Source organism: Hermetia illucens, chromosome 4, assembly GCF_905115235.1.
Source record: "Hermetia illucens chromosome 4, iHerIll2.2.curated.20191125, whole genome shotgun sequence".
Classification (NCBI taxonomy): domain Eukaryota; kingdom Metazoa; phylum Arthropoda; class Insecta; order Diptera; family Stratiomyidae; genus Hermetia; species Hermetia illucens.
This window is the reverse complement of record NC_051852.1, coordinates 57,588,115-57,709,676: the sequence shown is the minus strand read 5'-3', so window position 1 is coordinate 57,709,676 and position 121,562 is coordinate 57,588,115. Positions and strand designations below refer to the sequence as shown.

Genomic DNA, 121,562 nt, shown 5'->3' with positions numbered 1-121,562 from the left:
AAATAGATTCAATTCATCTCCATACTCGATAGACTATTCCGCAACCCATCCTCAGCATTTGCAATGTTATTTTCCTCACGCCAGTCAAGCAGCTTCGCATTTACAACAAAGCTTCAGCTTTTTACGTGATCGTCAATACATTGCAGAACCTCTTGTGAAATCCGAGCATCATTTTGACAATGTTAATCAAGTCCTACCTTACCAGCGGCATTCTTCAACACAGTCACCACCTCCCCGAACTGCAAGCAGAACCTCAGACTTCGATGAAAAATACCAAGGAAAGTTGACCTCTGATGAAACTAGGATTACCCCTTTACCCCCTTTGATTTATCCAAAACTTGCAAATCGCGAAGGAAAAGTTTCCAGACCATTCAAGGCCTATCCACGCGATCCCCTGGCAATGGCTGCCACATTCACTGCAACCGATGCACTGTTGGATGTCCAGAAAGCTGAGAAATACAGTGCATTTCGAAAAAGGATGCTGGAGCAAATCCATGCCTCGAACGGTGGACGCCCAACTGTAACGAATCCGAAAATGCGACGAAATGGATCTTCAACTTGTAATGCTCAGGACGAACAAGTAAATGATAGTAGCAGCGGCAATGAAGATCATAGCACAAGTGGTACGGAATCATGTAACCTCGCTGATAGTAAAGACAAATCATGCGGGAACAACAACAATTCAAATGCAGTTAACCAAAATGGCACTGTCAAGGATGCAGCCTACTATGAAAGGCGAAAAAAGAATAATGCTGCAGCGAAAAAATCAAGAGACCGCCGAAGAATCAAAGAGGACGAAATCGCTGTACGGGCTGCGTTCCTTGAACACGAAAATATAGAGTTGAGGATAGAGTTGGCTGCATTAAAAAACCAACTGGCTATGGTTGCCGCAAACTCTAATAGATAACATACTGTAGTATTCATTTGTATTTTCCTGTTGAATTGTGCTTGTCCTTTTAGTGGAAGTTATTCTTATTTCTTAATTTATTATTGACCCTTTGTTAATGTGATAATGCCTGAATGTTCGTACAAATACATGTAAATTAACGAAAAACAATGATTCTCATATTTTTAAGACTCCAGAATGTACATATGTATAAAACGACAAATAAAACACAAAGTAACAAATATTGTGATTTTATCTTTTGACTTTAATGTTTCAGGTAAATTTCCCAGCGTCCATATGCCTATCCTGCCCCATTTCATTAAATGAAACTCAGGTCCAGGTGAAAACCTCATCTTTTTAGGGAGAGTTTCAATATTTTTGATAAGTTTTTTTCAGGAATTATTTATTTTATTGTATCTTTCTGAAGTCGAAGCTAACAATAAGTTTTCAAATCTTACAGCTAAATTTAAGATGTATTTTTCGCCAATGCTATGGAGTACATTGTTTACAAAGTAAGTTATGGTGTGTCAACGTAACATTTTATTTCAGTCCGTCAGTCGATGAAGCAGCCTCCTAAGTAAGCGTTTGGTGTGGTGAGCTAATTTTCCTTTATACTTGGTCACCGGGAATGGGATCTTCTCTAATTGTCGCAATTTCGATGTTTACACTTTTTGCATACCAAGATGTATCGTTCATCATTCGTAGTATCCTAGGCTGGGCTGGACCCTCTGTAGTAATTTCATATTGGATGTGCACGCTGAACACCAGAGCAGAATTCCGTAAGTTCATAATGGCATTATAACCACTTCGTAGAGTAGGCGCTTGTACTCGGGTGTCAGCTTGTATAGTATATGCTTTTTGTTTTGCAGCTTCGTTAGCGATGCTACTCAGAAAACCACCTCACCGAGCCCGCGAACCCAAAAATCTATGGCATTTACCCTTACCAGTGCATTCCAGTCAGTAAGCCAAGGGGGTGGGACTACAATCTTCGTTATAGAAGAACAGGAAATCAAAGACTATAAAATGCAGCTTGTAACTATTGGTATACAACTATTTAACAAATTTGTAGAGATCTTCCGCGCCGAACCGGTGTTAAAAAAGAAGATTTCACTCGAGTCTTCCAGTTCATCGAAACCTCCTTTATTTTAGGAGGTGACTTTAACACAAAAAAATGGATACTGGGGATCTAGGCTAGCAACATCAAGAGACATTTGAAGCAGAATGAACATAGAAGGGCAATTCCCACTCCAGCGGTAAATCTACTGGCCGACTGGCGTAACATCCGATGTCATTGATTTCTTCATAATTAAAGGAACCTCAGAGGAATTCATCCATGTTGTCAATAATCAAAACATAATATCCGATCACTCACCTGTGATGATGCTGGCCAGCTCGAAAAAGTGAGAAGAAAAGACTATCCTCCCAGGTTGACTATTACACAAAAAAGTGGGCAGTATTCAAAAAGCACATTCAAGAAAACGTTTACATAAATGACCAAATCAATACTGCTTATCAACTCGAGGAGGAGATGGATCTGCTATAAATGAAAATACAACAAGAGGCTTGGAAAAACATTTCTGCTCATCATTGACTGAAGAAAAAATATACTGACTATCCTGCAGAGGATAGCGACCTAATTGCAGAGAAACATAGAGCTCGCAAACTATGGCAAAGAAACCACACAACGGGAAGGAAAAAATACCCTAAACCATCTAATGAATATGCTAAAGGCCTTAAATAACAAAATATAGAAACGAGTCCTTCAGCAGATATATATCAAATCTTACAACGCAAAAAGACACAGGCTACTCTCTGTGTAAGGCCGCGAAAGATCTAAAACAATCCAGACAAGAAATTACAGCTATTAAACAGGAAACGGGCAATGGGTTCGTGCTGCACAGGATAAGGCAGACCTGTTCGCGAAGCACATACAAAGTAACTTCCAGCTTCTAGCACACAAGCGCCTACATGCTTAACCCCAGTCAGAAAAGTGGACCATTACCCAATACGCATGTAAATAAGAAATGATTAATGCAACTAAAAATACATTCCTCGACAATGGAAAATGGCCAAAGTTGCAATGATTCCTAAACCAGGGAAGCAGCCAAGTAGAGTCGAATCTTATCGACCAATATCACTACCACCTACTACAGCCAAGCTATTTGAAAGACTGAAATAAACCATTGTGGATCGAAACTTAATGCCACGCCGCCAATTCGGTTCCAGTAAAAATCATTCCAGAATGCAACAGGTGCACAAGATCACGAAACCGATAGAAAGTGCAATGGAAAAAGCAAATATACTCAACCATTTTGCTCGATGCCGCCCAGGTACCAGAAGAATTTTTCGAGGTCCTAAAATCATATGTATCAGAAAGCCTATTCAAAGTAAAATCAGAAGGAAGGTACTCTGAACTGAAAAATGTATCTTAGGGCAGTATTTTGGGCCCAACACTATTTCTTTTGTATATCAATGATATACCCTGCTGTGAAGAAGCCAAAATAGTGACATTTCCAGATGACACTGCTTTCCCTACCACGGGTAAAACTACGGAGAAAGCAAAAGAAAGTTACAACCAACTACTGACAACATTGTAGAATGGACGAAAAAATGGAAAAGAAAGTTAAACGGAAGCAAATCGACGTAGATTAACTTCACAAACAAAAAAGATAATCCAGCTAAAGTCAGCATAAATGGCCAAAACATGGCATAGGCGAATGAGATTAAATATCTAGGTATAACACTCGATGCTATGCTCAGCTGGAAAAGGCACATTTTAAGAAAGAAGAACTAAATGCAAAATACAGACTGTCGACAACAAGCTGCTAATTTACAAGCAGATCCTAAGACCCATATCGACCTATGGCATCCAGCTCTGAGGCTGTGCCAATGAATCAAACCTGAAGGTCATACAAACCTTCCAAAGTAAAGTCCTTAGAAGCATAGTAGACCCTTCGTGGTTCATTCGTAATGAAGATTTGCATAGGGGCCTGAACATGCAATTCGTAAGTGAAGGATTCAAAGAGCAAGCGGTTAAGCATGGCAACCGACAACGCTCACATGAAAATAACGAAGCCTGAAAAATATTGACTTGCTAACACAGCGAAGCCAACCAAACTACTGGTGTTGACCACAGGGTCTGGGGTAGGTAGGTATCAGTGGCCACTCCGAGGAGCCCAATTAGCGCTTTGGTGCGCCGCTTTGATGCCACAATCTCCTAAGACCGTAACTGTTGTTATGGGAGCAAGGAGGCAGAGTCCAGCCGACTCGGATCTTCAGAGCCAGCCCGTAGCATTCACGAAGGGACCACAGGGTCTTCTCCCAATTTCGATATTCCAAGAAGACCACAGGGTCTTCTCCCAATAAAAAGGAAACTCAAATATGAAAGAAAGCTGCATCTCAGTCTGAATTTGCAAAGTTGGTTTTAGTGGGTAAAAACCCCACACTTTCAGGGAACGTGAACCCTGGGGATAGTTTTTTGAAAACTTACACCACTTTAAAAAGAAATCGCACTGTTTTAGTCTCGATATGTTTCCTCCGCGTTAGTCGTTTATACAGGCGCGAACGGATATACTTTCCTAATTCTCTTGAGAGAGCATTATAACATTGACTGAAATCTTAGCGTACTTTTGTCGCTTTGAAATGAAAGCAACGTAACAATTCGCTCTTTTGTAAGGCACTTTTCAATTAGAATTAGGTGACTTTGACGTTGTCAGGTTAGGGTAAGTTGGTAGATTCGAAGAGTAAATGGGTTAGCGTACCCGCGACCGGGAACTTCAGTTAGGATGTTGTAATCGTGAAATCTGAAGCTGCGCTCCAAGAGAAAAGATTTCAGAAGCCATACAACTGTGCTGGAAGCAACTTTTTTATTTTAAAAATCAGACCGTTGTGCCACCCTCCAGGCTTGCACCACCCCCAGGAAGACGACGGGGAAGTACTTTCTATCCTGCAATGCACTCCTTACCTCAAAGACTGATTATACGGTGCTTCTGTCGAAAGCTAAACTGATGCTGAAGTGTCAGTTTGTGTTCGGTTAGATATGGTGTAATTTTTGAAATTACTTATTTTTTTAAACACCAACAGTATAAGAGAGTAGATAGCGGACCTATGGGCCTCTTGAACATTTTTCCCGTAAAGAGGTCAAGCGCTGGAGCTTTCTTTGCATCCACCTACTTTTTATTGACTTAGGCAAATTGTTTGGTTCAAAATGAGAAGCTTGTTTTTGGCGTAACCATAGAGGTTAAATATCCGCTTGGGTCGCCAAGCTTATCTTCCATTCACAGTTAATTCCCATGAGAATTATTAAGCCAAACATTGTAAACATGAATCATTTTAATAGAATCATAAACATTATTGAATTTAACATCATAACAATATTGCAGGTGCATCTGCATAACAGATGCACAAAACAATAGATCATGGGAAAAGTAAACAATGGAGCGAGCATCGTAGGTGTTAAGATAGCATTAAGTATCAGAAATAATGAGTCTATCTGGAACTGTACTAGTATTAGGATCATAAAGATCAATAAAATATATTTTTTTTAATAACCTCCAGTGTTATTAATTTTAGTGGCGCAGTCGGTAGGATCCATGCATCGAGCAGGATCCAGTGATACGCGAAGTTACGTGCTTTAAATTCGTTCAAGAACCGGCGCAATTATTTAGAAACAAAGTTGTTTTAACTAAAAAAAAATCGAGCGTCGCGATTCGTTTAATCAATTATAAAAAAAAAAAATATATTAACTAAAATAAATACAAAGCTAGGAGGCGGAGTAACAAGCATAAATCCGTCTTAAAACACATTCTGAGGCTGGTTTGGAATCTTAGCAATAAAAAAAAAAATAAAATAAAAAAAAAATCTAATATTATATAAAAGTGCAGTGAAATAGACTCACCTCAAAACTCAACGTAGAGACAGACTAGCTATTTACCATCGACGCATCCTTCAAGCCGAAATGGATAACGTATTAGCGCAACGATTGATAGCAGCTTTAGAGAATTTAGCTAATCTGCAACGGCCAAATCGAACAGAAACAATAATAAAAAAAATTGCCTCCATAAAAGAGTTTTCGGGAGACAGGAAGCAGCTAACGCACCGTTGGTGGTCATCTTAGTGCCATCGATGAGGAATCACGGGAAGAAGCCTGGCAGACAATTTATAACATAAAAATTACAGGAGCGGCAAAGGAACTTTTGTTAAATAATCGTTCGGAAAACTGGGAGTCGGCTAGAAATTTACTCAAACAACATTTTCGACCATCTACGAACTACAAGGATCTTTCGAGAAGAATAACGCAACTCAAAGTAAGTTCTATTTCCGATCTTAACTCTAAAATTGAATATATTATAGAAGAAATCAATACATTCACCACTTATGAATCGAATACAGCGGAAACTCGCCAAACTTTCTACGCGTTATTAGTGAATAGAATTAAGCAAATAGTTAGTGGTAATTTGTCACGTGATATAAGAAATTTGTTTGATTTACATGAAGTAAAAGAAATTTTATACTCGTACGTGGGCTACGATCAAGATAATTTAGACCGAGAAACACTATATCAGGAAAGAAAGAATTATAACAGTCAGGACTATAGAAAACACCATAACAAACAGGACAATAGACAGAAACAATCCGGTAATCAGGGACAATACAATTCAAATTTTGGTAGACCAAATAGGGTAAAATCAAATCAATACAGACGTAGCTCGGGACATTTTTGGCAAGATCGACAAAATTCTCGACTAAATAACTTCCGAGATTCTGGGTTTAGAAGTAATAATAATTCTGCTCAACATAGACAACATTCCTGGAATCGTTCTGACCCGGTTAGGCGACCACCACCTGAACCTATGGAGATAGGTACCGTGACCCATAGAAGATCAAACCAAAATAGAAATGACCCATCACCCGGGTCTAATTCAGTAAACGAGGAGGTTCATAATATTGAACCAGAGTTTTTTCTGAATTAGGCCTCGGAAACAAAATCTTTGCTAATCTTACCATTGATAATAAATTGTACAAGTGCTTGATAGATACAGGTTCAACAATGAGCATTGTGAACTCTGCTAGAGTAGATTGTAGCAAGTTTAAAATCTTCGATAAGACTAACATCCGTTTGCAGACTATAAATCATACAACCACGGAAAGCGTTGAACGAGTAATTACAAATATTCCGACAGAATTTAACTTTCATCCAAAAGGTAGAATCAAATGGTATAAGAGGGATTTATTAGGGAAGTCGTATGACTTTTTAATCGGAATGGACATATTATCCAAAATTGTGAAAATCTTCGATTTTGAGAATAAATGTCTCATCCTAAATAATGGTAGTAAAATATCTATAGATTCTTCAGAAAATGAAGAAAATCTCAAGTGCTTTGAACTTAATGCCGAACAAGGGGAAGTTGACTTAAGTCATTTAAATAAAGAAGAAAAAAGTGAAATGGAAAAATTATTGAAGGAATTTAGTGGGTTAATTTACAAGGAAGGGGATCCTTTAACTAACACCGACACAATTATGCACGAAATAAAAACAAAAACGGATCAGTCAATCCATTCGAGACTATACCGTCTTCCTCCAAAACACGAGGAGGAAGTCCGCCGGCAAGTGAGGGAGTTTGAGAAACTGGGGATAATTCGGAAATCACACAGCCGATATGCCTCATCTATTGTAATCGTACCAAAAAAATTAGATAAATCAGGTAAACAAACATTTCGCATGTGGTGTAGATTACAGGGCGTTAAACGAAATCACAGAGGATGATCAATTCCCTCTACCTAACATAGAGAGTCTATTAGATAAGCTCGGACGAGCACAATATTTTTCAGCCGTGGACTTGGTTCATGGATATCATCAAATAAAAGTACATCCGAGGGATATCCACAAAACTGCCTTCGTTACACCCGACGGCCTATACAAATTCCTTAGAATGCCCTTTGGGCTAAAGAATGCCCCAAGGACCTTCCAACGATTTATGAACTATATACTTCGAGACTGCGTAGGCGTAATCTGCATCGTCTACTTAGACGATATTCTCATATTCTCCACTAGCCTAAAAGAACATATTAAGGCATTAAGAAAAATATTCCAAATTTTATCTGACCATAATTTAAAAATTCGTTTTGACAAATGTTCTTTCATGCAAAAACACACCGAATTTCTTGGACATATCCTTACAGCTGAGGGTATGCAGCCTAACCCCAATAAGGTAAAGTGTATACAAGAGTATCCACTACCGTCAACAATTAAACAGTTAAGGGGATTTTTAGGTGCTACAGGCTATTATAGAAAATTTGTAAAAGACTATGCAAAAATTGCACACCCGATGATCAAATACCTGAAAAAGGACAAAAAAATTAATGTTAGAGATCCAGAATATATTCAAGCATTCGAACAACTAAAATTAGTTTTGACTAAACAACCGATTTTAAAATTTCCCGAGTTCGATAAACCTTTTACACTCACTACCGACGCGAGCAATTATGCGATAGGGGCCGTGTTAACACAGAATAATCAACCTGTGTGTTATGCCTCTCGATCGCTAAATGATCATGAGAAAAATTACCCTGTTACCGATAAAGAATTTTTAGCAGTTGTCTGGGGTGTAACATATTTCCGTCCCTACTTGTGGGGTAATCGATTCAAACTTATAACAGACCACTTACCAGTAAAGTATATGACAATGCTTCTTGAATTGAACTATTTGGACACGATAGGAACATAAAATTTATCAAGGCTACAATGAGGGCTAGAGAAATAAAAACAGACAGCAGACTCACTAAAAGACAACATTAGCAGGCTAAGGATAGAAAACGATACATTGATAAGTAGGGAACTGGCGAACATATACGCAAAAATTAGTGCTATTGAACCTCATCCCAATCAAAGGATGAAACGAGGGTTATTTAATGCGGTAGGCACCGTTTACAAATGGTTTTTTGGGACCATGAATGATGACGATAGACAGGAAACAGCAGAACATATCCAGCTAATAGAAGAGAATTCTGAAAACGCAATTCAAAGCCTTAATAAACAAATTGAACTCAATTCTCATTTTAATAACTCGATTACACCGACTACCTTAAAAATTTGATAGAGTCAGACCGAAACGCAATTAGTAAAACCTTGCAACAACTCACAGAAAACGAAAAATTATTAGTAAAAAACCAACTGAAAACAGACCAAATTTTAAAACTCCGAATTTTGGAAGAGAAGTTAAATCAGATTATTGACAACATAGCAATGATGAAACACGGATTGATTCACCCTAGTATGCTAACAGCAACCGAAATTTTGACGACTAAACTGGACTTTTATAAACTCAAAAACGTACGAACCGGACTACTGAAGTATAAGGAAAACACAATAATTTTGGCCCTTAGAATTCCAAATTCTTACAAAATTGAAGAGTACAAATTAATTACATCGTTACCCACTACGAATAATTTACAAGCAATGTTAGAAGATCAGTATTTTATAGAAATAAATGGAACAAAATATAATATGTTTATGATGAAAACTTGAATTATGAAAGGGAGTTGAAACCTTTGAGTAATTGTATTACAAGAAATAATTGCTTACTTGTAGAAAATACTGGAACAGAAATTGTGAAGGTTGATGATAACACTATAATCTGTAAGAATCTTAAACAAACTAATATTGTTAATTATTGTGACGACATAGACATACACCTAAATGGTAACTATTTAATCAACATCGATAACTGTACAATCCAGATACTAAATCAAACCTTTGGTAACACAAATGTAAAATTTATTGACAGGTTCTTTTATAATGAAAATACGGATTATAATTTCACCAAAAACATTGATTTCAAAGAGATAGTTTTAGAAAATAAGAGAAACTTGGAACATATCAACATTTTAAAATTTCATAAAAATATAAATTACCTATCTGGTTTAATTGTAAGCGCATTTTTGTTAATACTATTTATCATAATACTTACCCTATATCATGGACACAAAAAATTGAAAATTGTTGTAAAAAGCTCGCAATTCAGTAAAATTCCGGAGAATTTTAAGTTAAATAGGGGAGAGGTTAAATATCCGCTTGGGTCGCCAAGCTTATCTTCCATTCACAGTTAATTCCCATGAGAATTATTAAGCCAAACATTGTAAACATGAATCATTTTAATAGAATCATAAACATTATTGAATTTAACATCATAACAATATTGCAGGTGCATCTGCATAACAGATGCACAAAACAATAGATCATGGGAAAAGTAAACAATGGAGCGAGCATCGTAGGTGTTAAGATAGCATTAAGTATCAGAAATAATGAGTCTAGCTGGAACTGTACTAGTATTAGGATCATGAAGATCAATAAAATATATTTTTTTTAATAACCTCCAGTGTTATTAATTTTAGTTAGATGGAAGCCTTTTCGATATCACTTCTTACTAGGCTGTCGTCTGCTATCTTAGTAACAATTCATATTGACGAAATCTCTGCATCTTTTTAGTCACTCTCCACAGTTAGCGTAACTCCTGCCCCCTTTGATCCCCCTACACTTGGTATTAACTGCTCAGCTTTTCTTAAACCAGCTGTAGTTATTCTATGCGTTGTTCGATTTTTTGGAAGATTGGTGACACATGGACGTGCGGTAAAGAGCTGAGAAAATCTGCTGCTCATCTGGTGAGCAACCCTTGCATCACCTTCATGTATACTGTGCAAATCACCTGTGATTTCCTCACGAAAAGAAGGCTCCTCACTGACTATTCTGATGACATAATACCTAAGAATATAGACTAGACATGTGATACCTTGGTCAAGTTAATCGAGGAATTACTGATATCATATGGACTAAAGCTGGCTAGTAGTTGAATTGACCTGAGTATTTTCCCGTGTACCCAAGTAGAACAAAATCCAAAATGCTCAAGTCCTAGAAAATATGAAATGCAATAAGTAATACCATAACCTGCATTCAGGAAAAACTTCGCAGGATAGAAGGCTACGACGGGGCTGCAATGAGAGAAAATCCTCATTTTGCTAGTGTGCCCGTCTATATGGTAGATCGTTCCATGGATCAGAGTAGATGTGGAAAGGTGATGTTAGTGGGTTATAGTCGCATAGTATGGCTGCCGATGCGCCTGATCTCTTTTACACAAAATTTCAGAAACGACAACGACTGTCTCTTCATTAAATTAAGCATTGTTGACAATGATTCATACCTTCATAGAAGATAATTTAAGTTAAAACTACAGCTATTTTAGTATTTCTTGTTCACTCGGTAATGGAGCATGGGGCATCCACACAGTCTCTATGTTGATATACTTACTTATTCTTCTCCATTTTAAATGAAAATATGTTTCAGTTTCATTATCGTCACGCTTAATGTTGTGCAAGTGATAAGTTCACAGCACCCAAGACGACTGAGATTCGAATCTAGAGCAATGAGATTTATAGGCGAACTCTCTACCACCTCAACCATCGCGCCGCGCAATTAGTTTTCAAAAATTACCTGAAGTGTCGTTTGCACCATGAATTTAATTAACTTTAAGAGGGAAAGTACTTTCCGTCTGTTCACCGAAGTTAAAGGTTGTAATTATTTGCGAGTTGTTAGTTGTTGGTGAAATATTCGTAAAGTTTTGTAAATTATTAAATATTAATTTTATGACTTTTATTCATTTTGCAGATTTATTGTTATCATTCTATTAAAAGGAAAACTAAACGGCTTTAGTCTATCATGAAAGTTGAGCATGCTTGCAAATGATTAGTACTATGACCGAGGACCGAAAGTGTAAAAAAAGTATTTCGACTGAACAGAATGTTATCGTTGGAGAATACAATCTTGAAATTGTTGACACTTCGACTACTAAAAAATAAATTATCAAAAGCTACAAATGTCATTAAAGATAAGCAAATAAAACCTAGACTCGAAGCCAGTCTAAGTCTAAGAAAATAAAGTCCAAAGCAGTGGATCAACGAAATCATTTCCGAGCCATTAGCCGTAACTATCGTTGACAAAACCCCTTTTTTGTCAATGCCAAAATCGCCTCTGAAAGTTCTGTAACTTTCGAAGATCGGTTTTCCCAGAAATTTGTGGCGTCACTCAGCTGCGCGATCCCAAAAACGTTCCCGTAGAAGCCATGTTAAAGGAATTGATAATGCTATCCGAGCAAACCGCCAACTATTATTCCGAAATGGGGGAACATGGAACTCAAGAAGCAAAATAGGCAATTTCTCGCCAGTCTGAAGCCCAGCGTAGACAAGCAAATGTTAATAATAATCGTTTGGGAAACAATCCAATTAGGTCTGGGCCATGGAAAGTATGGGAGCATTTTATTCAAGACCGTACCGTTACACTAAGAGCCACTGTGGGCACCATTGCGCTTGCCCGCCGACTGGTATCTGACACCCACTCACCACACAAACCTCTCTGCCACCAATGGAGCTTCGACAGGGAATTTACACTTGCGACAACCAAGTGCTCTAAAAGCCATCCGGATACAAAAGAAATATTACATAACATAATATTTGAAAATGCTCCGGGAAAATGGCGTTATACCGTCCTGGAAGAACACGAGGATTATGACTCTCCATCTTCGCGAGCCCAGCTAAAAATCGCACAAATGTTTTCGAGCTTTCATAGCAAGCTGAACGCCGCTACTCGCCCTCCTCCTGCTGTATGACCCCTATTAAGCCCCCAAAGGAAAACGACTCTGCGGATATCATTTGTGAGTTTACAATACTGTACCTGCAATTAGAAATCCGCTCCAATCAACTTCAAGCACATAGTTACACATTAGTCGCAGTAGTCAACCAACTCCGGCGTCTCCTATGGCCAAGCGGCTAGGAAGGCACTGCCTAAAACAAGAGTGCGACTTTCTACTGATTATTAGTAAAATTGTTGATATTGGATTCCAGAATGTGATTTCATTTCTAACTCGACATATCCATCAAAAAGTCATCGCTTTGCCAAAAATCAAAATATAGTATATGCCCATTGTTGACGGAAGCCTGTAAGTTAGCCAGGAAGCAGCTAGTTATGCTGGTTGATACTCTAATCGCGATGCATACTGCATGATAGCTTTAGACGTACCCTGTCTCAATAAATAACCTTATTACTGCCAATTTCAGTAATAAATTCCATTGCTGCCAACTAACCCTCCCATCAGTATTGAAATTTAGATATAATCTTATGACGACGAAAATCGACAAAGTAAATTCATAACCACATTTCTCAAAACTTGCCGACTAATTTTAATTGTCACCGATTCAAATTTCCCCCTTAATTCAGTGTAAATAACAGAATAAATCGAATTTAGTTCAAGACCGAGTTTTCGGCTCTATTTTCAAAGAGTAGCTGAAATTGAAACTCAAGTTAGATTATAAATAAAAAAGTCAAATGTCATCATCACCAAAGAAATTAAGTTTCAAGGAATTCAACGTCTTCCAATCAAATCAAGATACTTTAAGAGAAAGACGAAAACCAATTTGGAACTCTCATGTCATTTTCGTCAAACATCTGTTTGCTCTCTTATCGAGTCACGGACCTTGATCAAATGGTTCAAATTTAGAGAAAGGGGTGGCTGATAAAAAAAATACAACAAAACCAAGCTTCTCAGTCTGACTGGTCATTACCCTCTTTCTATTAGCATGAATGGGTAGAACATGAAAGTAGTCGACCAATTCGATGTCGCTCAACGGAGCTCGTAATATCCCTACTACTTTGCCAAGTTTTTATGAAAAGTTTTAGGAACAGTTTCCATTTATAAATTTTTAGTTATCAAATGTATAGGATATTCTTCTCGTCGCGTTGTTAACAGGCAAAACTTCAAATCTGTTCTGGAAGACTTCAATATAATCCACAAAAATATTCTTTCCACAATGAGGTTGGAAACATAATACAATTCCACCTCAATGATCCACCGAGTGTGCATATATAAGTTACATGGCGCCGTTAGACAAAGAAAAAGGAAAAAGTGCATCCTGAATTCGGGTAGGGTGAGGTATAGATCCCACTCGAGAGCCTCCAATAAAACAAAAGAAGTAACTTAACCAGCAAAAGACACCAACTATATCAAAAGCTTAACCTCAGGTGTAGAATGAATTGAATTTATATCCGTTAGCTAGGCTAAGAGAAAAATTAATTTTTGTTGCAGTGTGAAAACAATATTAGAAATGCAGTTGCACTGAAGCACTAGAAAACAGAATAACTGACTTCAAAATCATATTAAATACGCTACATAAGCAAAACAGTTATAAATCGTAGTCTAAAAATTTAGTCCTAGCATTTAGAAAAAAATCAATCTCTAAAAAAAGAAGGAAATAATTTGGGAATGGATTTTCTAGTGGGATTTCCCAAAATCTATGTCCCAGGAGGTTAAACAGAAGGAAAAGGGTATTATTGCAGGCAAGACCATTAGGTACCATTACATTTTATTACAGAAAATCCTTTACTCTAGATTAAATAACGTGGAGATGGTTCTAAAGTTGGAGTCAGGAAGTTAACATTTTCTACTGACTATGCCAGTATGCAAGTGGGTGTAACCTGAGTTTATTGCCTGTGCAGATAATACGCTACCTGACAGTAATATATCCGAGAACTTCCACGATGTTAATGCTTAGCTTGGGCAAATATTACATAAATACTTAGGATTAAGAATGCAGAAGATATCCAATGTCCTGGAGAAAAGGTTAGACCTAAAGGCACCCAATCCTTTCCCTGGAAAGTTTTAAGATAAACGGCGAGAAACTGTCCTAATTATTACAGTGAATTTACTTTACCTGACTTCTGTTCATTACAGATTGGAGTTCTAGCGAATTTGAGAAATTATATTAAAATATTTCCAGATGTAGAAATTGCACTAATTTTGCAATATAATTGGAAAGCAATGAGTGCTCAAAATCAATCATAGCAATCAATTTTAAGGTGTATTCCATTTAAATGCTGATGCTTCCAGAATATTGATTTTTTGAAGGTTACCATCAGCGTAGTCGAGGCGTTTGGGGAAGGAACTCATAGTTGATTCAACTCCTCCACGTCCTCCGGGCAAGGGTGCATGAAGAATATCACCGATAGCAAAAAGAAATAATATTGGTGAAAAAAATGCAACCCTGGCGGACTCGGCTTTCGACTTCCAACCCCTCTGACATTATACCTCTGTGCTGCACTTGACATTTTGCGCCATCATATATCGATAACATCTATTAGATATTAGTTTTTCACACACTCCCTGTTCACACTATCGAAAGCTTTCTTGAAATTGCTGAAGAGCAGCTGACGCCAAGAACTAACTCCGCGCACTGTTCCAAAATAGGTAGGGTGTTGATCTGGTCAATACAAGGCGATCCAAAGCGGGAGCCAACCTTCTTTCTGTCGAGCAAGCTTTCGAGATGTTCTTTGATGCGTTCCAGCATTATTTTAACTATTATTTTTGCGACGGCAAGGAGCACCCAGATACCCCTCCAATTATCATACTCAAGACAAGAACCCTTCTTCGAAATCTTAACTATCATCCCTTTCTTTCACTCTCTGGGAAAGATCTGGGATTGTTAGGATATTTTTACGAGTGGAAGTAGCAGATCTGCAGCAGTTGCAATAACATATCATAACTTTCTCATTAGTCTCTTTGCTTATCATCTGAACAAATCGAGAATACATTCTCGCTCATCAGAGTAACACTGGCTTCTCTAGACATTTTCCTGGCAGTCAATGGATAGTATGATGGGGCGAAAACGTGGATTGGTACTCACGGTGGAGCATACATTTTTGGTAATGCCTGCTGAACCCACATCAATAGCTCTACTACCAAGCCCTATAACCACCTCCAAGTGTTGATCGCTGGGAGTTCTTTCTTAATAAAAAACTTCAGACGAAGAAGGATGAAGGTGAATCTCCTCGCCTAAAACCGGGGAAAATTGTACCAACTGATCCTCTAATCCGAGCTAACAACCCTACACGGAAAACTACTTGTTACGGAGACATGAAAGAATCTGCTAAGTAACTAGCTGATACCCTATTAAAATGTAAGTCTGATGTCACCCGGTTACAAGAAATGCCGGATCTACTGCACCATATATTATAGCAGCCATCCATCCAACCAGTCGATCATGTGCTTGGATAAGGTCTCCTAAAAGACGAAATTTACTGTTATTGACTTTGAAAACACAAGAAAACGGCTATGCACTTTGTGCTTCCGGGGCAAATTCCGAAATATTAACTACATTAACGTCCACGCCCCGACAGAGGAGACTACAGACTCGGAGAAGGAAGCCTTCTACAGAGCAGTAGAACGAACCCTCGAAGCCTACCTCAATTATTGAATCAAAATCGTACTTGGAGATTTTAACAGCGAGTAGGAAGGAGCGGCAAACAGAAGAAAGAACCTAAGAGAACCAGCAGGTCTGTGAACTCAAAAAGTCCAGGAAGCAACCGGATCAGGCGCGGGATTTCTACCAACAAATCAACAGGATGAATCCATATACACCTCGATGCTCATTGCCAAGATGTACGAATTGTCTTAATCCATATCAAGCAGGTGGTCTCGGGCTGCACATTAGTTAAGGCAACGTCAGCCCGAACAACATTAAATAGCACTGATTAACTGAAAACAATAAAGATAAGAAAATACAGTTAAAAAATTTCTCCTGTCTAGAGTCCAAAATCAAAACCGATAACTGTCATTATAACGAAATCCTCGCAGGGTTGTTGGCAGCCAATAGAGCTTAAGGTAGAAAAAGAACACGAGACAGATCCTATTTAAAATAGAACAATGGCGTAATCCAGGACGCCAAACAACTTTTAAGAATATCAGGATGTCCGGAGTTCGTTGGTGATAATTATAATTTATAAGCATTAGCGATCGCCTTCTTCCGTTCAGTAACAGGATCGGCACGCCCAGATTGAATTCGGCAATTTTATTGGTCAGAAACTTGTAACTGGTGGAGTCGAGAGACTCTCAAATCACCATCTGGCGTGTCAATATGTTTCAGTTGGCCATTGGTTCGTTTCCGCCTCAGACCAATTTTAGTTAGTGAGCTCCCATCAGCACTGATTACATGACCATACCACCGAAAATGCGTCTTTTCCAATTTTTTCACGATGGATTCTATACCATACCGAACACGGATCTCCTCATTTGGAACGTAACCATAACGGGTTACGCCACTAACCCAGGACAATATTTTCTCCCCGTTTATCGCGTCATTTGTCGTATTTTGTAGATGGCCAGCACTCAGAACCAATCGGGTTGCATTATTATAAATTTAGCAATTGGTCATCATTCTGTCGACAGGATTTTATGACAGAAGTGTTACTTCTCACCGAATTTCATTTGGGCATCGTCATCCAAAGCCAAATACCTGGGTCGATGGACGGCTTACGGGGGTTGGTGATCCTGAGGGTTGCGTAGGCCCCTTTTGAATCGTATTTTTGATTTGATTCCGCACTTTTTCCGACGCTTCTAGTAGTCGATAGTTGGATGTGCGACCCTCGTTGTGTATGTGCCGCCTGCCTGTCCGTCGACATGCCCATTGAGACCATCCTTAATGACAATATAGTCGCCAGCAAGCACATTACAGGTTTTTTTGTTAGTTATCAAATGGTGTCTTTGTCAACATCGAGTCGACCTCTCTGTTGTACATAGGAGGTAAAGAAATGAGTCGCGCGGTCAACTGAGATAACAACGAGTTTGATCAGCCGATCATCAAATCGTTCGACTTCTTTATTGGCGTTATGGCCTCTAAGGGATGGCAATACCAACAGACATTTTTAGCATATGCACATTCTATGTCGCAGTTCTTTTAACTACTCCATCGAGTTTTTTGAAGAGTGCAGATATCCGGGACTCTCGCAACTTACTAATGAAGGTACCGATATTTAGCATGGAGATTCGGATTTTTGAAGCTCTGAATCATTCATCAATCAATTTAGAAAGGCTTAAAAAAAGGACGAGACCATGGCTTCCGTCATCTCAAGTTAGATCATACACTCTTGTGATTTAGACTGAAAGTGTCGCCACCTCGATTTTACTATTACTTCCGCCTCCTACACATACTGATATACCAGCATACTGCAAGGTGAGCCCAAACAGATTCTGGATTTTTAAATGATTAGCATGCGAAAACGATTAGTGTTAGAATAACGAAACTAGCGGCGCCCTAGATACCCTCAACGATCCCGTGATGATGATAATAATTGATCAGTCTTCATCATATCGTTGACAGCGAGAGGACGTGCGTTCATCATGGAGCAGTACTTCAAGTATGGTAAAAATGTATAATAGTTGGGGCGCAGCGCGTACAAAAGAGAATTTAATTAATTTAATTAACTTAATTAACGCCACGAGAATCCCCCGATCGTAAAACCATATTGGAATGGGTAAAAACCTTTCTCGAAACAGACAGAGTATCGAGCGTTGTGAATCAGGGAAACCCAGGGTCTACCAGAACCCAGAACATTATCGAAAATGCGGCACGAACACGAGTCCCGCGCAGATTAGGGGGTCGATATTCCCCACATCCGCCCATTATATTTGCCAAACCTCAACAAGCCATCGTAAACTCAAACGTGTGGATAGAGTATTTGTTTGATTTGTGTGGGTTTGTAAGCGCTTGCCAATGACTCGAGCGAGTGGAAAAAGATGTTTTGAATCACAGTATGGTCACAGTAAATGATCCGATCTTGGGAATAGTTTCTCTTCGCTTTTTATTCATTTTGCTATCTCAATTAGTTTTTGAATACGAAGCGTTTGAAAGTAAGGACTCTGTTTTGGTCCACCCTGTACTTTCCTTTCTTCGCCAAAGCGTGATTGCCCGAACAACATGTTTTATTTGACAAAGTGACAAAAGCTACGTTGTTTCTTTGCTTAAAGACTTAACACTCTCTCTTAACACTCATCACATACGTATCTCCTGACATCATCTTTACTGGTTTAGTCAGCCTAGGGATGCTGCACTTTGATTATTCGAACCCATAGGGACTTCAACAGTAGCACTAAAAACCACATAGAGTCGCAGAGCAAATCATACTGTGATCGATGGTCTTCCTTCGAATAGTGCAGATACCATTTAGCTGCTCCGCAATTAAGGCCTGTCTCCTTCCTGACGTCTGATATGTTGATCTCAGACGTATAATACTTTTGGCTCCTGGACAGCTGCCTACCAACCCCAGAGAGAAGCAGTTCCAGAGAGCTACATCCCGTATCAGTCTATCCTGTATTCCACTACTTGACCCCTGGAACGTTGAATTGGAGTCATGAATTTTTCCTCATAATCTATTACTAAAGATTGTCTCTGTCAACTTATAATCTGTTTCTGTACGAAATGCTACTGTACAACTCTCCTTTGTGACTAACTGAGCCGTGAAAACTGCATGTAGGCTTCCTATCGAAGTGGAGAGTATCACTGACACTGATTTTGCTCCCATTAGCAGGAAGTTGGTTGCTCAACATTACGATTCAATTCGAAGTCTCGGTCTTCTTCCAGTTTGAAAAATATACGATATGTACATTCTACGTGTTTCGTCTTCAGGTCTTTCCTCATTGTTAGTTAGTAGTGAACTATTATAGGGTATCTCAAGCTGGTATCCATACGATGTTCCGGACTCTCCGACAGCTTCTAACCTATTCAAATTGTTATGACTCCTCCGACAAACTACATGAACTGAGTTTATCATTGACCATCAACTAGGTTAACCATTCGGTATTGATGGTATCCTATTACAGTGTAAGCTTGGAGTCTGTTTTGGCCTCTTTGTGGACCTGTATCTGTTTTTAAGTAAAAGAAGATTCTATAAACTTCCTGCCAGATATTAGATAATAGATACTAGAGATGCTTATTCCTTACGAATTTAGAACATACATATCCTTAGCAAATAGCATCCCCTTACAATTAACTGCCATTTCTACACTAGAAATAATTTGAGCTCCGTTTGGTAATTTCCTAAGCCTTGAACATTTTTTTCTTGGTCACCATGAAACGACATGTACAAATTTTCAAAAAGAAATTCCAGTAAACTAATAAGAATTAAGGGTGCAATACCCCTTAGAACGCCTTAAAACTAAAAACCATGAATTTTTATCACTAAGGTGTCATGATTATAAACATAACTTTTTGGTAATCAATATGTTTCTGCAATTATCTCGAAAGATTGTGTGTATAGTATTCGTTCATTCCCAAGGGTAGTTCACAACACATAGGTCCAATATACAGTCAAGACAGATTCAACAAGGGAACGGGTCAAAGAAGTCGTGTGATACTTGATAAAAAATGTTTGATTCTCGCAAATATTTATCATATCCGCCCCCAAAACCTCATGAGTTACAACTGAGATTTTCATGTAATCCTACATTTCCTGATAATTCGCAAAGGGTAAGTACCTGAAATATTTTACAATTCGCAGCAATAAACCATGCTCGGCCGCATCCAAATTGCACAGCCCAAAGGATTAAACTATAGAAGAAAGAAGAAAGGATGAGCAAAAGTACCTTACAGGAACTCACCTAACCCTTCCTATTTATTTTGTTATGTTGTTAACTACCTACTCCCAAATCATCATATTCACACTCGCATTTGAATATGAGTGATGCAGTCGTCAAACCTTGAAAACTCCTTTCAACAGAAGGATAATTCATATAATAACCTTTTGTCGTTGACTTCATGAAAGGACCATGAAAAGAGCAGGTTACCGTACTCGAATGTACAGATATCTGATGAGCCCTCTGTAAATGGTTATCATCAGAATGGTAGCACAGCATTAGGTGCTCGTTTACGGATGTTTCCATTCCATCCAGTTCACATACTGCACCTTTGCTTCCTATATCTCAAAGCAGAACAAATCCACGCATTTTTACATTTTGCTACAAAAATCTTTGAGGATTTCACGATTATGAAAACCTGTCAATTCCGTTTCGAGTTTTATTCTTCCGTGAATACAATGTGTGAATTACTGAAATGATTGAATATGGATAACGGAAGAGTTATTGCAGTTATAATAGTATTGCTCCTTTTTCACATTATGGGCTACACTGTTAGCCATTTTTTGCGATCGACACGTACAGCAGATGCTGATACAAAGGTGCTGGGTTCATGTTTGGAAAAGGTTGGTTCATGCTTTCTGAATATTTCATGAAAATTTGGTTGAATTAAATAAAAATCCATGTCCCAATTTGATTGCTTCCTAGATAGATACTTCATGGTTATTGTTCCCCAAGGAATATTGTTTATGCCTTTCCATTTTATTAGGATTAAAGGGAAGTGAATAGATAGAACCTGAAGAACGTTATCATTGATGCGGCCACAGACATACTTGGCCCCAGCCGCAAAAGTAGTCGAAACGACTGGTTTGACGATGAATGTAAGCTAGCAACGGAACGGAAGAATGCTGCATAGCGAGTAATGTTGAATTCTCAAAGAACGCGGGCACGCGCGGAGACTTATCACGAACTCCGTCAAGCGGAGAAGCGACTTCACAGACAGGACACAGCAGGATGAAGCCTTATACATCTCGATGCTCATCCTGCCGAGACAAAGAGGGAAATTTGATTTCCGACAGATTGGGCATATTGGAGCGATAGATTGAATGCTTTGATGAGCTACTGAACACCCAGAACATCGGCGAGGTAGAGGTCCCACCAACTGAAAACGACGACAAATTCTGCCACCACCAAGTATAGGAAAAACAGTCCGTGCAACTCATCGGCTAAAAAATCATAAGTCGCCAGGAGCCGATGGAATTACAGCCGAATTAGTTAGATATGGAGGCGACCAGTTACACAGCGAATCAATGCCTGACGATTGGCAACGAGGCATTATCTGTCTCATACCTAAAAAGGGAGATATCACACAGTGCAACAATTATAGAGGTATCATGTTACTGAGTACCATCTATAAGATATTCTCCGTTATCGTGCTAGGCCGGATGGTTGCACCATCTATTCATCGACTTTAAAGCCGCCTATGATAGCATAGCCAGGGTAAAACTGTACACGGCCATGAGAGAATTCGGTATCCCGACGAAATTGATAAGACTGACTAGGCTGACCCTGACCAATGTGCGAGGCCAGATAAAAGCAGCAGAATCACTCTCAAGACCATTCGATATCAACAACGGTCTACGACAAGAGCATGCCCTATCATGCGTCCTCTTTAACCTGGCCCTCGGGAAAATAATCCGTGACGCTGAGGTAAATGCAAGAGGTACGATCCTCTTTAAGTCCACCTAACTATTGGCCTATACTGACGATATCGACATCATGGAAAGAACGACTCGAGACGTACAAACTGCCTTCATCCAGATCGAGTAGGCAGCCATTGGGGCGAGATCTTGGGCTGCACATCAATGAAGGCAAGACAAAGTATATGGTGGCAACCAACCAACAACATCAAATCACACTAGTCAGACGGGAAGAATAAAGATAGGAGAATACAACTTTGAGACCGTTGATAATTTCTCCTGTCTAGGGTCGACAATCATAACCGATAACAGCTACGATGATGAAATCCGCGCACGGTTGTTGTCAGCCAACAAAGCCTACTTCATCTTACAAAAAATGTTCCGCTAGATAGATGTCTCACCATAGGGTCAAAGCTCTTACTATACAAGGCAATGATCTTGCCAGTCCTCATGTATTCCTCGGAGAATTAAGTTTTTAGCAAGAAGAATTGCGAAGTCTTGGCGCGTTCGAGAGAAGAATCCTTCGAAGAATTTTTGGCCCCTTACATGAGGATGGACGATTTCGTAGCCTACATAACGACGAAATCTATGAGCGATACCATGACCGCCCGGATGTGGATAAAATCCGGCTCAATAGGTTACGGTGGGTGGGTCGCTTAATCCGTATGGATGAGGATGATCCAGCCCGGAAAGTCTATAAGGGCAATATCTATGGTAGAAAAAGAAGACGAATCAGACCCTGCCTAAGATGGACCTCGGCGCAAAACCGGGATGTCTGTAGTTCTAAGGCAGGCATAGACCGGATACCGGTTGTTACGCCGTTGATGATGATGATGATGATGATGAATAGATTACACTGTTTAGCGTTTGACATTTCGAAAGTAAACTTTATCATCTATTTACAAATATGACTAATTAATTTACTGCACTGGTTGGAATATATTATGATTTAAAAGGAATGAACTTTCGCACAACGTATTTCGAGAAGCGATGTACATATCTGATCTGAGCTGATCCTATATAGCAGCGCAAGGAACCCCGCCTCCCAACTTGATGTTAGTGTTGAGATAGCTGCACTTCTAGATTTTAGACAAAACAATGAAAGCGAATTAAGAGTAGTTAATTTCCGAGCGAAACAACGCTTCCTGGATATACAAATTACTCATCACCCTCCATATTCTCCTCATTAATAAAAATAGAAAGGATGCAATGACTGATAAGACTGAAAACCTTTTGTTGTTGATCCGACTCCATTCGTTGTTTTCTTCGAGTCGAAAATCATTTGAGACATAATTTAAAAAAGTATCAGTAACATTATGGATAGAATTCCTCTCAGATTTTACCTCGATGCTATTATATGTTGCTCTACTAACAGCTATTAGTGACGGTCGAAGGTTCCTACTCCAAATGTCCCACACTGTAGAAACCCTCTCCTAAATCCTACCGATGACCTCTCGTTCCACGCATTGGAAAAGATCTCAGATTCCGAGGCTTCCTATAAGTAGAAGTAGCAGCTTTTCAGAAACTAAAGGGACTACAAGATACAGTTCCATGAGGAGACCGTCAAGACCACTAGCTTTACTCTGCTCGAGTCCTAAGTCCACATCAACTTAATGCTGAACCGGACCAAATGGGGAACAACTTACTTCCTCTTTTTTTTGGTCCACGGACCCCTCGTTTAGAGTTTAGTACCCAAACTTTAAAAAAAAATGTCAGGCGATGACGATGCCGTCATCGGGCAATCCGTATCGCCATGTTAGATTAGTCTGTAATATCATCTGTAAGATGTGAAAATTCACCAGAAGTTATACAATTGAACATCATTGTGAAGTGCTACTCATCATCGTGGATGATAACCCTGCTGTAAGCACTCCTCTTACTACCATCGAAAGACTAACAACTAATCATAGTTATTTGCGGCAGGTTTTACTTTCATTAGCAACTCAATGATGGAATGAATTTCTTTTTGCATGATGCAGCTACACTGGAGGTCGTCAATCCGCATCCACGTTTTCGCAGCCACCTAGAATTTGTGCTCTACTGTTGGAACCTGGTTCCTCAAATTCTCGCCTCAAGGCCTTCTACGTCCAGAGTTGAACTAATGATGTTGCGGCTTGCCGGAACGTGGATGATACTTGCAGTTCAACTGACGGCCAGATCCATTGCGGGCTCATCCGGCGTAACTAACAGGCTGAATTGAGCGTGAATGCTTCTCATCAATATTCTCGGATAGAATGTTCAAAATTTTAGTCACCTGCGCAGCAAGAAAGTTTCGATTTTATTCACATCCAGACGGTCGTGAGCGATACATAGATTTCCTAGTTATATGCATTACGGAATCGTCCATCCCATGTAAAAGACCAAAAATTCATCAGAGGTTTCTTCTGTCGAACACGGCTAAGAGTTCGTAATTTTTCTTACTAATAACCCAAATCTCTGAGAAATACATGAGTTTTGACAAAATGATAGTCTTATTATTTTCGGCGTTAGATAGGACGAATGATCAATAATTTCAAAGTCCGGATAGCTGAGTGGTTAGAGCACAAGGCTATCTATCATACGCAAGGTCGCGGTCCAAATCTTACTGATGTCGGTGGGATTTGTATCGTGATTTGACGTCGGATTCCAGTCGACCCAACTGTGAATAAGCACCTGAGTCAAATCAGGGTAATAACCTCGGGCGAGCCCAATGCTGACCACATTACCTTCTATTGTGTCGATACGTCAACAACGCCCCGGATAGGGACTGACCTCAGGGCAACGACTTATAGCTATCGAAAATGGCCTACCATTGATTTCTGAAATGTGCGCATGCTCGTCGACAACGGTAGCGAAGGCCTTCAAAATGCTCACTTCCTCCAACTTGAGCGAAAATTCCAGCGATATAAACCAGACATTCCCGGCCTAAACGAAGTAAGATGGTGTAACTCTGGAGAGTAGTCTTCTCCCTCTTGCTACACTAATGCTAATGTGCTTTTGTACTCTAGAAAACCAACTGGTAGCGGACGCGAATCCGGCCTCTGGTTGCTTCTGACGGCTCCCGCGAGACCTGGAAGCCGGTTTCTGACAGACTTCTAACTGCAAGATTTCTCCCCAGGTTAAGGAGCATCACAATTGTACAATTCTACACAATAATGGTGACTTCCGATATAGTGGGAAAGGATGCTTTCTACGAGCCATTCAGGGAAAACTTGTGATCTGAATGCCCAGGTGGGATCTGACAACACCTTGGTCGAGCATGTGATGTGGAAACATGGTCTTGGCGACCGTAACGGTAATGGTGGGAGGTTCGTGGATTTCTGCAACTTCCACCGCCGCCTCATTGGTGACACAACTGACCGACGCCATACAAGCAACCAGATCGACCACTTCGCGATCCGCAGTAGATTTAGGAGTTATCTTCAAAATGTGCGGAAAAAGAGAAGCGCTGATATCGGCCTCGAAAGAGATCACCATCAGTTACGTTCACTTGCGTGTTGCGTCCGCCATTTCTTGCATGGTTGGCGAGCTGCGACCACCTAAATTCAATATCGACCGGTTGTACGACCCAGCTGTCACTCAACAGTAGGAAAGTTATCTTGCTGATCGAACAGCGGATCTACTATGTAGTCCGTCCTCTTTTCTGTGGTGCTACACAAGTCGTCGGTCACGTCTGGGACGGGTGTTATAAGATCTGGCTGACTGCGGAATTGTAGAAGCGGATCGATGAACGGAATACGTTGAAGGCTCTACTGACCACTGCGGGTAATGGCGGGCGTGACACGCTCGAACTCCCGTACCAATCGAAATCCCAAGGAGTTCAGCATAGTGAACGCCGTGAGAAGAGAGAATTTCAAGTCTTTCGGCAACGGTCAACAATTGACGAGGTGGAAAGAACACTTCACAAGGGTTGTTAACCGTATCACACCGTAACATGCGGATACGGACTGTTTCTCCAAGCAGAAAAGAAATCATTTTGGCTATCAGTACACTCAAACGGAGTAAAGTTGTTGGGCTTGACGGTCTTCTAACAGTACAGTTATTTATGACTGCACCTGCAGTTACTGCAGATCTGCTGCTTCCAATCGCAAATCTTTAAATAGTTAAAATGCGAGAAGATGTCTCTTGATGGCTCATGTCATATGGTGAGGAAGTTTTCGGTACAGAACATGTAACCATACATACATGTACCTATATAAATTAATCGTACGCATATTTCAGTTTACTTCGTGCACAAAAGCATACATGTGTACATAGTCAGTACGTATATTGAATACCACTGCTTTAATGTACAAATATATCTATCTGAATTAGGCACTATCCCAAAGCTTCATTACATATAAATATATACATATGTCTGTCTCGAGTAATTTATATTGATATATACATGATTAGAAAACTAAAACGAAATGTTTCCCTGAGACTCCCGATTCATATGAGCTCACTTTGTTGTGGATTGACGAATTGATATGTTATGATGATGATAGATAGACTTCTATAGCTCTGTTAATAATTGTTGTATTTCTTTCAAACATCCCAAAGTGATGCTTTATGCTATCTTAGATGCTTGTGCCAAATTTTGTACTTCTAGCGTGATCTTAAGGGGGTTTCCGGCCAAATTACTAAAATATGGAAACATAATATTATTAGCTTTGGCCTAAATTTCGTTTAGATACACTACTGTCATTTTTTCAGATTTTTCGGTTGGATAGGTTCTGAGAACGATACCTGTTACACTTTTTGGGGGTCATACGTTAAGCCCTCACTCGCATACGTTTCATTCGATATCAAATATGGGACCAGTTTCTAAAAGTACTAATTGTAATTGACTGTCCCCTTTCATTTGATATCCCACATGACCATATCCTGTGAAAAAAATGTCGCATATATGGGGAGGGAATTTTGAGGACCAAATGACGATAACATCTTTCCTCAAACACCTCGACTACACTGCTGACATGACATTTGCCCCTCACCGGGCCATGGACCTTGATGAGACAGTTTTGGATTTGGACAGAGAGGCAAGTAGAGTTTGACAGAAGATAAATAATACCAACAAAACCAAGGTTCTCAGTCTGACGAATCGCTGCACTTTCCCTATCTGCATTAATAGGCAGAACATCAAAGGCGTCAATCAGTTTGTACATCTAGGAAGCGTGGTTTCTGCCAATGGCGGCTCAGAAGAGGATGTTGCCCGACGCATTAATAGTGCTAGATCCACTATCGCTGCCTTGTCTACAATATGGAAATGCAGTTATCTTAACACTAAGATCAAGTTGAGACTGATCTGTGCTGGTGTTCTTTCTATATTATATTCTTGCTATATGGGAGTAGCACATAGAAAGTCAACTCCACTATTACTCAGAAGCTCCAAATTCTCGTCAATATCTGTCTGCGTCGTATCATCGGAGTACGTTAGCCTAACAACATCTCAAATGAAGAACTTGATCGGTGCATAGGCCTCGTATACGATGAGAGCAGAAGACGGAAGTGGCAGTAGATAGACACATTAAGGAGGAGCCACAATTGCATTGTGTCATGTAGTGAAATCCACTCCCCCAACGAGTTGGTCGCCGCACTTAGCGCAAAATAACAGAGGAGTGCAAGCGTTTAGAGATGTCGCGGGGAGAGCTGGAGCGCATCGCAATATACCTCACCAATGGATGAAAGGCAACCATATATTCATTACTGTGCAGATCAAGATCTCACGCTACTCGCTCGATCTAGATGAAGGCAGTTTGTGCATCTTGGACTATTCTTGCCATAATGTAGATATTATCAGCGTAGACCAGATGGGTGGACGTCAAGATAAGGGTGCCTCTCGCATTTGTATCTGCATTACGGATCACTTTTTCCAAGGCCAGGTTGAAAAGGCTATATGATAAGGCATCCACGGTCTTAGCCAGTTGATGTTGGTGAATGGTCGCGAAAGTGATCCTTCTGCTATTATCTGACCTTGCACATTGGTTATAGTTATAGTTGTGGACGTACAGGGCTATGTGGCCGAAATATACCGGAGAATATCTTATAGAAGTAGTCAAAACAGTCATACCTCTATAATTGTTACACTACATGATATCGCCCCTTTTTATGTGTAGGATAATACTACGCTGACAGACAGGTTGATAAACGGCTTGGTGTCGTTACTCGTCTCCATATTTAACAATTTCGGCTGTAATTCCACCGGCTCCTGGCGAGTTATAATTTTCATGGCAGTGAATTGCACGGACTGTTACGGAAGAAACCTGGTGGTATCAATATTTGTCTATCGTCGTCAATTAGATGGACCTCCAACAGATCCATAATCTGGTTGTCGAATAGTTGTTCAAAATATTCAACCCCTCCCTCGATTATGCTTATAAGGTCGATCATATTTTCCCCGTCTCGGCAGGACGAGCATCAAGGATATATGGCTTCATTCTACTGACTTGTTGGTAACACTTGCGTACGTGATGCGGTTGTTCCCTCAGGCTGGCTTTTTCTGTCTGTAACGCTACTTCTCCACTCAATATTGGCATTGGCCAGTGTGCAGCATTCTTCCGTTTCATTGTTAGTTTACATTCACTGTCAAATGAGTCTTTCCGACTTTTCTGCAGGCCAAATATATTTGTGGGCATACCAATGATAACGACGAGACAGTAATCCGAGTATATATTACCCCCCCCCCCCCCCCTTTTTGTTCTGACATTGATCATAACTGGGAGATGACGGCGTTCACGCGGCCAATCGATTGAAAGGCCTATTTGATTGAAAGTTGTCTCGTCTAAAGAGGCCTCATTTATTTGTGGATCGACTTTTCGTGCAAACTAGATACATCCAACAACTATATCGTATTCCAGTGCTAGGTCAATAATCTACAACCCGTTGTCATTTATAGTTTTATGGAAACTATGGGAGCTGACATATCACCTGAATACAGGCTCCGTCCCTATTTGGCTGTTCAAATCTCCAACTATGATTTTCATAACATACTTGGTACAGGCTTCGAGGGTCCGCTCAATTACCTCGTAGACGGTTTCCTTCATCGACTCTGTAGTCTTCTCTATAGAGGCGTGAAGGTTAAGTAGGCTTATATTTTGGAATTTGTTTTCTAAGCGCAGAGTGGATAGCTGTTCCCTTATGTTGTCAAAGCTGATAACAGCAAGTTTCTTTTTTTGGCTAACTAGGGAACCTACTCCCAGCACATGAATCACTAAATGGCCACTATCATATATGGTGTAGCGGCTCTTCTCTAGGTAACCACTCCCTGTCCAGCTCATTTCTTGTAACGCTGTAACATCAGCCACCCCGTGCCAGGAGGACCAGTTGATAAATTTAAATACCGCTGGTACTAACGTACACACGCGTCTGATAATAACGCGCACACGTGTCCATCTTATTAATTACTTCGTTCATAATAGTTAGATTGCCTTCAAATTATGTCTTATATTATCGCTTATACTACTATCAAATTTTATGCTTCTATAAATATAAACTTGGATAAACTTGGGGGTTTTCGGATAAATTTCTAAAACATACTTTAATAATAACTTTATTTGTACAGATATCGGAACGAGATGTCGGAGCCCAGGCATCATATAGTGGCAGCCTCCTGATTTTTTTCAGATTTTTCGGTTGGGTAGGTTCTGAGAATGGCCCCCTTAAAGGAATGATTACTTTAAACCCCCCACACACCCCGCCTTTCCAATAAATGTCAAAACTAAGACCGGTTTCGAGAAGTACTAACTGAGATCTTTAATTTGATACCCCACATGACTACATTTGATGAAAAAAAACATACACCCCCGTTTTGCATGTATGGGGGCCCCTCTTAAATTCATCGTAAAAGGATGCAACTCACTGTATGCCTGAGCGTTAACAGTTCCCATCTTTCTACCAAATTTGGTGTCAATCGCTGTAACCATCTTCGAGAAAAATGCGTGTGACAGACAAACAGACAGTCAACCGATTTTAATAAGGTTTTGTGTTTACACAAAACCTTAAAAATGGGGTGTTAGAAAATATGCGTGTTTCTAATTCCCGCCAATGAATGTGACTTTCGACAGAAAATACGGCGTCTCACCATGTAAATGTCTCGGCCGATTCTTCAAATGCTGATTGGTAAATTGTAATTTATTTGATAATGTGTGTAGAGAAATTCACGGCTACGAGCAGTTGAATTTGCCACTTGATGGTTCTTGCCATCGATTTACCGCAGCAAATGCCATCTATCATCGAATGGAGAAAACACGTGCCGACTCTAGATAATCACTGACATTTAAAGAATGAGAGTTTTTGTTATTATTATGCAGTCAAAATTCTTTCCCTTAGCAGGTTAAAGATCCAATAATCACCTGGATTTGGAAGTACAATAATCCCTTTTGGGGAAACTAATGTCTCGCCCAGGGAGTGAAAGATGATTGTTCGAAAGCCGAAGAAAGGCAAAGGTTTTGACTGCAATCAGGGTCATAGAGGAGGAAAAGTGGGCGAAGGCCAATAAAGCGGTTATGACCGAAATCACCCAATTAATCTAATTCTAATACTGTTTCTCTATGCCAGCCACCTGAAAATTTTTTCTCCATTACTTTTTAAATTAAAATCGGCTTACTCTCTGTCTGTTTGAGTACGTATTTCTTCACTGTGTTGAGTGTTTAGCAATTTAATACTCATAAATATACATTTCGAAACAGAAAGTCCCCTTAAGGAGTTAAATCTGTTTGGGATTTTTTTTTTCTTCACCTTTTTTATTGGTTCAAAATGCCCTAAAGCAAATGGCGCGAGATTTTAGGCTGCACATCAATGAAGGCAAGACAAAATATATGGTGGCAACGTCAGTACCAAAAACCAAACAACTAACAACATCAAATCACACTAGTCAGACGGGAAGAATAAAGATAGGAGTCTACAACTTTGAGACCGTTGACAATTTCTCCTATCTAGGGTCGAAAATCACAACCGATAATAGCTACGACGATAAAATCCGCGCCCGGTTTTTGGCAGTCAACAGAGCCTATTTCAGCTTACAAAGACTGTTCCGCTCGAAACGTCTCACCTTACTGTGCAAGACAATCTGCTGTACATGCCCATGATCTTGCCAGTCGTCATATATTCCTCGAAGGCTTGGGTTCTTAGTAAGAAAGATTGCAAACTCTTGGCCGCGTCCAAAACAAGAATCCTCCAAAGAATTTTTGCCCCCCTACATGCAGATGAACGATTCCGTAGCATACATAACGTCAGATTGGGGATAAAATCCGGCTCAATATATTGCGGTGTACTTTTTTCTTTAAGATGATCACAGCGCCCTCTAGCGTGGTAGCAGAAAACACCTTTTCTTGGAAATGGGTGTATAAATTGCCCCGTATTTCAATAACCAACTATGCGATCGAGGTGGAAAAATTACTATGCACGCTCGAGATATTAATAAATCTATGGAAAATTTGTATTTGCCACTTTATCCAGTTCTTCACAAAAAATTTCTAAAAAAAGCCAAAAAACGACCTTCACACGGGATGACCCCCTTAGATACATAAGAAAATTTCCAGACTGCTTTCGACAGCATCAATAACGAATTTGTTTGATATAGGCCACCAAGTTACTACAGGTAACAAAACTAAAAAATCGTTATAGATGTGGGAAACGAAATAGACAGAGTATAGAATTTGATAAAATACATTTTTTAATATTTTTTTTGCAGTCTATTATACTTATGATCGAAATTTCATTTGCATGTTTTTATGGATATCATAAAGTATAAACAAGATTTGGCACTTTGCACTTCTATTTTCTCTGGACCAGTATAGAGGGTATTTACTAAAAAGTACGTTTTAAATAAGGTGAAAAAAGAACTCGGTTTTTTCCTTATCCTGTAAATATTTTTATTTTTTCCACCTAATCTTTAGGTACTAGCACTGAGGAAGGAGGCCCGTGGTCTCCGAAACGATTGTATGCGGGAAAAAATAAAAATATTTACGGGATAAGGAAAAAACCTAGTTCTTTTTTCATCTTATATACCAACTGTAAAAAAAAACATGGACATTAATTTCAACGTTTTAAATGGTGCGACACTTTACTGGCTGCCTGAATACCCTTAAAAACTCAAAAAGTTTCTATTCATGAGACTCAAAAGTAGACAATAATCCCCTAAAAAAATTCTGAAAAAAGTCGAAAAATAACCTTTCTTTGAAGCAATACCCCACATACAGAAGAGAGTGAGGGGCATTATTTGAACTTCTGGAGCTTTATTGCCTAGTTTTCTTTACTAATGACTTCCATTTTTGGGTTTATAAAAATTGATCGAGCAGATTTCAAAGAAAAAGGCGTATGAGTTGTAAAGGCGTTCAAAGTTTGCTTTTCTTAAAATTTTACTGCATAAAACGTTAATATTTTTTAATTCTAATCATTCATTCCTTATGAATATTGGGCACTCCCATTCTCGGTCACTGCTCCTCTTATTTCCTCGTCGATTTTCTCCGATCATACTGTTGCAGTCTACGACAAGGCCCTCGAGATAGTGATCCGTGATGCTGAGGTAAATGCAAGAGGTACGATCCTCTTTAAGTCCACCCAATTACTGGCCTATGTTGATGATATCGACATAATGGGAAGAACGAACCGAGACGTACAAACTGCCTTCACTCAGATCGAGCAGGTGACGAATGGGGCGAGATCTGGAGCTGCACATCAATGAAGGCAAGACAAAGTATATGATGGCAACGTCAGCATCAAAAACCAACCAACCAACAACATCAAACCGCACTGGTCAAACACGAAGAAGAATTAGGATAGGAGAATACAACTTTGAGACCGTTAATAATTTCTCCTATCTAGGGTCAAAAATCAAATGGTAGCACTCACAAATCGCGATGCAATTTTGGTGGTCAAAGAGTAGTATAGGTCCCAAGGCGAAATGTGGATTGGTACCCACAATGTAGCATAAAACCTGAAAAACATCTGCTGAACCAACACCAACAGCTCTACTACCAAACCCTATCTCCACCTCCACGTGGTGACCGCTGGGAGCTCTTTCTTAACGAAAAGTTGCAAACGGAGAAGGATGAAGACGAATCCCCCGCGCCTAAAAACGAGACAAATTGTACCAACTGGTTCTCCAGGTTGGGGGTTGGGTAGGGCTGACAATCCTATACGGAACACAACTTGTTACGAAGCCACAACAGGAACCTCGGACTGGACGGGTAACACAACGACGAACCCGGCAACAACAACGAAATAACGATTTGCGCATTTTCTCATGGAACGTGCGATCCCACTATAGGGCTGATGTAACAGCGTTGCAGGAGATGCGTAGGGCAGGGACCAGTTTCCTGGAAAGGAGTCGCTACAACATATATTATAGTGGCCATCCAGTAAACCATGTGCTCAGAGTAGGTTTCCTAGTCAGCCAAAAAATGAAACCTGCTGTTATCGGCTTTGAAAACATAAGCGAACGGCTATGTACTCTGCGTTTGCAAGGCAAATTTAGAAATATAAGCCTCATTAACGTTCATGCCCCTACAGAGGAGACTGAAGAGTCGGAGAAGGATACCTTCTACGTCCCAAATATGATATCAAAATCATGCAGTCAAGCAAGGACGGAATCTGTATTCACGCGATACGTTGGCTGCCATAGCTTACATCAAAATACAAATGATAACGGATTGCGTATTATTCAATTAATAGCAAGTAATTGCTGGCCTATGCTGACGATGTCAACATCATGGGAAGAACGACCCGAGACGTACAAACTGCCCTCATCCAAATCGAGCAGGTGACAAATGGCGCGAAATTTTAGGCTACACATCAATGAAGGTAAGATAAAATATATGGTGGCAACGTCAGTACCAAAAACCAACCAACCAACAACATCAAATCGCACTAGTCAAACGGGGAGAACAAAGATAGGAGACTACAACTTTAGAACCGTTGATAATTTCTCCTATCTAGGGTCGAAAATCACAACCGATAACAGCTACGATAATGAAATCCGCGCACGGTTGTTATCAGCCAACAAAGCCTATTTCAGCTTACAAAAACTGTTCCGCTCGAAACGTCTCACCATAGGGTCAAAACTCTTACTATACAAGACAATGATCTTGCCAGTTCTCATGTATTCCTCGGAGACTTGGGTTCTTAATAAAAAAGATTGCGAACTCTTGGCCACGTTCGAAAGAAGAATCCTCCAAAGAATTGTTGCCCCCCTACAAGAGGATGGATGATTCCGTAGCCTATATAACGTCAAGTTGGAGATAAAATCCGGCTCAATATGTTGCGGTGTATCCGTATGGATAAGGATGATCCAGCCTGGAAAGTCTATAAGGGCAATATCTATGGTAGAAAAGGAAGACGAGGCAGATACTACTGAGATGGAACGCTGGCGTAGGTCAAGACGCCAGACAGCTTTTAGGGATATCGAATTGGTGGACCTCGGCGCAAAACCGAGATGATTGGAGTTCCTTATTAAGATAGGCCTAGACCGGATTCCGGTTGTTGCGCTGTTGATGATGATGACATGTATGTAAGACTGCTGCTACATGCCACGTTAAATGCTGCGGAGTACACGCTAAAAGTACCCTGTGCCCCTCTATGTGCATAAATCATTGCCGTATGAACAAACAACACTGTTAATGAATAGAACCAAGAAAACAACTGAACGAATTTAACGATGACAGCTAAGGTAACATCTTCACCTCCATTAACACAAGACGGCCAACATCGTCTTTTATAATCGGTCAACACTGGTAACCATAGAGAGCAACAGGGCGGACGACACTCCGGCAAATTAAGGGGGTCATCCCGTGTGTCGGATCCGCGGAATCAATTTTTTTTTGGCATCAATTGTATCTAGATATTGTGTAGGGTAAAGTGATTTTTTTATATTTGGAGTCGTTCGAAAATTATAGTATTAAACACGTGATAAGTCACATGCCAGATTTATGTCGACCGTGTTACAAAGCTTGTATTTATCGGTCCGAATGACTTTGTTAAAAAGACAAGAATTGAAGCGAAGGTTGTACATGTGTTTTTTGAAGAAACCTACGGTTTATGGACTAGGTATAGCAGATAAATGGTCAATTAAGGTTGTATGGCTAAAAATCGCATTCTACTTTTTAAATGCGTTTTTTTCAAAACTGCATATTGAAAATCAGCTGCCACCATAGCCCAAAATCTAGTCAACGAAATTCTTTGAAATTTTCACGACTTATTCAGAACATATTTCTACAGTCCGCAAACTATGATGATTGCGATTCATTCAGTAGTTTTTTTTTATTCATTGAAAAAGCCGTGAAAAAACACCAAAATTCACAAAAAAAAAGTTTAACAAGGCACCAAAAATTTAGCTTTTAATATTTTTTAATAATCCTAGTTTGCTGACTATAATTAAGTCTCTGCAATAAAATGCCGTTTACTTTTTTTCTTTAAGATGATCACAGCGCCATCTACCGTGTCAGCAGAAAAACACCTGTTTTTGGAAATGGGTGTATAAATTGCTCTGTATTTTAATAATGAATTTTGCGATCGGGCTGGAAAAATTGCTATCCACGTTCAAGATATTAGTAAATCTATGGTGAAAAATTTGTATTTGTATCTTTCTCCAGTTCTCCACAAAAAATTTCTAAAAGAAGCCAAAAAACGGCCTTCACACGGGATGACCCCCTTAAGACGTTCGTTGACACGTCGATCACAAAGGACACCAATTGTGGAACACCATTTCATCCAGGTTGCCCTAATGTATAAAACAATTTCATAAAGTAGTTCTCCATTGGCTAATAGCATTGACCCGAGATATTTAAATCGCTCAATTCTAGGCAGGTCACTGCTACCGAGAGCGATAGTGTCTGGATCGGTCGACAAAAATTCTGTTTTATTAGGTTCAATCTTAGACCGTGTCGCATAAGGCGATCCATTCCATTCCATTTTTGGACAAGTTGCTCGGGCTCGTTTTTGCTATTAGACGCTAGGAAAGATATTAAAAACAAAGAGGAGTGGTGGGAAGGCGCTTCCTTGACGAACATCGACAGAGACACGAAGCGATTTCGATGCACCCGCCACACTTCGAACTTTACTTTCCGAAACATGGTAGAGCGATGGAACAAAGTGCACGACTTCTTCTCGCACAAATCGAGAAATGCGATGTAAAGAGGACGATGCTTCTCTCAATATTTTTTGCCTGAGTAACCGTAGCGTGTATTGCGTCACTAGTTCCGTAGTTCTTGACAAACCCGGCTTGACTCACGATTTCACAATTAAAGCTGCAAAGGGCTGGATTGATACTCGCCGAACAAAAACGCAAACATTCGTCATTAAAAAAAACGCTAGTAGAAATTCCGCTTGCATTATTACTTGGGTCCATATCATCATCATCAACGGCGCAACAACCGGTATCCGGTCTAGGCCTGCCTTAATAAGGAACTCCAGACATCCCGGTTTTGCGCCGAGGTCCACCAATTCGATATCCCTAAAAGCTGTCTGGCGTCCTGACCTACGCCATCGCTCCATCTTAGGCAGGGTCTGCCTCGTCTTCAGACGAGACATAGACGACATAGAGATTGCCCTTATACTCTTTCCGGGCTGGATCACCCTCACCCATACGGATTAACTGACCCGCCCACCGCAACATATTGAGCCGGATTTTATCCCCAACCTGACGCTACGTCACGGCTACACAGCCAAGAGTTCGCAATTCTTCTTGCTAAGAACCCAAGTCCCCGAAGAATACATGAGAACTGGCAAGATCATTGTCTTGTACAGTAAGTGCTTTGACCCTATGGTGAGACGTATCGAACGGAACAGTTTTTGTAAGCTGAAATAGGCTCTGTTGGCTGACAACAACCGTGCGATCTCATCATCATAGCTGTTGTGGATTGTGATTTTCGACCCTAGAAAGGAGAAATTATCAACGGTTGGTCCATATCATCACCATCGACCATCTAATATCTGGGAGCGATTCTAAATTTTAAGCTGTACTTGTATTATGCTTGTGGCGTCAAAGTATTTATATATCCCAAACGAAAATGAGACCGAACCTTAAAGCGCTGTATGTGGCTATTAAAGGGATAGCGACAATTGGAGAAAAAAATCGTCTAAAGGTTATCACAGAGAAAGCATGTAACCTAATAATCTCAATGAGTTTTTCACGGTACAGCAAGAAACGAAAACAATACTCTAAAATTTTTTCGTATCCTGATCAACCTGGACCACAGGACTAGCATACAAATTAATATGCCACCATAAACTCGCCGTTTAAATTGCTACGATGTTCACTCTACAGCGATTGTACATTCCGGAATCCGACAGAAAAGGGTTCAATTTTTCCTTTCGATTCAGAGTTCTCGTTACTTTTTCGATATTAATGATAAGAAGATAACGCTAACCTAGTGTCGATGTGATCTTTATTCTGAGGTTAATCACCCAGTGGCTGTAGTTTAAATACAATTCGTTTCACGGAGCAAAAACATCTATTTCTGGCACGATCAAAATAAGAACAAAGTTTTACAATATGTAAAAATGTAATTTTATTTTTTTCATACTTGTCGTTAATTTTTTTTTTAATTTTTCTTTAATTATTAAAAATAACCACTAGCTCATATTTTCACCTTCTTTACCAAGATGCAAAAGTGATTTTTTCAACTATACAAATATTCTAATGGAGGATTGATTTATAGTTCAGTAAGAGACCAATTAATTACATTGAACTAAATCTAAATTCAAACCAAAACTGAAACCAATTTCTTTTCCGAATTTCGTGAATCATGGCCATTCAAATAAAGTTAATAATACACAATATATAGAGTTTCAAATGTAAAAGTAAAACATTTATAAAGGCTTTCATCTTATCATTTTTCATATATGTATATATCTGCATATGCTTCATCTACTTTAAAGTCACGCACGCAGTGTTTCTTCTAACGGCAGGCACCCGCGCACACATTCGCTCCACATTCAAAAAATAATCTACTAGCGAGATAAGTATTATAAATAAATGATTTTTATTTTCGTTTTATTTAAACTTTTACTTTTCACTCCTTCCATTCACAACTCGCTTAGCTAGGAAATAAAAGATATCCTCATACCTTCCTTCATTAGTACGAATTATCACTTAATTACAAAAATATACAATCATGTAGAATTTCACAAGTTTCTTTAGATCAATGTTACGGTGCGGAGTTCTATGAGGGAGGTAAATGTATATGTGTTAAGTTTTGTGTTTGCTTTAATCCAAAACTATCTAAATCTGCTCGGCTGTGTCAGTTGAGGTGTTAAAATAGCTCTCATTAAAAATTACAGAGAATCGACTCTTAAACTAAAATTTATACTCTGCCTTAAAGTTTTCATTTTTTTTATTTATTGAAAAAGTAGTAAGGATTATTCTAGATTCGAAAAAAGGATTTTATCATAAATTTAATTATTAAAGTAAAAATAACGACAACGTTCAACTAAACCTGGCTTAAAAGTAACACTAAAAGAAAAGAATTTGTGTAGTGAGACTTAGAGGTAACAGTTTGAAATGAAAATATAGTTTTCATATAAAATAACTTTTGTTCTCCTTACATTGTAACAATCTCTTAAGCAAGCATACAAAAAACGAAACACAAATGGACATGTCTATAACTAATCGTGAACTGTTCAGCATAATTGAAGGAAATACATAAGTCGTAGGTACTACAAACACTTTCCTTATGTCATATAATGGATGCATTCATAAAATAGAAAACTAGAGTTAGTCCTTATCGTAAATTTGTTGATTTCTTTTTACACGTTATACATTTTTCTTTTTTACACTGTTAATAATAAAATAAAAAATAGACTTAATTTAGACTTTTTTTGCATTTTATTTTCCGATTATTTTTATTTAATAAAAATTAGTCCGTTCTCTCTAACCACGTAGCTGTTTGGTTTTTGTTTATAAACTCTGGTGTTATTGCATAGTCGTTATCGTTGTTGCTGTTGACGTTTTCGATTTCGTCCTTAGTCGACCACACGGCACACAAAGAATGGAACAATGCTCCCGTAATTTCGTCACGGGGTCAATTCGATAGTCATTAACCCATTTCACGCGTTTACGACTGGATTTTTGGTTCGGTTGTGGGGGTGGTGGTGGGAGATTTCCTTCTGGTTTCGTTGAACCACATCGCATACATATAGCACAGCGTTCACAGCTCCATCGTCCTGAAAAAAAAAACCGCCCCATTATTTTTTGTATTTATTACTACTCGAAATAATCTAATAAGGAAGCAATTAGAAGAACCCAACATGAATGCAGTATATACTCGATCCAGAACGAGTATTGCTGTACTTTTATGTACAGTAATCCCGTAATCCGTTCACAAGCGGGTTTGATTCGTTGTGATCGGCTGTGCCATTTTGTTCTATTAAAGGCCTGATCTGGATGCAGTCGCAAGACTTTTATAACCCCATCCAGTGTATCAGGCCATCGCTGTTTTGGCCGGCCTTTTGGGCGCTTACCATCCACTATGATATTCTGACTAATCTTCAAGTGAATTCTCGTTAGCGCGTATTACGCCACTAGCTAACGCAACGTCTTGGCCTCCATTACCGCAAGACGACGATCATTGCCTTTTATAATTGACCAACATTCAGAACCATAGAGGGCGCACTACACTGCGATAAATTTTCGATTTGATTTCATTGATAGGCGTTGTAGGACCGGCATATTCTCAGGATCGGGGAATGAAAATAGATATCGAGCTTCGTGAAGGGTACTTCAAAAATGTCCATATTATATGCACTACAAGAGGTGATGCGGAAAAAAATTTCGAAGTTGACAGACCAGTCCATCACCCAATTACAGAGTTTAAAAAGGATGGAGGATACGGCGTTACTGCAGGAAAGAGATATTGAGGCTGTGGAGTCGTGACCGATAGTCACACGGAGAAAGTTCTTTTTGGAAAAGAGAATATGGGTGAATTTACGTCTTACAGCTTCAAGAACGCGACAGTAACGGTTGCGAAAGGGGACCGACTACACAACGATATTCCAAGGACGTTTCTGACAAGGGAGTTCAAAACTTTGAATTGAGATAAAGTCGGAAAGGGAACGTAGGGTAAAACCAGACATTTTGGAAGCTCCATTGTTATCGAAGTTTATGCCCAAGTCTTAAAAGGAGATCAGCAGTGAAAGGTGTTGTCCGCCAAGAGAGTAGGGAAAGGATATTGGGGAAGATTTAATTAAATAGCACATCCAGTGGCATGTGTTGACATTCAGTGTTAGCTTTTTAACCGAACACCATCGGACCAAAGTATCAAAGTTGAGCTGCAAGAGAGCACACTCCAGCGGAGACGGAGCAGAGGCAAATAATTTAAGATCGTCAGAGTACAGCAAACCCCAACAGGTGAGGATGGAGAGGGGGGTCATTGATAAAAAAGAGGAATAGTAGGGGGCCCAAGTATGAAACTTTTGAGAACACCAGTGGAAGGAGAGAAGGAACGAGATGAGTGTCCACGAAAACAAACTCTGCAGAAACGGTATGAGAGGTAGAAGGAAAGTCACCAGTTGATTGACAGAGGAGGTTAGAGACAGTTTGGAGAGGAGAACATTGCGGTCAACGGTATAAAAGGCTTTGACGAAATCGGTATATGTTGAATTTGGCAAAGACAACAGTAGATTGAAGTTGTTCTTTAACAATGAGATGGCCGAAGTGCGAGGTAGTCATAGACGTATCTCTCGAAGATTTTGGAGCGAGACGATAGTCTACTGCTAGTGAAAAATCTCCATCTCCAATAAGGACCTCTTTCCAGAGATGCGGATAGTAGCATTTTTCTTCTAAATTGAAGTTAATACACAGAGGGAGGGAAATGTGTTTACAGTTAACAAGGAGGAGATTAGGAAGCCTATCGGGAGCAGGTCCGACATTATTGTCGAGATTACCAATGAGAAACTCAACAAAAGAAAGGGTCAGGAAAGGAATGATGAGAGATTCGGAGCAGTCTGCATAGAAAAAGAGGCATACAGGACACCGTGGTTGACGGGGTAAACACGAAAGAGAAGTAAGAACAGAGAATATCACAGGATTTTTGTGGAGAGTTGGCAATGGAATCAGCAAAGTTAATGGAAGAAGGGAAGGTTTGGGTGGAGTTAGGGGAATGGCGAGTGTGGGACCAAACCGATTTCAAGTTACCGCGGGCAAGGACGACCTCAACGCTCAACAAATCATCATTATCTCAATAGATCCGATTTAATACTGCTTCTCAGGAAAGGATGGGTTTCTACTTCTCCTTTAGCGCTTGTGCTGTTCGGTAACAGGTTTGGCTCGTCGAGATCGGATTGGTTTGGATGAAGCCGAGAGGTTCTTAAACCACTATCTAGCGTATCAAGAAATTGCTGTTTCCGCGAATGTCCTCATTTCTGACATCCATAGCTTGTTTTCCTACTGAACTGATAATAACCGAAAGGCGGCATTCATTCTACACTAACCAACCGATATTTCAATTGGAAAAATCATTGAGTCACAGCTTTAGATTCCAACTTTTCGCCTTCCAGAGCCCAACTAAAATATCGTCATTTCCTGTTGCCTTCCTCGGTTTATTGTTTTAATTACCTTTTTTCACTTCTGTAGCGTTGATAGGTGAAATTATCCCGAATTTCGGCTGAGCTTGCGAAAATGGTGAATGAGCAAATTTTTCTGACATCGACTCAAAGTATTCTAGCCATCCCATGTTGCAGCCCGTGAATCAAAGCATTATCATACACAACAAGTGGTCGATATCCTGGGTATGCTGCTATCAGCCTGTGACAAGTCAATGCAAATCTCTCTCGCAGCCTTCACGCCAGATTTATGGCAAAAATCGTTGTAGTAGGCTGATCGAGTAACGGCAATTTTTCATATTTTGCCAGCTCGCCAACGTTTTAGTCGCGAGGAATTTGTGAGATTAATTTGTACTATTGGAATTGTTTGTGGTGTTTGTAAAGAGAAACTTAGAATATAAGGTTATTCCTCAAAATCGATATTGTCCCCTTCAAATTAACTCCCATTGGGTACAATGCATCCATCCCAGTGCTTTATTCTATCCTCGAAACATTTTTATACATGATGTTTGTTATGATCATTAAACCTATCTTTAAATTTTCCATTACCATATTTCAAATCCACTTCCATATTTATTTTCTGATCTGAAACTATCCGGAACTCCCCAATCGAATTGATTGAGATGATATCGTCAATGCACCGGCTCACATTCATCTTATAAGCAATTATTCGAGTAAAAACAAGAAGCATACTGTACACTATATTGTTCCTCCAACTCAAGCTATCACTTCGGAGAAAGCGCATTGAGAAAGTTGAGGCATTAAAGGAGAATATGCAGAAGGAGCTGGATATGATTCCTAAATCGGTCTATGAAAAGTGTTTTGAGGATTGGAGGAATGCAATGAAAATTACTTATCTTTTCAATTAACAGATAAAACTAGTATTCATCATAGCACTAATCTCCCAACTGTTGCGCTATAACGGTAATATTTTGAAGGATTATAGTCGACCAGCTCTTAGAATGACATTGCGGTAGATGTTGAACTTGAGACATTATTTGATGCCTCAATTACAAAGAACACCATTTAATTCACATCGCATAATGGCTGAGAGCAAGCAACTAACTGAGATACTTAAATCGCTAAATTCTCCACTGCTGCTGTTAGTTCCTATTTCATTGCGATCGGAGGTCAAAAACTCTTGTTTTATTCAGTCATAGACCGTGTGTGAAGCCATCTTTTCACTATAGAAAAAACATCATCTGCGTAGAACAGGATGCTGGAAGTTGTGTATAAAACGCGACAGCGTAAAGAGGAGTGGTGACACACGGAACGATTTTGATACACCTGCACATTTCGAACTTTACTCTTCAGAACGCGATAGAGCGCAGAACTGTACAAGTAGGACCCAAATTTCTTGAAAAATCCAATTATTGTATATATGAGAGTAGATTTTCCCGGCGTTAGTAACTCGGCGTATACTGGAAGCAAATGTTTCAGAGGAATAATAGCATTTCATGATGAAGTTGGTATAGCGCAACTTCTAGTGGTGGAGCTTTTCCATAATTTGCCCTTACAATCATTTCACCTCGTACTCCATTAACATTCGTCTCCCTACAATTCTACAAATTTTCGAATTTGTCTCCCAATTAATCATTTATTTACATCGATCAACTATTAGAAACCACAGGTACACACTCTGAAAGACTTCAGGAGTACTAAACTAATAAACACTCGTACTTGCTATTCGCATGAGGTAATCGGACACGTACGGTGCTAGTATGTCATACAGTAGATTATTGTATTATTGTATGTTCTCCATTCTCTCGACTGGCAAGGCCACTTACAGCGAATAATCTACTGGAATACGAAGGCACAAAATTTCCCGAAAGAAGTACGAAAAGGAGCACCCTAGTAGATAAAGCAACACAAATCGTGTGATCGATGATAAAGCGACTTCGTAATAATTTCAGCAAGCAAACTTGTTGCTGTGATGATGGTTTTGCCCCCAACAAAATTTTGAACTCTCTAAATCATGTTCGCTCATTCTACCATATTATATACTTTGTAGTAATTCAGATACTCACCATCAGGAATATTCTTAATTTGAATACAATATATATGAAAGCCTCGATCACACTGTTCGCAGTACAACATTTTGCTTTCATCTTGTTTTCGCTTGCACTTTATACAACATTTACAGTCTGCGCACTGCCAATTGTAATTTCGAACACGCATCACCATTCGCGATGACATCCCTATGCAGCTTGGATGCGCTGAAACACAAATTTTTTCAATTTAGCAGTTTTCCCATTAAATTAATTAAGAATAACTCACTCTGCTTTCCGCAAGTCACACATCGAATGAAAAGTTCTGGAAAACCTTTCTGATTTTTGTTTTGTAATTGGTGACATACGAAACATTTGTGTTTACTATCATCCGGCGGTTTATCTTCTTCATCTTCTGATGAGCTTGACGATGAGTCCTGAAAGAAATTGTAAAGGAAAAAATTATGAAACCATTCTTGCATATGTTTCGAAGTAATTCTTTGAATATTCGCAAAATTTTAAGCAAATTCTAAATTACTTACAGAATCACTAGAACTCTCTGACCCAGAATCGCTGCTACTCGAGCTTCCTGAGTCTTCCTCCACTTCACTTTCTTCTGAATCAACATCACTGTCTTCACGCTTAAGATACTGCCTTAATCGATCGTCGAATGGATCAAGTATTGTGTTAATAGGATAACGCCTACATGTGAGAAAACTCAGTTAAATTTCGCGTTACAAACACTCATACTAAACCTATACAAACCTTAATTCTTCTGGACTATATACACGATAGTTTTCAGCAAATTGACCGGGAACAAGGGCTATAGGATAGCATGAAGGCTGCCGGTGTTGTGTTTCATTTGGACGGCTTAGTTTTTTACCTACTGCAGCTGGAAGATTTATTACTAAGTTTTGTAAATCTAAACATAATCGCCTCTCCTCTCGTCGCCTGAAAATCCAAAACTCGCGTTAACTTCACAAAATCACGCTAATAATATAGATGACACTTACACTTTGTTAAAACTACTATTCCACTTTGATGCTGACTCTAATGCACGTTCACGCGCTTGAAGGCTCTTGTCAACAGCATCCGCCGCTTGAGCCCTCTGCTTAGCTTCGATATCACGTAATTGCTTCTCACGTAAATATGCTTTGTACTCCTCGTATTTATCATAAAAATCACTATACATTATATCTAGGACATCTGATGCCCATACGGCAGTAATACCTAAGTCACACATTTTCTCCGTGACTAAACCTTTCTCTTGAAGGTAATTACGTTCTTCCATATCAACTTGACGACGCGGAAGATCAGGATATTTTCTCTTAAAACTCTTTATACCTAAATACTGTGCTATTTGTTCTTGAATCATGAATGTGTCACGATTGCGTGCCGGGCAACAGCCTTTCGGTGGTGGCCAATCGTATTCACAGATCATATCCACTGTATATTCCGTTTTACTGTAAATTGAAAGAATAAATGTTTTTTTTTTTCAATATATGTCAATGCAAATGGTTTCATTTTAATAAATCAATATATATTTTTATTTTCTTTTCAGCTTTCAATGAAAGTTAATCAACAAAAGTAATATGCCCGGTAAATAACTCTCTGATTCTTGAGTAGTCAAAATAGCTTTCGAACTTTACTCTTCAGAACACGGTAGAGAACGCAGACCTGTACAGGTAGGATCCAAATTTCTCGAAAAATCCAATTATTGTATATATGAGAGTAGATTTTCCCGACGTTAGTAACTCGGCGTATACTGGAAGTAAATGTTTCAGAGGAATAATGGAATTTCATGATGAAGTTAGTTTGACGCAACTTCTAGTGGTGTTTTTCATAATTTGCCCTTATAATATTTTCGCTTCGTAATCCATAAACATTCTTCGCTTCCCTACAATTCGACAAATTCTGGAATTTGTCTCCCAATTAGTCATTTACTTGAGTAGTCAAAATAGCTTTCTACCTACAATGTCAACCGTTTTCTTCTTTGAAATGTATGGTGGTTCCACTACAACCCTCACATTCGCGGTTGACAATTCAAGTGGAATAGACTTAAAGACCTTGTGAAAAATATTTAAACAAATTCAGAAGGAAATCTCAAGTTGAAATTTTTTGGAGCTGCTCGAATCCATTTGTTTTTCAATTTTTAATACGTGCCAAATTACGACAGAAACAACGATGGCTTGTTACGCACTACTCCATCCACATCAGGCCTTTCACCGAACAAAGGAGCCGATTACGGCGAGCTGACCTCGTTTCATAACCCGCCAAAGACTAAAGAAGAAGAATATATATTAGGGTTTCTCCTTGTGCAGACGTTTCATCGTTTTGAAGACACAGTAGAACGGACCCAAGTCTTCAGTCCTGTCGGATCTGCATTGGGTATAACTAATCTGCTTATTTTTAAAAGCAATTCCGCGTGTTCAGAATAATTATTAGTGGACACTCTGTTTCTTGCCTTACCGTAAAAAAAACGTGCTTCCTATAAAGAGTGAAAGCCGCTATGAACAACGATCACAGCAAATTTGAATCAAAATTCGAGTTCCCCTTAACGTGAGATGCATATGTAAAATAAATTTCAACGATTCTATTTAAACTGGTAAAAAATCCCGCATCAAATGAACAAAATATCCAACAGAATAGAAGATCTAATATTGATGGGATTGGGGATGCCAAGTTAAACAAAGCCTAAAAGTCTAGCTCATCCGATTAGATCCTCACAGAGAATCAGAAGGGGCGTAGATAGTTTGCAGCTGTTTGAACTAATGAAAGAACCCATATTTCAGAGAATTCTTCACACCAAGCATAGCCCACGCTCCCTGCAAAGTCTTCAATAATTCTAATAATATCAGCATATTTGCCTTGTCTTACTATAATAACATGTCAAGGGCTTTTATTTTGCATAACTTCATTTGTTCTCAGGCGCTGACATATGAACGGAATTTCAATCTCCCCAAATTGTTGAGGCAAGCAGGCAAAACATAAGAACTCAGAGCGCAAAAACGAAGCCCCACCACATCAAAACTAATTTTTAGAAGCACGGACTTACCGGAGTATATCAATTTTGATCATAATAAAAGGATTAAATACTTCATCTCTAAGTCGAAACTATAAATGAGACCTAGTCTACGATCACCTTCCAAATTTCTGTAATGATAGCAAGGGAAGTTGTCTGAAAGGTGGCAGAGGGTTTGTGCACGACTCCCAGCACGAGGCCTCCCCCCCTGAAGCCAAATGCACTATTTGCAATAGTTCATCCTACATTGCTAGGAATCAGTCTTCCCCAAAATGGTCTAAACATCTGAAATTGTTAAAGATAGCAACAATGAAGAGGATATATAAACGTTACACCATTTATTACTATTATAAATTGTCACAAGTGTACCGTTTATAGTGATGGATTCTACAATACATTTATGCGCAACTGTGATATAAAATCCAACCACTTGGACTAGACATGGTTTGAAAATTTGATCCAATGTTGATATGTGACCGGAACTACCGATTTTATATTTGATATATAAATGGCATAAAGCAATTTGCTAAATTAATGATACGATGATACTAGAGGAAGTTGTCATAGCTCTTAGAACAGGAGTTAAATTTACTCAAATCTATTATCCTACGGGGCAGTCGTACGGAAGGTCACGGTTCAAATCTCATTGATGGCAGTGGGATTTGTATGGAGATTTGACGTCGAATACCGTGTAATGTACCGTTACGGTCTTGAATGAAGTGCTCTAAAACGCGTTGCGTCAACGATTATTATTATCCTACGGACTCAGAAGAACGTCATATTAGAAAGCGTAAACACAATCCCCAAACGTCACTGTTCCTGGATCCATGGAAATCCTATTTAACAAATTTATGTATTAAAGAAAAAAGAAAAAAATGTTAATCAGCAAACCTGGTTGCGCTAACATGTCAATATAGACCATTCATTATCGCAGCTTAAAACACTACCCCTAAATGACTAAATGACAGTAAAATCACACCAGTTTGTGGATATTTCCGTTTGAGAAAAGTAAACCTGGGATACACAGCCTAAGCAATCACACGTTACAAGAGATGCGCTGGTCAGGAACCTGTCTTCTGGAGAAGAGCCACTACACGATATATTATAGTACCCATTCAGTGGACCATATTCTCGAAGGGTCCATGCAGCCAAAAAATCAAACATGAGGAAAGGAAGCCTCAAACCAGCAGAGTGAGGCCTTGTACACCTCGACATTGTAGCGATAGATAGAGTACACGTACCCTTGATGTGCTGCTCAATAACCAATAACCGGCGAGTTGGAGGTCCCGCGCACTTAAGACGACAGACAAAGGCTGCCACCACCAAGCATGGAAGAAATAGTCCGGCTTAGAAATTATGTCGCCAGGAGCCGATTAAAATACAGCTCAAATGGTTAAATATGGGATATCACGCAGTGCAGCAATTATAGAGGCTTCCCGTTGCTGAGTACCATACGCCCACAACCATACCGAAGAAGCTTTATAGATAAAGCGAAGTACATGATGACAATGTCAGCTCCAAAAACGAACGCAACCACAGCATCAAATGACACTTTTCAAGAAGATAGGAGACTAGAACTTTGATTGCCGTTGATAACTTCTATCTACGTTCGAAAATCACAACTAATAACACGAGCGTCTGGTTCTGAATAAAATTTTGGCTCAATAGATTAGGGTGTGCGGGTCACATATGGGTCAGGATGGTTCATGCCGGAATATCTACAAGCGCAATATCCATGATAGGAAAATAAAACATGACAAACCCTTCCATAAGACGAGATATCTGGAGTTCCTGACTAAAACAGGCCTAGACCGGATACTGCTTGTTGTGAATGAGTTGTCAAAAGAGCTCAAAGATACTCTGGAAACTGTAAATCTGCTCATATGAAAGAAAGCCTATAATCCAAAACCATCTGAATGATAAGAGACAATAATCAGTTTCATACCCGATTTCCCACACCACAGCAAATCCTTCCAAAGAAGATAAAGCCAAAGCATGTGAAAATTAATTATGCACTAAAACTAGCCGATAAAGGTAGACGATAACGATTTGTCGGGATGGAGCGGCTTTTTCTGCAATACAAGTGGATCCCATAAATTTGGGCATCTTGATGCAGGCTGCCATTTATAAAGCTTTACAGTAGCCCGAATAACGATTTTTAGCACAATTGTGATTAATACTAGTTCTACCTATGGCTGCACGTCCGTACAATGTGGCAAGAATTTTTATTATGGAGCGGTAGCAAGTCATAACAAGTTGGGACATCGGAAGCTCGGCGCTTCAGGTATGAAAGGTGTTATTTGCTTCTTCTGTGAGTATATTTGAGTGCAGAACTATCCCACTTGTACGTAGCCCGTTATGTATATGCATTTAGCATGTCAGACTACCCATGTTAGTGTTATATATATATATAGTTGCAGTAAATTTACACGGTAAAGTCAATTTTGAGCTACTGTAACTTTACTAGTAATAGTATGATTTGATCAAACTTGGGAATAACATGCTTCTGTTATATTCTGTTTGTTTTGCAAACAAAACCTTAAAAATCTGATAAATTAATTTATGGAGATATAATAACATTTACTGTGGACTCCAGCACATCCAGTCAGTTCCTTCAATTATGAAGTGCATCTGGCAAGAAGGGTGGCTGTGCGAATGGAGCCCACACGACAAATATGCTCAATCAGATGAAGGAACTTATACACAGGAGTGGGAATTGAGTTTCAAACAAGACCTTCTCTAAATTTCCAGGAAAATTATTACCAAGATAAAGAATAAAAAACTTTTCTTTACAAGATAAGAATCTCTGACCAAACCAGCTATCTAACGCTTTTGAATAGCATCAAATGTTCCTTTCAAAAGGAAAAATACCAATGCTCTGTATGCCTCCGTATGTTAACTCTTTGGTAGAACATTGAGCATCCATTGGGCTTCAGTTTTATTATCACACGTAATGCTGGGCAAGTGATAAACCTACAGCATCAGAACAATACAAATATGAAACAAACATCCATGCGAGATTAGATTCCGAGGCTATGAATTCGTCTCTAATGTCGTCAATGCAAATTTTTCACCATGTTCACTTTCGCCTATTGCATGCACCTCATGTCGATTTGGCGGAATCTATTCCCTTTAAAACCTTTAATTTGAAAAATGTTCCTGTCCGTTGTCCCCCACAAACCGTTCTTTCCTCATAATTGGGACATCATTTCGAATCAACCATATCAGCTTGAAGGCCAAGTACTAGTAGAATTTAACCAAACGGCAAAGGTCAAATTCGAAATTGACATTGTATCACGTAATCACGTAAAAACTAACAAAAATACTTAGAACTGTGAAAGAGTATGTTAGTTGAATTTCGAATATCAATAACCCTTTAATTCAATTATAAAATAAAATAGAGGATTTCGAATTGTCGAAGTAGTTCTAAGATTGTTGTTCTGTAAAATCGTGAAATCGACTTGTAAATTTTTGTTCTGTAAAATCGTGAAATCGACTTGTAAATTGTTGTAGATATATTCTTCTAGGATCTCAAAATATGAAAAAAGCTGTCTAGTTGGTGAGAATTGAATATACCAACTCGGAATTCCCCATACCACCAAACGAGTACTTTTTGCTTGTTACAACATAATATATATGTGGATGCTTCAAAATCTCTTTCCAAAGAAATAGAATAGAGTTTACCGAAGAATTATCCAGAAAATCCCTTTCAGCTTTTTACTAATTTCAAATATCTTTGTAAGAGGCAAATTATCTCGAAAAAATATCGAATGATGCCATGCGCAAATATATTGTTGGATAAATACTAAACCAAATATTAAAAGAAAACAACTCACCCTTCTGGTGCGAACACTTCCATTTTCGCTCGTTTCTTCTTTTCCCCCGTGGTTGGATTCAATATTGTAGTATTGCTGCTACCGTCCAAAGCGCTGCTGCTACTCATCATTGAGCTTTGAGTGTTTTCGTCGTTATTATTTAGGCTAGCGTCATGGGAATGTCTGTAATTTTAAAATCTTATAATATCCTATGACTGACAATCGTCAAATATAAGCAAATTACCGATTTCCTGGCGTGAACGACTCAGCGCTCATGCGTGTATCCTCTTCGAAAACTTGCAGTGACGAAGTTCTAGGCTCATATTTGATATCTCTTCGATCCTATGTAATCAAATATAATTTCAACATTAGATACAGATAAATAGCAAATCATGTCTTCAATTTTGAATTAAACATTTCCACCCTGATGGAATGCTCGAAAAATGTATTGCCTAGCGCGTCTAAGCTAATTAGCAAGAGTTTTGAAGGACATTTATATATACACACCCAATAAGAAAAAATATAAATACGTGAAATAAACTTACAGGTGAGAAAAATCCTCCATCCCTTTTGTTCTCAGGAGACATAAGCCTTCGTGCAAAACCTCTACCTCGACCTCCTCGACCGCCTCTGCTTCCTCGGCCACGTCCGCGACCTCGAGATCGATAAATGCTCATACCACGCCCGCGACCCCGACCGCTCATTACTAGTCCTTCCGTATTACCATTCGCCAAATCACTAGGTGTAAAAGGCATAGTTTTCACTCTACCACCTCGACTTCCTCGCCCTCTTGCTCGACCACCTCTTCGACCTGGCGTCGCAGGACTCAGCATACTTGGCAACTCTATAAAAATTAAAAAATTTTATAACCATAATCAAGTTATTCCCAGTCATAAATCTTCACCTGTCGCCCCTGGAACCGAAAAAGGATCCGTTTTCATCAATGCAGGTTCTGGTGTTGTGAAGATATGGTTTGGAGTCGACAGAAATTCCTTATCTGAAATTTTCCGTCGATGTATTACTGGTGAGTCATCAGTGCCGTCTGTACCATCTATCAGAGTACTTCGCGGTCGTCTTCTCATCGATAGTGGATCTGTTCTGGCTCCTTTCCTCACGCTCCCTGCAGGTTTGCCATCTTTACGAGGACGACCTCTCGGTCTTTTCACTGGTGGCGTAGCAATATCTTCCACAGGAACACAGAAATCATTTTCAACTTTATCTTTACCATCACCCAAGCTTCCATCCATCGATCCTGGTAATATCATCAATGGATCTTCTTCAGTTATCATACAATCTCCGGATGCCGTATCCTCGTTGATTAGAAGAATGCTTTGCGTCGACTTTAGCGAATTCACATGTGGTGGTGTCGACGTGACAACGGATATTCCAGGTTCGGTCAGTTTGCTCGCTTCCGACTTTAAGTTACACTCGGAATTTCCTGGCAAAAGGGATTCCGATGAATCCTGCGCCTGTAGAAGACTCAAAATCCCTTTCAGACTGCTACTTTCCCCCTCTAATTTCTCCACATTCAGTTCATTCTCCACATCCACATTATTAATTGTTTTCAATTCTGTTAGAGTGCGGAATGTTTCGTCACCAGTCAATGATGAACTTTCAAGATCGACTAGATTGGAAGACGTCGACTGTTTCGATTCAGCAGTCTGCATGCTGTTCTCTGGTGTGACAGAACCCAAATCGAGGCAATTTTCAATGGGCACCTGACTAGATAGTTTACTCACCTCAATGGAACTGTCTTCAAAGAGATCAGAGCGATTTCGTTTCATTGGAACATTAACTTCCTTCTCCACGTTATGGCGCTTTAGGCAACTGCTAGTTTTCAAATCTTCTGGCCGATCTTCAGATTCTGTGTCGATGACTTCTCCTTTATTAACCAATTGCGAATTATTTTCTATTTTCGAGTTATCTAACGAACGTTCACATTCGTTTGAATCGCTGGGCTGTTCAGTTGCATTTTGTACTTCATTTTCCAGAACTAAATCACCAACTCTGCCTTCGTCTAATACCACCTGCTCATCCGACGTGATCAACTTAGTTTCCTCTAACATCTTCGTAGTTGAGCTATTTGTAGTCCTCGAACTTATCGAGCTCGTCAGTGCACGTTCTAATAACGAACTATCTTCCATATTTGTTACATTTTTTTCTCGATTTGTGGCTACTTCGTCAGCCTTCTCACTCTGATTCGATGACGAGTCATGCATTGTATCCACCAAACCATTTGGTGTATTTTTTATCACATCAGTATTGTTGGATTCGTTATTCAAAATAGGCACAACAGCTTCTAAAATGGAAGTTTCTGTTTCAGGCTTTGCACTCTCTATGCACTTCAACTCTCCTTCCGTGACAGCCGTCTCTTCAACTATGGAAACTTCCTGGCTAAGTTTCTCTTCAATATTGAGTTTTTTCATGGTCTCCTCCGATGTGGATATGCTTGAACCTTCGCCAGAGTCTTTCGCAGGGTCACCATCAGTAGAAGAATCGTTGGTAGCGTTACCATTAGCGTCTGCTAGAAGCTGATCAACAAAATCGTTTGCTTCATCCGCCTCGTTTAAAAGTTCTGTCAGCTGATCAACAATGTCGTTTTCTTCACTTCCTAAGCTGATCACGTCGTCGGGAATGTCTGATTTATCCTCGGTCTTTTCTTCGTCCATCTTTACATCCGATTGTTGCTCGGGCACCATAATAGACTCGTCGTTTTTACCCTTTTCTTCTTCCTTTCCCTTTTCCTCTTGATGGCAAGAGTCAGATTCATTTTTTATCGGTGATTCAAGATCCTCCAGATCATCATCGTTCAATATATCCACGAGATCATTTATTGCAGCATCTGACAGGTCTGCACTTATTTCGAGATTGGTGTCGATGTTTGAATCAGAAATACTGATGTTGAAATCAGAATTGGACTGGGAAGTTATTCGTTCGAGTTCCATTTCTAGGTTCGAGTCGATATTGTGCGCCACATCTATAGAAACATCAACTGCTGGCTCTTTGTTTAACTCTTCACGGCTACTATCTGATGGTTTATGGCTCGATGTTTGACTACTCAGTTCAAGTGGGGGCTTTTTTTCACTTTTACTATCTGAAGATCGCAAAGTTCTCGACGATTCAACTGAATTGTGTTCGGATTTATGATCAACAACTTTTTCAGCAGGTGATGTAGCCCCTATTTCAATTGCCTCCGCTGCACCAAAAGCAGACGCTTTGTCACTGGCCCCCTCATCACCTTTTAGTGAACCGTTTTTTGAAGCCGAGAACTTTTTTGAACTTTGAAAATCCGATTTTTCCGAATTCCTCAGGGAAGATCTGGTTTGGATTGTGTGTGGCTTCGTGTCTTCGTCATTTCTACGTGTCATTTTATCTGTTTCTCCCGCACCCGACTGAAATGACCCTTCCGTCGAATCATTACTCAGCGTTTCACCTTCTGTCGCAGTATCCATTTTTTTTCGCCGACCAGCTCGCTTCAGATGTTTCCCCGTCGTTCCATGGTTATTAATTGTAAGCTTGGGCACTTTCGGTGATGACGTCGATGACGTTGAGGATGACGAACAATCGTCCAGATTGTTAGTGATCTGTTTTATTGTCAACTTCGGAATTCTTTCAGAATCTTCAGCGTTTTGAGTTGACTGCTGTACCATCAACTTGGGCTTTTTCTCAACTGGCTCACCACTATCCGTCACTGGCGCCGATTTCGTCCTTATCGTCAACTTAGGAACTTTGTCAGCACTAGTACTTTCTAGTTCCGAGGTAGCTATCGAATGAGATTTTATTTTTAGTTTCGGAACTACAGCAGCTTCATCTTGGGTTAAGTCTATAGATTCTACAGTTTCACTCTCCGAAATCGATTTGATCGTTATTTTCGGAATTCGCCCCGTCGATTCTGGACTCTCACTTTCTTCAGTATCAACAATCTGCCTGATCGTTAACTTGGGCAACCTTTCTTTAACATCCGATTCACACGTGGATTTAGTCGCCAGCTTTGGAATGTCTGCAAGCTCTTGTGCAAACTTTGTGCTAGTATTTGCGACTTGCTCCGAAGTTGACTTTATAGTAATCTTCGGCAATTTTTCTGCTTCCCCGACATCACCACTATTTTTTCCCATTCTTTTAGATATTTTCTCCCCTTTATCCGACAATGATGGCTCAGACTCCTCAGAAGACTTTGTCTTTATTGTGATTTTGGGCACCTTATCAGATTTCTCCTCGCCATCTAGATCCGTAGAAATTGTTTTGATTGTTAATTTGGGTATTTTATCAAGTGACTCAGATGGCTGCTCTGGCACCGCTTTAATCGTAATCTTAGGCACCCTTTCAGTTTTCTCGCAAACGACTGATTCCTCCGTTGCTACTGTTTTTATTGTCAGCTTGGGGAAACTCTTTTCAGAACTTCCTTCAATATCATGTTCGGTTACGGTTTTAATTGTAAGCTTTGGCAGTTTTTCTGGCTTTTCACTCAACGAATCGTAATCCGAACAGCTAGATTTCACTTTTGGAGATTCTTGAAAAGATATTGTCAGTTTAGGAACTCGCTCTCTATCGTCCTGATCGGTATGTCGCACGACTGCGTGTTTCGGGACGAGTTCGCTTAACGACGATGAAGAACTGGACGATTCGGACGTGCGATCATTAACAGAAATTGTTAGTTTCGGAATGGATTGTTCATTTTCTTGGACAGATTTTATTGTGAATTTCGGAACTGTCGGGGACAGGATTGTGGGACTACCGGTCGAGTCTTCCTCTTGTTTTGTACAAATTTTTAGTCGAGGAACACTTTGATTCATGCTATTTGCTTCAGGGTCTTGAATAGTTTTAATTGTGAACTTTGGAATAGGACTGTTAGTGCGAATATTTTCCTGATCACTAATTCCTCCGTCAGTGCTTGGCGTCATTTGTGAAGGTGATAACTGTGACGCCGACGTCCTTATAGTTAATTTAGGAACAGATTGATCGCTACTGTTCCCTGCAACCAATGAAGTAGATGATTTCGAAATAGTTTTAATGGTTAACTTAGGTACCGTAGGTTGTGCTGATGATATTGGCGGAGACACCAGAACCGTCGCAGAAGATGTCAATGATGAATGCGATGACGATATTATCGATTCTGTCGTGTCTCCGGTTGTTTTAATCGTCAATTTAGGAAGGGGTGGTTGCGACTGAATTTGCTCCCCAGATGATGGTGAAGATGAAGGCGATGGCGATGCGGAAGATTCATGTTCGTTCCCTTCTTTCAGACAGTTCATCGAATTATCCACTTTTATTGTAAGCTTTGGAACTAAAGTGTGTTTAGATTCGGAATTTGTAAAGCTACTACTGTTGCAGTCGCTGGCGCGAATTATTAGCTTCGGTACAACATGTGCAGATTCCGAATCCTGTTGTAAACTCTGCTGTTCAATACAATTCCTTGAAGTTGAACCCAAATCGACACTTGATAACGATGAAGAAGAACTCGAGTCAGATCCCGGAGACGATTTTATTGTCAACTTTGGTATAACAAGTTGCTCACTCGTTTCTGTAGATTCACGCCCAGGTTGTTTCCCAATAGATTTAATGCTGATTTTTGTTTTCGCTACATCCCGATTTAAGTTGATTTTAATCGGTTCAACTCTCCTATTATCAGCAATGGCCTCTTCGATTGAATCTTCCCTTTTGCATTTAATATTCACATCCTGGCTATGATCACTTTGAGATTCTGTCGATTCATCTGTGTTGATGCAATTTCTCTTGCTACTGCTGCTCCTTGAACTGTCGTCCTCAATATCCTCAGTGCAACTTTTCAAGGTTGCCAAATTTTTACCACCTTTAGATTTCACTAAATCAGAACCATGACCCGATGAATTAATACTTGAAGACAAAGTCGCATTCGTCACTGCTTTTTTCTTCGACGTTGACGATTGATGGTTTTTAGTTTCTAAGCTTACGTTTTTGTTATAATTTAAATTAATACTACTACGATTAACACCTAAAGTAGTTGCTGCTGTTGTACTGCTCTCTCCTGTAGCTATAGCATCACTGTTCAAAAGCTTTCGCTTTGATCTGGTCGTTGGCGTCGAAGGAACATTCACGGCCGAGCTCACCGTCGACACACTTGCTTCAGCCACGTTATTTGAATCGCTACTTCGCATAGTTAATAACATATTTCTCCTGGGAGTATTACTAGTTCCCTCCAAGCAGCTGGAATTGTTATTACCACCACTAGTCGATATTACTATGCAAGTGTCGCCATCGTTTTGTGACGGCAATCCACCCATTTCAGGGGGGCCCCCTGCAGTTGCAATTCTATTGTTACTACTATCATCGGAAATATTCCCGACTGAATGGATCCGATCTTCAGCACTTATAATTGTATCGACGTCATCGTCGACATCATCTTCATCTTCTAAATTCGGTGTACAGTTGCTACTAGTATTTCCTGTGCTACTCGTCACAACGGGACATATTGATCTACTACCTCTGCCGCTAATCCCAGGCGAGGCTGATGAATTCCCGGCAATTTGTAGAGGATCAACTCTGCTCGAGGACGATGGTGAACTTGACGGGGTCGAAGTAGTTGTTGTCCTAGTTTCAACTGGATTGGAAGGAGATGAAGTCGATGATGTCACTAATAATTCTTCGCTATCCTGTCTGGCTTTTTGTTGATTGGTTTTATCGTTCATTTCTACTTCACATTCGCTACGTTATTTTTTGGATATTATTCCTATTTATCCAAAAACCTTAGTGGCCCGAAATTTTTCACATAGAAAATTACGCAGCATACATTCGTCAGATACCGGGTTAGGTGATAATAAATTGTGTTTTTTGAATTCGATTATATTTTTCGAGGTAATGATGCCGTTGATATTCAGTCGTTCCTGTTACTACCAAGTATATACTCATTTGAGCCATTATGCACGCTTACTGGTTTCTATGATATTCGCCGTGGTAGTCACGTAGGAAATTTTATAGTATATAACTTTAAAATAATCCATTTGTCATTTTTTCTCATAGATATGTTGGTTGATAGTTAATTTCCTGTAAGAGAAGAGAAAAGTCGGTTAATCAAAGTTTCCGTCTTTATAGAGAATTGAAAAAAAGCCCTGTCCCTAACGTTCGTCATTGATTTGGATCATATAGACTATTGCCTAATTAACCGAAATAAACTAGTTGGACCCCACCAAAGCAAATATATCTCATAATTCCAAACATTTTTCGCTTTTCGCCTTGCATCAAATTCCTGATCTAAGAGATGAATAAAGATGAAAAGCTTCTGTGTACTGTGTCTAAGTGGATACTACTTCCGACAATATTGTACACTATTCAAAGTACCATCTTATCTGGCTCGACACCTCCGAGCCATTGACCTTCTGGTAAATAAATATAATCGATAAAAAAATATAAATGAAAAACATCAGAAATAGAAGCGAATAGTAGCGAACTTCCCCGAGAGCCGGCTCAACGATGACTCTAGCAGCTAACCAAAATGCCGCAAAAATATTCCGCCGGCATACGGGATGGTTTTTGTCCATTCATCAATTCAAGTAAGTCAACAAAGCAAAATACAATCATGCGGGCTTTTGATCACAAATCCGAATCAAATCGGGTGTACTCATGTGACGTCACTGCCAACGGACGGGTGGTATTTGGGTGACACGAGGGTAGCATCAAACAGTAGTTAAGCAGTCGACCCACAGCAATCAGCTGGTGAGGTGCAGTGAAAGCTACACAAAACTACGATATCAGTCTCCCAAGCATCTTGCTATGAAAATCGTGAGCTGATAAAGCTAAAGATAAAAGACCGTTGCCAGCTGCGTACAATAAGATTTGAGGAGAATCATTACATATTTGTAGCTTTCGATGCGAAGACTAGCTGCGAAAGCTAAGACATTTCCAATAACAAGTTTATCAAGGAATATATCAATTTATAATGAACGAGCGAGTACAGATAATTGGCATGTGTAATTAGCGGAATTGACATTTAGGTTTTTATGGAAACATTCTTCTAGAAGTTTCTTGTAAGCAAATTATAGTTCTATGACTTTCCTTGGAACTATTTTAATTTCACCAATTACCCATTCTGAACGCCAGAGTCCTTGACATAAAGTATAAGGTAGTTGACAACTATTTAGCCTAAAATATATATATTTCATGCATGTAAGCAGCTTTACAGGAATTCGCATTTGTTCATAGCCCAAAGGAATCATTGCACGATGTCCTTTCCTCTCGCCAATGGAACTTCAAAAGCCTTCAGAGTTTCAGAAAGATAATCAGCATCATTGTCCCATTTTGAAGAGAAAAGATTTTACCAAGTACAAGTAGTTTGGAACCAAAGAAATTCAGAGAATATCCAATTAATCGATGTAATCCAGTAGTAGGGCATAAACTTAACGAATCACTTGTAACCAATGTTGTTCGTTCTTTCCTTCCTAGCTTGTGCACTTATTATTGAAATAATTGGTTTGGACAGGGATATAAAGTATAAAATAGTTTTCACCTAGAAACTATGCGTTTATTTGTAATGCGATTAGAAAGATAACTATAGTCACCTAATTTTTTTGGTTGGGGATGGTGGTGAATACGCTTATATGTTAATCATCAAGATGGAACCGAACAGACTCTCCTATAATATTCTCCAGGACAAAATTATAACTACTGTTGGAATAATGTAGAACTGACTTCTTTTAAAAAAAAAAAAATAAACCAGAAAGAGAGATCTGCACTCTACACCGGGTGTATAAAGTTAAATCACCTTCATGGAAGGGCAAACTTTAGAAAACTGTTGAAGTTATTGACAAAAACACAGAGCAAGAAGATTCTTAAGTGTCTTTCAGAACCCTTTGTGCATAAGAATTTCAATAAAGTAAGAGACATTGTTAGAAACCTTGTGAGATTCATTGTCACAGAAGCTGAATGATGATTGTTGACAACGTCTTGAATTCCATTTTATCTCCACATCGCATGTAATTAAGGCAACTGCAAAGAAGGCTCTCATTTCTTCTACTCGAGTTGCAAATTGTGTTCGTGTTAAAAATATTATCTGCAGTCGCCTGGTTTTTCATAAATTCACTCTCCTCTTTTAGATGTCTTTCATTCATTTTCGTATTCTATATTTTATATATCAATGATTTTTAAGATTCATATTACGACTCTAAAATATGAAGGTTACAATGATTGTCTAACGAATCATTAGGGACAAACTACGCCCCCTGCGGCGCAAACTAAACAAAAACCACATTTCTATGAAGAGAAATTTAATCACATTACTACCCTTCTACACGCATTTATTATTATTATGTACATCTATCTTTAGCGAGTCCCTAAGTATAGAAATCCCAGAGACTGCCAAAAAGCCCAGAAATATCTAAACCTGATCCAAGCGGTATTGAATACAGCATAATTGAAATTTTACCATTGCCCCCGTTATTGAATTATTGGTCACCAAAGCAGACCTGTTCATTTCGAAAGAAGTAACAGTTACCTCCTCAAAAAAAAAAACAACTAATCGAAAACTGTGCAGGGTAAAGATTAAAATTCTTCTTATATAAGATGTGAATAATGAGCGTTCCATCAGTATGTAGTCAGGAAATCACTCGTGAAGTATTTTTCATGGCAAATTTATTTATGGAGAGTACTTCATCGGAAATATCCTGGATCATAAAGTTGCGATATAATTTATATCACGATGAGAGTTGAATTTCTTTTTTTTTTTAGCATTTGTTCCGTTCGGAACGAAGTCGGCTCATCGTGATCGGTTACGCTATTTTACTTCAAATATCCATTCAGCGTATCAAACCACTGTTGCTTCGGCCAGCCTTTTGGTCGCTTCTCATCGACCTCGATATTTAAATCATTATTAACAAGTGAAGTCTCATTAGCGTGAATTACATGACCATACTATCGAAGGTCCCTCTCTCGCAATTTCTCCGCAATCGGTGCAATCCCATATCCATTGCAGATATCTTCATTCCCTTTTATTCAATACAAAACCTATCGATCATCCCATTTTTGGACAAGATGCTCGAGATCTACTTTGCTATAAGACGTTAAGAAAACATCATCTGCATAAAGTATTGTAAAGAGCGCTGGGCGTTCGATGCCCCGTGTGAAAATGTCCAAGAAGAAAGAGAAAAGAAAGAGGAATGGCGAGAGGACACTTCTTTGAAGACCACCGACAGAGACACGAAGGTTTTGATATACCGGCCACACTTCGAACTTTACTTTTCGCATTATGGTAGAACTCAGCGCACCAGCTCTTCTGGCACTAGGTATTGCCCCGCAGCATACCAAATGAGTTCGTTTGTAGGAACCTCAGCATTGGGCGTGCTCTTCTATTTGGTATAACTTTGTAAATATTTCGATCTAAAATTTCGACAGTATACTCCCAACATCTTCCACTTCGATTTCTGAAAACCATCACAAACCCCCTTAAACGATCTCAGAAAGTCTCGGTAAATCACAGTAGCCGATATTGAAAAACGTATCACTATATAATTAGAAAAGGTCTACCAGTTGTATAACATGCAAGACGAATATTGTCTAACAAACTAAATATGTCAAGAAAATGTTCGACCCTGTTAAAATTGAAATGCCGGTAGCTCACTTTTGCATTGAGCACTTCTTCGAATATCCTGTCAATTCTACGACTACGGTGATACCGTCAAATCCAAAATTCTTTGTACTAAAATCAAAAGAGCAGCTTATCATGAAAAACGTTTTCGTACACAAGATTTTTCATACGTACAGGCATATACAATTATGCGTAAGCATGATCAGAACGCCCCTGGAGCCTTACAGTCATCTGTAGGATCACAGACTTCGTTTTCTAAACTGATAAGTCTTGAGTCGGCTTTTACTGGGCCCAATAGAGATCGGTAGCAACCTTGGCAAAGAGTCACATTCAAGCATTAGTTCCACTTGTATGCCTCAAATTTCTAAAAATCCTCCAGATCAGAGATTTCTGCTAAACCAAGACATAAAACGTGCATTTTTCAGGTTCACGGACAATGTGATGACTGTATTCCATTGATGCAGAAACTTAACTTGCAAAGAAAATACTGTCTTGAACAAATTACCTGCAAGCGACAAACATGAGAAAGATTTGCCACTTGATATATAGAATAGATGAATGATGTATGTTAATAAAAAAAAAATTAAGTTACTAATATTCTGAATAATCTATACCGATTCTATTAAAGATATAAATGTAGAGACCAAAATTTGTTTGTCAAGCACCAACAAATTCGGGCACAATAGTTCTTCAAGGACGCGGTGCGACTTTCCCTTAACCAACAAATTCATCAAAATAAGACATATCGAAGACAGAGAATTGGAGTTGAGGATGCCAGCGACAAATTCCAGAAATGGAAGGTAAAATGCGATAAGTAAACATTGAAACATTTCAGGACAGACAATAGATTGCAAATTTTTTCTATGTTGTGAATGAAATTCTGTGAATTTGTCCCTGCAAGAAGCTGATGGTATACACTATACACTTTATGCATCTAAGCTATCAAACCCTTTTGAAGTTCTATTTTTGTTCAAGCACTGCAGTAGAAGGGGTGGAGTTATAAGGGATTGACTGATTGATGAATTTGGCGTGAAGAGTGCTCATTTTCATAGTAGTATAAATGCAGAATTTTCTCTGGGTTAACGTCAGGACTTTATAGAAGAGAGAAAATAGTTATACATCGAAGAAATCCATATACCACCTAAAACAAAGTGGAACACATTGGAAGGCCTCTCGGCTGCACCCGGAATAATCATATGACCGAGAATGTCCAAATTCGATCTAGACACCGATACTAAACGTGGCAAATCCAAAGAAGACTATTCTTTCTTTTGACATCAAGCACATCAAAAAGTTGTCATATACAGTTATAGTCAAAAATTGCAACACTTGGAACTTCTTTATGCACTTCAATTTAATGTTCTCAATGTGGCCGATTGAAAAACAAAACATAATGTGAAGGAATTAAAATTTTTCTCCTTTCTATAACGCCATTTAATCTGAGTAAATTAAGTTAATGTATTTTTTAAGGTTTTGTGCAAAACAAAAGCTTATTAAAATCGATTCACTGTGTCACACGCACTTTTCTCCAAAACCGCTAAACCAATCCGAACGAAATTCGGTGGATAGATGGGAACTATGAAATCCAACGCATACAGAGAGTGACATTAATTTAGGTGGAGTTTAAAGGGGGGCTCCCATATAAGCAAACGGGGGATTTAAAAAAAATATTCACCGTATATAGTCGTGTAGGGTATCAAATGAAAGGCATTGATCACTACTTTCCGAAACTGACATCAGTTTTGGCGTGAATTGCAAAGTACGCGAGTATGGTGTCAAAATATACGCAATTAAAGTGAGACGGGACTCATTTTCGAAACTACCGAACCCAAGAATCCGAAAAAAATCAGGGTGATGCGCTTAGATGCAATCTAGGCCTCAAAATATGTCCCATTCCGATATCTGCTCAAATAAACTTACTAATAGTATATTACCAACTTTCAGAAATTGACTGAAAACTCCCCTTAAGTTTGCCCTAGGAGTACTAAATTTCACACCGGCATAGCATGCCAAGTTTCATGAAAACTATTAGTGTAAAAATTATAGCAATTCAAACTTATCAATTTCGTGCGAATTAACAACATCCTAAGCCATACAAATAAGATGTTGATGTCATAATTAACGAGAATAATCGACATTCGAGTGAAATATTAAAATTCCATTCATGACGAATCTACTTCTCTCCAGCCTTTTTTTGTATCTGATGTAGGTTAAATTCTTCACATTTGCTAATAATATTAAAATCAGAGTGTATGAGCATATGAGTTTGACTATTATCAATACAGGTATTTCCATATGATTTATTTAAATCGCTTTCTAAAAAATAGAGGGCAACGAAATTTTTAGCTATATGACACGGAACTGTCATGCACTCGTCGCTCCTCAGATCTTTTTCTTCAGCCTTTGTCCCGTTTGCAAGCTGGGTCGGCTCGTCGTGATCGGTTTCACCATTTTATTTTATCAAATGCCCGATCTGGATGTAACCGCGAGAGTTTTAAATCCCCATCCAGCGTATCAAGCCACCCTTTTGGTCACTTACCATTGACTTCGATGTTCAGACCATTATTGGTAAATGAATTCCCGTTAGCGCGAATAACGTGACTACCCCATCAAAAACGCCTCACTTGAGATATTTAAATCGTTCAGTTCTTGGCACGTTACTGCTATTGACAGAACAGACAGACAGTGGCGCCTTTCTAGGACTCTGGCTTGAAGACCTTTTTTTGTAAAGCACAATTTTTGCACTTACAGCTATTCCTGTCTTTTGAGTCAATGTTCACAACGGCAGAAGCATCGACATTCATTTTAAAAACAGTATATACAGTACAGTGCGTCAAGAGCGTGGACACAAGCCGTGGATAGCATTATAGGCTATTTGTGATACACCCTATTCATGCAGGACGCCAGTTTCCTACAACGAATACAATTTTTCGAAAGGGAACATTTTAATTAAACTATTGCGCTGAGCTTGTTTTTTTGAAGATTGAAGGATACTAAGTGTGCATCCACTTGATGTCGGACCGGACCAAATGCAGAGATATCGAGTGAATGTGAGCTTAGGATCCCTCAATTCATAAAGGAAAAATTCCAGCTCGGCCCCCAGAAAATAAGACGCCAGCTAAGTTCTAGCAAACATATTTATAATAAATGTGGTTATATACTATTATTAACTTTATTCAAACTGGTATCGTTATGGAGTGTATTTTCATACCTAAATACCATGTGCATAGACTACCATGTTTATTGTCAGATAATTGCGTTGAGTAGTTTCAAACGTCGGTTGCTTGAAGTAACTGACTCTTTTCGCACCCCCGCACTTCTCCCCTTCGCAAACAATGTCAAAACTAACATCAATTTTGGAAAGTACTGATCTATCATTTGGCACACTCCCTTTAGGATGTATCTTAAGAATATGCATTTAGCATGTCAGATTTAGTACTTGGGGTTGTAAATTTATACGCTAAAGACAACTTTGAGCTACTGTAACTTAAAGAAATCATCACTTTCTACCCCTCCCACTCCCCGCCTTTTTAACAAATCTCAAAACTAAGACCGGCTTTGAAAAGTACTAATTAAGACTTCATTTGATACCCGACATGACTATATTTGGTGAAAAAAAAAGTTACACCCCCCTTTTACATGAATCTCAATCTCAACGTAGATGGATATCACTCACTGCATTTCTGGGGGTTGTTTTGCAAACAAAACCTTAAAGAGTATACAAAACCGAATGGAAATGGTTAACACCTTTGACAACTACATCTCGAAAAAAAGCCCTGGAGATAATGCACATCTCCAGACACCAACCACGAGGGCAGGTAGACGTCTTTGGAGCACTGTGCCTACATCAGGAGTCGCAACAAATATAGAAAATTTATCACAACATGATATAACAATATCAAAAGATGGATGCCTCCAATATAATAACGTAATTATAGGCATTCGTGGTAGCCAAATCTACTTTTTAACTATAAAACACTCAGTTTTTTTTTTATTAAAGTAGCAGGTTGAAGAAAAACAAGAACATCCAGTTTCTCACAAGGAAAAGTATTTTTTTTCGCAAGAATAGAAGGTTCGTTTCTTCTTTATTTATTTTCAGTTCGCAATAAATCAGAGGAGAGAAAAGAATAAAAGTTTGACCTTGGAGACCAAAGCGAAAAAACCACCGGGACATACAGTATATGGTGTAGACCAGCAGCATACCGAAATTGACACCTAAAATGTAGACCAAAGTAGGTTCCCCAAGCGGATAGACTGGAACACTGACATGTGACGAATTCGAGAAGGTCTATTAGATGTTTCTTAAAATATCCAAATTCGATTTTATCTATCCATTAGAGGAGGGATATGCTTGAAATATTTATTTTTGCGGACCTATTCATTGATTTCAAACAAAAATAAAATAACAAATACATATCGCGAACAGAATTTGCTTCCCTTGCTTTTGTTAAATAACACGAGAATGGCAGATACAAATCTGACCCATTCTATTTTTCCAAGGGAATTTCATAAAATCTTTCTTGTGTGACATCTTAAACGGTACTGCCTGACAGTAAGATCTAATCAATTCAAGTGCAAGTGCAATTTCAATCTTTTTGAGGAACAGGGTTTGCATAACATGGTTTGTACCATTAAATTCTTTCCAACTTTATCTCCTACCCAACCCACCGCAACAAGATATTGGGGAACTAGACGCGAAAATGGAAAGTGGTTTCAGTGATTACTAGAATTAAAAAGCCGGAAGTATTCTGAGTAATCATTGATGTGTATTGTTGCACTGCAGCTGAGGGGAATTCATGTGAAAAATACCAAATCTGAACTGCAAACAGGGGAGTCACGTGAGAGTGACGTCGTACGGCACAAAGCCCACGTATGAGTCGATGCACTTGCTGCCGGTATAACGTGTTCCAAGATCTATGCAAAATCCTCGGCCTCTCGCATGTGCAAATCCCAATTTGCCATTGATAAAAAGCTCAGTTGGTAGTTCAGTTCGGGTTTGATACGAGGCAGTTGTTAGCTGGCCGGGCGACTGTTTGCCCGTCGATAGAAGCGAGAAGCGTTGTCAGTGGAAGACATGTGAAGCGTGCCGAAAGCATCCCGCAGCCATCAGACTGGATGACTGCTGCTGCTGCTGGCGAATGTCTTCGCCCGGCATTACCTTCATTCGATCCTAGAACTCGGTGAGGGAAGCACCTGGCCTCGCTGCCGCTGGCAGGTCGCCCTTGCCGTACTCGCGCCGCGTGACGTGTTCCGCCTGACCTCGCCACTATACCGAGAGCTCCGGCTTTCGCGGTCCGCGAATTCCTTTATTTCCTTGAACGTCTCACGCACCACAAACACGAGAAAGTGTCCACTCACTCAGGCCGTTCAGGCAGTTTTCGCGATGTGTCCGACACTTTTCACTACATAATTCACTTGGCCGTGTCGTGTTAATATCAATTTAAGCACTTCCTCGCCGCGACCGCAGTTTTTTATATTCGCTGAACATGTGGTTTGTGAAGCTATAAAAATACACAAACACTCGGCCGAGCACTTACACATCAACGGGGAAAATCTCGCTGCCGTGCACGAAATGGAGATTGGAATTTCTTTTCAAGAACTTTGCACTTTAAGGGAATTCTCTTGCGGAAATACGCACGCCAGCAACTTTCTTTGACGCACAGTCATCAAACGCCACCGCGGCGACGTATTGGACACATTAGCGAAATTTACACCGAGCGAAATTCTGGCGCAAGATTCGAAAGCCCGTGGAGACGTAAAGCACACGAAACGACGTTCACGGCGATAACACTACCCAGCGCGCATATGGAGCGCACACAAGTCGAGTCGAAGGTAGACGGCTATACAAGTCGTCGACTGTGGCCCGCCTGGCTGCCTGCCTTCCGCCTGCTTCCCTCTCCTGTGCGCTAGACGACGATATTCTAGGGCGTTGCCAGCTCTGAAATATTTCCTGCCTGGGCTCCGGTGACAACAAATCGAGCAATTATGTCCTTTTTGCCATTCTGGACTCAGTTTTTTTTCTGGTGGAGACAACCTACGCAGCATTTCCTCTTGTTTACGAAACTTTGTTATTGTTGATGAGATTATCCTTCTTTTCCGCTGCTTTTACAATCAACGTTATGAATCGATCTGATGGCTATGTATTTGGAAGTAATGGAGGAATCCTGGAAACGGCGTAATTAATGCTTTCCGGGCATTAGGGAACTCATCAATTCGTGATGAATGCAGGTGAAAAGTGGAAAAATGGATGATACTTTGATGTCCTACTGAAAGAAAGTGACATTGTAACATGGACTTGGTGGATAGAAAGTGAAAAATCTTTCACAAACAGTTTTGCCACTCAATTGTCTGGTGTTTTTTTGTAGCTATGCATTAAAAATGTTCGAATTTTTCAATGTGAAATTAATGAAAACCCCCATGTAAGGTGTGATCAATGAATTCGAAATGATTGTTATTTGCAGAAAAGTGTTGAACATTTTACTCCGGACAGGATATTAGTTTACCTACTTTTTTAATTGCAATGTGACAAAAAAAGGAGTTAAACTAATATCCGCGTGCTATACCACGCAATGGACGTACGTAGTCTAGAACATTGGGGCAGAGTGCAAGCTTCTTGGAAAATGGGAAAATGATAGAACGTAGCTGTGATTGACATGCTATGCCTCGCATAAGGGCTTATGGTGGCTGTATAAGCAGTACTTCTGAATCTTTGTACGTAATTTTGGTATGATGAATTACTACCTAATGACCGCTTTCCAGCTATAATAGAAACCTCTGAATGACAGTCCAATGAAGGCTGTAGCAGTATACATTATTTTCACTTCAGATCTGACAACCTTGATAATCGCCGATGATAAAGCAATTCTTAACTGACAACAGATACACACTTTCATATTTTTCATCAAAATTGGCAAATATTTTTAATTGCTTTTTTTTTTCAAAAATATTGTCTTCTTATGCCAACTCAAGGGAAAGTTATGGATAAGTGAGATTTAAAATAGGATCTATTTTTAGTTATGAAAAAATATAAACTCGAATACTTTGTCTTGTCAAAAAATATAAATTCAGGGCCCTCTTCAATAACACCATTAGTCGCATCATGGTATCAACTAGTGAAGAAACAGGCAAAGCGTTTTGCAGTGATAATACACGATACAAAGTGGGTCTATTGAAGGTTTTTATTATGCTCCGTAGAAAACAATTTATTACAATAAAGAGGATCCGCATATAATTTTACAAAATAAAGCTGCTTTTCATAAATCTCAGACTACAATTGTTTGGGTTTGAAGAACACGATATTAATCTTTTGGATTGAGCAACCTTAAGTTCCGATCTAAACCCCAGTGAAAATCCATAGGGTATTTTGGGAGGAAAGTTTATCATAAAGAATAGGCAGAAATTGAAAACGTAAATGAACTTAAGGACAGAATTGGAGAAGTATTGAAAAACATACCAAAGCCCCACTAAGCAATTTGATTTCAAGTTTATCCTCAAGATTACTTCAAATTGTAGGAAATAAAAAAATTTCACGGAGTTCATATAAGTGAACAATATTTCTGGACAAAACCAATAAAAAATGTTTACTATTTTTCACTAGAAATATGAAAATATGTGCTTGAGTCTATAATTTTCCACTGTACTGGATACTCAGTGTTTATCTCAGAAGAACTGAGCAGTGATTTGCAGTGTAAGGAGCAAAAGCAAATGAAACCAAAAGTTTCCAAAATACCCCTTTTCACTTAAGGAAAAAGCATGTGCATTTACGGTTCACATTGAATGGAGTTACTTTCACCCAGATTAGTAAAGTCAAACTCCCTGTAAGACTTATCGTTTCACGGCTGACCTGTAATTCCAGGTATAAAATTTCGCTAAAAATCGAAAATATATGTTCGGAAGAGTTAAAGCTCCTTCTAATTTTCTTTCTACCACTTTTTATTACCAGAAATACTGCTTTAATTTTCCAAAAAATATATCCAGAAAACACATTTTTTAAATGGTCGAAAAAAGCCGATTTTGTGAGTAAAGCCATGATGTCGATTTCTAGGTAATTTAGGAGCAAATTTCACCATTTAGATCAAAAGTTTATTTCGTAACTAATAATGTATTTTGGATTATAAGTGTTTATTATAATAATAATCGTTGGCGAAACAATCCATATTAGATCAGGACCTTCAAGTGTGTTGGAGCACTTCATTCAATACCGTAACGGTAGAATACAGTACACTGTAGGAGGCAATGGGAGTCTAGCGTTGCTATCGCCCGATATTATTACCCTGATTTGTGCCGCGCACGGTTGTTGTCAGCCAACAGAGCCTATTTCAGCTTACAAAAACTGTTCCGCTCAAAACGTCTCACCATAGGGTCAAAGCACTTACTGTGCAAGACTATGATCTTGTCACTCATGTATTCCTCGGAAACTTGGGTCCTTAGTAAGAAAAATTGCGAACTCTTGGCCGCGTTCGAGAGAAGAATCCTCCGCAATGAGGATGGACGATTCCGTAGCCTACACAATGACGAAATCTATGAGCGATACCATGACCGTCCGGTTGTGGATAAAATCCGGCTACGGTGGGCGGGTCACTTAATCCGTATAGATGAGGATGATCCCACCCGGAAAGTTTATAAGGGCAATATCTACGGTACAAAAAGAAGACCAGGCAGACCCTGCCTAAGATGGAACTATGGCGTAGGCCAGGACGCCAGACAACTTTTAGACATATCGAATTGGTGGACCTCGGCACAAAACCGGGATGTCTGCAGTTCCTTATTAAGGCAGGCCTAGACCGTATACCCGTTGTTGCACCGTTGATGATGATGATGATTTGTCTCAGGTACTAATTCACAGCTGAGTCTATTAGGATCCCACATCCAGTCACGATAACAAATTCCTTTGCCACCAGTGACGTTTGAACCACGACCTTCCGCTTCGAGAGCCCAGTGGTCTAACCACTTATGCCACCCGCACACTTATAAGTGTTTATTAATCTTTTGAAATAGGTCACTAGATACTTCTAGTACTTGAATGTTCCTCCTAGAATAGAAGTTGATGCCAAAAATTCTGCTAGAGAACGTAAAATAGATTTTATCGTAATTCGTTTCTCAAAATTGAATTTTCATAAACATTTTATTGTAATATTTTATAAAAATGAGTAGAACTATACGTAAAATTGATAGACCGGTAGCTTCCTCCAAACTACAATTTTTATTTTTCAATATAGATATATTTCGGGAGCAACTTAAAATAAAAACAAACTTACCTCTTCATCAGGGAGTAAGTTGCTCTGAAATATATATCTATATTGAAAAATTGTAGTTTGGAGAAAGCTACCGGTCTATCACTGTTAGGCTAGACTACAAATAGCAGACAATATCTAATCTCTAAAAACAGCAACGCTATTTGTGCAAGATTCTTCATAAAATTTCTTAGAACGAGGAGAGAATTCATGGTGTACTTATACGAAGAAGAACGTAATTACGAGCATAGTCCAGCTAGTATTTGAGGCAGTAAAGCCAATTGGCAATGGCTTAAGCAAAGACGAGTTACAAAGGCATTGGCTTGGGCGGATTTACCCAAAGCTCGAAGGAAATTTTTAATGCGATGGTATGGTCAATTGATTTTAACTATGTTTCCAGTGACAAAATGATCCCCCATATTGCTGTGAATTTTGTAATAATTTATTTCAATCACGTTTATGATGCAAAGTAGGAATCAAGTTGATATTACAATGGGGTAATACCTCAGTCTGATACCTACCTGGCCCAAACATCGTAGAATAAAGATAGAATATGAACTCCATTAAAATCTTTATGCTCGAAACTTCAAATGCAAAAACTTAAAGCCTGCAATTTTTAACCGATCAAATCTAAACTGCAGTTTTACAGTAACTATTTTTAGTGAAATATAGTAGATAGAATTCGTTCGATTGATTAAAATTTTACAACTTCATGACCGACTTCAGACCAATTTTTTTGTAAAAAAAAAAAAAACAATTTTTACTTCAAGTTGACGCCATTTTTTAAAAAGCCATTACTTTCTAAAAATCCTATGTAGTCCACTAGATTTTTAGGTATATTTTAGGAAACATTGCTTTTTAATTCTTGATAAAAAATTATCAGGGTATTTTTAGCCTCACCCCGATTGTTTTCTCTGCAACTTCGCAGAGCGGGATTATTTACAACTTTTTTGTTGAAATCGTCAAAAACCAAACATTTGAAAAAAAAAACAAGATAAAAGACAGCATAAGCCGTCTGACCAGGGGTTAGGTAAGAAACTCCTTATGAATAATCAATTGCGAATCACATATAACATCGTCTTCACTCTCTGGGGCTGCATCCCCAGTGGATCGTAATGTTTCATCAAGAAGGCGATTCCCTTAGGCCCAAAATGGAGGCTGATTGCGCAATTTCGGAAGCCTGCCTTTATTCCCTGCTGACCAACAGTTAATTTGTGGAGAACAGAACATGCACAGACATTCCAAAATTCCAAATACAAATGAATTGGTGCTTTGGAAATATTTAATCCCTTTTTTATCGATCTAACTGAAGATCAAGAACTTTTGATTAATTCGTGCATTGTTTTGAAAGCATTTTCGGTTCCCCCAAATTTTGATTGGCAACAATTTATGCATAAATCGAGATATTTTCGTAAGGAATTTTCTATCGCCGTTCATGAACGATTTTCTGATATTAAAGTTAATTTTTGTTGAGGATGGGAGGGACTGGGAGTCTTGAGTCCGCACCTACTTGGCTTAAAGTTAACTTAATTAACATTGACTGATGAATAAGAAAACTTGAGTGTCCGAAGTGAGTAAGAACTCAGCTGATTGACAGGAGATTGATTTTTCCCAACAATTTAGCCTCCGAAGCATCTCCCGTTCTGTACCGATTTCTTTAAGGAATTTGTGTCGTTCAAGCTTTGGAAAATATTCTACAGATCTCATGTCTAGGAATTAGAGCGCTTTTAGTATTTTAGAAGAATATTGATATGCGACATATGCCGAAATTTATTACATGCTCTGGTAATGACGGTCAACCGCGAGGGAGCCAATATCTACCAACAGTGCAACGCAGCAGTGCTTGGACACTCGTCACGTCAGATGTATTTTTACTTCACCAAAACAAATTAGCGCAATGTGCACCGCCGAGCCGAATGCATTTCAAGCGTGACACTCATCAAGCGCCGACAAAGCAGGGCCAGAAGTGCTACGGCGACCCAATTTATCGTATAAACAAAAATAAATATCAGAACGCGGGGTGAGCGAATGCAAGCTGGTTAAATATGTTTCAGCGCAGACCAGGCCCGAACCGAGCCGAGCACCGCGTACGGCCGCAACACGATTCACTCGGTTAAGTGCCAGCCAGCAGAGGGGCTGCAGCGGCGGACCGTTCATTTCAATAGCTGCCGTGATGGGTTGCGAACAGCCAGGCAACGCTATCGCACGGAACGAAATCAGATCTGAGCACTGGCGCACCAACACAGCGCTCCCTCTGCTTCTGCCAACATCAAATCTACCGAGAAGGCCAAGAAAAATGACAAAAACACACGCACACCATGCCACGCCGCTCTATAAATATAGAAGCGATGATGTAAAACGGGTTTAGCGTGCATACATTCTCAAATGCCACAGCCATCGTAAAGCAAACCGATGTCAGACGGGCCTCGGAGATTGCAAACCAAATGGCTGGCGCGCTTAAATGCCCTTCGCCTGTGTGCGTTCGGAAAAGCACATGGCGTTGTGTTGGTTTATCGCGTAGTTGATTGATTGACCGAAGATGATGTGAGCTGTATGGAGTAAACGATTTCATATAGAATTAACGATTGGATAAAATAACGCGGCCATATGCGGCTAAATCTGATGTAAAATTAGAACTAGGCGATTCACAGCAGCAAGGAATTTTCGCTACATGCAAAGCCATAAAATTTTAAATGGGCTCAGTCCCAGTTATTCCGCTACATTCCACGAAACGCTCGGCTTGTTCAGACCGAGGATAACATCCCTCTCAGCATTCCAGTAATTCCGAGCAAAAGATCTTCATAACTATTTATAAATAGATCTGCGGATTACGTCCTGCTATACCTAATTTCGCTCGCTTGCTCAATTTTACTTCCGCTTGACGGAAGCAAAGACAAAGGAAAAGGTTGGGAGAAAACGGGATCCAGTGTGGGCATATGGTTTCAATGTTAAGGAAGAACGACCTTTACTTCCAAATTGGATGACAATTATAAGACGCGCGATGGGACATCCGAGCTCAACAAAAAAGTAACAGCAACATGAATCCAACCCAAAGCTTTTCTGCAAAGGTGCAGCAGCAACTTAAGCATGGAGCAGATTGTTCATGTACAATAGAGATCTATTCTGCAACCTACACTTCCGAATGGCGGAACCGGAAGTCCGGTGTTTTAGGTATTTTCTTTTGTAAGGATATTTAGTGTGTACGAATGTTGCATTTCTACATAAATATCGCGTAAAGCGTACACATTTAGTATTTCAATGTGATATTAGCGTTTTATGTATAATGACTTGGGTTGCAGTAAACTTACCAAAAGGGACTATTTCAGGTACTATAACTCTATCAATAATAATAGTATTTCTACCAAACTTTGTGGAATCATGTTCCATACTTTCAAGCTTTATTATTTCAATTTTGTGATTTTAAGAACTTGAGGGACGTTTTTAGTCAATTTCCAAAAAAAATATATATATATATATGGCGTACCAGGTTTATCCTCACCTGAGTTGCAAACGCAGAGCTGCATGCGACCAGGCGCGTGTCATGGGTTGCGGATAATGACATGACCCACCGGGTCAGCTACGAATATCGCAAGTTAATCTTGTAAATAAGTAGCCGCGGACAAGCAGAACGTTTCCCTTTGTGTTCGTCCTCCCTTACCGATTCTTCCCGTTCAGGGGGAGTAAACCTCCTTAACAAATCCGTAATCCGGGGTGAAGGGATCGACGCGCCTATCGGATGAATTGCAGTGACGTTACACTGTATTTCAGCGGCTCCCCTCCAAATACCTTCCCTATCTTTGGAGGTAACCATGGGGCATTGCAACATTGGGGCTCTGTTGCAGGGTTGACTGCTTCCCCAATACTCGTGGGAATAAAATTGGGGAAAACAATTTAAATTTTTTTAATGGGACCCCAGGGACACGAAGACAGTACCCAACACGGTTAAGGGTCGTTCAACAACATCAGAGCGGCTCTTCGCCCTTGGATGTTTTGGCGGTTATGCCGTTAACCTCCAGGGACGGGAGACCTAGGCGTCGTATGGTTTGGACGAACCAACTCAACGAATTTATCGTCCGCGTCTATTACCGTGTCACGGATTTGGAACGGAATCCATCAGGTTACAGACATCGACTACATGACGCGTTCATAACCCGATTTCCGGAGCTAAGTCATGTTCCGGAACAGAACGTCGTCAACCAGTACCGGGTGATCGTGAATAACAACCGAGTTGCCTTACCAACTAGGCAACAAATCTTCCAAGAGGTTTCACTTGAGCTCGGGCTGGAGTCATCAAATTACCGGACTAGTCAAAGGAGTAACACAAGTACTCCACCTGTAAGGCACTCCATGAATCCAGTAGTCAGGAGATGCTTAGTAACTGGGGATGTCGACCCAATTTATAATGAGGCTTTGACTGCATTCCAGGTCGCATTCACAGAGTATGCTGAGATTCTCCCAGACGCTAGGCTAAAGATCCCAAAACTGAAGTTTACTTCGGCAACTACTAACATCATTGCTGCCGTTGACAGAATTTTGGCTGATCGTTTGGCTAGCGAGATTACTGCTACAGAGGTTCACAGCCTGATCTACGTTGCAGCTGCCACGGTTATTCGTCTCCATAACCAACATCTTAGAGCGAATAACAGAGGTATGCGCAGAAGGACTTTACCGTTCTGGGTGTTTCGACTAAACAAAAGAGTCGAAAAGTTGAGAAAGGAGATTGGTCGTGTGACGCAAGCACTCCTTGGAAATCCATCACCAAGAGTGCACAGATGCGTTGCGAACATAATTGGAAACTACCATCTGTCCAATGATATGCCAATTGAAGAAATCCTCGAGGTGCTGAAGCAGAAACTTGCGGTATGCTCCAATCGCATCCGTAGGTATCAGAAAAGCTTTCAGCGAAGGACAGACAACACCTTGTTCTTCCAGAGCCAACGGGGATTCTACAAAAATCTCACCAGCTCAGATAGGGAAAGTAACCTCGATCTGGAGAAGTGTTTGGAGCGAATCCAGCCGTTACAATTTAGAAGCAGCGTGGCTCCCACACCTTATGCGTTCATGCGAGGCCCTCCCCGAAATGACCATGCCTGACGTAACTGAAGTCGACGTTGAAGCAGCCCTTGACAAGGCAGGTAACTGGAAGGCACCAGGAGTTGACAAGATTCACAACTTCTGGCTGAAGCGGTTCAAGAGCACTCACAGGATATTGGCAAATCAATTTAATCAGATGATTGCCGATCCTGATTTAGTTCCACCATTTTTCACCAAGGGGATAACTTTCCTGATCCCCAAGGAACAGGGTGTCTCTTGCCCTTCAAAATGTCGACCAATTACTTGTCTTCCTACCATCTACAAGGTCTTCACTTCAGTTCTGTGCGCGAACATCTCAAAACATCTTGATGTTCATAAATTGATAGCTGAGGAGCAAAAAGGATGCGCAAAAGGCTCCCGAGGCTGCAAAGAACAGCTTATAATCGATACGGTAGCTGTAAAGCAGGCTGTCCACCAAAAACGAAACATCTCGACAGCCTACATCGATTATAAATCAGCCTTTGACTCCATATCACATTCGTGGTTACTACAAGTGTTACGCTTGTATAAAATCAACCCGAATGTCGTTCTTCTTCTGAGAACAGTAATGAAGAATTGGAGCACGAAGCTATCGGTATCCTCACAAATATCAGGAGAGATACCAATCAGGCGTTGCATTTTCCAAGGCGACTCTCTAAGCCCACTGTGGTTTTGTTTGGCTTTGAACCCGCTATCCCATCTTTTGCATGAAAGCAAATACGGGTTCCAAGTCAAGCATGGCATATTGTCGAAATGTACATTAAGCCATTTAATGTACATTGACGACATCAAATTGTATGCCAAAGACGAGAGCCAACTTCGCTCCTTGCTGGACATCACCATCCAGTTCAGCAGAGATATCGGCATGCAGTTGAGTTTGGAGAAATGTCGCATAAAAACAATTGTTCGGGGAAAACACACCGACAACGAAGGATACAGCCAAAATAACATCCGAATTGAGGGCATGGATTCGGACGACGTCTACAAATACCTCGGCATATTGCAAGCAACAACACCTGCTGTGGCAATAATCAAATCTAAGTTGCTGGGGGAATTCGAACGGCGTCTGGATCTTGTCCTTAAAACTGAGCTGTACGGGAAAAATAAAATCATGGCAATCAACACCTTCGCCATTCCCGTCCTTCTATACACTTTCGGTGTGATACAGTGGAGTAATACTGATTTAGAAGCTGTCAATAGACGGGTAAGGGTAGTTCTTGCAAACAACAACATGCACAATAGAGCTGCCGAAAAATTGAGGATCACTATCCCACGTCATCAGGGAGGAACGGGGGTACTTGATTTAAAAACGTTGCACTACAATCAAGTGCATTCTCTTCGTGAGTTTTTCTATGAGAAACAATCCTCTAGCCAAATACATCAGGCTACCGTCATGGCAGATAATAAATTATCTCCTTTGAACTTGAGAAGCAGAGAATGGGATCCCATGTCGAATGTTACTTCAGTCCAACAGAAGATCGACATGTGGAAAGAGAAACCCATTCACGGAGGTCATTTAAAAAATTTGTTGTTGTCAGGCATTGACGTCGAAGCCTCCAACAAATGGTGTACTATTCTATGAGACCGAAGCATTCCTAACTTCAATTCAGGATGCTTCGCTCCCAACAAAAAATTATAAACGGTACATTCTTCACGACTCCTCAATCACCAACTCCAGTTGTAGGTTATGCAACTGTGAAGAGGAGACCATCCAGCACATAACATCTGCGTGCAGGATGTTGAGCAGTACCGAGTACACCAATCGTCATAACTCCGTCTGCAAGATTCTCCATCAAAACCTTGCGTTGAAGTATAACTTAGTGGCAACCTACCATCCTTACTATAAGTATACTCCGCAGAGAATCTTGGAAAATGATCGGGTCAAACTACTGTGGGATCACACTATTGCCACCAACCACAGTGTTAATCATAACAGACTCGATCTAGTTCTGCTTCTGAAGTAAGAATGAGCGTGCTTTATAATCGATGTAGCCGTACCGTTGGACCGGAACACTGTTGAAAAACAGCACGAAAAAATCCGGAACTACGGCCCCTTGGCAGACGATATGAAGCAGACTTGGAGACTACAAAAGATCCATGTAGTCCCAGTAATAATTTCAGCGACTGGATTAGTCGCGCAGAACTTACATAAAGCGCTGAAAACGCTCGATCTTAGGGCTGGACTATACATGGAGATGCAAAAAGCGGTTATCCTTGCAACCTGTGCTATAGTCCGAAGAGTCCTGTCCGGTATCAATCTGACCTAATGGGTTTCAGTCTTGATCCGCACTGTCTTCAATATAAGATCCATGTCTCTGTAGTGTAGAACCTCCACGTCATTGGCTGAAGTGTTTGCGACAATCGGGATGTAGTAATACATTTTCGCATGGTCGCACACACGTTGCGTTAAAACGCATCATCGCTGTGATGCGGGCCTTTGGATGTTGCCTTCAGCCCATCCTTAGGTTGGTCGCCCCTCGGTCCGGATGGGCGTGGGTCCGTGGGCTTTCTGAACTATATATATTTTTAACTTTATATATTTGAGTAAATGTCGGAATGGGGGGAGGATTGAGGGCAAATTTAGATACCATATAGGAGCAGCTTCATGATTTTGTTTGCTTGGGTATCCTTACTATAAGTATACTCCGCAGAGAATCTTGGAAAATGATCGGGTCAAACTACTGTGGGATCACACTATTGCCACCAACCACAGTGTTAATCATAACAGACTCGATCTAGTTCTGCTTCTGAAGTAAGAATGAGCGTGCTTTATAATCGATGTAGCCGTACCGTTGGACCGGAACACTGTTGAAAAACAGCACGAAAAAATCCGGAACTACGGCCCCTTGGCAGACGATATGAAGCAGACTTGGAGACTACAAAAGATCCATGTAGTCCCAGTAATAATTTCAGCGACTGGATTAGTCGCGCAGAACTTACATAAAGCGCTGAAAACGCTCGATCTTAGGGCTGGACTATACATGGAGATGCAAAAAGCGGTTATCCTTGCAACCTGTGCTATAGTCCGAAGAGTCCTGTCCGGTATCAATCTGACCTAATGGGTTTCAGTCTTGATCCGCACTGTCTTCAATATAAGATCCATGTCTCTGTAGTGTAGAACCTCCACGTCATTGGCTGAAGTGTTTGCGACAATCGGGATGTAGTAATACATTTTCGCATGGTCGCACACACGTTGCGTTAAAACGCATCATCGCTGTGATGCGGGCCTTTGGATGTTGCCTTCAGCCCATCCTTAGGTTGGTCGCCCCTCGGTCCGGATGGGCGTGGGTCCGTGGGCTTTCTGAACTATATATATTTTTAACTTTATATATTTGAGTAAATGTCGGAATGGGGGGAGGATTGAGGGCAAATTTAGATACCATATAGGAGCAGCTTCATGATTTTGTTTGCTTGGGTATTTTTTGAGAATAGATCCTTGAATTATAACTGTTTTCTCTCAGCCCACACTTCCCTCCTTTAACGACCTACTCCAAAACCTATACAGGCATCGTAAAGTACTAATTGAGACCTTTAATGTGACCCCTAACATGGATATAATCGGTGTAAAAAATTTGTACTTCCCTTAAAGGTAGAACGATGACATTCACTGTTTGGGCGAGGTGTAAAAGTTCCATCTTTTCAACATTCCACGTCAATAGGCTTAACCGTTTCTGAGAAGAGTCCATGTGACTGAGGAACTAGGGAACCGAATGATAAGAACGCACGAGAGGGAATAAAACTGCATTACATCAACGAATCCATTCAGAAGAAGTAAGATCCCCAATTGCAAGAGTGCAGACGGAGGAAACATAAAGGAGACGATTGGGGTGTCACCCGGGCAGCGATCAATTCATAGTCGGCATGTATTGAACTGGACCTTACCAACATAAAGCTGTGTGAATTGATTAAGGAACGCACGAATATCTATTATAAGGATTATAAGAGGCACCAGGCGAACCCCAGAGCGATAAGCAGGACGACAGGAATGTCTTCAAAATAAGTATGACAGATGCGCCTAAGTTATGGAGTTGATTCCCAAAGACGATGGGTAAAAGTACAAATGACAAGTCCAAGCAATGCTGAAAATAAGAAATGAAAATCTATATCAGTAAAAGTTACAACGCCAATCCAAATTGCCCCATATGCAGACATAACTACGGTGAAGACTGTAGATACAAAGACATTTCATGCAGCAACAGTTGTCCAGAGAACAGGAGAGCCCTCAGCGGAAATTGCAGATAAGGTTGATTGAAAACACTCTGCGGTCAAGTTAGCCAGCAATGTTATTGACATGGTGGCGGGGACCATACTTACAATGACCATTAGATGAACTTCGTGAATATCTCGTTGAAATCATGCTCCTAAAAGAGCTATCACATAAAAATACAGGGTGGTTGATAAAGGCTTTGGAGAAGAGGCTAGAACCAATATTTCTCTAAACGGAACAATCATAGGAAAGCTCACCTAGCAGATACTATGCGCAGGAGGCGCCTTCTCCTCAGTAGGCAGTCCAAATACCAGTAAAATCATAAAATCACTATGAAAATCCGATAGTAACGATCGAGAAGTATGCAATCATCATCATCAACGGCGCAACAACCGGTATCCGGTCTAGGCCTGTCTTAATAAGAAACTCCAGACATCCCGGTTTTGCGCCGAGGTCCACCAATTCGATATCCCTAAAGCTGTCTGGCGTCCTTGACCTACGCCATCACTCCATCTCAGGCAGGATCTGCCTTGTCTTCTTTTTCTACCATAGATATTGCCCCTATAGACTTTCCGGGCGGATCATCCTCATCCATACGGATTAAGTGACCCGTCGATCGTAACCACCACCATGATAATAAAAGATAATGAGGAAGTTGCAAAGACGAAATTCATAGCAGGTAATCTGACCGCATCTTCTAAAAAAAAATGACACTCTGTTTCCTCACCAACAAAACAGCGGGAAGAATACAAGTGTGTGACACCTCCAGAAGATCCAGGGCATGTGATATAATACTGCCCGGGATGCGCAAGCGAAAGAAGAAATCTGAACGAGGAATTGAAAACGAATGTGATCTCGAAGAGTATAAATCAGAATATAGTCAAGTCGAAAAAGTTTGAATTTCATAAAATGAAAGAGCGAGACGGTCGAGGATATAAAGGCCGGCCGTAATTTTTTTTGAGTGTAAATCTCATATGCGCCTGCTTTACTTCTGGCACTTGCGTGGCACGACTGGCGTCGATTGCGGGTTAAGATTTCGTAAAGTGAACAAGAAATTCTCAAGAAAGGCAATAATATTAGATTGTTGCACATGAAATTGCCAATTTGGCAATCAAGTGAAGTTAGTTGCGCATTTGGAGCTGATACGGCAAGCGAACAAACCACACGGCGATGCTTCGAAAATTTCCGGTCAGGCGACGTAACCCTTCAAAGTGAGCCACGTGGACCTCCAGGGCCATCGATTGACAACGACGAGCTGCGTTTGCTAGTCGAATCCGACACACGTCACACTGGTCGTACACTATTCGACAGTTTCCCGGCACTTGCAACAAACTTGGAAAGGTGAAAAAGCTCGACAAATGGATTCCGCATGCCCTAACGGAGCAAAACATGGCGCTTCGAGTGAAAATTTGCAGCTCTTTACTCCCCCGCAATAGAAGCTTTTTTAGTACCAAATCGGCCATTTCATGTGCAACAACCTAGTAATATAGACGAAATTTGGGGAACAAACTCCTAGTTGAAAATTTTGCGTATTATCATCATTTGTTATTTCTGTTTTTGGTGAATCTTCAGAATTGCGATATTTCTCATGATGTTTGTATGAGAAATGGCGCAGTGTGTATAGGGTCATGGTAATTTGAACGATGACGTGAATATAGTTGTCAATGCATTCAAAAATCTTCATATGGGACAGTAATCGGATCCAACGATGATTCGAACATTCTGCCGCGCTATCTTTTTAAGGTTTTGTGTATCGATCTGTCTGTCACACCTATCCATTCGAAATTTAGTAGAAAGGTGGAAATTGTGAATCCCATTGCATGCAGGGACTAACATAGTTCCACGTTTAGTTTAAAAGGATCTCCATACAAGTAAAAGGAAAGTGTACATTTTTTTTTCACCAAGTGTATTCGTGTGGACTATCAAATCGATTAGTTCATTACGAATCCGATATTAATTTTGACATTGGGTGCAATGGAAAGGAATGCGGGGATGCGAAAAGGGTAAGTTACTTCAAGGACACGTTCTCAGAAACTACCCAACACAACTATCTGAAACAAAATAGACTGGTCCATGCACATGATATCTAGTCCTCAAAATACTCTTCATATCGATACCGATTTAAATAAAGTTAATAATAGTAGATTACCATATTTATTATAATAATATCGTTGGCCCAACAATCCATATTGGATCAGGGCCATGAAGTGTGTTAGAGCACTTCATTCAATTTGTCCTAGAATCATTAACGTTTGCAGTAATATAGAGTGTACTATAGAGCATGATACTGCTAAGTTTGGTAGAAATCGAACTATTACTAACAAAAGTTATTCAAAGTTGTTACTTTGTGCATTCTAAGACTATGAAAATCAATATGATACTAAAGTGAATGGTTTGATAGAGTAAATACATAGACGTTACGAGTTAAGTACAAATAGCACGAATGCCCTCCCCCCCAAATGTCCTTATGTAATAATAATCGTTGGCACAACAATCCATATTGGATCAGGACCTTGAAGTGTGTTAGAGCACTTCATTCAAGACCGTGACGGTACACTATAGGAGGCAATGTGGTCAGCATTACGCTCGCCCAAGATTATTACCCTGATTTCACTCAGGTACTCATTCACAGCTGAGTCGACTGGTATCCGACGTCAAATCACGATACAAATCCCACTGCCGCCAGCGAGATTTGAACCGCGACCTTCCGTACGACAGCCTTATGCTCTAACCACTCGGCTATCCTTATGTAAGCAATGCACATAACCTTTCATACCTGAAGTGGTCAGTTTCCGGTTATTAATATCAGAGCGGTGATGCTTTCTTGCCAGTCAGACGCTGTACTACCCTCTTCAATAACCCGATTGAAGAACTCACTGAATCACGGTTTAGGTTCCACCTCTTCTATATCCAGACCTCAGATACCATGTTATCAGGTCCTGTTGCTTTCCCCAATTTAATTCACTTAATTGCTTCCCCGACTTTGGCAGCGCTGACAGGTCGAATTGCTCCAAGTGGAGGATAAACAAATTCTTCTATTCTTCCCAGCCCGTCGATGTGCAAGTAAAACATCATCCCTGTCATTCCTACAACAAAAGTCTTGATATCCTGTGAACGTTGGCGTCGGCTTTTGATACAAATCTCTATCACCATGCCGAGTGTCCAGTTTATCATGAACAGCCTAGTAATGTATCGCTCGGGTAACAGCGATAGTCTTTCTCTACTCCCCGGTCATTTTTGTAGATTTGCCAATCGGCCAACCTTATATCATCCAGGAACTTGTGGTAGAGGCGTTTGTTCTGACGGACCTTCATATGGACATCGTCATTCCAGATCCAGATGTTTCGGTTAATGAACTCCTTACCAGGTATGATGACCTCGAGGATTAAATAGGCCGCTTTATGGATCGTGTTTTTAACTTGGTTTCCCGATTTTTCGACATTCGTAATGGTTGATGATCGTATAACTGGGATCGTTACTTCTCTTTTATCACGATAAACCGCGTACCAAGGTCATGAATGTAAAATCGACTATATGGTCGCTCGCGCCATTGCGAGCTCCAAATGATTTCTCGCTTTTTTACACATTATTAGTGTTACAATTCCCTGATCCCTTGACTTATTTGGACCAGCAAAGTCATTTTTAGCTTTAAGAAATTATTGATTGATAATGTATCAAGGGATAGAAAATTAACGTGGGCCGTATTCACAGTTTCGTACATCAGGGATCAATAGTTGAGTCACGATACCTATGTTATTTTTGAAGACCTTACAAGGCATTATAAATCCCACCAATCCCTGAGCACCAAGATCCTATGCACCTTCTAGCAAAACTACCTCACAAGGTGAACACTATTAAAACTTGGCTGAGAAACAATATTCTGTATTTTATATCAGCAGATTTAAATTAATCTTAAATTCTTAAATTATAAATATTGGTCCGAATGGTCGCAAAACGGTATGCATAAGGAATAAACATGGTCCATTGGAACGGTAAAGTTCCAGTATCTGAATTGGTAAACGGTAACAACTATGAAAATGATGATTGCAGTAGGGGTAAATGTTAAAAATATAATCCACCACTCACAAATATGCTACGTAAATAAAACAAATGAAAAGATACGAACTCCAATTCAAAGTTTGAAAAAAATTATAAAGTAATGATGAATCGAAGCTTCTATTATTTATAGAAATATCCGAACGTTGCTTTGGCTGAAAGGCAATCATTGGAATACTTGATTTTCATACCAGGAGCTAGGAAACAAATGAGAGATATGAAAATACATTGAAACAGTTTTTATGGATTCTTTGCATTAGTTGACCTTCAAAACGTCGGAAACTACGCTCGATTCTAGTATGCTTTTTCAAAGTAAAATCATCAACGTGGCTATATTACAGTGTAACCTTCAATCTCCAAGTATTTTCGATTTGAAGTAAACAACATGACTATAATGAATACACCTAAAATTCCAAAATAAACATAGAAATAAATTGCTATTTGCCGTCCTGTTCATGACCCCATTCGAATTTTATCATAGCCATCAACCTGTAGTTTTCCAAGACAATCCGTTTGGAGCTCAATCATTGTAGTCTACGTTGTTATCTAAAATTTCTGGAAAAAAATAAAACTGAACAAGCGATGATGCATTTACTCGCGTTCATTCCTCTATAAACAAATCCCAGACAATGTTGTACGATATCATATCAGAAGCTGCAAAATATATTCCCGCCTGACTTACGCGCAAGACTCGGGGGGTCGAAAGAAAAAAAATCTCTCACGTCATTTATTTTAATCTAATATTGGACTGTGGAGTTGCCGTTCATTTCCACAATAAAAGCTCGGACTGAGGAGTCTATGAATGAATAGAGTGGAAGTTCAAGCTTCAGCGCGCTCATGCACTTTACAATAATCGAATAATTAAGGGCAAGAAAATCGAGGCCAACATTACACTGATTTGAGCCAAATAAGTTGTGCTTGGAAAAAAATTTGGATTTTGGAATGAACGTGCTTTGAAGATAATTAAAGTAGATAATTGTGTATCATAAATGGCCACACTTCGAATATTAGCAGAAAGGTGCAATGACCACCTCCAATGTTCTTATTTTCTCGAGTTGCTGGAATGACAGACCCCCTCACAGTAGCGAAACTAATCTGGAAGTAGATATGACGACGACCATGCTATCAGTGCTAAATATCGACTGAGACCACTTCAAATGCTTCAATACAGCCAGCGGGTACACAGCATAAGTTAGACATTCAATATCTTGTAGTAATCAAGAAGCATGTGCTCGTAGTCTTCCGTGGTATATGAGAATTTAGATACTTTGCTTTGAATTCCAGGAAAATTGTAATTGCAAACTGCGTACACATTTGATGTATTCGCACTAGGGGTGGATATAACATGAAATCTTGCTGAGTGACTAATTTACCGAATGTGTGATGTGTTTATAGCAAGTAAATTCAAAACAAGTCGGTTTCGGATAATAAAGATACCCGAGCTGGTGAAGCATGTGATGCCGAAGAAAAGACGAGTAAGCATTCGCGGATAATTGAGTCAATGGTTGATACACATTCACTTTCTATGATTCAAGAGCGTCTAATGACGAGGTTAAGCAAATATGAATCAACAACCATAGACCTTCCCCGTTTCCGAGTGAGAATATCTTTGTTTTGTCAATTAATATTCGACGAAAACGAAAAACCCGAACTTCTTGTAAATCAAAAATTCTTCTTCCCATAAGAAAGAATGAAAAATAATTGAATATGTCAAAATTTGGAAAGTAGTCTTTCTACATATGTTGCACCAACTAGTTGATGAATTGAATTTCTCTTTCTTTAAAACCACTAAAGTAAAGGGAGGCCAGACCAAGAATGACAGAAAATTTGATTTTTCATTGTATTAAAAAATTTGTCTTTTTCTTCTGCAAATTTTGATATAAATATTGTAAAGATCATAAATGGAACCGCATCAAACAAATTTTTGTTCGTCCCATTCTACTAAAAAGGAATAACAAAGACTCTAGAAAGCGAAAGACAAAAAAAAAGGGAAAAATACTTTTTGCGAAAACGTTTAAAAAATATTTTTCGTAATCACACCACATAAAAAATCATAAAGTGAAGGGATCAAAGGGTAGTATAGATCCCAGGGCGAAACATGGACTGGTACCCATAATGGAGCATAAAACCTGGGAAACGCCTGCTGAACCAACATCAACAGCTCTACTACCAAACCCTATCTCCACTTCCACGTGGCGACCGCTGGGAGCTCTTTCTTAACGAAAAGCTGCAGACGGAGAAGGATGAAGACGAATCCCCCGCACCTAAAAACGAGACAAATTGTACCAACTGGTTCTCCAGGTTGGGGGTTGGGTAGGGCTGACAACCGTACACGGAGAACAACTTGTTACGAAGCCATAACAGGAGCCTCGGACTGGACGCATAACACAACGACGAACCCAGCAACGACAACGGAAAAAAGATTTGCGCATTTTCTCATGGAACGTGCGCTCCCACTATAGGGCTGATGTAACAGCGTTGCAGGAGATGCGTTGAGCAGGCACCGCTTTCCTAGAGAAGAGTCGCTACAACATATATTATAGTGGCCATCCAGTAAACCATATGCTCGGAGTAGGTTTCTTAGTCAGCCAAAAAATGAAACCTGCTGTTATCGGCTTTGAAAACTTAAGCGAACGGCTATGTACTCTGCGTTTGCGAGGCAAGTTTAGAAATATACGCCTCATTAACGTTCACGCCCCTACAGAGGAGACTGAAGAGTCGGAGAAAGATACCTTCTATGAGGCAGTAGAACGAACTCTCGTAGCCTGTCCCAGATATGATATCAAAATCATACAGTCAAGTATCGACGGAGCCTGTATTCAGGCGATACTTTGGCTCCCATAGCTTACATCAACATACAAATGATTGCGTATTATTCAATTATCAGCGTCACACGAAATGGTTATTGAAAATACCTGGTTTGCGCGGAAAGCGGTCCTCAAACAAACGTGGGCCTCTCCAGACGGAACCACTTTCAACCAAATTGACCTAAGCAACACCTATAACGGGGAATTTACTGCCGCAATAACCGCAGTCAACCGACATCCTGGAGATGAAACATCAACAAATGATCTAGACAATCACCTGAAGAACGTTGTCATAAATATGTCCACAAACATACTTGGCCACGGCCGCAAAAAAAGTCGGAACGGCTGGTTTGACGATGAATGTAAGCTAGCAATGGAACGGAATAATGTTGCATTTTCAAAGGGCGTGGGCACGCGCGGGGACGTATCACGAACTCCGGCGAGCGGAGCAGCGACTTCACAGACGGAAAAAAGAAGCCTGGCAGAACCAACAAATCTGTGAACTAGAAGAGTGCAGTGAGCAACTGCACCAGGCGCGGAAGTCTTACCAACAAGTCAGTAGGATGAAGCCTTACACACCTCGATGTTCATCCTACCGAGACAAAGAGCATATTGGAGCGAAAGGTTGAGTACTTTGATGAACTACTGAACAACCAGAACATCGGCGAATTGGAGCTCCCGCCAACTGAAGACGGCGGACAAATACTGCCACCATCGGCTTAAAAATCATAAGTCGACAGGAGCCGATAGAATTACATCCGAATTGGTTAAATATGGAGGAGACCAATTACACCAAGTGGTCCATCAACTTGTACTCAAGGTGTGGGACAACGAATCAATGCCTGACTACTGGCAGAGAGGCATTATCTGTCTCATATATAAAAAGGGGATATCACGCGGTGCAGCAATTATAGAGGTATCACGTTGCTGAGTGCCATCTATAAGATATTTTCCGCTATCTTGCTAGTCCGGATAGCCCCATATGCCCATACCAAAGAGGTTTCATCCATGCAAATAGCAACAGATCAGATTTTCGCTCTGCGGCAAGCGATGGAAAAACTGTTGGAATATGGACATCAGTTCCACCATCTTTTCATTGACTTTAAAGCGGATGGCTCAAGTGGTTAGAGCGCTGGGCTGTCGTAGCGAAAGATCGCGATTCAAATCTCACTGATGGCAGTGGGATTTGTATCGTAATTTTAAGTCGGATACCAGTCGACTCAACTGTGAATGAGTACCTGAATCAAATCAGAGTAAAAATCTCGGGCGATCGCAATGCTGACCACATTGTCTCCTACAGTGTACTGTAGTGTACCGTTACGGTCTTGAATGAAGTGCTCTAACACACTTCAAGGCCCTGATCCAATATGGATGGTTATGGCAACGATTATTATTATTAAAGCCGCCTATGATAGCATAGCCAGGTTAAAACTGTATACGCCCATGATGAATTCGGTATCCCGATGAAATTGATAAGGCTGACTAGGCTGACCAATGTGCAAGGCCAGATAAAAACAGCAGGATTACTCTCAAGACCATTCGACATCAACAACGGTCTACGATAAGGGGACGCTCTATTATGCGTCCTCTTTAACCTGGACCTCGAGTAAGAGATCCGTGATGCTGAGGTAAATGCGAGGGGTACGATCCTCTTTGAGTCCACACAACTACTGGCCCATTCTCACGATATCGACATCATGGGAAGAACGACCCGAGATATACAAACTGCCTTCATCCAGATCGGCAGGCGACGCGAGATCTTGGGCTACACATCAATGAAGGCAAAACAAAATATATGGTGACAACGTCAGCACTAAAAACCAACCAAACAACAACATCAAACCGCATTGGTCAAACGGAAAGAATAAAGATAAGAGGAACTTTTAGATCGTTGATCATTTCTCCTATCTATGGTCGAAAATCACAACCGAAAACAGCTACGACGATGAAATCCGCGCACGGTTGTTGGCAGCCAACAGAGCGTATTTCAGCTCAAAAAAACTGTTCCGCTCGAAACGTCTCACCATAGAGTCAAAGCTCCTACTGTACAAGATAATGATCTCACCAGTCCTCATATATTCCTCGGAGGCTAGGGATCTTAGCAAGAAAAATTGCGAACTCTTGGCCGACTGCGAGAGAAGAATCCTCCGAAGAATTTTTGGCCCCTTACATGGACCACCACCTGAAAAGTCTATAATGGAAAAAGAAGACGAGGCAAACCCTGCCTGAGATGGAACTATGGCGTAGGCCAGTTCCTTATTAAGGCAGGCCTAGACCGGATACCGGTTGTTGCGCCATCATTGCACCTTAATGGTCATGTGGGTGAAAAGGCAAACGGTAATAGGTGCCATGCGGAGAAGGGTTTTGGAGCCCGCAATAAGGGTGGCGAGCGTATAATCGATTCTACGGGCACTCATCACGTTACGTTATTAAGGATAAAAGTGGAAACTAATCCAGCATCTTTCAAACAGTCTTAATCAACCCCGAACAAACCCCCAGCATGCAGTAAATCGACCAGGCGTTTGGCTTCCGCATAATTTATCTTAGGAAAACAAAATGAATCGATATTTAACAAGCAACTTATTAATTAAATTATACCAGACAAAGGTGTATTTTTCCCATTTTATCAATGACGATGAAAATGGATTCTATACGATAATCTAAATAGCAAAGGGTAGTGGCTTAATCTGAATAAATTATCCCGAAGTACTCCTAGGCATGGTTTGCATCAAAATAAGCCGGAAACTGGAAAGGATTTGTGTATTTCTTAGGTACAATACATATGGGCATACAATGGTTTCATTTCAAGGTAGCTCGTAGTATATTTGTATATGTTAAGTATGTCAGACTACCCACTTTAACGTGATACAGACATTCCATTATTTTTACATCTTAGGTTGCACTAAATCTACCTGAAAGAGACAAGTTACTAATACAATAATAGTAGGATTTTCAATACTTTTGTTTTACACAAAGCTGAAACTGGGATAAACTGTAGATGTAGAACTTTATTCCAAACAATTCCATTATATAAATAAATTTTCCATTGACAAATGACCAGAATTATCAACAGAAGAGCCGCAAAGCTACCAGATATTGATTTAATTGAATATATGTGGGCTGCCATGGTTTGGAAAAGCCGCTCTGCGCATTGGAAGCAAAATTTCATCAACATGTGCCAATTATACCTAGTCTTGAAGGAAAACAGGTATAACCTGTGTTGGCTTATCAGAGCGCACCCCCTTGCGATACTAACTGCATAAGCAAAAGAGCCAACTTGGATATACTATAACTTTGTTTGTTTGCTATTTATAGCAGAATTTCCATTATTGTATTCTATTAGTACAATTCTTATTTGTGGGACGAACTTAGGACTTCGGAATGGGGTATTATTATTATTCTCTTTAGGGAAAGTCGCACCGCGTCCTTGAAGAACTATTGTACTCCTTTTACTGGTTATAGTGTACCTATTGATCATAGTAGCTCAAGCAGGGCTATAACCGTTAGGAACTTTAATATCTTCCCTACTTCCAGATCTTTCAGCTTTGCATCTGGTATTAAGTTTTCTCCCAGATGCCTCGACCTACTTTGCGCAAGTGCCGGATACTGTCTCAGAACGTGTATAGAGATTTCATCCTCCTCCTCACAAAACCTGCAGGCAGTGTCCGGAGATATCCCTAGCTTCCCTAGGTGATAGTTCAGCCGACAATGACCTGTGAGAATTCCCACTATTATTCGGAGGTTCTTTTTGGTGACGTTTAAGCAATCCTTTGTGCGTATGGATTCGTATCCGCCAATAAGCATTCTGGACTACTCCATCCCTGGTAGGCCCGCCCAATATAGTTCCCTCAATCGTCCCTCTTCATTTCTTAGATTTATAGCCATGAAACAGTTTCCGATTCCACAGAAGGGTTCTGGCCCGTGTAAAGGCGTCCCTGCTCCCTTCTTGGCTAGTTCGTTCGCTGCCTCGTTGTCTTCCAACCCAACATGGCCTGGAACCCAAAGTATCCAGACCTTGTTGGACGAGCCGAGTGTATTCAGTCTGTCAAGGCATTCCCATACCAGTTTAGAATTCACCTGGTTGGACCTAAGTGCCTTGATCGCTGCTTGGCTATCGGAAAGAATAGCTATGCTCTGCCCCCTATAGTTCCTTTGCAGATTAAAGGAAGCACATTTGTCTATGCGGAATGGGTTAACTTTAAAACCTGTTTTATAATGACACTAACGTGATCCTGGAAAAAAGTATACATCTTTTACCACCTCCTCCCTCCTTTTGCAATCAACGTTAAAACTTAAGTTTGTATCAAGAAATGTTGCCAATTACTACATTCGATGAAAAAAGATTTCATTTCTCCTTTGCTTACATAGCGACCCCCTTCATTTTTTAAACTCAATTATAAAACAATGCAATTCACCGCATATTTAAAGATTCATGTGTCGATAGATATAACCGTTTTGAAATAAAGTGGCTGTGACAGACTGAGAGAAAACCAATTTTAAAAAGTTTTTTGTTTTACAAAAAACAAAGGAATTGAAAATTGCGAATCAATCTACTATCTTATTAACATCCTTGCATCCTTGTGGAACCCAAGAATATGTAAATACATATACATATACCTACACGCAGTTCAATTAGCAATGGCCTTTAAGAAAAATTGTTATTTTAAAGTGAAAATATCTTCCTGAATCTTTTTTGACTACAACTACCTCGATATTAATCGTTTGAGGAAATTTATCCCCAAAAATCTTTAAATAAATATTGTCACTGCCGCAACTTTTCGATCAGAATTTCTAGATTTAAAAATTGAATGCTGTAATCTTTCACATTGGAGAACAAGCAAGACCGATACCTCTTTGCGAGGCTGTAAGATGAATTTTCAGTCAATTTTGGCAGAATGGAATTTGCAGAGATTTTATTGTTCTTTATTTCCCCTAGATAATTCAATAATATGAAGGAAAGTATTCTTATTTTTGATGCTTCCAAATTGTATTCGTTAATTAAATTCACAAACATGTAGAACTCTCGTTAATGTGGTATTAGCCTAATTTCCACTTTTTGATTTTCAAGTTACCATATCACCTTACCACCTGCGAATATCAATCCATATCCACAAATTCTTATTTTCTAGCTTGCCTAAATGTTCATCAAATAAAATAATTTCCTCCAGGAAGTAGAGTACGTCTTAGTTACAGAGGTCAAATTCGTCCTTGAAGGAATTACGCTCGCTCCCCCCAAGTCCGGTCATTGGCACCCGCCCAAATCACCTCGCCCGTTATCGGAAAGCTGTGTAATGACCGGTGAAGGTCGTCCGCCTGTGGCTTATTACATCACTGGATTTAGCCGCTATTCAAATTATGAGTAGTCGCCACGGCAAAAATGCAAACTTCTATCGATCATAGGAGCTCGGTTAGAACTCGGCCGGCCGAGTGGCTGCTGATAAATGCATTGCACCGCCACAACCGCTTCATTCATAGCTCCATCGACGAATACTCTACGCTACGGCGTGGTCTGGCGCTTCATTCAAAAATAGTACTTTCGTGCATATGGGAAATGGCTTTCGATTACAAATCAGAAGTGAATTAATCGCCGTGATCGGGTGGCAACTTCGCAGTGACATTAGTGCCGGTCGGTCGAGAAACCGTGGTCGTAACCAAATCCGCAACAAGCAAGAGCAGCCCGCAAGCCACCATGGCGACAGGCAACAATCAGCTATCAGCTGTAGGTCCCGAAACATCAAAAGGTGTGTGCAGTTGAATTTCAGCTGGCGACGATGAAACATAACACGGTGGGCTCGGACGGAGCGCGACTCGCCTCAGCTCAGCCTCCAGTATCAGAATTCCGAGTGGAAGTAGTTGACATGCTCCTGGGTAGTACTCGCACTCGAAGGAGGAGGCTTCGTGCGATTGTTGTCTAGCTGCGCTTTGCCAGTCTCATCTGGCGGAATGGCTGCGAGCTGCTGGTCGGGTTCGCTGCCTCACTTCGTCTGGCGGACTGACTGATAGTGCGGAATCGCGCGTCAGCAAACAGAGCCTAGACCAATGTGTAATATGTTACGTTCAAGACGTTCACTTTTCAGTTGACAATTAAACCGGTCGGGTCGCGTGAACAGCACAAGACACGACGACCGGGACCGTCGCGTGCTGGCTGGCCCACGCAGCACGTGAACTCACAGCAACCGGGTGAGGCTATCGGCAGACTGCCGAAAGAAGTACGAATCCGTGGGAATATCTCGTTCCGATTCAAGGCCTAAATGGAATTCGCCATGGGAATTTCGAGATGGAGTAACCACTCGCGACTTTACATTCGCAGAGCTAGGAAAGTACCTTGTGTTGAGTCAAATCGTACATTTCCTTAGAGTAGAGTTCCACTTATGCACTCAATTTTGTAATGTCTAAAAAGGATTCAAGGTCACCGCTTTACGGGGAGCAATTCTTTCGGCATAGATATATTTTTATAAATGTATGCTCAAGGTGAATTTAAAATCAATTAAACACAAAGGATAAATGAACAACAACAGAAGATAAACTATCTTCCTCAAATATTTATTCTAATCCTTCTATTGATCCAAAGGAATAATACACCACTGGCAGTAATGAGGATGAAGTTAATTATTTTTCAATTTATCAATGCATCCACCTAAATTTGAAAGAGTTCGGCGTTCATTGACCCATAATATATGCCACAGTACATACGGTCATTGGGTCAGACCATGTAAAACCCAATTGCTTTATGGGGAAAAGAAATTGTCAAGGAAGAAATTCATCCATCCGGAGCTTCTGACTTAGTAGCACCGCCACATATTTCGAAGCATAGGAAGATTTAAATAATCAGATAATACAGAGCACAGCACAACGTGGCCTTCCTGATCATAGGACTTATTTATCTCCCATAGAGTGATTCTACATCTTTTGTAAATCCAAAATATACAATAACGCCTTCCACCACCAATACCACGCGGCTGTTAAAATGAAGATGTTGCGGCCGATCAACAACATAACTTGATATAATCACTTCCGAAATGAGAAGATTCCCGGCCGGTAGTTATTATCCATTGACTTAAAAATCGATTGAGATAAAGAGGTGAGCCGTATCACGACGTGGCGATACAAACACCGAATGAAACAAAGAATGAAGAAGACGCTATCATATCAACTCCATTTTAGGAGGCTATTGCAGGGGGTCATTTCCTCAGAATTTAAGCTGGGAAATGGGGATAAACAAACTCTCAACAACAATCATGTAAAAAAAAACAAATTTTTCATAAAGCAGTTCTAAAGCTTCAATCAGTGGAGGCGAGTGCTGACTCGATCGATGTAACTCACTCATCTAAACCGAACTACCCTAATAAGTTCAACGAACTGATATGCGATTATATATTTATAATATTGTTTTATCTAGGTAGGTAGGTAGGTATCAGTGGCCAGTCCGAGAAGTCCAATTAGCACTGTGGTGTGCCGTTTTGATGCCACAAACTCTTAAGATCGTGGCTGCTGCTATAAGAGCAGAGAGGCAGAGTCTAGCCAGCTTGGATCTTCAGAGCCAGCCCGTAGCATTCATGAAGGAAAGCAGCTTTCCCACCCTGCAGCCAGAAATCTCTCTGAGGTCCCCAAAGAATGGTTTGCCTAGTGCCCGTAGCCTGACTCTAGCTAGAGCTGGACAATCGCAGGGAAAGTGCATTAGGGTTTCCCTTCCTTCTCCGCAGCTCCGGCAATGCGAATTGTAGGGTATGCCGAGCCTGGTGGCATGATCTCTTATGGGCCAGTGCCCCGTGCAAACCGCCGTAACCTTGCACGCATTTGCACGCGCCTGACACAGGAGCTCTTGTGATCGAGTTATATTATAAGCGGGCCAAATTCTCCTTGACTTGGCACAGCTCGCAAGTCTCGTAAGGCCCGCAGCTAGCTATCGACAGACTTCCAATATCGCCAGTACTTCCGTTTGGAATACACTGGCGAAACCTGGCACACCGTACGACTTGGATACACTGTGTGTATTCGAGAAAACCCTCGCGCCGACTCCACAGGCCATCTTTGATCCATCGGTAAAGAATACTGAGTCATAACCCTGCAACACGCCGCCGGTCTTCCACTTTGCCCTGGTTGGAAAGTCCACAGGAAACTTTTTTGTGAAATTCAGTTTGCGTGTGGCATAGCCTGTGAGGAATCCCAAATTTCCCGGGGTACATCGTCTTGGATGTTACTGTGGCCGTAGGACTTCGCTGCCCAACATCCGGGCTCACGTAGTCTGACGGCACTGCACGCTGCAACGTATTTAATGTGAAGGTCTAGGGGGAGGAAATGCAGGAGTACATGGAAGGCATCTGCCTGGTGGGACTGCAGAGCCCCAATAGCACCTGCGGACCCGGTTTGAATCCTATTAAGCTTCATCCTATTGTATTTTTTGCTCAAAGCCTGCCATCATACAATAGAGCCTTACGTGAGATCGCACTACAGCGGTGTACATCCAGAGAACCATCCTCGGCCGGACACTCCATTTCTTTGCACAGGTTCTCTTGCAGACATAGGAGGCCATACAGGTCTTCTTAACCCTCATTTCTATGTTCAACCTCCAATTTAGCTTTAGATCCAGGATTACACCCAGATACCTTACATTAGAGGAAAGAACCAATCTTTGTTCATTTAGCCGAGGTAGGTCGAATTCAGGTATTCTTGTCGTGGTGGTGGATAGCATCAGTTCCGTTTTGGTTGGGTTTATGCCGAGTCGGCATCTTGCGGCCTGGGGCATACCTTTCGCAACGCTCCTTCTATGATGTCGCTCATAATGGACGGAAACATCCCTGAAACTAATATCACCAAGTCGTCGGCATACGCCACCACCTTCACTTCGCTGCTGTCCAATGTTCGTAAAATTTCATCCATTTCTATGAACCAGACCACCAGAGAGATGGCGTCACCCTGGGTAAAGCCTCGGTTTACAGGTCTGGTCAAGTGGTTGGTCCCAGATCCGGCTGGATTCTCCCGGTACTTAGTATGGCTATAATCCAATGCGTAAAATACCCCTGCAATCCAATACTGGTCAAGGCTTCTTTGATGGCGTTGGTACTAACGTTGTTGAATTATTAGCGAAAGGCTTTCTCTCTGTAATCGTCATATGTCCAAGACGCGCTCGAGGCCAGGTTGATTGGTGAAAAGTCCTTCGCGGACTCATGACCGCGCCTGCGCGCTTTCGGTATGAAAACCACGCATGCCCGTCTCCAGGACTGTGGTACGTATCCTAAATTATTTTATGACTGCCAATATGTATGCCGGCAGCAGATGTTTCTGGTCTGCTTCCTGAGGCTGGAATTCCATTCCATTCATTCCACCACGGTGTCTTTTTGCTGTACTTAGTAGGGCACGAATGTTTGTTTTATCTTTTCCAACCTCTCTCAAGCTTCTTTCAAGTTAGTTCTCGCCGTTGACATTATTTGTCCTCTTTCTTTTGTTACATATTTTCTATCATTTCAACTTTATACATATAACATATGTTAATCGTCTTTCATCGGGGTTCTACGCAGAATCTTTAGGGAAATGAAGTAGTTTGATGATATCCTAGATGCTAAGCCATTTGTCGAATAAACACAACAAACAAAGATCATTGTAAAAGAAGGTTCCCTTTATATTGTATGTTTTATTTTTTACGAGCACACACAGGTTCTGAACACACCGTTTGACTGGTGCATTGGTTCGTTGTCGCTACTAACTTAACTTTTATCTTTCCTAATTAAATCACTTTACTATTTTAATAAGAAAGGGATGTATTATTAATGCTTAACATATTTGCCTTTAAATACCTGGAATAGGTGACATGCATAGTGTTTTATGCCAGTATTAAACATTTCGTCCGCATGACTGAATATTTCAAGACTTCCTGCAACATTTAATCTAGAAAATGTTCACTTTTTACGAATGATATCCACATCGCCGCAAGAAATTTCATGGCCACTGATGACTGATATTTTACGCATTCTTCAAACCGTTTTGTTGGCTTATATGCTGGTCTAAAACAGACATTTGATTTTCAGATCTCACTTTCCTTATCATTCACTTTTTAGTCCTGGTAGCAGTTGCTGCAATGAAGGTCACTATTATATCAGCGGACCAACCCGGTGTGGAGAAAAATGCCTCTTTGCAACTACTTTACACAAAGACCTGTGCCGTGCCTGCCGATGGTCATGTGAGTATATAAGCAGACGATAGCAGGTGTCATAGGGGAAAAGGATGCTCTAAGCACGCAATGAACGAGCCTATAGTTGATTTTGCAAACACGATCTTGCACTTATTAACACATGGTTTATTATTATACATATCATCTTCCTACCTTTTATAGTGGGAACAACAAAACGCAAATTGATTATATCCTCAAAGGGCACCAGCATTTTATCACCGTCACTAGCTGTAAAGCTGTGTTTTCCAATAACTACGCAAAACTGTATGCTCGGCGGTACATTCTAGTGTAAGAGGAACGCTTTGTGTCGCTGACGGTGGTCATGAAGGAAGTACCCTCTCGCAGTTTCCCTTTGTTCTTGTTATGGACACTGTCACACCGGACATCCAACGTCCAGCGCCCTATATATTGCACTATACAAGTATTTTCCTAGTGTTTCATAATAAAGCTAATCTCAACCAACTTGTGCAAAGGAAGAATTCTTGCCTCATGCAGCATAGTTTGAGACTGGATCTGAATAAAACGCGATAAATATATTGGATTGACGCTAGCAGCCAATGGTGAAATGCATTATGAAATTGCTTTACGCATCCACGAAACTTGGATAAAGAATATTTTTACAATGGACGCATCAACGAATGTGTCAAATCCGAAATTTAACGTGGTGATGTCCTCTATGGTTCTGAATACTGTCCGACTATTAAAGACAATAAACGGCGTCTGCAGTAGTTAAGACAAATATGTTATGTTGGACAAATGACAAAACATGCTATAATGCCATAATCATATTTGAAATGAAGACATCCGCTATCGATGTGAGGTTGCATTGATCGTGAAAAAATTATAAGGAAGGTATGTTCGATAGTATGTACATTCGCCCTGACGAGAACTCATTTGCCAAGGTTGGTCTAACGCCAAAACCGCTTCCCTTATGGCTTGATATGTTGACGATTATTTGAGAGCCTTCCGACTCCACCCAGACCAAGCCTATAATAAAAATAATAATAGTTGGCGCAACAATCCAATTAGATCAGTACCTTAAACTGTGTTAGAGCACTTCATTGAAGACCATAACGGTACACTACAGGATTACATTACCCTGTAGGAGGCAATGTGCTTAGCATTGCGCTCCTCGAGATTATTACCCTGATTTGACTCAGGTCCCCGTTCACAGCTGATTCGACTGATATCCGACGTCAAGTCGCGATACAAATTCCACTGCCACTAGTGAGATTTGAATCGCCAACACCCGTTCAGAGCGTTTGAATAAAGTTGTGTTGTTATAAATAGAAAATCCCAAACAATTTCCGTTAACTTTATCGGACATTTTTTTTATTAATTTGCAAATATGCATTTTGCGACGGCTACTTGTCGCCCTCTTCAGTGCTTAGGTTTGGATTTGCTCTTTACTGTACGTACGTACATATTTTGTACGTATTTTCTTAGGCTAAAACTTACTTCCATTTACCCGCGAATATTCTTTAATTTTTGATTACCTTGCTTTGCCTAGGCATACTAAAGTAATATTGAAATAATCATTAAATTAAACAAAAGAAATAAAATGGCACAATTTTTGTTAGTAGCGTGAACTTCAAACCACAAAACCCCCAAACCGAATAAGTTGAAAGGGGATCTAATATGGGCCGGTGACCATAATTTCCGCCTACAGTTGCTGGGTTATCAATATCAAAAAACTTGAAGGTCATTGTATAGAGAAAGATATATCAAACACGCTTTAAAGAAATCAAATCGATCGGGCAATGTCTTATCAAGTTAGAACTGCAGCAAATTTGAAGAATATCCATCCTTGTAAATCGATAAATATAATATCAGGTTGTCCACAAAGTTTTCGCACAAATATTAATGTGACAATTAAAAAGCAATTAGCAGACAAACCAAAACAGCAGGTACAACATGTGATATCCCAATGGAAAGGTCAGAGTCCTAACTATAAAATGCATGGTAAATTATCCTTGAAGGATCAGTGTTGTGAAGGATATTCAAGGATAAACATGGAATTCGACAAAGTACATTTTCGTCATTGCATTTTGTACGAGTTTCAAATGGGGACGAAGGTGCCGAAGGCGATTGAAAATTTGTCGAAGGTATTCGGTGAAGGAAAGGTAAAGCGCAGGACAGTTTACGATTGGTTCGAAAAATTCTACAGCGGAGACCTGACACTTGAAGATGAACCTCGCTCAGGAAGACCCTATACGATTGACGACGATATCCTGCGCAACAAACTGGAAGCGAATCCTTTTCTTTCGACACGTGTGCTTGCAGAGGATCTCGGTGTATCAAAATCAGGAGTAGCAGTAGCCATTACGCGTCTTGGATATGTTTTGAAGAGCACAAAGTGGGTACCGCACGAACTGACTGAGCGAAATCTGGCCGATAGAGTGAGAATTTGCTCCGCTAACCTTTTACGGAACGAAAACGACCCTTTTTTGAATCGATTGGTAACTGGCGATGAGAAATGGATTGTGTACGAAAACGTAGCGAAGAAACGAGCCTACACTCATCGAGATCAACCGGGTCCATCGGTAGCAAAGCCGTCTATTCATCAGCAGAAGCGAATGCTCAGTATATGGTGGGACGTTCGTGGCCCCATACACTACGAGCTTTTGGGACCAAACGAGACCATTACCGCCGATAAGTACTGCGAGCAGCTCGACAGATTAAACACCCAGCTACGTTCGAAACGACCAGCATTGGTCAACAGGCGAAATATTGTCTTTCATCATGATAACGCCCGGCCGCATACATCTTTAACTACTCAGCGAAAATTGAGTGAGCTTGGCTGGGAAGTTTTGAGTTATCCTGAGGGGAAGGGGGAAGAGTTTTATAGAGGGGGGATTTTGAAGTTGCCCGATAGATGGAGGGAAGTCGTATCTAATGGAGGCAATTATATATTAGATTAAATAATTAAAGGTTTTTATAAACTTATCTGCTGAATTCTGTCTTTGATTTGTGCGAAAACTTTGTGGACAACCTGATATATAATGTAATAGAAAAAATATGCGAAAAATTCCTCCCATTATTACTTATAAATATCTATGCATGTGGTCCCTAATACTATTATGATTATTTACACCTCCTAACTCGAACAATATCTAAGGGATGGCCCCTCAAGTAGCGCACATTGATAACCGACGAGCAGCTACTCTATTTGCGATACAATATAAATTAAAATTTTATATTATTTTTGAAATATAATATAGAATATAAACTATCAAAAAATGTAAAAGAAAAAAAAATCGATTTTCTGGATATTTTATACTAATGCTGTACCACTGAAAAATTACAGGTGCTCAAACATCCATGACGGATCAACATTTGAAGCTGAGACAACGAAATCGAGAGGCTGAAGCTAGTTTTTATCGGAGCAAAACGTCACGGCCTGCATTGGGCTAAAATTTTAGAGGAATCTAAAGTCCAAAGGAGAGTGCACCAAGGTTGCAGATTGTCGACAATATTATTTCTTCTTGTTATCGACAACAATCTCCACGCTGTGTTGTCAAGAGGACGTGGAGAGTATCAATGGATCATGGCATCTTTCTTCAAACATCATGATATCAACTTGCTTGAATCATGGACCTTAGCTAAATTGCTCTGGTGATTCAGTTCTCTACTTTGTATGCATCCGCTTTGCAGTGAACTTTCCGAGAGAAGCAAAGGTGTGGCAAGCTATAAGCTGAACTGTGGTGTCGTTATATAGGAGAACGGATATGTTGATTTGATGGCAAAAATGGCAGTGGATAAGTCACTTTAGAAAAAGGACATGCAAGTTATCCTTGAAATACGTAGCCCAAAATAGAAGAAAAGGAGGAACTTCCCGACCTCACGACTCCATCCAGATGGGACCTTTGATCGAGCAAAATGGCGCAACCAATCATCAATTCTGCTTCACTAATTAGAGGTCGTACCCCTTTAAGAAAACTATAGATTTACAATCTATTTGTCAGTTTAACTATCCACATCGTTATGTTCTAATGAAATCGTGTAATGAACCATTGTTGCGGTTACTTCATTATACTAATGCTGCAAACCTCGCTACAAACAGTGCCACTTGGTTGCTCCCAAGTATGAAAACTCTTCGATCTTTTTGCAACCGCTGCCACAACTTGCAACGTGGTTGATAATCAGGATACCTTTAATTCCCGGAGAGGTGTTAACATTGGCGACTGATCCACTGCAGCCTCAGTCTAAATCAGCACCGAACTGGTACTCGGGGTGAGATTCTGATTATTGCCCCAAACCAATACGTAATTTTAGTTAAATCTCCAGGACCTTCATGCTCCAGGGAACAACTTAACCAAACTTGACTGCAAATTCTTCGAAAGAATCATTGATTATACATAACTTTATAGAAATGTGAGAAATAAGGATATTTGGTGAATGCCTTGGAGACAAAATTTCTTTCTTTAAGAGTGCTATCTGCAGGAAGCTCCAAATTTTGTTAATGTTCAAGCTTCTGGTAAGTTATATCTGATTCTTTTAAAGTGTGGTGATGACATGCCGATTTCTCGCATTCTACATGGAATTTGTATAAAACTTCAACGTCCCTAAATTCGACCGGATCATATGGAAATCCGAATCGAAGGGAATTGACAGCGAGTTGGGGTGGTCAGGGAGTTACTTGTGACAAGGACGAAAGGTCTAGTGAACTTCCTGACTCATACAGTGCTGTCGCTTGTAAAATTCTCCTCTTATGATCGTTAATCTAATAAAAGCTGAGCTAGTGGGGAACATGGAATCTAGATTCTGACCTGTATATTTGCGGCCCAATCGTAGGAACTCCTCTTTGTTACGCGGAGAATCTTTTCCCTTGTTCGATGGCGTGTCGGCGTCAGAGTCGTTGTTGGTGTTCCATGTAGTACATGACAAATTCAATTGCCTCGACCTCCGCGACCGACACTTTTTTCCAACCTCATGTGTTTATTAGGTTTTATTTTATTATGAAGTCAAAATACAAACACTCGCCCGCCGCGCGTACGACACAGCGCACTCACACTGCCACACTCCCCTACACCGCTCACACACAGTACGCTACACTTCGCACACTACGGTTCGAACACCGTACGAAAATTCTTTCAAGACTTTCCACCATTCAATTCAACAATTTCTCGCCCTCGCGCTGACTTTGCAGGGCGCGCGCCTAATCTTTCGCCCGGAAAACGGAAACACTTGACGCCCGCTTCTAACCCTGCGAGGAACGCGCGCGAATCACTCCAACAGCCGCCACAATCGAGAGGTGCAAAATTACCAGCAGAAGGAAAAGTCGTTGACGAGGCGCTAAGTAACCTCCGGGCTCTGCACGAATCATCGAATCGGCCGACACAAGTCGACGTCGTTCCCGACTGCGGGTCTGCTTCACGAGCTGCGCTTGTGTTGGGCTTCGCCACAGAGTCGCTCTGCTGCCTCGACTTCTTTGCGGCCGTCCGACTACGGCAGGCAAAACGAAAACCAGATACGGGGAATCGACCACCAGATACAATGGGCGCTCAAGGAGTTCGATCCGACGGCACAATGCACAGGCCAAGGCACTCACCATCGAGACGACGGCGGCCGATTCTTTGAATTTGCTCGGGCCAGACGTAGAGCGAGCGAACGCGTTCCACTCGAAAAATCTGCCGATGCTCGTCCGCCCTAGCCCGCTCGATTTCACTCGCTTGATGCGATCTTGCCGCACGAGACACACACGCGGGGGTTGCACTTGCACGCCAGCAGCCCCCAACAGCACCGTTAACCGCCGCAATACAAATTTTACTCGACAGCGAGCCAAAGAAGAAATTTTCCACTCGCACGGCACACGGAGACAACGAACACCGCGAACAAGACCATAATCGCGTCGAGTTCGATTCGTTCACTTGGCAGAGGCCCGAACACGCCCGAGCCCGCACGACCTGCAGAGGCAACAAAATGAAAGCAAACCGTACACCGAATGTGGGAAATTTTCTTGGCGCGCACACACATATGCACCCAGTCGAGTTCTATAAATACAAATTTATTATGATAATTCATGAGGGAGTTGCCAGCAGAAAGTCCATAGCGTAACTGAATAAGTTTTTACGTTTCTGCGGAGGCGACTTTAAGGATTTTCAGGATTACCTTGAAAACGTTGAGAGTGGGAAGCAAATGTTTACGTTTCATAGTAAAACAGTACAAAGATTTTTTAAATCTGTAATGAAGTCTTTTGGTTTTTTAACTTTGCCGATTTTGATTTAGTGTCTACTTTTGCTTTGAAACCAAAATCACGGCCAAGTTAATTGTTGCAATTTTGTATTCCGTCAGTGTAGCCTAAAATTTTATATTCCCTTGTAAATAAGGTTAAGGGGGCATTGTCCTTAAAGACAAATTAGTTAATTGAATTATTAGAACTAATTGTTCCTTATAAAAGTAGCTGTTATACTTTGCCGACTACTTGGAAGACAGTTTGAAAAAGGTTGCCGTTTCATTCAAATGGATACGTTTACTCTTGTGCAGAAACGATCTCACCTTTCCACCTGTTATGTTACCAGTTTATAATATTCATTGTGTAATCACCAGGTATTACCCTTGCAAATTCGGCAGAAAAAGTCCATCGCCCTGAATGCACATTCGTGAACATTTAACATGTTTTGTTAGGATATGATTTTACCATTCCATAGTAGCTGTCGCAAGGCGAAACGCAACTAAGGCAATAGCCATTCATAATAATCGTGCATTGAACCATGAACGACAGGAGATGTATCAACGGAATTTGGGTAACATTGGTTTCCAGAGTATGTTGAAATCAACAAATTTCTGTTGTAAACTTGGGAATTATCTTGCAACAGAGACGAAGGCATGGTAAAGCTTTATCCGCTTTAAGTATAAGGTCATCGAAACTGAAAGAGTCGAAACCAGCTAGAAGGAAAACAAATTATGTACTTAGTAAAGAGCGACATACTCTGACATTAGAGGAACGCTCCAATCTGTAAGGAGTGTGTGCCCAATACTAAAATAGAATATATATCACTTGGGGTTTCGTCCAGGGCAAAGGCAACCCATCAGACGCTGCCTCAGCTCTGCCCTGGGAACAGCGTTACCGGAGTAGCTACGAGGTGGCATTTGCTCCCTTATATCAATTGAAAAACACGACATGTGAATGAATTATAACGAGAAATCGAGGGATTCCTAAGTTCGCCATCCACTTGATGCCGTGGACGAAACTGAAAGTCACATATTTTTTGCAACTTTGGATCTTGCCCAAGAATTAGGAGTCCGTGCTTTTCAACAGGTTCGGTCCGCCATCAAGTGAGAAAATAAAATATGATTGCATATTATAAAGAGATCAAATTTATACCAACAATTGAGTAAATTACTATTTTGTATAATGCTCATCAGCTTTTGAAACTGTAAAAAGCCTTCTTTTCATTGACTGTACAAGTTTTTCGGTAACTTCTACAGGAGCAAAGGTCTAAATATCCTTTATGTCACCTTCTAAGTCCGTTTTGTCCTATTTTTTGCGTAGCTACTTTTCAAAGAGATCTCGGGCTGTACATCAATGAAGGCAAGACAAAATATATGGTGGCAACGTCAGCACCGAAGACGAACCAACCAACAACATCAAACCGCACTGGTCAAACAGGAAGAATAAGGTTAGGAGAATACAACTTTGGGACCGTTGACAATTTCTCCTATCTAAGGTCGAAAATCACAACCGGTTGTTGTCAGCCAACAGAGCCTATTACAAAAACTGTTCCGCTCGAAACGTCTCACCATAGGATCAAAGCTCTTACTGTACAAGACAATGATCTTGCCAGTCCTCATGTATTCCTCGGAAACTTGGGTTCTTAGCAAGAAGAATTGCGAACTCTTGCCGCGTTCGAGAGAATAATCCTCCGAAGAATTTTTAGCCCCCTACATGAGGATGGACGATTCCGTAGCCTACATAACGACGAGATCTATGAGCGATACCATGACCGTCCGGTTGTGGATAAAATCCGGCTCAATAGGTTACGATGGGCGGGTCACTCAATCCGTATGGGTGAGGATGATCCCATCCGGAAAGTCTATAAGGGCAATATCTATGGTAGAAAAAGAAGATGAGGCAGACCCTACCTAAGATGGAGCGATGGCGTAGGCCAGGATGCCAGACAGCTTTTAGGGATATCGAATTGGTGGTTTTCAAAGTGAATTGACGAACAAGAATGTTTTAACATTATAGAGGAGGCATTCTTCAGGGATCATGGCTGAGTGTTTTAGATCATTGTCATGAACCAATATATCAGATTGCAAGGCCAATATGGCAACTGTAGCCGAGATGTACGACATTTCTATGTCAAGATACAGTGGCCTGGTCCTCTGGACCCTATAGCATCCCACACCATGAAACTACCACTACTATGTTTAACTGTTGGCTCAATGTCGCGGTCACCTAAGGCAGGGAGCACTTTTCCCTAAACCAATTACGGGCCAACGGACCCGAAAATGTTAAATTTCGACTCGTCACAAAAATAATGTTTTATAATATCTCTTTTAAAAGGGACTGCTTCTTCCTCGGAGTAAAGGCCCTATATCCCTCTCTGTGAAGAAAATTTCGAGATTTTTAAGGTTGAACTATTACAATCGCTTTGATCTCCAAATTATTTATTGTGGAAGCTTCAGTTGTGAAGCTGCCCCGTATATCCCGCAAAATCGTAGTTTTGTTATTCCGACAGGATTTTCGCAGATTGCCCACTTTCTGTTTTACGAGAAACGCTGCTGATTTCTTTAAAGTTTCTTATTATGCAATAACTAGTGAACTTAGATCTTTTTGTTACTTGAGCTGCTTCCCGATTAGTTTTTATTATTATAATATTTAATGATCAGCCCTTGAAGCGGCACTTTTTGTCGCATTGGAACACCTGGGAATACTTTCAAGTGAAAAACGCGATTTCTGCGAAAAAAATCGCCTAACTTGTTACTGAATAATAAAAATAAATTTGAAACAAAAACGCACCAGCGATGCCTCGTAAATTATGTACACAAATAGTGTTTAAAATTGCATTAATTTTGGACTTATAAGGGACACCGACGTAAGTTGTGGGAAAAACGCTTTGAACGTTTTGCTCCGATTCGTCTGAAACATATATATTTCAAAGGTAGAGAAAAATTGGCAACGAGAGTTCTTCAACCACTGAAATCAATTCCACAAGAAGGGGTGTGTTTTTATTGGATTGGGGAGAGTCATAGTCTCTGAGCACTCAAATCGAAGCGGTCCACTGTATGTTACTCAGTGCCACCATATGCCATACTCGATTATATGTCGCGGGATTTCCTTTACTAAATGTGATGATACTCGCGACTGGAGGACATCAGCGTTAAAAATCTAGTGTTTGATGCGTTCATCCTCACGGATGGGCACGTGTATAATTCCTATTCTGAACATAGGCGATGACGGCTTTACGATTTCTTACCAGGGCAGAGGCAAATCTTCAGACGCTGCCAATCCGGCATCAAGTTGATGTGGACCCCACAATTCTCAAAAAAATAATACAATATAATTTTTTTATATCTGATTTGTATTAATAATGCCAAACCAAATATAAATATAAAAAAAAATAAATTAAAGTAGTTGAGGCGGTTTCCATTAAAACCTAGGCCTAATAATAACAACGTATATCCACTATTCCAGAACTAAGTCTCTATGTCGATTCAAACCCCTCCATCCCCCCACCAATGGATTCTTTTTATCTAAAATAACCCCTAAGTATTTCATTTCTTTGGAAAGTTCATCTTTGGAAGACAAAGACTATTCAGAATCAATGGGAACCCTTGCCTGACCGCCGAGGCCTTGTACACAACAGTCCGTTTCGATCAACAGCTAGCACATCCATGTCATCCGCATAATCATGAACGTTCATTGGTATTGGTATTCATTGGGATTGTGCAATTAACTTAGTAAGTCAAACAACATACTCCGTGGAAGGTGATAGTGCACCTCCTTGGAAGCAGCCTTTCATTGATTCTATTGTCAGGTAGCAATTTACACATACTTCACCACACAACAGCAGAATGGAGTACTATCATTATTAATGCGAAGCTTCGTAGTAGATAAATTTCTATAAAAAACTTAAAAAGTTATATAGACGATATAGTATTAATCTACAGGAGCAATACGATATTCTAAGACTTGCTCCTGTTAGTATTACAGAGAACATGCCGCCGTCATTCTTATGAGTCGTCCTAGAATTCATTACCCTTCATTTTACCTAAGAATACAAGCGAATCTTGAGAATGTCAGGGTAACAATGAATTGTAATCCTGATAAGGAAGATAAAGAATCGAACGAAATTTGAATACTTTGGCTTCTGAGCAAGAACACCGCTCTATGGGTCAGGACTTTTCTGTCAAATAAAACTATGAAACTGACGGAAGAGCAAAATCAGTTGAGAAATATACCGCGCGAGATTTCTAAGAACAAAACAGAAAGGGGCGCGTCTGGAAATATATGAATCAAAGCGTTCGCAAGATTGTTTAGATCTGTCCAAGAAATAACTTACGATCATTGTCAGAATAAACACAAGTCACTATCTAGGCTAAACTATCTTCAAATGCAGCTAGCTTACTCATATACTACTACTATTAAAAGTTTTTGAGTCATAATTATTTTAGTATTATAAAGTCGACAATTTGTTTAGAAATTGAAACGACTACGGCAACTAAACTAAAAAATAAAAAAAAAATATTTAATATTTTTTGCTAAGAATAGCATGAGAAATCGTCGCCTTTATTAGACATAATCTTGGTCGGAGTTAATTTTTGTTTAGAAATTGAGTGAATCCTGAGTCCGCACCCAACTAATAACGGATCGGATCAATTGGACAGAAACTTTCCCCCACGTCTATGATCCATGCACTCATCTTTTATGGCCAAGTTTCTACAGGAGAATGACTGACGGGTTTGGACGAAACGGTTGGTCTGTTATCTGGACTTATCAAGCTCAAGTCTTGAGATCAGGGAGTATCTCAGCCATTGATCTGCTACGAGCTCAATAAAAAATATTGTGGAAGATAGCCGATGCTGTATGGTACGTGAGGAACTGAGAGATCCACGAGGATCTAAAAATTTCAATTGTCGTGGATAGTAGACAGATATATAAGGCTATATATAACCCGAATATACTAGCTAAAATTTTGCTGGTTTATCTTAAAATCCAATGCGTAAAGATTTTAATACGAGGGTGGTCCCATAGGTATCCGGCCGGACACAGTCTATAAAGCATGTTTCAAGTTATTTATTTTATTAAGCCATTTGAGTGTGCATTTGTCCCATTAGAATTTAGCAGGTAATATATGCGTATATTGTGTGAGAATATTCACTTTCGCGAGATATAATTCTGTTGGTAATAGTGCGATTTCCTCAAAACTTAGTATGATTGTGCTCTATGTTACAGCCTACATTGATACATGGTTTTAGGATGAAATTAAGAGGGGTTTTGCAGCCTACTAATAAAAATTATAGTTATATACTATTATTAACTTTATTCTTTATTTGAACAGATATCGGCATAGTGGCAGCCTCTTGTTTTTTTTTTCAGATATTTCGGTTTGGTACTTTATGAGAATGGGAACATTAAAGAAATGATGACTTTCGAGACAAAAAAAAGTCAAAACATTGAACTCAAGAATAAGAACCGGTCACTATTTTGAGAAAGGAAAAACTATCGACGGCTTGTAAGACATTATTTCAACGTTTGAGCGAAGAAATCCTGCAAAAACGACTGCATTTGACTGACAAAAGTGTTGTTTCATCAAGACAATGCACCAGCTGACAAATCAATTATTGCAATGGTTAAAATTAATGAATTAAGGTTTGATTTGCTATTTCATGTGCAATATTCGCCAGACTAATGTCTGTTCCCTAACTTGAAAAACTGGCTCAGTGATGCACCCAGATCAGGCATTCGATAGAGCCAAATGGCTAAGCCGATCACGACGAGCCGACCCCGCTTGTGAACGGGACAAAGGCTGAAGAAAAACAAGATGTGTGGAAATCGTATTGTGATGTTGAGTAGTTCCTTGAAATATTGGGCCCATCGATTTTCACTCCGCCCCATGCCTCCAATCCCTACAAAATATAGTTGGATCCCTACAAAATATAGTTTTCGGCTGGAATTCTACTGTTATTTTTTCGTTTAGTAGTAAGCGAATTCCGGATGACTCAAGTGATTAGAGCGCTGGGCTGTTGTAGCGGAAGGTCGCGGTTCACATCTCACTAGTGGCAGAGCGATTTGTTATCGTGACCGTACCCACCGTTTATCTGTTGCTTTGCAATTTTGAGAGGTTACCAGTGTGGAGGTGGAAGGGTTTGGTATTAGGGCTCTATATATTAAATCAGTGTTTACTAATTACTAGAAAACTCAAAAACGCATCGAATATAAAAAAAAAGAAATGTTTTCAAGTGGTACAACTTCGCATTTCATAAATTGTGACCGTACTTTCATTTTGGTGGCATATTCCTCCGCAACTCTACGATCGTGATTTATTCAAATCCTATCTTCCTAAACTCAAACCAAGTGAGAAAATTTAAATTTATCCAAATTATCTAGAAAATACATACAAATTCAAACTGTCGTTGATGACAATAGCTCAGTATGATGGTGTTACTTGAATGGAAGCCACTATGAGGAGCCGACTCTCTAATGTCCTAGCGCCCAAAAGGATCGTGACAAACAACGTATTCTCCTATGTCAAACAAAACTATTTGAATAGTTAAGACAAATGATACAAAGAGAATTCCCATTGCTTCAACTTTTTAATGTTTTCTCAATTATCTTCTCCTAAGGATGAAATCCATGGTGACATTAATTTTTCCAGCCACGGTCTAGATGTTATTTATTCAAAACTTGTATGTTTTTTGACTTCTGACCTGCCGAGATCCAACAAGATTGAATTATCTTGGAAAGTAAGCCAAAATATATACATATATCTACAAGTATCGCAAATAAATACCTTTTCGTGTTGAATGTGCGATTAATACACCGAAGCGTGTTAAGGGTCATTCAACTGCTCTTATCTGCAACAAATGCATGCTAACAAATCGAAATAGTACTCACCCACATTGTACTCAGATCTACGCGGAAAAACTGGCAAACGTACACACCAGGCGCGATGAGCGAAACAGCTCCAGCACGGCCAAGTGTTCCGAAATGTGTGAATTGAGATCATTCCATGAAATCGATCACGAAAAGCAGAGCTAACTGCCTGTAGGACGCTGCCTTAAAGTCTAAAGCCAAGGAATGTTGACACATTTTTGAGGCTTCCGAGTGAAAATCAAAAATGAATGTTTTCCTTCCGTTCAGTAGAAAGTGCCTACGCTACTGGGGCCAGGAATTGCAAGCGTCTTATACTAATACTTTCTGGCAAAAATACAGAATTGAACTGGAGGAAAACTAGGTAAAGAGAAATATACCGACAGCTACTTTGTTGTCGTAATTCGCTTCATAAAACAGAAAATATGCTACAGGACGCGTCCATTTCGCCAAACATTCTCTCCGATCCAATTAGACACTCAAAAAGTAAGGTTAGAATACACAACAAGATTGTCGATAAAAGCCTCCTTAGACTTGGCGAAATCTCGTCCACAACAGCTTCAGCAACCGTCTCGGACCTTTCCCTTCAAAACTCTACTCGAGTAATCCCTAACTACAAGCCCGTTTGTACTTTACCAAAAACAAAGACCGTAAACAGGCCACCATCGTTGCGTTCCGCCATCGCATCATCACAGCCCAACATACACAATAAAAATTTTCAATGAAATCGAACTTACAATTTGCAAATTCCGCCTCCACAAATATCAACAACTCGTCCACTTCACTACGCCCGGCACGATTTTCACTTTACCGAAGGAAACCTCAACGAAAATACCGAATAATTGGAAAATATTCCGCTCCAAGAAAATCGGCCACCATATAAAATTAACTGTCATCCGCGCGCTGCCCTCCTTTTTGAGATTTCTGTCGAGTTGATTGTCGGTTCGCATACACCGCCAGGGCCGCATTGGGAACGAAGCGCACCGGTGTGGTGAATATGTCATGTTGTTGTCCAGAAACATAACCTGAATTTGGGGAAGACATTCGTGGGTTTCGTAGGTTTGTCGCGGACTTGTGAACGCTTAAATTAATACAAGATGACTACGTTGCGACCATTCACTTGTGATGACATGTTCAAATTTAATAACGTGTAGGTTTCTTTCACTTCATTGTGATAAAAGCTATTTCTAAATGTGGCTTATTTTCAGTAATTTGGACCCACTCACTGAGACTTACGGGCTGGCCTTTTACATGCAATATCTGGCCCACTGGCCGGAATATTTTCAAGTAGCGGAGTCCCCAAGCGGGGAGATCATGGGATATAGTAAGTACCTAGTGCATTTTGAAGAGTTACCAAGTATTCCAAAGTTGTTTTTTTCTTAATCTTGAGTAATGGGAAAGGCGGAAGGACAACGAGAGAATTGGCACGGGCATGTGACGGCGCTGACAGTGTCCCCAGATTACCGGCGATTAGGACTGGCTGGATTGCTAATGAATTTCCTCGAAGATGTTTCAGAAGAGTAAGTAACACAAGATTTATTCCAGGTACGTAATTAATGCTGATGCGACTCACGATGACTTCTCTTGAAATTTAATAGCAATGGAGGAATCGTTCTGTTTGTTCCCTACCTAATTAAGATTTCCTCCTTAAGTATTCATTTTTAAGGTTTTGTGTTTTGTGTTCTTAAAATCGATTCAATGTCTGCCTGTCTGTCACACGCACTTTTCTCCAAAACGGCTAAACCGATTCGAACGAAATTTGATGGACAGATGAGAAATATGAAATCCCACCCATACAGCGTGAAGTTTAAAGGGGGGCTCCTAGTACATGCAAAGGGGGCACTCAGAAAAATTTTTCACCGGATATTGTCGTATAGGATATCAAACGAAAGGTCTCGATTAGTAACTGGCATAAGTTTTGGCATGAATTTCAAAGTGCGTGAGTAAAGAGTCAAAATGTACGCACTTAAAGTGAGGCAGGACTCATTTTCGGAAACTACCCATCCCAAAAATCAGGGTGGTGCGCTTAGATGAAATCTAGACCTCAAAATATGTCCCATTCCGATATCTGCTCAAATAAACTGACTAATAGTATATTATTAACTTTTAGAAATTTACTGGACAACCCTCCCTTCATCCTAGGACTTCCGAATTTTGTACCAGCATAGAGGACAATATTTTGTATATACGTGCCAAATTTCATGGACATCTGACCATTAACGCCAAAGTTATAGCAGTTCAAACTTAACTGTTTCGCGCGAATTAACTGCTTCCAAAGCCATGCAAATAAGATGCTGACGTCATATTTAAAGGGAATAAAGTCGCATTTATGAAGAATCTATTTATTTGCAGCCCTTTTTAAGGTTTTGTATAAAACATTTATGTGAAATCAAATCTTCTAGAGATGTCCCATTCCGGTATCTGCCCAAATAAATTTACTAATAGTACATTATCAACTTTTAGAAATTGACTAAAAAATTCCCCTTAAGTTCATCCTAGTTGTACTTAATTTTGCACCGGCATATAGGACAGCCACATACACATGCCAAGGTTCATGGAAATCCAACTATTATATTAGTGGGAAAGTTATGGCAGTTCAAACTTATCAATTTCGTGCTAATTAACAGCATCCTAAGCCATACAAATAAGATGCTGACGTCATAATTAATGAGAATATCGACATTCGAGTGAAACATTAAAATTCCATTCAAGAAGAATCCAATTCTCCCCAGCCTTTTTAAGGTTTTGTGTAAACACAAAGCCTTATTAAAATCGGTTTACTGTCTGTCTGTCCGTCACACGAATTTTTCTCGGAGATGGTTATAGCGATTGACACCAAATTTGGTAGAAAGGTGGGAACTGTGAACGCTCTCACATACAGTAAATTGTATCCTTTTAGGTTGAAGTTAAGGGGAAGGGTCCCCATACATACAAAAGAGGGGTGTAACATTTTTTTTCATCAAATATATTCATGTGGGGTATCAAATTAAAGGTCTCGATTAGTAGTTTTCAAAGCCGATCTTAGTTTTGACATTTGTTGGAAAGGTGGGGAGTGCGGGGGGTTGAAAGTGATTATTTCTTTAAGGGGGCCGTTCTCAGAAACTACCAAACCGAAAAATCTGAAAAAAATCAGGAGGCTGCCACTATAAGGTGCCTGAGCTCCGAAATACCTTCCATACCGATATCTGTTCAAATAAAGTTAATAATAGTATATTACTAAATTTTTTTTGTAATTGGTTGGAAACCCCCCTTAAGTTCATCCTAGCAACATGAAATTGCAGTGATGTAGGCTATAATGTAGAGCATGATGTTACCAAGTTTGGCATAAATTGCAATATTATTAGCAAAGTTATAATACCTCAAAGTTGTTGCTTCTTTGAAAATTGTAGACTAGGAATGTCAATCTCACCCACCCCCCACATAATACATGGATATATTACGTGCTACGAACTAAGAAATACACAAAACTTTTCGTACCTGAAGCGTCCAGCTTCCGTTGTTTTATATTTGATGTAGGTTACATTCTTGGCATTTGCTAATAATATTAAACTCAGAGTGTGAAGCGTATGAGGTTGACTATTATCAATACAGGAGTTTCCATCAAATGATTTATTTAAATCGCTTTCTAAAAAATATAGGGCAATGGAATTTTTAGCTATGTGTCACGGAGCTGTCGGGCACTCGTCGCTCCTCACATCTTTTTCTTCAGCCTTTGTCCCGCTCACAAGCGCGGTCGGCTCGTCGTGAACGGTTTCGTCATTTTATTTTATCAAGTGCCTGATTAGGATATAATCGCGAGGTTTTTAAATCCCCATCCAGCGTATCAAGTCACCGTTGTTTTGGCCGGCTTTTTGGTTGCTTACCATTGACTTCGATGTTCAGACCAATATTGGTAAGTGAATTCTCGTTGGCGTGAATTATGTGAGCACACCATCGAAAACGCCTCTCTTGCAGTTTTTCCACGATCAGTGCAAACTCATATAGATCGCGGATATTCTCATTTCAGACGTGATCAAAACGTGTCACACACCAGTGCAATGCAACATCTTCGACCCCACTGCCGCAAGACGCCGTTTATTTTCTTTTATAGTCGGCCAGCACTCAAAACTATAGAGAGCGGCAGACGGATGACATTGCGATAAATTTTAGATTTGGGAAGTGCGCTGATACGTCGATCACAAAGAACACCAGTTGTGGAATGCAACTTCATCCAGATTGCGTTAATGCGTGAAGCAATTTCATTATGCAGTTCTCCATTGGCTGATAGCATTGACTCGAGATATTTAAATCCCTGAGTTCTGGCAATGGCAGTAACCTGCCCCTCGAGATATTTAAATCGCTCAGCTGTGGCAATGGCAGTAACCTGCCCAGAACTGAGCGATTTAAATATCTTGGGTCAATGCTATCAGCCAATGGAGAACTACGTTATGCTCCTCACATAGGGAAACACAAAACATTTTATATCTGAAGCGTCAAGCTTCTGGTTTCCCGACTTGTTATGTGCTGATGTGTGATTCTGATATAGGGTAGGCGTCAGAACCTACCCGTATTGTAAGACCGATAAGAAGTGGTTTAGTGCAGATGGTGAGCAGTGGTTGTTGAGTAGTGCGAGTAGATTCCACAGTTCGCAGCAGCTAGCAGGACGTCAACTGCGCTCATCTAGGGGCTGTCAAAAGCGGAGCACTGCCTGGCTAGTCCGTCGACCCGTTCATTCTCCTCTATGTTCTTATGACGAGGAATCCAAAGGATGGTGACTTTGAGTTTGCCACCCAAACTGTTTAGCGCGGTCTTGTACTACCCCACCAGCCTGGAGGATGCTGTCACTAAGTAACTACCCTTTATGGCCACTTAGTCGTCCGGGAAAATAGCTATGTTACGCTTCGGAGAAAAAATTTTTGCACCCCACTTTCACACCCCGCCCGAAAACTCAAAGCGATTCACAGACGACACGTTACTTTCTCACCTTGTTTCGTGAGAATAGCTTCACCCGTTTCCGAGTGAATCGGCTGTGACAGATAGACGTTGAACTAACTTTAATAAATAAAATGAATTTTAGTGTTAAACAAAATATTTTGTTTTTTTACCAGGTTTGAATAAGTTTTTGAATGCCTGTTATTTGGTTGTTAGCGGAAGCGGGCGCATAAGTTTTTAGCATTATAAAGTTAAATATTTTGCGATATAAAATAGATCGTAACCACGACGATTTGGTGCTCGGCTCATACCCATTTACATCTAGTAGTGAGAATTGCCTTTTATCTCGAACTATGGATAAACACTCGAATTCATTGCTTCTTCTTTCAACTTTCAAAAAATACCTATTGACAGTTTAAAATTTACAATCTACGTCAGTGCACTGACGAATCCTGGAAGACCGAACGACCCGGCTGTGCGTATGCGAAATACTCACGTACCGACTGCATAGGCAACCTTTATTCCATCGGTAATACTTGGTCATAACCTCCCAACACATTGCTGAGAATGTAGAGTTTCCGACGTACAATATCCGGACTCACGCAACACTGCACGATACAGCGGATTTAATATCTAGGTCTTGGAGAAGGAATTGTACGAGTACATTGAGGACGCCCACCGGGTAGGATTGCAGAGCCTCAGTAGCATCTGCTCAGCCCCGACCGGTATATAATAAACCTTTGATGATAAGCAAAGGTAAACAACAAAAAGAAAAAGATGAAAAGTTACGAATTATAGATAGAAGCGTTATAACAGGCACACACGTCTGTGGACAAGCAAAGATTGCAAGAATATAAAAATGTGTATAGCGTGGCAACAACAATTGCTTAACACGCGATCTCCAAGACCTTAGAATTCAATAAAGCTGCCAGGATCGCAATTTGGTGTACAAAAAGGTTGCTCGCTTGTCGATCATTTGTCTCTCGGATCCCACAGCAGTCACAGTCCGTCGACTGTGCCCCTCCAATTTTCGCCAGGTACAACTTGAAATAGGAGAAGTTTGTGACGAGCCTATTTAAAGTTTTTACTTTTTTGCATTCATCGTGGCTGTCACATAGCCGGGTGTGCAAGCGATATCATGATAGTCTTTTGTTAACGATTCTTTTTAGTTGATAAGACTAACTGCTGGTCTTCGACGAATCGATGCAGTCTCATACACTTTATCATTTTAATAGATACTATTCTACTACATGGTCCATTTTTGCTCTTCTCACCTCATTCGGTGTAAGGGCCGTTAATAAATTCACAGGTCCTTTGCTTAAGAGTGTTGCAGGTGTTTATTAAGTCTATGATTAATTCAATGACATTTTCATCATGGTGTATTTTAATGGCTTGCCATAGAGTCATTAGTTGAGATGTTGAGATGATCATGTTGCTAGCAATCTTCACATCCGGCTATATCTTGGACAACCCAAGCATCGGTGTCGAAAATTGAATATCCTCCCCAAGGTTAAGGATTAATTAAAGCGAAATCGGTTTAAACTTGTGGGACCTTGTCAATTTTCAACTTATCTACAGTGTGGCTAAATTTCTGAGGATTTGAGAAAGATCAGTGTCGGGGTGATAATCACCACTGATGGGAAGGTAGGGGTTGTCTGTCCTATAACTTTGTTTGCATTGCGGCAAGGAGGGTCTTCCTGGCCGTCTACTTGGTGAGACCTGGACACCTAAATAAAACTACTATGCGGAACTCAATTTTCTCTTCAATGTATCTGGGAACAACTGCATATGATGACGCGTATTCAAAGATGGCTCGAATGCAGGTTCCAGCTGAGCCCAGACGTAACATTCGTCACATAGATTTACACATTTAATGTGAAGAGGGCAGTTTGCCTCTTAGTGATATTTTTGGACTTTCCCGAATTCAAAGGTGTTTTGCGTCTTATCACATTCGCCTGCGAAAATAGTGGCTTATATCAGTGTCAATTTTTCTGCCTCCTCTATTGTTTCATCTGAAGTCACAACGAGGAACTCGTCCACATTATGAAATATATTTATTTTGTCCAAAATTTTATCATGCAGGAAACTTGTTTAAAAATTAGATAGCGCTGGACTAAAAAGGGAGCCCGTCGTCTTTAATCACCAATTTCCACAGCCCCTTGGATCCAAATTATAATGCCGATTGGGGTTATTATTCTAGTCGTGATACCTTCCAGAAGGCCATTGTCCTCGCATGATAAAAAGGGTATGAAATATGGGAATTGTATTTGATCCACATGCATTGTATTCATCCACATGGCTTTTGTTGCTGCGTAGTGGTCGTTAGATTTGTTCCCAAAATATCATTTCAAGCTCCTCAAATAGTTTATCCCATTTCCGGTTCAATATCCTTGGGTTGGAAATGGAAACCTCCTTAACGGAGCCAACTGGGTTGACTTGACTCTCACTTGAGAGTGTGATGAAGAAGATTGGCTTACCGCTGTTCAAAAACTGGAAATTTCAATTGCACACTGTCTGTAACAGAGTTCTGCTCTGTTCTGCTGTAGAAGTTGAGGGAGTAGCCATTGAAAACCGCTGTAGCGTTTAGGTCACCAGTTATAAGTACGTTCTCTCCGATATCGAGAGAAACAATGAATTCATTGATTTCCCCTTTGGAAGCTTTATTGATGATAGAATTTTGAAATATCAATTTATACAATTGTCAAATTTGAATTTGGGTTCCTCGTCCCAAACATCATTGGCCCATACCAAAGAGGCTTCACTCCAGGCAAATCAGCAACAGATCAGATTTTCTCTCTGCGGCAGGCGATGGAAAAACTGTTGGAATATGGACAACAGTTGCACCATCTATTCATCGACTTTAAAGCCGCCTATGATAGCATAGCCAGGGTAAAACTGTACACGGCCATGAGAGAATTCGGTATCCCGACGAAATTAATAAGACTGACTAGGCTGACCCTAACCAATGTGCGAGGCCAGATAAAAGCAGCAGGATCACTCTCAAGACCATTCGACATCAACAACGGTCTACGACAAGGGGATGCGCTATCATGCGTCCTCTTTAACCTAGCCCTCGAGAAAGTGATCCGTGATGCTGAGGTGAATGCAAGAGGTACGATCCTCTTCAAGTCCACCCAACTACTGGCCTATGCTGACGATATCGACATCATGGGAAGAACCACCCGAGACGTTCAAACTGCCTTCATCCAGATCGAGCAGGCGGCGCGAGATCTTGGGCTGCACATCAATGAAGGCAAGACAAAATACATGGTGGCAACGTCAGCACCGAAGACGAATCAACCAACAACATCAAACCGCACTGGTCAAACACAAGCACGAACAAGAATAAGGATAGGAGAATACAACTTTGAGACCGTTGACAATTTCTCCTATCTAGGGTCGAAAATCACAACCGATAACAACTACGATGATGAAATCCGCGCACGGTTGTTGTCAGCCAACAGAGCCTACTTCAGCTTACAAAGACTGTTCCGCTCGAAACGTCTCACCATAGGGTCAAAGCTCTTACTGTACAAGACTATGATCTTGCCAGTCCTCATGTATTCCTCGGAAACTTGGGTTCTTAGCAAGAAAAATTGCGAACTCTTGGCCGCGTTCGAGAGAAGAATCCTCCGAAGAATTTTTGGCCCCCTACATGAGGATGGACGATTCCGTAGCCTACACAATGACGAAATCTATGAGCGATACCATGACCGTCCGGTTGTGGATAAAATCCGGCTCAATAGGTTACGGTGGGCGGGTCACTTAATCCGTATGGATGAAGATGATCCCACCCGGAAAGTCTATAAGGGCAATATCTATGGTAGGAAAAGAAGACGAGGCAGACCCTGCCTAAGATGGAGCGATGGCGTGGGCCAGGACGCCAGACAGCTTTTAGGGATATCGAATTGGTGGACCTCGGCGCAAAACCGGGATGTCTGGAGTTCCTTATTAAGGCAGGCCTAGACCGGATACCGGTTGTTGCGCCGTTGATGATGATGATGATGATGATGATGTTCCTCGTCCCTACTTGAATATCGATATTGCTGACTACAATGGCAATTCCACCAAGACCATATTCCCTGTTTGATGGTTGTTAAGTAAATTATTAAAGTAAATTGAAGTTCTCGATATTAACAGGATTTCGAAAAAAATGGCGTTAGTATTATTGCATTTCACCATTTCTTAAGTTTATGAAGCGACCTACAAGCTTGTGGCATTTAGTTTGTCCAGAAATTTACGGATATTGGCATATACAGAGAAAATGTCTTGATTTTGTGATATTATTGACCTGAATTTGATTCGTTAATATTATTGAGTATATTTAATGGAACAACAAATAAGATCCTGTAGTTTGAGTGGAGTTGTATTGCTTCTTTAAGGCCCTAAAGTTGTTGCGCTGCAAGCTCTTGTATTAATTTATTCAGTTTAGTTTGTGTATTTTTAACGGTGAGTAACTTTCTTTTGGGTAACTCAGGGAAATGATTGCAAAGCACCTCCTCTGAATAGAAGACCTTATGATTATAGTAATTTGACATGTTCTTGCTACTTAGGACAGAAGCAATCTTTGGACTTGCGAGCTAGATGTCTAGCGTTTGGGATGAAGTATTCAACACTATAACCAAAAATTATATTCGCTGGGAGCTCTGTCCCCGATGCGACGAATTCCTTAGGTTTATTCGGTTTCCGCCGGCTGAGTCGTGTTACTTTTGCTTTTTAATGCCATGCACAGAATATTTAAGAATTTCTTCTTCAGGGAATGACCTCGTCATTATAAAGTACCGCGTTCGCCTGAGCCTTTACCGGCTTATCAAGGTATGCCTTCAGCTGAGCCGGAGTGGAGTTGGGTATTTTTACGAAAGTATATACTTTGCTGACATTTAGAGGAGATCTCTTAAATGAAAATATGAAAATTATTTTTCTTAACGAGAGAAACGTGCTGCAGACGTTGTAACGAGAATTCTTGAAACTTTAAAGAGAAGAAGTGAATGAAACTTGTAGAGGGGGAGGAAGCGTTTTTAAAAATTATCATTAAAAAAAGTCAAGCGACGACGGCTTTACGGTTTCTTACCAAAACGAATTATCATTATTTTTCCTTATCACAACTGATAACAACTATGGCGATGCCTCAGATAGAGCGATGGCGTAGGCTAGGGCACCAGACAGCTATTAGGGATGTCGAATTGGCAGACCTTGGAACTAAGATGTTTGGAGTTTCTTATTAAAGCTGGTCTAGATCAGACACCGGTTGTGGCATGATTGATGATGGTAACTCATAATCAAGGCAATGGTTTCATATAATTTCAACTTAAGTCCTTAATTTCAATGCGCAAATCTCTAATCATTGAGCAATCACACAATATCAAAAAAGGTTTTGTATTCGAGCCCATCTTTTGGTAAAAATTAGTTACATGTTTTGATTGAATTCAGATAATCATATTCATTATATTAATTGAAACAACTTTCCGTTTTGTCTTTCAGTAAGAAGGCATACTTTGTTGATTTATTTGTTCGCGTGAGCAATAAAGTGGCCATAAATATGTACACTAATTTAGGATACATCGTTTACCGGACAGTACTGGAATATTACTCGGGCGATCCTGATGAAGATGCTTACGGTTAGTAAAGAATTAATTCTGAGTGAATATCTTCATATATTACATTATTCTCATTATTGTTTTTACAGATATGCGAAAAGCTCTGTCCAGGGATGTAGACAAAAAATCGATGATACCGTTATTGCATCCTGCCAGGCCGGAAGATGTCGACTGAAATGTTTCACTGATTTTTTAAAAACTATATTTTAAGCTGTTATGTATTATATGGAAATTCAGATTTGTGAGAAGTAAAACCAGTGGCGTATGACTAAGAAAATTACATGAAATGTTTGTAATAAAATAAATAGTCTCAGTGAGAGACATGGAATTCTTCAATTCAAAATTATTATCATATCGTAACTATTTATTTATATACAATGCCACTTGAATAAAATTTGGTGTCAATTGAATTTAAATATTTTTTAATGGTTCCAGCACTTATTAATGGATTACATAAAAGTGTGTTTTCTCCAAATATTTCCAAAGAAAATTTGAAACTATGTTCTCATAATCCAGCATCACGTTTCCTTCCTTGTCCTTGACGGTAGTAATTGGCCTGCTGCGTTTTTCTGATTACATTATATATGTGACTAGACATACTCAGTATGAGATTCCTTATTTTAACCGCTTTAAATTGTTCTACGTTCATAGTATGAGTACATTTCAATTGGTTCACGTTTTTGTACTGCTCACATTCAAGGCACTCTTTCACACAAGTATTCTCTTTAAGTTTACGACCAGGAAAACATGTGGACATGAAATTTTATTGGCTGCAAATCGCGTTTTAACAGCGCGGTCTATATGAATTGTGAATGTCATATTGTCCCGCTGGAATAGGGGCTCCTCTGACTTACTCCGGAAACAAGAAGTTGCGTTCATGGAAGGAATGCTTTTTATTACAAATACTATTAAGCTTCCTCCTATGTAGTTGCGCGTTTTACCGCCAGAGGTCGGTATTCATGTAAGGAAGATTAATCGTGTTTTTAAAACATTCCACCCGCTGGGGTAGTTTCTGTAGCAGAGGAACTACTTACACATATTTTAAGAATATAATGGGTGCTCACAGTATTTTTCAACTATATGTCGTGCCAATAAGTGTAACTTTTCTTGAGAAAAGTCTGTGTGACACAGTAAACTGATTTTAGTAAGTTTTTTTTAAACAAAACCTCAAAAAAGGATTGGGGAAAAGTAGCTTCTTCAAATCATCATCAACGACGCAACAACCGGTATCCGATCTAGGCCTGCCTTAATAAGGAACTCCAGACATCCCGCTTTGGCCCCGAGGTCCACCAATTCGATATCCCTAAAAGCTTCTTCATATATCGAACTTTAATATTTCACTGGGATGTCAATTATTCTCGTTAATTATAACGTCAGCATCTTATTTCCATGGCTTAAGATGATTTGCACAAATTACATAACTTATACTAATTGCCGGATTTCTATAATTTGGTATGCCTAGGATGAACTTAAAGGGAGTTGGCAATATACTATTATTAAGCTTATTTGAGCAGATATTGGAAGGGACATTTTGAGGCCTAGATTTCATATAAGTGCATCGCCCTG

At 40.1% G+C, this 121,562-nt stretch overlaps 3 protein-coding genes across 5 annotated transcripts in view; 2 read left to right on the top strand and 1 right to left on the bottom strand.

Moving 5' to 3' along the window:
• Positions 1-1,130, top strand: part of LOC119655255 (protein giant) — a 1,604-nt gene extending 474 nt beyond the window's left edge. Inside the window, exon 2 of the mRNA XM_038061049.1 lies at positions 1-1,130. This exon is cut by the window's left edge and continues 223 nt beyond it. Coding sequence (XP_037916977.1) covers positions 1-907 — 907 coding nt within the window. The 3' untranslated portion in view covers positions 908-1,130.
• A 37,175-nt stretch (positions 1,131-38,305) lies between these two features.
• Positions 38,306-110,372, bottom strand: LOC119655857 (serine-rich adhesin for platelets). Of its 3 annotated transcripts, none has more exons than XM_038061976.1 (11): positions 110,226-110,372; positions 51,258-57,373; positions 50,899-51,197; positions 50,598-50,695; positions 50,375-50,536; positions 44,530-44,979; positions 44,282-44,467; positions 44,059-44,218; positions 43,806-43,953; positions 43,556-43,744; positions 38,306-39,152 (listed from the first exon to the last, which is right to left on the bottom strand). In XM_038061976.1, exons 2-11 carry the CDS (start codon positions 57,016-57,018, stop codon positions 38,902-38,904), a joined length of 7,704 nt encoding a protein of 2,567 aa, XP_037917904.1. In that variant the 5' UTR covers positions 57,019-57,373; positions 110,226-110,372; the 3' UTR covers positions 38,306-38,901. The 3 variants fall into 3 exon arrangements, with proteins under 3 accessions (XP_037917904.1, XP_037917905.1, XP_037917906.1); XM_038061977.1 differs by lacking the exon at positions 110,226-110,372 and adding an exon at positions 101,219-102,351; XM_038061978.1 differs by lacking the exon at positions 110,226-110,372 and adding an exon at positions 66,064-66,844.
• Positions 110,373-110,478: 106 nt separating this feature from the next.
• On the top strand, positions 110,479-120,406 carry LOC119655859 (N-alpha-acetyltransferase 20). Its single transcript, XM_038061979.1, has 5 exons — positions 110,479-110,638; positions 110,697-110,812; positions 110,879-111,008; positions 119,881-120,017; positions 120,086-120,406. The coding sequence occupies exons 1-5, from the start codon at positions 110,586-110,588 to the stop codon at positions 120,169-120,171; spliced, it is 522 nt and encodes a 173-aa protein (XP_037917907.1). The 5' UTR covers positions 110,479-110,585; the 3' UTR covers positions 120,172-120,406.
• The last annotated feature ends 1,156 nt before the right edge of the window (positions 120,407-121,562 follow it).

Coding starts and splice junctions, on each gene's coding strand:
- LOC119655857 (XM_038061976.1), bottom strand. CDS start 57,018: ATGAACGATAAAACCAATCAACAAAAAGCCAGACAGGATAGCGAAGAA. Junction 50,696..50,898: donor ATGGAGGATTTTTCTCACCT/GTAAGTTTATTT, acceptor TTGATTACATAG/GATCGAAGAGATATCAAATA. Junction 44,980..50,374: donor GAAGTGTTCGCACCAGAAGG/GTGAGTTGTTTT, acceptor TTCAATTTACAG/TAAAACGGAATATACAGTGG.
- LOC119655859 (XM_038061979.1), top strand. CDS start 110,586: ATGACTACGTTGCGACCATTCACTTGTGATGACATGTTCAAATTTAAT. Junction 110,813..110,878: donor CGGGGAGATCATGGGATATA/GTAAGTACCTAG, acceptor CTTAATCTTGAG/TAATGGGAAAGGCGGAAGGA. Junction 120,018..120,085: donor TCCTGATGAAGATGCTTACG/GTTAGTAAAGAA, acceptor TTGTTTTTACAG/ATATGCGAAAAGCTCTGTCC.